Source organism: Chiloscyllium plagiosum, chromosome 44, assembly GCF_004010195.1.
Source record: "Chiloscyllium plagiosum isolate BGI_BamShark_2017 chromosome 44, ASM401019v2, whole genome shotgun sequence".
Classification (NCBI taxonomy): Eukaryota; Metazoa; Chordata; class Chondrichthyes; order Orectolobiformes; family Hemiscylliidae; genus Chiloscyllium; species Chiloscyllium plagiosum.
Genome location: NC_057753.1, coordinates 13,394,460 through 13,522,597, shown reverse-complemented (window position 1 = coordinate 13,522,597; position 128,138 = coordinate 13,394,460). Strand labels below are relative to the sequence as shown.

At 42.1% G+C, this 128,138-nt stretch overlaps 18 gene segments (V, D, J or C); 7 read left to right on the top strand and 11 right to left on the bottom strand.

Moving 5' to 3' along the window:
* Positions 1-6,376: 6,376 nt before the first annotated feature.
* Positions 6,377-7,517, bottom strand: LOC122543699. The segment is given in 2 exon segments: positions 6,377-6,735; positions 7,466-7,517. Coding segments are annotated over 2 exon segments (411 nt in total).
* Positions 7,518-8,926: 1,409 nt separating this feature from the next.
* LOC122543698 lies at positions 8,927-9,274 on the bottom strand. The segment is given in 1 exon segment: positions 8,927-9,274. A coding segment is annotated over 1 exon segment (348 nt).
* Positions 9,275-16,164: 6,890 nt separating this feature from the next.
* Positions 16,165-17,401, top strand: LOC122543697. The segment is given in 3 exon segments: positions 16,165-16,250; positions 16,333-16,659; positions 17,256-17,401. Coding segments are annotated over 3 exon segments (519 nt in total).
* Positions 17,402-17,952: 551 nt separating this feature from the next.
* On the top strand, positions 17,953-18,542 carry LOC122543696. The segment is given in 2 exon segments: positions 17,953-18,009; positions 18,166-18,542. Coding segments are annotated over 2 exon segments (429 nt in total).
* Positions 18,543-22,543: 4,001 nt separating this feature from the next.
* LOC122543605 lies at positions 22,544-23,449 on the bottom strand. The segment is given in 2 exon segments: positions 22,544-22,902; positions 23,323-23,449. Coding segments are annotated over 2 exon segments (405 nt in total).
* Positions 23,450-46,106: 22,657 nt separating this feature from the next.
* LOC122543695 lies at positions 46,107-46,457 on the bottom strand. The segment is given in 1 exon segment: positions 46,107-46,457. A coding segment is annotated over 1 exon segment (351 nt).
* Positions 46,458-52,847: 6,390 nt separating this feature from the next.
* On the top strand, positions 52,848-54,929 carry LOC122543694. The segment is given in 3 exon segments: positions 52,848-52,925; positions 53,008-53,342; positions 54,861-54,929. Coding segments are annotated over 3 exon segments (450 nt in total).
* Positions 54,930-58,904: 3,975 nt separating this feature from the next.
* LOC122543693 lies at positions 58,905-60,049 on the bottom strand. The segment is given in 2 exon segments: positions 58,905-59,260; positions 59,998-60,049. Coding segments are annotated over 2 exon segments (408 nt in total).
* An 11,285-nt stretch (positions 60,050-71,334) lies between these two features.
* On the bottom strand, positions 71,335-72,342 carry LOC122543692. The segment is given in 2 exon segments: positions 71,335-71,747; positions 72,279-72,342. Coding segments are annotated over 2 exon segments (438 nt in total).
* Positions 72,343-74,561: 2,219 nt separating this feature from the next.
* LOC122543691 lies at positions 74,562-74,909 on the bottom strand. The segment is given in 1 exon segment: positions 74,562-74,909. A coding segment is annotated over 1 exon segment (348 nt).
* A 9,375-nt stretch (positions 74,910-84,284) lies between these two features.
* LOC122543690 lies at positions 84,285-85,026 on the top strand. The segment is given in 2 exon segments: positions 84,285-84,396; positions 84,479-85,026. Coding segments are annotated over 2 exon segments (594 nt in total).
* A 785-nt stretch (positions 85,027-85,811) lies between these two features.
* Positions 85,812-86,410, top strand: LOC122543689. The segment is given in 2 exon segments: positions 85,812-85,911; positions 86,067-86,410. Coding segments are annotated over 2 exon segments (396 nt in total).
* A 3,342-nt stretch (positions 86,411-89,752) lies between these two features.
* LOC122543688 lies at positions 89,753-90,896 on the bottom strand. The segment is given in 2 exon segments: positions 89,753-90,111; positions 90,845-90,896. Coding segments are annotated over 2 exon segments (411 nt in total).
* A 1,378-nt stretch (positions 90,897-92,274) lies between these two features.
* On the bottom strand, positions 92,275-92,664 carry LOC122543687. The segment is given in 1 exon segment: positions 92,275-92,664. A coding segment is annotated over 1 exon segment (390 nt).
* A 7,681-nt stretch (positions 92,665-100,345) lies between these two features.
* On the top strand, positions 100,346-101,983 carry LOC122543686. The segment is given in 3 exon segments: positions 100,346-100,391; positions 100,474-100,800; positions 101,871-101,983. Coding segments are annotated over 3 exon segments (486 nt in total).
* A 119-nt stretch (positions 101,984-102,102) lies between these two features.
* Positions 102,103-102,661, top strand: LOC122543685. The segment is given in 2 exon segments: positions 102,103-102,161; positions 102,318-102,661. Coding segments are annotated over 2 exon segments (396 nt in total).
* A 3,919-nt stretch (positions 102,662-106,580) lies between these two features.
* LOC122543684 lies at positions 106,581-107,495 on the bottom strand. The segment is given in 2 exon segments: positions 106,581-106,939; positions 107,435-107,495. Coding segments are annotated over 2 exon segments (414 nt in total).
* Positions 107,496-114,549: 7,054 nt separating this feature from the next.
* Positions 114,550-115,694, bottom strand: LOC122543683. The segment is given in 2 exon segments: positions 114,550-114,908; positions 115,643-115,694. Coding segments are annotated over 2 exon segments (411 nt in total).
* Positions 115,695-128,138: the final 12,444 nt, after the last annotated feature.

Genomic DNA, 128,138 nt, shown 5'->3' with positions numbered 1-128,138 from the left:
CCTTCTTAAACAGTGGCACCACGTTTGCCAACCTCCAGTCTTCCGGCACCTCATCTGTGACTATCGATGATACAAATATCTCAGCAAGAGGCCCAGCAATCACTTCTCTAGCTTTCCACAGAGCTTTCCACACCTGATCAGGTCCTGGGGATTTATCCACTTTTACAGTGTCAATATATCCATCAGTCCCTCCTCTGTAATCTGGACATGTTGCAAGATGTCACCATCTATTTCCCTACAGTCTATATCTTCCATATCCTTTTCCACAGTAAATACTGATGTGTAATATTCATTTCATATCTCCCCCATTTTCTGTGGGTCCACACAAAGGCCGCCTTGATGATCTTTGAGAGGCCCTATTCTCTCCCTTGTTACCCTTTTGTCCTTAATATATTTGTAAAAATCCTTTGGATTCTCATCAATTCTATTTGCCAAAGCTATCTCATGTCCCCTTTTTGCCCTCCTGATTTCCTTCTTAAGTATACTCCTACTGCCTTTATACTCTTCTAAGGATTCACTCGATCTATCCTGTCTATACCTGACATATGCTTCCTTCTTTTTCTCAACCAAACCCTCAATTTCTTTAGTCGTCCAGCATTCCATATACCTACCATCCTTTCCTTTCACCCTGACAGGAATATACTTTCTCTGGATTCTTGTTATCTCTTTTCTGAAGGCTTCCCATTTTCCAGCCGTCCCTTAACCTGCGGACATCTGTCTCCAATCAGCTTTCGAAAGTTCTTGCCTAGCGACGTCAAAATTGGCCTTTCTTCAATTTAGAGTTTCAATTTTTAGATCTGGTCTATCCTTTTCCATCATTATTTTAAAACGAATAGAATTATCGTCGCTGGCCCCAAAGTGCTCCCCCACTGACACCTCAGTCACTTGCCCTGCCTTATTTCCCAAGAGTAGGTCAAGTTTTGCACCTTATCTATAATGTACATCCATATACTGAAGCAGAAAATTGTCTTGTATGTACTTAAGAAATTCCTCTCCATCTAAACGTTTAACACAATGGCAGTCCCAGTCGAGGTTGGGAAAGTTAAAATCCCCTACCAAAACCACCTTATTATTCTTACAGATAGCTGAGATCTCCTTACAAGTTTGTTTCTCAATTTCCCTCTGACTATTAGGCGGTCGATAATACAATCCTAATAAAGTGATCATCCCTTTCTTATTTCTCAGTTCCACCCAAATAAATCCCCTGGACGTATTTCCGGGAATATCCTCCTTCAATACAGCTTCAATGCTATCCCTTATCAAAACTGATCCCCTCCTCCCCACCCCCCTTGCCTCCCTTTCTGTCCTTCCTGTAGCATTTGTAACCCAGAACATTAAACTGCCAGTCCTGCCCATTCCTGAGCCATGTTTCTGTAATTGCGATGGTATCCTAGTCCCATGTTCCTAACCATGCCCTGAGTTCATCTGCCTTCCCTGTTAGGCCCCTTGCATTGAAATAAATGTAGTTTAATTTATTAGTCCTACCCTGTCCCTGCCTGTCCTGACTGTTTGACTCATTTCTGTTCTCAACTGTACCAGTCTCAGATCGATCTCTTTCCTCACTATCTCCCTGGGGCCAACCCCCACCTTACTAGTTTAAATCCTCCCAAGCAGTTCTAGCAAATTTCCCTGCGAGTATATTAGTCCCCTTCCAATTTAGGTGCAATCCGTCCTTCTTGCCCAGGTCACTTCTACCCCAAAAGAGATTCCAATGATCCAAAAATGTGAATCCTTCTCCCATACACCAGCTCCTCAGCCATGCATTCATCTGCTCTATCCTCCTAATCCTACCCTCACTAGCTCGTAGCACTGGGAGTAATCCAGATATTACTACCCTTGAGGACCTCCTTTTTAAATTTCTGCCTAACTCTATGTAATTTCCCTTCAGAATCTCAACCTTTTCCCTTCCTATATCGTTGGTTACAATGTGGACAATGACCTCCTGCTGGCCCCTCTCCCCGTTGAGAACATTCTGCACCCTCTCTGAGACATCCTTGATCCTGGCACCAGGGAAGCAACACACCATTCTGTTTTTTCTCTCCTGGCCACAGAAACATCTGTCTGTACCTGTGACTACAGAATCCCCTAACACAATCGATCTCTTGGAACCCGATGTACCCCTCGTTGCATTAGAGCCAGTCTCAATACCAGAAACGTGGCTGTTCGTGCTACGTTCCCCTGAGAATCCATCAACCCCTACATTTTCCAAAACAGCATACCTGTTTGAAATGGGTATATCCACAAAAGGCTCCTGCTCTATGTGCCTACCTCTCTTACCCTTCCTGGAGTTAACCCGTCTATGTGACTGTCTCTGAGACTTTCTCCCCTTCGTATAACTGCCATCCATCACATACTGTTGCTGTTGCAAATTCCTCATTGCTTCTATCTGTCTCTACAACCAATCCATTCGATCTGATAAGATTCGCATCCAACAGCATTTATGGTAGATATAATCCGCAGTAACCCTTAAACGCTCTTTAAACTCTCACATCTGACAAGAAGTATACATCACTGCACTAAAGGCCATGTTTTCTCCTTCACAATCGACAGGCCCAGAAAATAACACAGTCTTATTCCTCTACAAAATGCTGCACTAGGTTAAACTAATAGTTATGGCTTATATTTTAAGTTTAATCAAGAGACTTATCTCCAAACATCTCCAATATAATCAAGAAAGAACCCACTGTACTCACTAATACAGCCTTTCTCTTGGACAGACATAAAACAACAATTAACTTACCTGATTGTGTGTTGTGAACTTCGCCCAAATCGGTTCCTCCAAGGTTAGTTGTGAAATTCACTGTTTGTTAATTTTCCCAGATGCACTCCGATGTCCAGCTACACATGAATTCAAAAACAGCAAAGGTCTGTTATTTGGAGGAGGTTGCATGCACCCAGCACCTATCATATTGGACACCTAAGGGCCACCCTGCCATCAACGTGCCAACACTTGGTTGGGTCTGATCGATCAGGGTAAACAAACCTAATTAGTCCATTGGCAGACCCTCAAAACCCTCCCACAAAGCGTGAAGACTCGGAAGGATCACAGACACCGCAAAACCGCAGTCAGATGTTAACTCGAGAATAACACTTGAAGGAGAAGGCAACTTCAAGACCATCAGAAAAAAAGGAAAACATCACCACATAGAGCCTGGCCAAGTTCGAGTGTGGTGTATACGAATGTGCAAAGTTAAATTAAAGCATAAGACATTTCGTAGTGTTTTTTTTGTTAGTTTCTGGTTTTCATATTAATTGTGTCCAATAAATAAATATTATTGTCTGTAAGAATCAACTGATAGATCTTCTGCTGAATATAACGAATTTAAACACGCACATTATTAATTGCGCACTCTCTTTAACCAATGCTAAAGCTAAAACAAGCTGATTTTAATTTGGTCTTTCACGTTTTGCTTCAGAAACGTTCACAACGAACTCCAGACATTGATCTCCCATGACATTCGTCAATAGATTTCCAGCTAGGATGGGTCATGGTTCCTCCTACAACATCGTCTTTGTGTCTGTCGAGGAGGTGATCAATTTAATCCATGACCACGCACAGGTTGAGCATCGTATCTCCCTGATGTGTATGTTTGTCAAACTTCTGGATGGGTTAAAATTCCTTTCTCAGGAAGGCTGTGATCAGATTCATAATATGAATCATAACTGTGGATGCTGGAGATCTGAAACATATAGACGGTTGTGTTTGTGATTTGTTCCTGACTGAAAGTAAAGTGGCAGGTTTAACTTTCCAGTTTGAAAATGGCACTTGATAATTCTCCAACATTTGTACCTGTTTGTGTTACCATCCTGATTTGTGGGGAAAAATCACATTTGAAAGTAATTAGTTAAAATCTGTAGTAAAATTGCAGGTGGAAGTGTAAGTGAAATGGATCTGTTAAGATTCTTCATTATGATAATAGTTTGAATACTCGATAAAGAAAGATATGCATTGTGCCCAAGTACGTTCTCTTGTGTGTTATATGTGCATCCCACACACTGACTTTTGAGATAGGCCTCATTCCTTCTAACGAATTAAAATGTGCTGAAATCCATTTCCTGAAATAATGATCAATAAACATTCAATGGGAACTTTCAAAAGGAAACAGAAAACATGTTTGAAAAGGAAAGCTTTGGAAAAAGTCCACCAAAGTGGGATTAGATAATCTATCAGTATTATCGCTGGAGTATTATTGCAGATAGTCAGTTAATGTTCTGGGAAGCGGGATTCGAATGCCACCAAAGAAGATGATGAAATTTGAATTGAATAATATTAAACATCTGCATGTAAGAGTCTACAATGACCATGAGCAACATTGTCAATTGATTGATATGATTCAATAATGCACTTCGGAAAATTCTCTATCCTCACCTGGTCTGGCCCATATGCAACTACATATCCACAGTACTGGTCGAGCAAGCTACTCTTTTTATAAATGTCATGGAATCCCTGCAGTGTGAAAAGAGGCCATTTGTCTCAACAAATCCACACCACCCTCTGAAAAGTAACCGACCAGACTCAACCCAATAACTCTACATCTCCCATGACACATCCCTGAGCACTATGGATAATTTTGGCATGGCCAATTCACTTAGTCTGCACAAATTTCGATCGCGGCAGGAAACCAGAGCACCGGGAAGGAACCCAGGCAAACACGGGGAAACGTGCAAATTCTACACACACATTCGCTCGAGGATAGAATTGAATGCCAGTCCCTGGTACTGTGAGGCAGCAGTGCGAACTACTGAGCCATTGTGCCAACCAAGTCTATTGATCTCTTTGAAGTCTCAACAAAGACATGCAATGGAATGATTCACATGATATCTAACGAGGTAAAAAGAGTAATGTGGACTCTGCAAAGGTGTCCTTACGAATGTCTGGGGAAGTAGTGCCAAAGTTGGAGAACTGTCTTCCAGACTACTCAAGCAACAGCCTGTCAGATCCATAACTATGGAATCATATCTGATAGACAACATCTGCGACACAACGTTCACCCTCCCTGAGTATGTCCCATTCCACCCGCAGGACAGATTGAGCAGAGGTAGCCACGCCATTGTCTGCAATCGGGAGGAGTTGCTCTCGCAGTCCTCGGCATTGTCTCCACATCTCGTGAAGTCCCATTACGTAAAGTAATTCATGCCCAATTCAAGGGCAGTGTGTGGTAATGCAGGCGGACCGTGCATGCATGGTACTGCCCTTCCCACCACCAGCCAAGCAATGTCTTCAAACAGGGGTTATATCGAAAATGTTTCAATTCTGAGGAAGGGGCACAGGACACAAGAAGTAAACTTTAATTTTTCTTCACAGGTGCCACCAGACTTATTGAGCTATTCCTGCCACCCCCGTCTTTGTATCAGTGCCAGTCCGTTAGTTTAATGATCCACAGTGACCTCACTGCGGTCACTGATAAGTGTCCAGACCGTTAGATGAACAGGATCCTGGAGGAGACATATAACCAAGAATAAACAAAATAGATTTGAAAATTCCGAACGTTTGGATTACAATACCACCTGCAATTTTCTCTCAAAGTAAGTAACCAGACTTTTACTGAGTCAACATTCTGGAACTCCCTTGCTTACAGCACTGAGTTTCCTTCCATCTCAAGGAGTTCAGCAGTCCACGAGGCAGACTACCTTCACCTTCTCCAATGCAATTTGTGTTCGCAATAATATTCGGTTTCTCTTAACGTCGCCAGAGGGAGGAGAGGACTCCTCTAGTCTTTAAACAATTGACATAATTAGATGTGAATGATGGGAAAACAATCAACAAATTTAGGTGGTGGGTGAATTTTCAGACAGCTCAGCAAGCAGAAACCACATGCGACTGAGACTTCCACTGATGACTTTGACTCATTAATCAGCCATTATTAAGTTTGTTTAATTGGTTAACGTTGTTCAGATCTGAGTTACATCCCACTTTCTAATTGGTATTTGAAAGCAAGCCTGCATTATTCTGCACCAACGAATTTATCCACTGCTATTTTGAAACTGTTAACATTCAGCTTTAGGGGCATTATCATTATCGTACAAAATGTTTTATGGTGCTCAGGTTGCTCCAGTGATTCACGTGACCGATCAGAATCACGTGATCGATCATTGTTTCTCCAAACAAATGATTTGAATTTTGTTAGATGCAAATGGTTGCTGCATTTTCTACATCGCTCATTGCTGTAAACGTGGAACACTTTGTGACATTACAAAAGGCTTGAAATCATGTGTTCACTTTTCATTCACTAAATAGACAGCTTTAGTTTATTTCTATAATATAATTATAACGAATAAAGTTTTACATTCAAATGAAAAATATCAGAAATCACCGAGAATTCTTCATTTCAGAACCACTCTTGATCTCAACATTGCGTGACACACACTGTCATGCTTAGAGACTCTCTGACAGTGTATGCACAGGGTCAACCCAGTTCTGAGACTCCGAGGGTCTCAGTGCGCAGTAGTACACTGCAGGGTCTGCCAGTTCTATTTTGACCACTTTCAGGTTGATGGTGTGGTTCACGTGATCGAGCTCTGAGGATAGCCGGTCTCTGTGAAACTTCTCTGTGTTCCCGCTAAATTTGCTTCTCCATAGCAGAAATTCCATGGAACAACTGGAATGTTGACGGTACCAGAACAGGTAAGGAGTGCTGCTTATGGTAGTATAATTACAGAACAACTGGACACTGTCCCCCACATTCACTACGATCAAAGCCGGTGTCTGTGAGACAGAATCTCCTCGACAAAGTTCTGTAAAATTGATCGCTTGATTTATTTGATTGGTTAATTGATGGACTACATGTCAAGTGTACCTCAGTGCAGTGAAAAGCTTTGTTTACGGGTGGTATAGACAGATCATAGTAAAGAAGGATAAACAGTGCAAATCATAGGATGAGGAGAACAAACTTGGACAGATGCATACAGGTTTGCTGCAAAGGTCAACATTAAGAAGATTAGCACTTGAAGTTAGAGACTCCAGGAGAATCCGGAAATTACAGAGAACACTTCATTATTCTTATGCCACAGTCATCCTGTTACCTTGAACAATAATCTGAGAAATAAATTCGGGAAGCTAAAAAAGAATAAACATCATGGAACTCAGCAGATGCATTGATAAAGAGTTTTGACAGATTAAATAAAACCACCTTCATAACCAGGTCACAACAAGGTCATTTTCCATTTCGCTCCCGATCCTGAAGGGAAACAGAAAACGGAACGTGTGCTTAAAGCTCTCACCTCTGTGAAAGTATCTGAACGGACCAAACCTGCTTACCTCCCAACCTAATTCTTCCACTGTCTTTCACTCACGGTCGTTTGCTAACTCATCCCAAACGGTGCTGGTGTTGGAAAATTTTGGCTCCACATGAGTATTTTCACTTGGAGAAAATGTATCGCTGCCTCTGTGTTGATGGAACTGTTTGGGTAAATGTAATTGCCGCTGCTGATCTGGAACAGAGAGATCCTCAAGTTATCAACCTACCCGTTAGAACAGCTGCAGCTGTGAGGTATAAACACAATGCTCCAGGCGACATTATTACAGAGAGATCACAGAGAATGTGAACAGAACTGGTCGAAGCTAAAATAACTTTCGTCAAGAATTGCTAACATTTCCAGATCTCTGCCCATTGGTTCATTGTTGACAAAGGCATCAGGTGACAACCAATGAGGTTGAATCGCCTTTGTTCTTCAAGACAAACCAATCAGCGTCAAGCTCCTTGAACGTCATTTCAGGTGACCTCAAGAGAAAGGAACACGATGAAATTATTCGCCAGATCACGGGGTTTTACAATGACTTTAAACCAATATTTAAACCAGTTTTATTTGCCTATAGGCGAAGTCAGAGAAGGAACACAGTCCATGTTGTTCCAATCAGAAACAGGTTTCCCAGTTAAAAGAGCTGCTCTCTGATGTTTTGGGAGCTTCCTTTAGCCTAGGCTGAGGGTCAGTGTGTTTGAGGATTTTGCTCACAGTGATGTCAATTTAAAGAAAAGCTGCATTTTGAATTATTTAAATGGTAGAGTGGAATGTTAATTTTGCTGCATTTTCTGATAAATTTCTTTAATTTGGCATTGTGCTATAGCAAATGTATCCATGGCATCTATACAGGATACATTGCAGCACCTGGAGAAAATGGCTCAATGCCACATTATCAAGGTATATTTGTGATGCATGCCACAATTGCCTGCAATTCCCAAATACTACATACATTTTTGACGGAAGACATGATGATAGAGTTTCTCTGAGAGACTGAATGGGAGTGGCAAGAGAGCAGATTCTGTAAAACTTCATAGAAGGTAATGTATTTTGTCAAAAACAAAAAAAAATACTAATGGCAAGGCAAGTGATGAGGATGCTCAATGAGTATGCGTGAAAGACATAAAGAGGTTAAGTGAGTGGGGCTACCGCTTCCTCTGGAAGATCATGTCGGAATATTGCAGAACCAGGGAATGAACAATTGAGTCGATTTGATGATATCGAATGATTAGGTTTTCGGAAGCATATTTGAGTCGACTGGATTGTGTGACTGTTAATGAAATGTGAATGATATTAAAATAATTGCCGCTTTACTTTCGTTCACGGTTGATTTATGACTAAAATTGATTTAATATTTAATGGATATGCATCACACTCGTTATTTTTCCATTTATTTTTCAATAGTTTATCACCATTTTATCTTCTACATGCACTGTTACTTTATTTCTGCTCTTCCTCTCATCTTTCACTGATGGAGGCATAGCTGTATATGCTTGCTTTGTCTCCGCCCAGATTTCGAATTCTCTTCACTTCTTGCACTCTTTACCTCTTGCTGGGCTATATTATCTTTTTTTTCTTACCGCATTCTCCTTAACATCGAATTATAGAGCCCTGAAATAATAACTTTCATACTCAGCACTGGGAGACACGGACTCTGCATCGGTTTTTGTTCAGACTCTCCCTCTGTTTATACGACTGTGCCTCCATTGGCACAGAGATAGATGGCGGTGTCGTTAAGTCTGGCATCTCTCACACTTAGGACACTTTGTTTGTAGTCTGTACTGACAGAAGCGGAGATCCTCTCATGTTGATCAGCCTCTCTTTTGGCCATCACCAGATAGTGGGGCGGCTGGTTCGGGAACTGTCTGTACCAATGCACTGTGCCAGATGTCGTGGTTCGGGAGCACTCCATGGAAGCATTTTCTGCCTCCTTAACAACTGTCCACTGAGCAAGTTGCGTAACTTCGTCCTCTCCAGTTTCTACCGTGTAGATCAGAGAGGAAAGCAGGAAAAGAACTCGGTAAATTTCAGACATCATCGAGTCACATGAAACGTAAGGTCGACAGAGTTTTGTTGCAAAAAAAAAGGAGTTAATAACTAGAAAAACACTCTTTTCGTGTCGAACACAGTCCTGCCTTCTTTCGAAGTTTTGGAATATTTTGTGTCTTGGAGTTTATCTTTCGGTTACAAGTCTTTCACACTGACAGTTGCTCACAGGGTGTGTAATGTCACTCCGCCCTCACATTCAATAAATGTCGCAGATTCACCCTGCCCTCTAGTGGCTTCATCCGGAAATTGCGACTTAAATTTTCTCAACACAATTGCGTTCACATGGCTCATTGTCAACGAAGATAAAAATACCCTCCTCGCCCTCCCCCCCAAAAAACGTTCCCTGGTTTACTCTGCACATTTTATTTCAAATGCAGCAGCCAATGATTTCGGGGTATTTTCTTCACGCATTGCCACTGAAACTGTATTCCACACTTTGATCAGCCTCATTAAATCAAGCAAAAGAACTCAATATTTATCCTACAATTTTGGTCTATGATTTGAAGCGGCGTGTCACCTCAGCACAATGCACTGTGAACATTTATTTCCATTCTGTGCACTATACTAACAGGAAGAGCAACATTGGTAACTCATTATCTTATGGTCATCTTCCTGAAATAAACTCCTCTCTCACCTGCATACACATACACGTGCATGCATGCGTGCGCACGCGCGCACATACACGCATAAAAATGCACATCTTCACCCACCTTTCTCTGATGCGCCTGCCCATATTGTGGAAACATCTCTACAATCTGCTTCTATTGGAAGATGCTGTTCATTCTTTCTACTGGTACTTCAGAAACTGAAACGGAATGATGCGGCCACACTTGGAACATTGCGTACAGTTCTGGTCACAACATTACAGGAAGGATGCGCAAACTTTGGAAAGGGTTTAGACGAGATTTACTAGGCTGTTGCCTGGTATGGAGTGAAGATGTAACGAAGATTAGTTGAGGGACTTGATGCTGTTTTTGGAAGAAAAAAAGACGGTCGAGAGCTGACTTAATTGAGACAGATAAGATAATTAGAGTCTTATTTTGGGTGGGCAGTGAGAGCCGTTTTCCTCGGATGGCGATGGCTAGCACGACAGGACATGACTTTAAACAGAGGACTGATAGATATAGGACAGATATCATAGGTAGTTTCTTTACTCAGAGAGCAGAAGAGGCCTGGAACACACTTGCTGCAGCAGTAGTAGACTCGCTTACTCCAAGAGCATTTAAATGATCATTGGATATTCATTTGGACGAGAAAAGAATGTGGGGATTAGACAGGCTTCAGATTGGTTTCACAGGTCGTCGCAACATTGAGGGCCGAAGGCCTGTACTGCGCTGTAATGTTCAATGATCTAAATGTGGACAGAAGGGGAGCAACAGATAGCACGCAAAATGAAAGGAAGCAGGGTACTTGCTAAATTTTAGGTTCGTGCTTTTGTGTGCGCGTGCATGTCTGTGTTTCTTTCTGTTTGCATTTCTGTCTGCGCATCTATTTATGTGTGTTGCTGTCCGTGTATATGCGTACTTTTATGATGTTACCAATGTGCATTTCTGTGTGTTCATGTGCGTGTCCCTGTGTGTGTTTACATGTATGTGTGTCTGTGTTTATCTTTGTCTCTTTGTGTGTGTGTGTGTTTGTGCACATGCTTGTGAATGTATGTGTCCATCTCTGCGTGCAATGGACATTATTTCTGTCTTGGTGTTGAAAGAATTACAGTTTCACAGTTTTCTGCTTGTTGCTGTCTTCTGGATAATATAATGTTGTTCCACGGCCTGCTGTTGAATCCAAGTGGTAGACATCTCAGAAAATATTTTAAGGGGGCTCAGATTGGGAATTTTTCAATGGCGACTTTCTAATATTCATGACGTAGTAGAACGAGGGGTATAGTTTCAACACAAACATTTTTACACAGCTCTCCAATGATCTGGTATCAATGATTTGGATGAAAATGTACAAGGCATGAACAGTAAGTTTGTAGATGACACTAAAATCGGAGGTTTCGTGGTCAGTGAGGAAGGTTAGCAGAAATTGCAGCAGGACCTTAATTATCTGGGGAACTGGGCCAGAAATGACAAATGGAATTTGATATAGATAAGTGTGAGGTTTGCATTTTAGAAAGTTAATTCAAAGCACGAGCTTCATAATGGATGGTAGGGCCTTAAGGACTGTAATGCAACAGATGGACCTTGGTGTTCAGGTACACGGTTCTCTGGAAGTCACAGTCAGACAGGGCAGTTAAGAAGGTTTTTGGCACACTAGCCTTCATCAGTCAGGGAATTGAATGTAGAAATTATGAAGTTATGTTGCAATTGCACAGGACGTAGGTGAGGCCGCACTTGGAGTATTGTGCTCAGTTTGGTCACCTTGCTATATGAAGGATGTAAAACAATGGAAAAAGTGCAGAAGAAATTTACACGCATGTTTATAGACTCAGTGGTTTGATTTATGAGGAGAGATTGGTCAAACTAGGACTTTTATCTTCAGAGTGTAGGAGAGTGTGGGGAGCAAGGATGGGGTGGGGTCGATCTAATCGAGGTGTATAAAACCATGAGAGGCATGCATAATGTGGATGTACTCAGTCTGTTCCCAGAGTTGTGGAATCAAGAACAAGAGGGTATCGATTTAAGGGAAAAGAATGAAAGGGAGCCTAAGGGCAACTTTTTTTTAACACAGAGGGTAGTATTCATGTGGAATGAACTGCCAGCGGAAATGGTTGAGGCTGGTACATTAGCTACATTTAAGAGGCATTGAGATAAGTACGTGGATAGAAGGATATGGGCCAAGTGCAGGGAAATGTTGTTCGTGTGAACAGGCAGCATGGACCATTTGAGGCAGAGGGCCAATCTGCTAGAGGACTGTATGACTCTCTCCATTTAAATCAGGGAAGAGGGAAAACTTATCTGTCAGTGCTTTGTGAGACTTGGGAATGTCCTTCCTCAAAAGGCAGTGGTCTTTACTTGAGAGATGTCTCCAACTGATTCTGAATGTCTTCGCCATAAGTGAAGGGTGGACAATTCCAAAATACTTTTCATGCAGCAGGATAATGCGTTCTAGGTGCTGGAGCATTGTTCAAAAACTGACTTTTTGAAGCGTAGTGAGTGTATTTAGGAAATCAGAAATCTAATTCAGGTCTTAGGGATAATGATGCAAATTCAGAGCTAGAGCCACATCTCCCATCACAGAAGAAAGTTAAAAATTTACATTTACGAATACAGCTGGTTGATTCGAATGCCTAGGTCGCCACAAGACCTGCAGTTCCAAACGTTAAAGAATTTATCAAAGTTCACAAAATTCCGTATTTCCCTGTCGTTCAGTACCAAATTAGCAGACATCCTGGCCCGGGCTTCTGTACTTAACATAAATTTGTATTCATTACAAATGAATGTATTCCAGATACAGGTTAACAATTATGAACTGATGATATATATTTCAATTGTTGCAACTCTTACTGCCATGAACAACTACTACCCTGGGTTCCTTGAATGCAGAGAAGCCAGACACACAAAACCTTTGTGTTACGGGTGACAAAATAAACTGGGCTGGCATTTCAATTGCTCCTGTTCACAATGTTCTTTATGTTGACACTTCTGTTTGTAGGACTTGTTGCTTCTTAATCTGTCTTCTTTGGCACATTCATTTTCTGAAGGTGGCACACAATGGTTCACATTGATCACGTCTGTCATTGCCACACTGACTAAGTATGTGAGCAGATGTTGTTGTACATTTGAACAATGCAGTGCATTGCTGCCATTCCTTTGACATAATCCTCAACGATTTTTACCCTCTATCAGAGCAATGGCGTGCAGCCGCCAGCAGAGGGTGGCATTGTATCGCTTGCAGCACAGAGAACCAGGGAGAGAGGATTTGACCAAACCTAATTGACCGGGAGAAGGTGGTGGTGCCCAACCTTTTTGAATGTCTGCATGACTTCCTGAGCTATGGCACCCACATTGTTGTTATCAAGAGAGTTCCAGGATCTTGATCAGGTGATTATCAAGGAATGTGATGTAGGTCTACGTGACGGATAAGTATGGTCTGGGAGTAAAGAGTTCCTATGTACCTACTGGCTTTGTCTTTCTAAGTGGTAGAGAGCATGAGAATGTTCTGTTACAGGACACTCGGCGATTTTGGCAGTACATATTGTGGCCACGTTTGTGTTACTCTGCATTAGGGATAAAGCAGTGAATATTGGAGCTGATGGCCTTGGGTGTCAATCCAGTATGTTTTTGTGTTTTTCTGCATTTCATCTACGTAAGCAACTTCTACAGTCCACATTTATGATTTCCTTGAGATTCCATGCATCTTCTCTTTTCCCCTTTTGGTCATTCTTTGTTGAATTGTAAATTGCTTTCAATCCTTTGGCTTCTCACTGTTTTTTACAGCCTTGCAAGCCATAAAACATACATGTCTTCAATCTTTCGTTTGCCATAGCTGATTTATTTTTCCAGCTGCACATTGGTGTTTTCAAGGAAGAAATAATAAATACAGACCATATAATACATCTTCAATCACTCAGTACTGCCTTTGTACTTTCAAATCATTTTGTGTATTTTGGCAATCCATAATATACAATTTGCCACTCAAATTTTCATAGTTTCCATTGTTCAGATTTGAGATTCTTTTACAAGGTTTGTGATGGTTTGTAGCTCAGGTTGAGATTTAGGGTGTAGGTTTGCTCGCTGAGCTGTAGTTTTGATATCCAGATGTTTCATTACCAGGCTAGGTAACATCATCTGTGGCGACCTCCAAGTGAAGTGAAGCTGCTTGCAGGTGAAATGGATCTATAAAGTCCCTTAATAATGGTAATAGTTGGAATACCAAATAAAGAAAATTTTGCATTGTGTCCAAGAATTTCCTCTTGTCATGATATGTGCATCCCACACACTGACCTTTGAGATATGCCTCATTCGTTCTAATGAATTAAAATGAGCTGGAATATATTACCTGAAATGTTTGTTTAATAACCTTCAAAGGGAAATTTCAAAAGGAAATGGAAAGTATGTTTTAAAAGGAAAGCTTTGCAAAAAGTTCACAAAATTAGGAGGAGATGACCTATTAGTGTTATCGCTTGATTATTATTCCAGAGTCAGCTAATATTATGGGAACCGGGATTTGAATCCCACCAAAGTAGATGGTGAAATTTGAGTTGAATAAAATTAAACATTTGGAATTAAGAGTCCAATAATGACCATGAAAACACTGAGCATTGATTGACGTGATTCAGTAACATACTTAGGGGATATCCTCTGTTCTCACTTGATCTAGCACATCTGTGACTACAGATCCACAGCATGGTCTAGCTAACTACTCTATTCGAAGATGTCATAGAATCCCTGCAGTGTGAAAACAGGCTATTTGGCCTAACAAGTCCAAACCATCCTCCAAAAAGTAACCAACCCGGACTCAATCCTATAACTCTATATCTCCCCTGACATATCCTTGAGCAGTATGGATTATTTTACCATGGCCAATTCACCAAACCAGCACATATTTAGATAGTAGGAGAAAACCAGAGCACCCAGATGTAACCCACGCAAACACAGGAGAATTTGCAACACAGACATTTTGCCCAAGGCTAGAATTGAGCGCCAGTGCCTGGTGCTCCGAGGTAGTAGTGCTAACCATTGGGCCATCGTGCCACCCAAGTCTATCAAGTTCTTTGAAGTCTCAACAAAGGCATGATCTACATGACATCGAACGAGGTATCAGAAAAAATAACAGCAGAAAGAATAATGTGGACTCTGCAAAGTTGTCCTAACGAAAATGTGGGGAAGTAGTGCCAAATTTGGAGAGCTGTCTTACAGACTAGTCAAGCAACAGCCTGACATACTCATAACTATGGAATCATATCTGATAGACACCATCTGAGAGACAACGATCACCCTCCCTAGGCATGTTCCATCCCACCCGCAGGACAGATTGCGCAGAGGGAGCCACTCCATAGTATGCAATCAGGAGGGAGTTGCCCTCACAATCCTTGGCATTGTCTCCACACCTCATGAAGTCCCATGGCTAAAGGATATTCATGCACAAGTTAATTTCCTGGTGATTAATGTGTACTTTCGTCCCTTGAATCAGTCGCCCTCCATATTGCCTCTGATTGTGTGCGTGTGTGTGTATATATGTGTATGTGTGTGACTGTTGTTATGTCTGCATGAAACTGCTTTTCGGAAGCAGTTCGAAAGGGCGAATGGCATCGTTCCCTTACAATTCATCAGGATCTTTTGAAGATGTCTTTGGTAAGTAACTTAATTAATTTCACTTCTAAAAGTTCCAGATCTGGTGCCGATCTAAATTTGAAACCTGACATAATCTGTAATTTGGTTGGTGGAATGATTGATGCGGTGAAAATGTTAAAATTCGTGGGATAAAAATAGTTTAAATTTGAAGTCAGCAATTTGTCAAAACACGATCAGCCCCACTAGTACCACAATTCAGTTTCGAAGTGGATAACTGCCTGTCATTTCCTTGCTGAGCTTCACACAGTGACAATTAATTATGGACCTTGAGTGTACACTTTGATGAGACCTGAGTAATAAAATAATTTTGAATTATTTCATATTTCATCTGACCTACAGAGACAGATCTACCTCTCGGAAGAGTGACCGAACGATCGCTGCAGAAAATATACTGTAATGGGGAAAGGAGACAGAATAGCTGAAAGTATCAGAAAGAGCAACAGGGTGAGCAAGAGAGCCAGGGAAGAGATTGGAGAGCGTCAGCTGTATTCGGTCCTGTATTAACTGTGATTGGTCCAGTGGGGACGTCAGACCTAGAAACCAGCCAATTGAATCAAACCAAATGTATCACTTGCCCAGAAAGCGAAGATTGTTTCTGATCGGGGTTCAGTCCCTCGTGTAAGATCAGAAGGTCAAAATATTTTAAAAACTGTGTTGTTCACTGTCGAACCGGGAACATGTGCTTTTTATGTGCTTTACTGATTATAATGACTGTGGTGTCAGGTAAGTCTGTCTTAAAATCGTCAAGATAAGCTTCACTAGTTCGACCTTCAACTTATTGACAACTTCATTGTGTTTGTTGCAGGTGCGCGTGGCCAAGATTCAGTTTCCCAGAATCCACTTGAAAAAACGGTTCAGGAAGGAGACACTGTAATATTCAACTGTAATTACTCAGCACAGTCCACTTCTCCAGTGCTTTTTTGGTACATCCAGTATCCCGGGAAAGCGCCCGGATATTTACTGAGAAGATTCAACAAGGAAGAAGGACATACCTTTCCAGATTTCTCTGACAAGCTTTCTTCTACTCTGGACAAAGAAAAGAAAATATTTCCTTTAAATATCACTGCTGCTCTTGTCTCTGACTCTGCCGTCTATCACTGTGCGCTGAGTCCCACGCTGATAAAGAGTTGCAGTCAGTCCATACAAAAACTCACCACACACACACTCATTATGCTCCATTCCCTACCTACATCCTAAGCCACATTTCTGATATGTCGCTGGATTGTAAACTGGTAAGATATTGAAAACGAAACGACAACGGTCAGTCCTCCCAAAATACCCCTTTTAGCAGTTCGTGCACTTTTCCACGTTAAAGAAAACTCTTATATGGCTTTGCCAGTTGATGATAATGAATAAACAGCTCTTGTTACGTGGCACCGAAGCCACATTGTAATAGAAGCAGGAGAGGGCCATTTGCCCCGTCGAACACAATCCATCAAGATCTACCATTGCCTGAGCTCCTCCAATCTGCATTATCCCTATAACCCTTATTTTCCCGAACATGCAAAAACTCAATCAAATATATCTTGAATAAATTTATTGAAGCTGCCTCCATCGCTTCCTTTGGCAGGGAATTCCAATATTCTCTGGGAAAAGCAGAGAATATCCCAAATCCACTCCCCCTATTCTTGATGCAATGTCATTTAGTTCTCGTCTCAACCGCCAGCGGAAAAACTTGCCTCCATCTATCTTATGCATCCCTTTCATAATGTTATATGTTTCAACCAGATCGCTTCGCATTCTTCGAAATTCTATCGAGTACAGTCTCAGGCAGTTCAACGTCTCCTCAAAGGGTAACCCCCCTCATACCTGCAATCAATCTGGCGAACCGCCTCTTCACTGTCTCCAAAGCCAGAAAATTCTCCCACAAGTAAGGATACCAGAACTGCGCACAATCCTTCGGGTGTGGCCTCACCAACACCTTATGCAATTGCAGTAGAACCTTCCTGCTCTTAGATTCAATCAGCATTAAATATTAACCATTAGTGTACAGGACTGACTTTGTTAAAGAGGAGAATTGAAGTTAGTGCTTCCATCAGCTTTATTCAGTGATCAGCAAGTAGTTCTTGCCCTGTTATGGAGTATAATTTGGGCCGATATTGATAGATTGGTGGATCAAAAGGACAGATGTGATTTGAGTAGTGTGCCAGAATTTGGAAAGGATATGGATCAACCACCGTATTATTCACTAGTGGAGCAGTTTGGACGGGGCAAACGGCCACCCGTATTTCCCAGTGGAGTTCATGTGGTCAACACTTTGACGTCATGGACTGGAGAACAAAGTGGCTGTTCGCCGATTGGGTGCTATATGATGACTCTGGCAGAACTGAACCATTCGGCAGCGAGACCGGATATGACACACATTGACTGCCAACTCAAAAGAATTAGCTTCAATATTCTTTGTTCTAACCCTGCATCTGCTCTGTAAACATGTTGACTCTTCCTATTTGCTCATTTCTCACTGCTGCAACGCTTTTAACAGGTAAGTTTCTAAGTTGTAAAATATTCTCTTCTAGGTAAAATGTCTATCACAATCTTTGATTTGTCTGTGTTTCCCTCGATTGCAGTAAATGTTTTGACTTGCTAACATTCATCATGATCGTCATTTTAATGTCACTTTCTTTCTATATTTGCACAGGTGTAAATTGTGCCGACTCGATCTCACAGAAGCCGGTTACAGTAATACAATTTGAAAGAGATTCAGTGACTATTCATTTCACCTATTCGAGCACAGCTAACGCTCATACGTTACAACTGTACCGTCAGGACCCAGGGAAATCTCCAATATTCCTAATCTACGTTCCCAAGTATGGCAGTATCAGGAGAGGAGTGGGCGTGTCCGATCGATTTTCTGCATCTTTGGACAAGTCGAAAAATGAAGGGAATTTCACCATCAATGAGCTGCAGCTGTCTGACAGCGCAGTATATTACTGCGGACTGAGAGACACGGTGACAGGAACCAGGCTGGGCCTCGTACAAAAACACTGTCCCAATGGCTACTTGAGTCGAGAGTAAAATTTACTTCCTATCTTTCTTCCAGAATGAGCCAAGTTCAAATAAAAGAAAATAACTAACGCACGTAGGTCAATGGGTGCAGCATCCAAGAAGGATACATTTGAATAAAGCACAAACGTGCGATTAAAGATTTATGCAAATGAAAGTGATTGCAATAGAATTACTGTCGGAAGTATCTGGCATTGTGCTCCAGCCAGTGAAGGAGGTACACACCAGAAACCATGAAACATCAGTTTCAGAACTCATTGCGACACAGATCGAAATGACAACAGAAACTTGACTTAGATCAATGCTATATAATGCGTCCAATATCCAAAAGCAATTCCGTCACTCTTCCTGATATATTTCAATTTAGCTTTTGTCATCTGAGGAAGGGGCACCGGGCACAAAACGTAAACTTTAAGTTCTCTTCACAGCTGCCACCAGACCCGTTGAGCTTTCCCAGCAACCCTCGTTTTTGTGTCAGCGCCTGCCATTAGTGTAATGACCCACAAGGGAAACCTCACTGAAGCCACTGATAAGGTTTAGAATATTAGATGAGCAAAATCCTAGAGGAGTTAAATATCCAAGAATAAACTAAATTGATTGAAACTTCCAAACGTTTGGATTACAGTACCACCTGTAAATTTCTCTCAAAGTAAGTCACCATCTCACTCTGAACAGTACATATCCTTTCATGGCCGCTTAGTCAAAATTCTTGAACTTCCTTGCTAACAGCACTGTTAGTGTCCTCCCATCTCAAGCAGTTCAGGGGTCCAAGAGGCAGATCACCTTCAGCGGGGGGGAGGGGGGGGGAAGGAAGTGGAGGTGGGACCGAAGAAGATAGTGAGGAAAGATTTCAATCCGAGACTGGTACAGTTGAGAACAAAGGCGAGTCAACCAGTCAGGGTAGGCAGGGACAAAGCAGAGAACAAGGTAGGACTGATAAATAAAACCGCATTTATTCAATGAAAGAGGCCTAACAGGGAGGTAGATGAAGTCAGGGCATCGTTAGGAACATGGGACTGAGATATCATAGAAATTACAGAAACGTGGTTCAAGAATGGACAGGACTGGTAGCTTAATGTTCCAGGGTACAAATACTACAGGAAGGTCAGAAAGGGAGGCAAGAGAGGAGGGGGAGTGGCGTTTTTGATAAGGGATAGCATTACAGCTGTACTAAGGGAGGATATTCCCGATAGTACATCCAGGGAAGTTATTTGGGTGCAACTGAGAAATAAGAAAAGGATGATCACCTTATTGGGATTGGATTATAGACCCTCTAATAGTCTGAGGGAAATTGAGAAACAGATTTGTAAAGAGATCTCAGTTATTTGTAACGATATTAGGGTGGTTATGCCAGGGGATTTTAACTTACCAAACATAGACTGTGACTGCCATAGAGTTAAGGGGTTAGATGGAGAGGAATTTGTTAAGTCTGTTCAAGTAAATGTTCTAATTCAGTATGCGGATGTACCTACTCGAGAAAGTGCAAAACTTGACCTACTCTTGGGAAATAAGGCAGGGCAGGTGACTGAGGTGACAGTAGAGGAGTACTTTGGGGCCAGCGACCATAATTGTATTAGTTTTAAAATAGTGATGGAAAAGGATAGACCAGATCTAAAAATTACAGTTCTAAATTGGAGGGAGACCAATTTTGACGGTATCAGGCAAAAACTTACAAAAGCTGATTAGGCACAGATGTTCGCAGGTAGAGACAGCTGAAAAATGGGAAGCCTTCAGAAATGAGATAACGAGAGTCCAGAGAAAGTACATTCCTGTTAGGGTGAAAGGAAAGGCTGGTAGGTATAGAGAATGCTTGATGACTAAATAAATCGAGGGTTTGGCTAAGAAAAAGAAGGAAGCATATGGCAGGTATAGACAGGATACATCGAGTGAAACCTTAGAATAGTACAAAGGCAGTAGGAGTATACTTAAGAGAGAAATCAGGAGGGCAAAAAAGGGAACATGAGATAGCTTTGGTAAATAGAATTAAGGGGAATCCAGAGGGTTGGACAAATTTATTAAGGAAAAAATTGCAACTAGGGAGAGAATAGGGCCCCTCAAAGATCAGCAAGGCGGCCTCTGTGTGGAACCACAGGAGATGGGGCAGATCTAAACGAATATTTTTCTATCAGTGTTTATTGTGGAAAAGGACATGGAAGATATAGAATGTAGGGATACAGATAGTGACATCTTGAAAAATGTCCATATTACAGAGAAGGAAGTGTTGGATGTCTTGAAATGCATAAAGGCGGATAAATTCCAAGACCTGATCAGGTGTATCCAACAGTCCTGTGGAAAGGTAGGGAATTAATTGCTGGGCCCCCGGCTGAGATATTTGTATCATCAATAGTCACAGGTGAGGTGCTGGAAGTCTGGAGATTGGCTAACATGATGCCACTGTTTAAGAAAGGGCGTAAGGGAACTATAGGCCAGTGAGCCTGACGTCGGTGGTGGGCAAGTTGTTGGAGGGAATCCTGAGGGACAGGATGTGCATGTATTTGGAAAGGCATGGACTGATTAGAGATATTCAACATGGCTTTTTGCGTGGGAAATCATGTCTCACAATCTTCACAGATGTTTTTGAAGAAGTAACAAAGAGGATTGATGAGGGCAGAGCGGTAGATGTGCTCTATATGTATTTCAGTCACGCGTTCAACAAAGATCCCTGTGGGAGACTGGAGAGTAAGGTTAGAACACATGGAATACAGGGAGAACTAGCCATTCGGATACAGAACTGGCTCAGAGGTATAAGACAGAAGGTGGTGGTGGAGGGTTATTTTTCAGACTGGAGGCCTGTGACCAGTGGAGTGCCAGAAGGATTGATGCTGGTCCACTGTTTTTTTCTCATTTATATAAATGATTTGGATGTGAGCATAACAGATATAGTTCGTAAATTTGCTGATGACACCAACATTGGAGGTGAGGCGGACAGCGAAGAAGGTTACCTCAGATTACAACGGGATCTTGATCAGATGGGCCAATGGGCTGAGAAATGACAGATGGCGTTCAATTTAGATAAGCATGAATTTCTGCATTTTGGGAAAGGAAATCTTAGCAGGGCTTATACACTTAATGGTAAGTTCCCAGGGAGTGTTGTTGAACAAAGAGACCTTTGAGTGCAGGTTCATAGCTCCTAGAAAGTGGAGTCGCAGGTAGATAGGATAGTGAAGAAGGCGTTTGGTATGCTTTCCTATATCAGTCAGAGTATTGAATGCAGGAGTTGGGGGTCATGTTGCGGCTGTAGAGGACATTGGTTAGGCCACTGTTGGAATATTGCGTGCAATTCTGGTCTCCTTTCTATCGGAAGGATGTTGCCAGGGTTGGAGGATTTGATCTATAGAGGGAGGTTGAATAGACTAAGCCTGTTTTCCCTGGAGCGTCAGAGGCTGAGGGATGACCATATAGATATTTATAAAATCATACGGGGCATGGATAGGATAAACGGACAAACTCTTTTCGCTGGGGTCGGAATGTCCAGAACTAGAGGGCACAGGATATGTTGAGAGTGGAAAAAATATAAAAGAGACGTAAGGGCAACTTTTTTCACGCAGAGGGTGGTACGTATATGGAATGGGCTGCCAGAGAAAGTGGTGGAGGCTGGTATAATTGCAACATTTAAAAGGCATCTGGATGGGTATATGAATAGGAAGGGTTGGAAGGGATTTGGCCTCGTGCTGGCTGGTGAGCTATATTGGGTTGGGATACCTGGTCGGCAAGGACAAGTTGGTCCGAAGGGTCTGTTTCTGTGCTGTACAACTTATGACTCTATAATTGGTTGCTGCATTTTCCACATCGCTCAATGCTGTCAACGTGGAAAACTTTTTGACGTTTCAAAAGGCATGAAATCATGTATTCACTCTTCTTTCACAAAACTTACAGGTTGAGTTTAGTTGAATAATGCACGTGTAACGAATAAAGGTTTGTACTCAAATGAAAAATATCAGATATCACCGTGAATTCGGGAACCCATTCTGATCCACTCCTGATCTGAACGTTTGCCGGACACACTGCCATGATCAGTGACTCTCTGACAGTTTTTGTACAGGGTCAGACCAGTTCTGAGTCTCCGTGGGGCTCAGTGCGCAGTAATACACTGCAGAGTCTGCCAGTTCTGTTATCACCACTTTCAACTTGATGGTGCTGTTCACATGATCGAGCTCTGAGGATAACCGGTCTCCGTGAAACTTCTCTGCGTTCCCGTCAAATTTGTTTCTCTTTAGCAGAAAATCCATGGAACCACTAGAATGTTGACGGTACCAGAACAGGTAAACATTGTTGCTTGTTTTAGTATAATTACAGAACAACTGGACACTGTCCCCCACATTCACTGCGATCAAAGCCGGTGTCTGCCAGACAGAATCACCTCGACAAAGTCCTGTAAAATTGATTGAACAATTTATTTGACTGGTTAATTGATGGACGTATGCACACGTGAACCTCAGCGCAGTGAAAAGCTTTGTTTACGAGCGGTATAGGCAGATCATAGCAAAGAAGGAGATGCAGATCATAGAATGGGAAGAACAAACTTAGACAGAGGCATGTAGGTTATGTTGCAAAGGTCAACGTTAGCAAAATCAGCACTTGAAGTTAGAGACTCCAGGAGAGTCCAGAAATTACAGAAACCACTTCATTATTCTTATGCATAAACAGTGCTGGTGTTGGAAAAGTTTGGCTCCACATGATTATTTTCATTTGGAGAGAATATATCACTGCATCTGTGTTGATGGCACTGCTCGGATAAATGCAATTGCCGGTGCGGATCTGAAACAGAGAGATCCTCAAGTTACCAACCAACCTGTTAGAACAGCTGCAGCTGTGAGGAACAGTGCCCCAGTCGACATTATCGCAGAGAGATCACAGTGAATGTGAGCAGAACTGTTTGAAGCTAAAAAACTTTTCCTCAAGAATCGGAAACCCTTCCGGATCTCTGCCCATTGGTTCATTATTGACAAATACATCAGACGCCAACCAATGAGCTTCAAACGCCTTTGTTCTTCGATTCAACCAATCAGCTTCAAGATATTTGACCTCATTTCAGATGACAAAGGAACACGATGGATTTATTCACCAGAAAAAGGGGTTTTTACAAAGACTTTAAGCCAATATTGAAATTTGGCAGTTTTCTTTGGCCATAGGCGAAGTCAAAGAAGGCACACAGTTCATGTTTACCGATTTGGAGATGCCGTTGTAGGACTGGGGTGTACAAAGTTAAAAATCACACTGCAACAAGTTATAGTCCAACAGGTTTATTTGGAAGCACTGACTGTTGGAGCTCTGCTTCTTCATCAGGTGGTTGTGCAGTATAAGATCGGAAGACACAGAATTTATTACAAAAGTCTATAGTTTGATTTAATTGAAATTATCTGTTGAAAGAAGATCTGGATTGTTTGTTAAGTTTGATTTTAGAATGAACATTTAGTTTCAGTTCTTTCATGTGTAAATCGGAGATTTATTTTTAAAATTGTATTCTCAAGTGAACTTTACCAATGGTGTCATGCCGGCATTTTCTGGGCCGACATGACACCAATTGTTAAAGTTCGCTTGAGAATGTAAGTCGAAACAAATTCTGCGATTTACATACGACAGAACTGAAACCAACATTTTCATTCTAAAAGATGAGAGAATTAACAAGCAATCCAGATCTTTTAGTCAGCGCATAATTTCAGTTCCATCACACTGTAAAGTTTTGCTATATATTCTGTGTTTTATGAACTTATACTCCACAAGCAACTAATGAGGGACAGCACTCAGGAAACCAGTGCTTACAAATGAACCTATTGGTCGATAACTTGGAGTTGTGTGACTTTTAACCGTGTTGTTCGAGTGTCAGAACTGGAGTTACCTAGTAAAGAGAACTGCTCTCTGACGTTTTGAGAACTTCCTTTAGCCCAGCCTGAGAGTCAATGTGTTTGAGGTTTTTGCACATAATGACGATGTCAATTTAAAAAGAAGTCTACATTTCAATTACTTAAACGATAGAGTGGAATATTGATTCTGCTGCATTTTCGGATAAGATTCATAGCTATCGACATTTCCTGAATTTTACATTGTGCCATAGCAAATGCATCCACGGTATCTATACCAGATACATTGCAGCACCCAATTAAATCGGCTCAATGCCACATTTTCAGGGAGTATTAGTGATGCATGCCAGAATTGCCTTTGCAATCCAAATACTATATTTTTTGAAGGAAGACATGATGATATAGATTCTCTGAAGATCCGAAAGGGAATGGCGAGAGAGCAGAGGTACACATTTATGCAAATCTTGACAGAAGAGAGTATACTTTGCAAACACACAAAACCAAATGACAAGGCAAGTGATTAGGATGGCGCAAAGAGTCTGCAAGAAGGGTATAAAGAGGCTACAGCTTCCTCTGGCGGGTTATCGAGGAACGTTGTGTGACAAAGAAATGAACAACTCTGTGGATGTGATGATATCGAATGATAAGCTTTGTAGAATCATTTTTGAGACGACTGGATTGTATAACTGTTAATGAAATGTGAATGATGTTAAAAGTAAGGCCGCTTTACTTTCCTTCACGATTGATTTATGACTTAAAATGATTTAATACTTCACGTCTGTGCATCATATGTTATTTTCCTATTTATCTTTCAATAGTTTATCAACATTCTATCTTCTACATGCATTGTTACGTTATTTCTGCTCTTTCTGTCATCTTTCCTTTCACTGATGTTAGCATAAATGTATATGCTTGCTTTGTCTCTGCCCAGATTTCCAATTCTCTTCACTTCTTGCACTCTTTACATCTTGCTCAGCTACATTACCTTTGTTTTTGTGATCGCATTCCCCTTAACGTCGAATTATAGACATTGAAATAAAAATGTTGATACTCAGCACTACGGCTCTTCCTCTCGGTATAGGTTTTTGTTCAGACTCTCCCTCAGTATATAACACTGTGCCCCCATTAGCACAGAGATAGATGGCGGTGTCATTAAGTCTGGCGTCTCTCACACTTAGGGCACTGTGTTTGTAGTCTGTACTAACTGAAGCGGAGATCCTCTCATGTTGATCAGCCTCTCTTTTGGCCATCACCAGATACTGGGGCGGCTGGTTCGGGAACTGTCTGTACCAATACACTGTGCCAGTTGCCGTTGCTATGGAGCACTCCATGGAAGCGTTTTCTGCCTCCTTAACAACTGTCCACTGAGCAGGTTGCGTTACTTCATCTTCTCCAGTTTCTACCGTGTAGATCAGGGAGGAAAGCAGGAAAAGAACTCGATAAATTTGAGACATCATCAAGTCACATGAAACGTAATGTCCACAGAGTTTTGTTGGAAAAAAAAGTTAACAATGAGAAAAACACTTTTTCCGTGTCGGACACAGTGACGTCTTCTTCCGAAGTTGTGGAATATTTTGTGTCTTGGAGTTTATCGTTTGGTACCAAGTCTTTCACACTGACAGCTGCTCCCAGTGTGTTTAATGTCACTCCGCCCTCACATGCAATATATGTCACAGATTCACCCTGCCCTCTGGTGGTTATGTCCCGAAATTGTGACGTAAATTTTCTCCCCACAATTGAGTTCGCACGAATCATGGTCAATGAAAATAAAAAATACCCTCCTCCCCCTCCCCCAAATAACGTTCCCTGGTTTACTCTGCACTTTTTATTTCAAACGCAGCAGCCAACGATTTCGGAGTATTGTCGCCACGCATTGCAACTGAAACTATATTCCACACTTTGATCAGCCTCATTGAAACAAGCAAAAGAACTCAATATTTATCCTACAATTTTGGTCTATGATTTGAAGCGGCGTGTCACCTCAGCACGATGTGACGTGAACATTTATTTCCATTCCGTGCACTATACTAACTGGAAGAGCAACATTTGTAACTCAATATATTGTGGCCCTCAAGAGTGATCTTTCTGAAAACAACCTCTCTTTCACGGGCATATACTTAGACGTGCATGCACGCACACACACACACAAACACACGCCTTCACCCACCTCTCTGTGATGGGCTCGGCCTAAAACCACGCAAGCATCTCTGAACTCTCCTTGTATTGGAAGAATCTACGTACTCATTATCCTGATGCGTCAGAAAATGAATCCATATGTTGCTGCCGCACTTGGAATATTACATACATCTCTGTTCACCGTATTATAAGAAGGATGCGGTTGCTTTGAAAAGTGTTCAAAGAAGCTTTACTAGAATGTTGACCGGTATGGAGGGAAGGTCTTGCGAGGAAATGCTGAGGGACCTGAGGCCGTTTTCGTTTTAGAGAGGAAGGCTGAGAAGTGACCTCACTGAGGCAAAGAAAATAATCAGTGGGTTAGGTAGGCTGGACATTGAGAGCCTTTTTCCTCAGATGCCGATTGCTACCACGATGGAACATGTCTTTAAACTGAGGAGTGATAGATATAGGACACATATCAGAGGTAGCTTCTTTACTCAGAGAGGAGAAGGGACGTGAACTCACTGCCTGCAACTCGCCAACTTTAAGAGCACTTAATTAGTCATTGAATGGGTATTGGGACAAGAACAGAACAGTGCAGGTTAGATCGGCGCAACATCGAGGGCCGAAGGGCCTGTCCTGCGCTGTAATGTTCTAAGTTCTAAATGTGGAGAGAAGCGGAGCGACAGATAGCGTGCAAAATGAAAGGGAGCAGGGGACTTGCTACACTTCCGGTTTGTGCTTTTGTGTATGCATTGTTGTCTATGGGTGTCTGTGAATGTCTTTCTATTTGCATTTCTGTCTGCGCATCTATTTATGTGTGTTGCTGTCTGTGTATATGTGTAGATCAGAGTTATAGGGAAGTAGTAACTCCAAAGATGGCAGATAGATGGGTAGTATAGGTTAGGTGGGCTTGGATCGGCGCAACATCGAGGGCCAAAGGGCCTGTACTGCGCTGTATTCTTCTATATTTATGTGTCTACCAATGTGCATTTCTGTTTTCATGTACATGCCTGTGCGTCTGTTTCATGTGCGTGTGTCTGTGTGTGTTATCTTTGTTGCTCTCTATGTTTGTGTGTGTATGTGTTTATGTGTGTGTGCACATGCATGTGTCCACCTCCGTGAGCAATGGAAATTACTTCTGACTTCATGTTGAAAGAATTAAGTGTCAAAGTTCTCTGCTTGTTTCGGTCTTCTGGTTAATATCACATAGTTCTACCACCTGCTGTTTAATCGAAACGGTAGGCATTTTAGAAAGCAACACATTATTTTAAGAGGGCTCAGCTTGTGAATTTTTCAAGGGCTACTTTATAATTTTCATGACGTGCGAGCACGGGGGATTATAGTTTAAACATATCCACTTTTAAACAGCTATCCAATGATCCGACATCAATGGTTTTGATGAGAAAATACAAGGCATGAGCAGTACGTTTGCAGACGGCAATAAAATCGGAGGCATTGTGGACACGAGGAAGGTTATCAGAAATTGCAGCAGGGCTTGATCAGCTCGGGAACTGGGCCAGAAATGCCAAATGGAATTTAATATGAGAAGTGTGAGGTCTTTCTTACACTTTGGAAAGTCAATTCAAAACAAGGGCTTCACGATGGATGGTCGGGCCTTAAGGAATGTAATGCAACAGACGGACTTTGGTGTCCAGGTGCACGGTTCACTTTAAGTATAGTCACAGACAGGACAGTGGAAAAGGTAGTTGGCACACTAGGTTCATCAGTCAGGGAACTGAGTACAGAAATTGGGAAGTTAAGTTGCAATTCTGCAGGACGTTGGTGAGGCTGCACTTGGAGTATTGTGTTCAGTTTGGGCACCTTAGTGTATGAAGGATTTATTAAATTGGAAAAAGTGCAGAAGAAATTTACAAACTTGTTCCCTCCACTGAATGGCCTAATTTAGAAGGAAAGATTAAACAAACTAGGACTTCTATCTTTAGACTGCTGGAGACTGAGCGGGGTGGGGGAGGTGTGGGGGCATGAATCTTACAGAGGTGTATACAATCATGACTGGCATGGACAATGTGAATGCACTCAGTCCTTTTCCCAGGGTTGGGGAATCAAGAATTAGAGGACACCAGTTTAAGTGGAAAGAATAAAAGTGAACTAAAAGGCAACTGTTTTTTTTATCAGAGACGGTAGTACTCATGTGGAATGAACTGCGAGTGGAAATGGTTGAGGCGGTTATATTACCAACATTTAAAAGGGATTTAAACAAGGATAGGAAAGGAATGTAAGGATATGGGCCAAGTGCAGGGAAGTGTTGTGAGCGTTGATGCGGAATACAGGGTTAATGGTAGGGTTCTTAGAAAAGGGATTTAAACAAGGATAGGAAAGGAATGTAAGGATATGGGCCAAGTGCAGGGAAGTGTTGTTAGCGTTGATGGATGGCATGGATCATTTGAGGCAGAGTGTCTGACTATGTGCTGTAGGGCTCTATGACTCTATCCGTTTAAATCAGAGACGAGGGAAAACCTATCTGTCAGAGCATTGTGAAACCTGGAAACACCCTTCCTCAAAAGGCAGTGGTCTTTAATTGAGAGATGTCTCCAACTCATTTTGAATGTCTTCTCCGTCACTGAGGGATGGGCACTTTCAAAATACTTTTCATGCAGCAGGATGATTCGCTTCAGGCGCTGGAGTATCTTTCGAAACCTGACATTTTGAAGCATAGTCAGTGTATTTTTGAAAACGGAAATCTAATTTAACTGTCAGAGATAATGATGCAAATGCAGAGCTATAGCGAAACGTCCCATGACAGAAGAAATTGAAATATTTACATTTACGAATACAGCTGGATGATTGGAATGCCCAAATAGCTGCAAGACCTGCAGCTCCTGGAGGTATCCAAAAAGTACAAGAATTTATCAATGTTCACAAAATTCCAGATTTACTTTTTCTTTAGTCTCAAACTAGCAGAGAGCCTGGCCCTGGTTTCTGTACTGAACATAAATTAGTATTCTATACAAATGAATATATTTCAGATGAAGATTAACAATTGTGAACAACTGTTATATAATTTAATCGGTCGCAACTCTTACTGCCATCTACCACCTTGTATTCCTTGAATGCAGAGAAACCAAGCATACAAAACATGTGTGTTACAGGTGACAGAGAAAACTGGGCTGGCATTTCAATGTCTCCTGTTCGCTGTGTTGTCTCTTCTGGTGCTGGCTGCTCCTTAATCTGTCTTCTCTAGGCATATTCTATTGCTGGATGTGGCGCACAATGATTCCCACCGATAAATTCTGTCATTCCCACACTGACTAATTGTGTGAACAGATGCTGATGTGCATTTGAATGCAGTTCGTTGCTGCCATTCCTCGGATATAATCCCCAACGATTTTTACACTCTGACTGTGCAGTGGCGTGTAGCTGCCAGCAGAGGGTGGCATTGTATCACTGGCGGCACAGCGAGCAAACCGAACTGTCTGGTAGAACGTGGTGGTGACCTGCCTCCTTGAATGTCTGCAATTCTTGCTGAGTTGGGGCACCCACATTGTTGTTAGCAAGAGTGTTCCAGGGCCTTGATCAAGTGATCATGAAAGAATGTGATGTAGATCCAAGACACGGCCGAGTATGGCCTGAGAGAGAAGTGTTCCCATGCATCTAATGTCTTTGACTTTCTAGGTGGTAGAGGACATGAGAATGCTTTGTTGCAGGACACTTGGCGAATTACTGCAATGCATATTCCGGCAACACTTCTGCAACTGTGTATTAGTGATAAGGCAGTGAGTATTGGAGCTGATGGCCTAGGTGTCAATCCAGTATGTTTTGTGTTTTTCTGCATTTCATCTACGTAAGCAACTTCTTCAGTTTACATTTATGATTCCTCTGAGACTCCATGCATCTTCTCGTTTCCCCTTTAATTGGTCTTTTGGTCATCCTTTGTCGAATTCTAAATTACTTGTAATCCTTTGGCTTCTAAATGTTTCTTGCAGCCTTGCAAACCATACAACATAGGTATCTTCGGTCCTTCGTTAGCCATGGTTGATTTATTTTTCCAGCTACACGTTTCTGTTTTCGAGGAATAAATAATAATTACAGACCATATAATACCTCTTCAAAAACTCAGTCCTGCCTATGTACTTCCAAATCATTTTGTGTATTTTGGCAATCCATCATAACCAATTTGCCACTCCAATTTTCATACTTTCTATTATTCATGTTTCAGAATTTATTTCCAGAATGAATTATGTCAATTTGAATCTTGATTGAAAATTGCACAATATTATTTTCTCTATGCAAAAGGACTTCTGAAGAGCGAGGTTGCTGTGGCCGGAAGCATCACTTGAAATAATGAATTTACGATGGACACTAATACACTTAACATGGAGTTAGAAAAGATGAACAATGATTAGAGCATGCTGGGAAATCGAACTCAGCCTTGGCTAAAGTGACTGTGCTCATCCATATGTTGCAGAATCCAGACAGGCTGCAGCTGCCCACAGACGGTTTGCAAATTAACTTGACAGCTGCTGACTCTGCAATGCACACCTAAAATTGGACTTGAATAGAACAATGGAATGACGCCCTCGGGACAATTGGGAGTATTGAATTATGCGCTAGACAGTAAGGTGCCTAGCACCCCTATTTGGAGGAGGTTATGTTCACCCAGCACCTACCCTATTGGACGCCTAACAGCCACCCTGCCAGCAACGTGTCAACACCTCGTTGGTTCTGATCGTTCAGGGTAATCGAACCTGTCAATTCGTTGGCAGATATTCACAGCAAAACCCCACTCAGGAAGATAACTCGAGAATAACCAACGATAGACAAGGCACCCTTAAGACCATCAGAAGAAAAGTAAAACGTCACCACCTGGAGCCTGGTCAGTTTCGAGTGTGATGGTACACGAATATACAAAGTTAAATTAAAGCTTAAGACAGTTTGTTGTGTTTTTTTGTTAGTTCATAGTTCTCATATTAAGTGTGTCCAATAAATGAGTATTACTGTCGATAAGAGTCAACTCATCGTTTTTTGTTGAATATAAGACTTCAAAAACACTTGTGCCAGGTACAACATTATTAATTGCCCTCTCTCTTTAAACAATGATAGACCTAAAACAAGCTGATTTTAATTGGTGCTTCAACGGTTTGCTTCAGAAAAGTTCACAACGAACTCCAGAAATTTATCCCCCATGGCATTCGTCAATGGATTTCCAGCTAGGATGAGTAATTAAATTCCTTGACACAGTGTTCACATTTTCATGGTTCGCCCTTGACAGCGTCGTCCATGACCACACATAGGTTGAGCATCATATCTCCCTGCTGAAAATGTTTGTCAAACTTCTTGATGAGTTAAAATTCCTTTCTCTGGAAGGCTGTGATCATATTCATAATAAGAAACATGACTGCGGTTGCTGGCGATCTGAAGCACACAGACGGTTGTGTTTGTGACTTGATGCTGATTGAAAGTAAAATGGCAGTTTTAAGTTTCCAATTTGAAAATGGGCACTTGATAATTCTCCAACATTTGAACCTGTTTGTGTTACCGTCCTGATTTATGAGCAAAAGCACATTTGAAAGAAATTAGGTAAAATCTGTCGTAAAATTGAAGGTTGAAGTGGAAGTGAAATGGATCTGTTCGTTAATAATGGTAAGAGTTTGATTACTAGATAAGGAAGGACCTGCATTGTGTCCAAGAATTTCCACTTGTAGTGATATGTTCATCCCACGTACTGGCCTTTGGGATATGCCTCATTCCTCCTAATGAATTAAACTGAGGTGGAACGCATTACCTGAAATGATGATCAAAACAACTTAAATGGGAACTTTCGAAAGGAAATGGGGAGTATGTTCGAAAAGGAAAGCTTTGGAGAAAGTTCACAAATGTGAGAGGAGATAACTTATTGGTATTATCGCTAGATTATTATTGCAGAGAGTCAGATAATATTCAGGAAATCGGGATTCGAATCCCAACAAAGTAGATGGTGAAATTTGAATTGAATAAAATTAAACATCTAGAATTAAGGATCTAATAATGGCCAAGACAGCATTGTAAATTGATTGATTTCATTCACTAATGTACTTCCAGGAAAACCGCTGTCTTCATCTGGTCTAGCCCATGTGTGATTACAGATCTGCAGCACTGGTCCAGCAAGATACTGTATTCGTAGATATTATGGAATCCCTGCAGTGTGAAAACAGGCCATTTGTCCCAACAAGTCCACACCACCCTCCGAAACTTAACCCACCCAGATTCAACATCACCCCTGACATATCCTTGAGCACTATGGAAAATTTTAGCGTGTCCAATTTGCCTAACCTGCACATATTTAGATAGTGGGAGGAAACCGGAGCACCCGGAAGAAACTCACACAAACATGGGGGCAAGTGTAAACTCTACACAGACTGTCACCCGAGGCTAGAATTGAAGGCTGGTCCCTGGTGCTACGAGGCAGCAGTGCTAACCACTAAGGCACCGTACTATCCAAGTGTATCAATGTCTTTGACGCGCCAACAGAGGAAAGCAACGGCACGATGCACATGGCATCGAATGATGCATTAGAAAACAAAAACAGCAGAAAGAGTAAAGTTGGCTGTGCAAAGTTTTCCTCAAGAACTTCTGGGTAAGTAGTGCCAAAGTTGGAGAGCTGTCTTACAGACTAGTCAAGCAACAGCTTGTTATACTCATTTCTATGGAACCTCTGATGCACATCCGAGACACAAAACAATCACCCTCCCTGGGTATGTCCCATCCCACCTACCGGACAGATTGAGCAGAGGTAGCCACTCCACTGTATGCAATCGGGAGGGAGTTACCCACATGATCCTTGGCATTGTTTCCATAAGTGAGGAAGTTCCATGGCAGAAGGTTAATCATGCCCAAGTAAATCTCCTGCTGATTAACAGGTACTATTCTCCCTGGAATAATGACATAGTCGTCCTCCATATTTCCTCTGTGTGTGTGCGTGTGTCACTGTTTTTATGGCTGCATCAAATTGTTTTTTAAGGGGCGAATGACGTCATTCTGTTGCAAATCATCACTGTCGTTTGAAGATGTCCTCTGTAAGTAATTTAATCAATTTTCCCAAGTAAATGATCCAGATCTGGTGCCAAACAATCTTTGAAAACTGATTATAATCTGAAATCTGGTTGTTGGGTGACTGATGAAGCCCCACTACTACCACAAATCAGTTCCAGTAATTTGTAATTTCCTCGCTGAACTACACACAGTGACAATTAACTATGGACCTTGATGTACACATTGATTGAGACCTGAGTAATGAATTAATTTTGAATTATTTTACATTTCATCTTACCTACAGAGAAAGATTTACCTCTCGGAAGATTGGCCAATCGATCGCTACAGAAAATATAGTGTAATGGGGGAAGGAGACATAATGGCTGAAAGTATGGGAAATAGCAAGAGGGTGAGCAAGATAGCCAGGGAAGAGGTTGGAGAGAGTCAGCTGTATTTGGTCCTGTATTTACTGTAATTGGTCCACTGTTGACGTCAGACCTGAGAAACCAGCCAATTGGATTAAGAGAGCATATATCTCACGTATCCAGAAAGTGAAGATTGTTTCTGATCGGGGCTCAGTCCCTCATGTAAGAGCAGAAGGTCAAAATATTTCAGCAGTGCTTTGTTTACTGGCTAACCTGAAACATGTGGTTTTTATGCGCTTTACTGATATTAATGTCAGTGGTGTCAGGTATGTCTGTCTTAAAATTGTCAAGATGGGCTTCGCCAGTTCGACCTTCAGCTTATTGACAACTTCATTGTGTTTGTTGCAGATTCGAGTGGCCAAGGTTCAGTTTCCCAGAATCCACTTGAAAAAAAACGTTTTACGAAGGAGACACTGTAATACTCAACTGTAATTAGACAGCACAGTTCACTGCGCCAGTGCTCTTTTGGTACATCCTATATCCTGGGAAAGCTCCCGGATATTTACTGAGAAGATTCAACAAGGAAGAAGGACATACGTCTCCAGATTTCTCTGACAGGTTCTCTTCTACTCTGGACAAAAAAAGGAAGTGTTTCCTTTAAACAACTCTGCCGTCTACCACTGTGCGCTGAGTCTCAAGCTGATAAAGAGTTGCAGTCAGTCCGTACACAAATTAGCTAGACACACTCATGACCCTGCGTTCCCTATCTACATCCTGAGCCATATTGCTGATATGTCTCTGGATTGTCAACTGATAAGATATTGAAAACGAAATGACAACGAACAGTACTCCCAAGGTATCCTATTCTGCTGTTCACATTGTGCACTTTTCTCAATAAAGACTATATTTATATCGCTGTGCCAGTTGTTCGTGATGACCCAACAGCTCTCATAATGTATCACCGATGCCACATAGTAATACAGGCAGGAGTGGGCAATTTGGCACGTCGAGTCCGCTGCACAACTCATTAAGATCTACCTAATGTCTCAGCTCCTCCAACTTGTGTTATCCCCACAACCCTCATGTTTCAGGACATGCAAAAACTCGTTGAAATGTGTCTTGAATGAATTTAATGTAGCTGCCTCTCCTGCGTCCTTGGTCAGTGAATTCCATAGATTCACGATTCTCTTGGAAAAATTGTTCCTCCTTATCTCTGTCCTAAATCTACTCCCCCTAACCTTGAGGCCGTGTGCCCTAGTCCTAGTCTCATGCATGAGCGGAAACAACTTGCTTCACTCTATCATATGCATCCCTTTCATAATTATATATTTTTCTATAAGATGGCTTCTCATTCTTCAAAATTCTAGCCACTTCAGTCCCAGGCGATTCAGCCTCTCCTCACAGGGAAACCCGCTTATCCCTGTAATTAATCTCGCGAAACTCCTTTGCACGGGCTCCAAAGACAGTCAATCCTTCCTCAAGTAAGGAGATCAGAACTGTGCACAATACGCCGGGTGCAGCCTCACTAACACCTTGCGCAATTGCTGCAGAATCTTCCAACTCTTAAATTCAATCAGAATTAAGTATTAACCACTAGTCACCTGGGACGTCATGTTGTGACTGTACAGGATATTGGTTAGGCCACTGTTGGAATATTACGTGCAATTCTCGTCTTCTTCCTATCGGAAAGATGTTGTGAAACTTGAAAGGGTTCAGAAAAGATTTAAAAGGTTGTTGCCAAGGTTGGAGGATTTGAGCTATAGGGAGAGGCTGAACAGGCTGAGGCTGTTTTCCCTGGAGCGTCGGAGGCTAAGGGGTGACCTTATAGAGATTTACAAAATTACGCGGGGCATGAATAGGAGAAATAGACAAAGTATTTTGGCTGGAATCAGGGAGTCCAGAACTAGAGGGCATAAGTTTAGGGTGAGGGGGAAATATAGAAAAGAGATCTAAGGGGCAACGTTTTCACGCAGAGGGTGGTACGTGTATGGAATGAGCTGCCAGAGGATGTCGTGGAGGCTGGTGCAATTGCAACATTTAAAAGGCATTTGGATGGGTATATGAATAGGAAGGTTTGTAGGGATACGGGCCGGGTGCTGGCAGGTGGGACTAGATTGGGTTGGGATATCTAGTCAGTGTGGACAGGTTGGACCGAAGGGTCTGATCCCATGCTGTAAATCTCTATGACAATGACTCTATGAATGACTTTGTTAAAGAGGAGAATTGAAGTTAGTGCTCCCATCAGCTTTATTCAGTGATCAGAGGTATTTCTTGCCCTGGCGTGGAGTATATTTTGGACCGATATTGACAGATTGATGGATAAAAAAGGACAGATGTGATTTGAGTAGTCTGCCAGAATTTGGAAATGATGTGGATCGACCATTACATTATGGACAAGTGGAGCAGGTTGGCCGGAGGAAATGGACTCCCCTGTTTCCCAGTGAAGTTACTGTGGTCAACACGTTGGCGTCGTGGATTAGAGTACAAAGTGGCTGTTAGCCGATTGGGTGATACATGGTGACTCTGACAGAACTGAACCATTCAACAGTGAAACCGGATATCACAACCATTGACTGCCAACATAAAAGAATCAGCTTCAATTTTCTTTGTTCTTCCCAGCATTTGCTCTGCAAACATGTCTATTCTTAATATTTATTCATTTCTCGCTGTTGCAACGCTCTTTACAGGTAAGTTTCTGAGTTGTAAAATATTCTCTTCTATTTAAAATGTACGTAGAAATCTTCGATTTGTCTGTGTTTCTCTCTATCACAATCCATGCTTTGTCTTGCTAACATTGATCATGGTCGTCATTTTAATGTCGATTTCTTTCCATATTTTCACAGGTGTTAATTGTGCCGATTTGATCTCACAGAGGCCGGTTACAGTGATACAATTTGTACGAGATTCAGTAACCATTCATTTCAGATATTCGACCACAGGTGACACATACGCGTTGCAACTGTACCGTCAGGACCCAGGGAAATCTCCAACATTTTTAATGTACGTTCGCAACTATGAGAGAAGAGGGGGCGTCAGAGCGATTTTCTGCATCTTTGGACAAGTCAAAAAATGAAGGGAATTTCACCATCTACGATTTGCAGCTGTCTGACAGCACAGTATATTACTGCGGACTGAGACGCAGTGACAGGAACCAGGCTGAACCTCGTACAAAAGCACTGCCCCGAAAAAACACAAAGTGCAAAGTGTGGATGGACGAGTCGAGAGTAACATATACTTCCTACCCTTATACCAGAATGAGCCAAGTTCAAATATAAGAAAATAATTAACGCAGAGAGATCAATGGGTGCAGCATCCGAGAACGACCTCCGTCCTCGATTGATGTTGAATACATTTGAATAAAATGCAAACATGCGATTAGATAATTTATGCCATTGTGCAAATGAAGGTGATAACAATAGAATCACTACAGAAGTGTCTGGCATTGTGCTCCAGCCAGTGAAGGAGGTACACAACAGAAACCATGAAACATCAGCTTCAGAAATCCGTGCAACACAGAATAAAATGACAACAGAAACTTGACTTTGAGCAATGCTACGTGATGCGTCCAATATCCACAAGCAATTCCGTCATTCTTCCTGATATAATTCAATTTGGCTTTTGTCCTCGGTCTGGTTTTTTTGATCATCTATTAGCTATTCCAGGAACCTGCAGCTCACTAATCCTGTGCTATAGATTATTGTTGTACTATAGCTTGTTCATTGGCTTCCTGCCATGATAATAATGTCATGGCACCAGCTAATAATGTAGATGCTTGATCCTAATATATGTAAACGTCTTTAACATTGAGAAATCTCTAATCAGGTTACTACAATTGCTTGGACTGTCACTGGACAGGCTTTGGTGCCCACTGTATACAGTATTGATATTTCATATCGCAACTATTTGTTCCTTTGAATGAAATATTTCTGGAACGGTTCGAAGTTGGGGATAGACCTGAAAGCAAAATGCAAACATTTCAGAAGCGGACAGATTAGAGTGGTGAGAGGAAAAATAAAATTGAGATTATCAATGTCACGCCATTGTCTTTCAATTTGCACCTACATAGTGAGTATTGGGAGATCAGATTATATAGAATCATTTTTCACCAATGCACCTTCGTAGCATGGAGAACATTGGTGTTAAGAGTGCGTTCTCTCAACCATTGTCACAAAATCGGAGAACGCGTCACTTGAACGAAATGTTCTGGGGGGGTAGTCAATCAGACTCGAAATGTTAACCCTGTTTCTCTGTTGACAGATATTGCCAGCTCTGTTGAAGTTCTGTCGCTGTTTCTGATTTTACTGCATATTTCTCAACGATTACATCATCGTAGCATTCCAACGCAGTGGTAGCACTTTGTGATTTAACTTCAATTACTTTGTGTTGTCAATACAAAACAGTCTTTGCAGCGACCTCCAAAAACTGCTCTGATTTACTTTCCTTCGAGTCGGAGGAGAACGTGAAGGTGGCATCATTCAGGATGAAATGCTTACGCTCGAAACGTCGACTCGCCTGATCTGCCTCACCTGCTGTGTTTTTCCAGTGTTACATGTTCGACTTTATTTCAAGTCTCCACAGCAGGGTATAGGGTTAGGTTTTCAATAAACAATAATCCCGCCGCAGTTAAAAATCTTTTAATTTGAAAATATAGTTTATTCATAAAACAAATGTCTTTCGTACATACATTGAACTAAAAATTGTTCAGTTCTGCACAGTTGCATGTGAAGTAAACACACCGAACGTTCGAGTTTGATTATACACAAAACCAAAGACCTCTCTTGCACATACAATACTACTCTTTATGTATATTTGACACACTTGGAGAGTGTAATAATTGAATGCTCCCCCATTTACATTCAGCAGGAAGACCTCAGACGGTGGTCTTCTCCTTTGTGTCTTGGCAGTAGCTGTTCCAATCTTTAACGTGGACCTCAGCATGTAGTCCTGGTCATTGGAGTATTTCAACCTGCAACACTCGATCTGGGTCAATTCCTTTTTTTGGAAAATGACCAAGGCTCGGGCAGACCAGAGAGTGTCTTTCAATGTTTGGTGGTCCTCAAGATGCAGTTGCTGCCTGTAAAGGTGTGTGTCCTAGGGAACGGACTGTAGAGTTCATGGAGATGCTCAGGACGAACCCCAACAAAGACCATTTCATTTCCCTTCAGACTCACTTGGCAAAGGCACATTCCAGAGGGAGATGTGTGACAGTCTCAACCCCTCAGCAGCCACCGCCCCACACGATTTCACATGCACCACACATGACATCATTTGCTCTCCCCATGTCATACCTGACATCACACGTTCCGTGACGTCTGCGCCCCCCATTTCCGTCATTGCCACCACTTCTGCCCCACCAATGCCACCAAACTGACCAGCATACTGCTAACACTCTCCCCGCAGATCCTACAGTCACCATTCTCGCCAACCCAGAACTGCGAGGGGAATATCACCTCTGATCATGATTCCACCCTATTCCCACACCACCACTCCTACTCCAGTTCAGGCTCTGCCCCCACTCCCAGCTCCACATCTATGCCAGGCCCTAGTTCCCAGCCCTTCCAGGTTTTCACCATCCCACAGACCTCCACCTCACTGAGAACAATTATACTTCAGCAAAGGCCTTACCTTCATCCCCCTCCGTCCATGCATCAACGAATTCAATACGCATCGTGACGTCGAACACTTCTTCTGCCTACTTCGCCTCCGGGCTTGCTTTTTTAATCAGGTGTCCCGCCCAACCTTCCGAGGACCCCTTCACCCATCTCCAACACACTCGATCCACCTGGACACACCGTGCTGGCTGATTACCAGCCCTCGATCTCTTCATTTCCAACTACTGCCGAGTCATTAACCACTTTAACCTGTTGACTCCCCGACCCCACTCCAACCTCTCACTCTCAGAACACGCAGCCCTCCACTCCCTCTGCTCCAATCCCAACCTCACCGTCAAACCAGTGAATACAGCGTATGCAGTGGTAGTTTGGTACACTGACCTGTACACTGCTGAAGCCAAGCGCCAACTCAAAGACACTTTCTCCTACCGTCCCCTCAAACATGATCCCACCCTCATCACCAAACCATTGTCTCCCATTCCATACACAAACTCATCACCTCAGGAGTTCTCCCACCCACAGCTTCCAAACTCATAGTTTGGGAAACACGGACCGCCCAATTCTACCTCCTCCCCAAGATCGACAAACCTGACCACACTGGACGACGCATTGTCACAGCCTGCTCCTCCCCACCGAACTCAACTCCACCTACCTCAGTATTCTGCTCCCGCCCCCTCCCCAGTCTAGGAACTCCACACATACGTTCGAGACCCCACCCACGTCCTCCACCTCCTCGAAGACTTCCGTTTCCCCGGCTCCGAACGTCTCATCTTCACCATGGACATCCAATCCCTCTACATCTCCATCCACCCTGACCAGGGCCTCCAACCCCACAGTTTCTTCCTCCCCCGATTCCCTTCAACTGGCAGTCTCATTCGTTATGCTGAACTGCTTCTCACCCTTAACAATGTCTCCTTCGAATCCTTCCACGTTCGCCAGCCAAAAGGAGTAGCCATGGGCACCCATAAGGGTCCTAGCTATGCCTGTCTCTTTGTTGGCTACGAAGAACAGTTCATCTTCCACTCCCCACCTCTTCTTCTGGTACATTGATGGCTGCACCAGCGTCACCTCGTGCTCCCGCGAGGAGATTGATCAGTTCATCAACTTCACCCACACATTCCACCCCGACCTTAAATTTACCTTGGATATCTCTGATACCTCCTTCCCTTTCTGGATCTCTTCATCTCCATCAATGACGACCGACTTAACATTGACATTTTTTACAAACCCTCGGGCTCTCATATATCAGATGGCCTCCTTCTTTAAAGACTATTATTTCCATTCCCACGTGGTTGAATATGCCGTCAAGCGCATTTCATCCAGGTCCCGCACCCCGGCCCCAAACCCCACCCCTCCAACCACAACAAGGACAAAACCTCCCCGTCCTCACCTTCCACCCCACCAACCTCCGCATAAACAGCATAATCTGCCGACAGTTCATACAAACGGACCACACGACCAGGGATATATTTCCCTCCCCACCCCTATCTACTTCCCCCAAAGACCCTTCCATCCGTGACTACCCGGTCAAGTCCACCCCCCAACAACCCACCCTCCCCTTCAGGCACCTTCCGCCGCCACCACAGGAATTGCAAATCTTGCGCTCACACCTCCCTGTTCACCTCTATCCAAGGCTCCAAAGGGAACTTTCACATCCATCAAAGTTTCACCTGCACATCCACCAATGATATTTATTGTATACGTTGCTCCCAATGAGGTGTCCTTTAAAGTGGGGAGACTGGACGCCTTCTCATAGAGCGCTTTAGGGAACATCTCCGGGACACCTGCACTCATCAACCCCACCACCCCATGGCCAAACATTTCAACTCCAACCCCACCACCCCATGGCCAAACATTTCAACTCCCCCTCCCACTCTGCCGAGGACATGCAGGTCCTGGGCTCCACCACCGCCAATCCTTCAAAACCCGAATGCCTTGAGGAAGAACGCCTCATCTTCCACCTGAGAACACTTCAACCCTAGGGTATCCATGTGGACTTCAACGGCTTCCTCATTTCTACGACCCCACCTTATCCCAGTTGCAATATGCCAGCTCAGCACCATTCTCATGACCTTTCCTACCTGCCAATCTTCTTTTCCATATATCCGGTCCACCCTCCTCGCTGACCTATCAACTCCATCCCCAATTCCATCACCTAGTGCACTCTTAGCTACATTCTCCCCAGCACCGTGCCCCCCCGATTTATATCTCCCCCTGGAGGCTCCCTGCCTCATTGCTGATGAAGGGCTTTTGCCCGAAACGTCAATTTTCCTGCGCCTCGGATGCTACCTGATATGCTGTGCTTTTCCAGCACCAAGCTAAGCTTGACCCTGAGCCACTTCAAGGGCAGAGTGCGGCAATGCAGGCAGACCGTGCATGCATGGCAGTGGCCTTCTCACCACCAGCCAAGCGATGTCTTCAAATAGGGGCTGTATTGAAAATGATGTTTCAATTCTGAGGAAGGGGCACACGACCAAAAACAGAAAGTTTGATGGCTCCTCACAGCTGCCACCAGACCTGCTGAGCTTTTCCAGCAACCCACGATTTTGTATCCATAGAACATAAAGCATAGAACAGAGAACATAGAACATTACAGCGCAGTACAGGCCCTTCGGCCCTCGATGTTGCGCCGACCAGTCATACCAATCTGAAGCCCATCTAACCTACACTATTCCAATTACGTCCACATGTTTGTCCAATGACGACTTAAATACACTTAAAGTTGGCGAATCTACTGCCGTTGCAGGCAAAGCATTCCATATCCTTCCTACTCTCTGAGTAAATAAACTACCTCTGACATCTGTCCTATATCTATCACCCCTCAATTTAAAGCTACACCCCCTCGTACTCGCCGTCACCATACTTGGAAAAAGGTTCTCCCTGTCTACCCTATCTAACCCTCTGATTATCTTATATGTCTCTATTAAGTCATCTCTCAACCTTCTTCTCTCCAACGAAAACAGCCTCAAGTCCCACAGTCTTTCGTCGTAAGACCTCCTCTCCATACCAGGCAACATCCTAGTGAATCTCCTCTGCACCATTTCCAAAGCTTCCACATCCTTCTTATAATGTGGTGACCAGAAATGTACACAATACTCCAAGTGCGGCCGCACCAGAGATTTGTACAGCTGTAGTATAACCTCATGGTTCTGGAACTCGATCCCTCTATTAATAAAAGTGTCAGTCCAATAGTTTACTCACCCACAGAACAAACCTCGCTGGAGTCATTGCTAAGTGTCCATACTGTTAGATGAACAGAATCCTAGAAGAGTCATACATCCAAGAACAAAGTAAATTGATTCGAAAATTTCGAATGTTTGGATTACAATGCCACCTGTATCTTTCTCTCAAAGTAAGTCACCATCTCACCTTGAACAGTAAATATTCTTTCAGTGCTGCTGAGTCAAAATTCTGGAACTCTCTTGCTAACGGCACGATGAGTGTCATTCCATCCCAATGAGTTCAGCAGTCCAAGAGGCAGACCACATTCACCTTCTTGAATGCAATTTGTGGTCGCAATAATATTTGGTTTCTCTTATGTGTCGCCAGAGGGAGGAGAGGACTCCTGTCGTCTTTAAACATTTGACATAACCAGATGTGAACGATTGGGGCACAATCAACAAATTTAGGTGTTGGGTGAAGAATGTTCACTTTCAGACAGGGCGGCAAGCAGAAACCACATGCGACTGCATCTTTCACTGGTGACTTTGCCTCATTAATCAGCCCTATTGAGTGTGTTTATTTGGTTAGTGTTGCTCAGATCTGAGTCACATCCCACTTTCTGATTGGTATTTGAAAGCAAGTCTGCACTACCCTGGACTACCAAATCTGTCCGTCGCTATTTTGAAACTGTTAACATGCAGCTGCAGGGGCAGTACTCAATACAGTACAAAATGGTTGATGTTATTCAGGTTGCTCCAGAGATGCACGTGACCCATCAGAATCACGTGACCGATCATTGTTTCACTCCCAAAATGCTTTGGACTTTGTTGGACATAACAGGTTGCTGTATTTTCTACATCGCTCTTCGCTACAAACGTGAAATGCTTCGGGACATTTCAAAAAGCAAGAAATCACGTATTCACTTATTCACTAAACCGACAGCTTCAGTTTATTTCAATAATACATTTATAACGAATAAAGTTATCTATTCAATTGAAAAACATCAGATATCACCGTGAATTCGGGAACCCTTTCAGATCCACTCCTGATCTCACCGTGTGCCTGACACACTGTCATATTCAGTGACTCCCTGATAGTTTTTGTACAGGGTCAGCCCAGTTCTGAGACTCTGTGGGGCTCAGTACGCAGTAATACATTGCAGAGTCTACCGGTTCTGTTTTCATCACTTTCAGGTTGATGGTGTGGTTCACATGATCGAACTCTGAGGATAACCTGTCTCCTTGGAACCTCTCCGTGCTCCCACCAAATTTGCTTCTCCGTCGCAGAAACTCCATGGAACCACTGGACTGTTGAATGTACCAGAACAGGTAAGGAGTGCTGCTTGTTGTAGTTTAATTACAGAAGAACTGGACACTGTTCTCCTCATTCACTGCGATCCCCTCACTGTGAGACAGACTCTCCTCGACAAAGTCCTGTAAAATTTATTGATCGATTCATTTGATTGGTTAATTATTGGACTTATTGACACGTGTACCTCAGTGCACTGAAAAGCTTTGTTTCAGAGCAGTCTAGGTCAATCATTGAAAAGAAGGATAAACATATCATAGAATGAGAAGAACAAACTTAGACAGAGGCATACAGGTTATGTCGCAAAGGTCAACATTAGCAAGATCTGCACTCCAGGAGAATCCGGAAATTACAGAAAACACTTCATTATTCTGATGCCACAGTAATCTTGTCACCTTGAACAGCAACCTGAGAAATAAGTTAGGGAAGATAAACAAGAATACATTTCACGCAACTCGGCTTTGACAGATTAAATAAAATCTTCTTAAATAAACAGCTCACACTGTCTAACAAGGTTATTTTCCGTTTCGTTCCCGATCCCGATGGGACAACTACAGATAGTACGTGAGATTAAAGGTCTCGCCTGAGTCAAAGTATCTGAATGGACACAGTCATTCTTAATTCCCAGCGTAACTCTTCCACTGTCTTTCACTCGGGGTCGTTGGCTAACTCATCCCAAACAGAGCTGGTGTTGGAAAAGTTGGGCTCAACCTGATTATTTTCATTTGGAGAGAATGTATCGCTGCCTCTGTGTTGATGGGACTCCTGGGTTAAATGTAATTGACACTGCGGATCTGAAACCAAAAGATCCTCAAGTTATCAACCTACCCATTAGAACAGCTGCAGTTGTGAGGAATAAACACAGTGCTCCAGGCGACATTGTTGCAGAGAGATCACAGTGAATATGAGCAGAACTAGTCGAAGCTAAAATAACTTTAGTCAAGAATTGCGAACAATTCCAGATCTCTGCCCATTGATTCATTGTTGGCAAAGGCATTAGGTGGCAACCAAAGAGTTTCAAACGACTTTATTCTTCAATTCAATCAATCAGCTTCACGCTCCTTGAAAGGAACACAGTGAATTTATTCACCAGACAACGGGGTCTTGCATAGACTTTGAACCAATATTGACATTTATTATTCTGTAGGCGAAGTCGGGGAAGAAACACAGTCCATGTTGTTCGAGTGTCAGAAACTTGAATCTCCCAGTTAAGAGAACTTCTCTCTGGCGTTTTGAGAACTTCCTTTAGCCCGGGCTGAAGTTCAGTGTGCTTAAGGTTTTTGGACACAGTGATGATGTCAATTTAAAAAATACAATTTCACTTACTCAAATAGTAGAATGCAATATGGATTTTGTTGCATTTTCTGGTAAGATTTTCTTTTCATTTTACATTGTGCCTTAGCAAATGTATCCATGGTGTCTACACCGGATACATTGCAACACCTGCAGCACTGCTGTATTTTCAAAGCGTGTTCGTGATGCATGCCAGAATTACCTGCAGCAGGAAAATTCTATAATTTTTTTAAAGGAAGACAGGATGATACAGTTTCTCTGAAAGTCTGAATGGGAATGGCGAGAGAGCAGAGATACATATTAACACAAAGCTTGACAGAAGAGAATGTATTTTGCCAAAAACACAAAACTCAATGACAAGGCAAGTGATGAGGATGGCACAAAGAGTCTGCGAGAAGGACCTAAAGAGTTTAAGTGAGTGGGGTTACAGCTTCCGCTGGAGGGGACATCTAAGAACGTTCCACCACAGGGAAATGAACGTTTGAGTCGATGGGATGATGTCGAATGATTAGATTTTTCGAATCATTTTTGAGAGAACTGGAATGTATAAGTGTTAATGAAATGTGAATGATGTTAAAAGAAAGGCCATATTACTTTCCTTCACGGTTGATTTATGACTTAAACTGATTTAACATTTAACGTCTATGCATGACACTCGTTATTTTTCAATAGTTTATCATCATTTGATCTTCTCCATGTATTGTTACTTTATTTCCGCACTTTCTCTCATCTTTTATTTCACTGATGTTAGCATATGTGAATATGCTTGCTTTGTCTCCACCCAGATTTCGAATTCTCTTCACTTCCTGCACTCTTTAGGTCTTCCTCGGCTGTACTATCTCTTTTATTGTTACCACGGTCCCCTTAACATCGCATTATACAGCCGTCAAGTAACAGCATTGATACTCAGCAGTGCAGTATAGGTTTTTGTTTAGACTCTCCCTCTGTTTATAACACTGTGCCCCCATTGGCACAGAGATAGATGGCGGTGTCGTTAAGTCTGGTGTCTCTCACACTCAGGGCACTGTGTTTGTTGTCTGTACTGATTGAAGCGGCGATCCTCTCATGTTGATCAGCTTCTCTTTTGGCCATCACCAGATGCTGGGGCGGCTGGTTCGGGAACTGTCTGTACCAGTGCACTGTGACAAATGTTTTTGTTGTGGAGCAGTCAATGGAAGCGTTTTCTGCCTCCTTAACAACTTTCCACTGAACAAGTTGCGTGACTTCATCTTCTCCAGTTTCTGCCGTGTAGATCAGAGAGGAAAGCAGGAAAAGAACTCGGTAAACTTGAGACGTCATCAAGTTACAGAGTTTTGTTGGAAAAAAAAAGTTAACAATGAGAAAAACAGTCTTTTCGTGTCGAACACAGTGCTGTCTTCTTTCGAAGTTGTCAAATAAGTTATGTCTTCGAGTTTATCTTTCGCACACAGAGCTGCTCACAATGTGTGTAATGTCACTTCGCCCTCTCATTTAATATGTCACAGATCCACTCTGCCCTCCAGTGGTTATCTTCGGAAGTTGCTACGTAAGTTTTCTCACCACAATTGAGTTCACACGATCGTGGCGAATGAAAACGAAAATATCCTCCTCCCCCTCCCCACGCCGAACCAAAAAATCGTTGCCTGATTTGCTCTGCACATTTTATTTCAAATGCAGCATTCAATGATTTCAGGGCATTTTCTTCACGCATTGCAACTGAAACTGTACTCCACACTTTGAGCAGCCTCACTGAATCAAGCAAATGGAATTTGATATAGACAAGTGTGACGTCTTGCATGAAGGAAAGTCAATTCAAAGCAAGAACTTCATGCTGTATGGTAGGGCCTTAAGGAGTGTAGTGCAACAGACAGACCTTGGTGTTCAGGTGCATGGTTCTCTGAAAGTCACAGTTAGACAGGACAGTGAAAAAGGTTTTGGCACACTAGTCTTCATCAGGCAGGGAATTGAGTATAGAAATTGGGAATAATGTTACAATTGTACAGGACGTTGGTGAGGCTGCACTTGGGGTATTATGCTGAGTCTGGTCACCTTGCTGTATGAAAGATTTATTAAAATGGAAAGAGTGCAGAAGAAATTTACAAGTATATTGCCTGGACTAATAGGTCTGATTTGCAAGGAGAGGTTGGACAAACTATGACGTTTATCTTTCGAGTGTAGGACATTGAGTAGAGCAGGGATGGGGAGTGTGGAACGTATGGAGGTGTACAAGACCATGAGAGGCATGGATAATGTGAATTTAATCAGTCTTTTTCCCAGAGTTGGGGAATGAAGAGCTCGAGGGCATCAGTTTAAGGGGAAAGAAGAAAAGGAACCGAAGGGCCAATTTTTTTAACACAGAGTGTAGTACTCATGTGGAATAAACGGCAAGCGGAGGTGGTTGAGGCGTCTACGTTAGCAGCACTTAAAAGACATTCAGACAAGTACATGGATAGGAAAGGATTAGGAAGGTATGGGTCAAGTGTAGGGAAATGGTATTAGGGTTGACGGATGGCTTCTGGCATTTGAGACAAAGAGCCTGTTCCATATTGTAGAACTCTATGACTCCATCCATTTAATCAGAGACGAGGGATAACTTATCTGTCAGAGCATTGTGAGACTTAGGGATGTCCTTCCTCAAAAGGCAGTGGTCTTTATCGAGACATGTCTCCAACTGATTCTGAATGTCTTCACCGTAACTGAGGGATGTAAACTTTCAAAATACTTTTCATGCAGCAGGATAATATGTTCTGGCGCTGGAGCATCGTTCAAAATCCAACGTTTTGAAACGTAGTCAGTGTATTTATGAAATTGGGAATCTAATTTAATTGTTAGGGATAATGATGCAAATACAGATCTAGAGCTAAATCTCCCATGGCAGAAGAAACATCAGTAATTACATTTGTCAGTACAGTTTGATGATTGGAATGCCTGGATAACAGCAAGACCTGCAGTTCTTGGAGGTATCGCAAAAGTTAAAGAATTTATCAAAGTTCACAAAATTCTGGACTTACCTGTGCTTTAGTCTCAAAATAGCAGACAGCCAGGCCCAGGCTTCTATACTTAACATAAATTTCTATTTATTCCAAATACATATATTCCAGATGCAGATTAACAATTATGAACTCATCATATATAACTCAATCGGTTGCAACTCTTACTGTCTTGAACAACTACTACCCTGTATTCCTTGAATGCAGAGAAACCAAGCATACAAAGCATTTGTGTTACAGGTGACAGGGAAAACTGGGCTGGCATTTTAATGTCTCCTGTTCACAGTGTTCGCTGTGTTGACACTTCTGGTTGGAGGACTTGCTGCTTCTTAGTCTGTCTTTTCTAGGCACATTCATTTGCTGAAGGTGGCACACAATGATTCACACTGATCAACTCTGTCATTCCCACACTGTCTGAGTGTGTGAGCAGATGATGTTGTCCGTTTGAACAATGCAGGACGTTGCTTCCATTCCTCTAACATAATCCCCAAAGACGCTTTACACTCTGCCTGTGCAATGGCATATAGCTGCCAGAAGGGGGTAGCATTTTATCACTTTCAGCACAGGAGCAGGGACAGAAGCTTTGTCCAATCCTGTCTGCCGGGGAGGAGGTGGTGTGACCTGCCTTCTTCAATGTTTGCATTGCTTGCTGAGTTGGGGCACCCACATTGTTGTTAGCAAGAGTGTTCAAGGGTCTTGACCAAGTATTCAAGAAAGCATGTGACTTAGGACTAAGTAACGACCGATTATGGCCTGAAGTGTTCCTATCCCACGTGTTTGTCTTTCCAGATGGTGAGGGCATGGGAATGTTCTTTTGCAGGACACTTGGCGATTTACTGTAGTGCATACTGGGGCCACACTTCTACAACTGTGCATTAGTGATAAGGCAGTGAATATTGGACCTGATGGCTTCGGTGGAAATCCAACATGTTTTAGTGCTTTTCTGCATTTCATCTATGTAAGCAACTTATACAGTTCATATTTATGATTCTTCTGAGATTCCACACATCGCTTTTGCCATTTAATCAGTCTTTTGGTCAATCGTTTATTGAATTCAAAATTGCTTTCAATCATTTGGCTTCTCACTTTTTTGCAGCCTTGCAAGCCATACAGCATACATGTCTTCAATCTTTTGCTAGTCATATCTGATTTATTTTTCCAGCTGCACATCGCTGTTTCTGAGGAACAAATAATACTTACAGACCATATAATACCTCTTCAATCACTTGCAAATTCAAAGTTTGTGCGAAGATTTGTAGCTCGGGTGCTCGTTGTTGTGGTTCTGTTCGCCGAGCTGGAAGTTTTTGTTGCAAACGTTTCGTCCCCTGGCTAGGCGACATCATCAGTGCTTGGGAGCCTCCTGCAAAGGCTTTCTTTGATGTTTCCTCCGGTGTTTATAGTGGTCTGTCCCTGCCGCTTCCGGTTGTCAGTTTCAGCAGTCCGCTGTAGTGGTTGGTATATTGTGTCCAGGTCGACGTGTTTGTTGATGGAGTTTGTGGATGAATGCCATGCCTCTAGGAATTCCCTGGCTGTTCTCTGTCTGGCATGCGCTATGATAGTAGTTCCTACAACAAAAACTTCCAGCTCGGCGAACAGAACCACAACAACTTGCAAATTATTTTGTGTATTTTGGCAATCCATCATAAACAAGTTGCCACTCCAATTTTCATAGTTTCCATTTCTCAGGTTTGAGACTCTATTTCCAGTATGAATGATATCACTTTGAATCTTCATTAAAAATTGCACGACATTATGAACTCTATTCAACAGGACGTCTGATGAGCAAGGTTACTGCGGCCGGAAGCGCCACCTGAAATAATGAACTTATGATGACACTAATACACTTAACATGGAGTTACACAAGATTAACAATGATTAAAGCGTGTTGGGAAATCGAAGTAAGCCTTGACTAAAGTGACAGTGCTAATCCACATGATGCAGAATCTATAAACGCTGCAGCTGCCCATAGCCGGTTTGCAAACAAACCTGACAGCTGCAGACACTGCAATACACAACTGAAGTTGGATTTGGATAGGATAATGGAATGTCACCCTCGGGACAATTGGGAGCAGTGAGTCTTTCGCGAAACAGAGAGGCACCTCGCACCCTTATTTGGATGGAGGTTACGTGCACCCAACAACTACCGTATTGGACGCCTAAGGGCTATCCTGCCAACAACGTGAAAACAAGTGCCTGGTCCTGACCAATCAGGCTAATCGAACCTGATGAATCAGTTGGCAGATCCTCAAAATCCGCCCAAAAGGGCGCGAATCCTCGGAAGGAGAGCAGTCACCACAAAACCCCACTCAGGATGGTAACTCGAGAATAACCACCGAAAGGGAATGCACCTTTAAGACCATCTGAAGAAAAGGAAATCATCACCACATTGAGCCTGGCCAACTTTGAGTGCGGTGGTTTGCGAACATACAAAGTTAAATTAAAGCAGAAGATAGGTCGTTGTGTTATTTCATTTGATTGTAGTTCTCATGTTAATTTTGTACAATAAACGAATATCATTTTCTATAAGGGACGACTCACAGTTATTTTGCTGTGAACTCAAACACACTGTGTGGCAGGTACAACCTTATTATTTTTTCTCTGATTTCAACCAATGCTATTCCTAAAACAAGCTGATTGTAATTGGTGCTTCAACGTTTTGCTTCAGAAAGGCTCAGAGCGAACTCCAGAAATTCATCTCCCATAGATTTCGTCAATGGATTTCCCAGCTAGGATGGGTAATTGAATCCCTTGCCACAGTCCTCACATATTCATGGTTCCTCCTTGACAACATCGTCTTTGTGTCTATCTAGGAGGTGATCAATAGAATCCATGACCACGCACAGGTTGACCATCGTATCTCCCTGCTGTGAATGTTTGGCAAACTTCCCGATGTGTTAAAATTCCTTTCTCAGGAAGGCTGCGTTCACATTCATAATATGAAACATAATTGTGGATGCTGGAGATCTGAAACACATAGACGGTTGTGTTTGTGATTTGTTCCTGACTTAAAGTAAAGTGGCAGCTTTAACTTTCCAGTTTGAAAATGACACTTGACAATTCTCCAACATATGAACCTGTTTGTATTACCTTCCTGCTTTATGTGCAAAAGCACATCTGAAAGTGATTGCTTAAAATCTGTAGTAAAATTGCAGGTGGAAGTGTAAGTGAAATGGATCTGTCAAGTTTCTTCATAATGATAATTGTTTGAATACTAGGTGAAGAAGGACTGCATTGTACCCAAGAACTTCCTCTTTTTGTTCTATGTGCATCCCACACACTGAAGTTTGAGATATGCCTCATTCCTTCTAACGAATTAAAATGAGCTGGAATGCATTACCTGAAATGATGATCAAGACACCTTCAATGCGAACTTTCAAAAGGAAATGGAAAGTATCTTTGAAAAGGAAAGCTTTGGAGAAAGTTCACAAACGTGGGACGAGTTAACCTATTAGTACTATAGCAAGATGATTATTGCAGAGAATCAGTTAATGTTCTGGGAAACGGGATTCGTATCCCACTAAAGCAGATGATAAAATTTGAATTGAGTAAAATTGAACATCTGCATGCGAGAGTCTAACAATGACCATGCCAATATTGTCAATTCATAGATGTAATTCAATAATGTGCTTCAGAGCATCCTCTGTCCTCACCTGGTCTGGCACATCTGTGACTACAGATCCACAGCACTGGTCTAGGAAGCTACTCTTTTTATAGATGTCATGGAATCCCTGCAGTGTGCAAATCCCTCCATATGACTCAACAAATCCACACCACCCTCTGAAAAGTTACCAACCCAGACTCAACCCCTCTCACAATCCTCGGTATTGTCTCCACATCTTATGAAGTCACATGGCCTAAGGTTATTGGTGCCCAAGTACATCTCCTGCTGATCAACGCATTCTGTCCGACCTTCTGTGATGAATTTGTCGTTCTCCATATTGCCTCTGTGTGTGTGTGTGCGTGTGTGTGTGTGTGTGTGTGTGTGTGTGCGTGCGTGTTTTGGATGCATCAAATTGTTTTGCAAAAACGGTTCGAAAGGGTAAATGCCGTCATCCTGTTACAATTCATCACGATCGTGTGAAGATGTCTACGGAAAGTAACTTAATCAATTCTCACTTCTATAATTTCCAGATTGACTGCCAAAGTATCTTTGAAAACTGATATAATCTGAAATCTGGTTGGTGGAGTGTTTGATGCGTTGAAACTTTTAAAATTCATGGGATGAAAATTGTTTCTGTTTAAAGTCAGCAAACTATCAAAACACAATGAGCCGCACTGGTACCACAACTCAGTTTCGAAAAAGGTAACTGCTTGTCATTTCCCCGCTGAGCTTCACACAGTAACAATTAACTATGGATCTTGACTGTACACATTGATTGATACCTGAGTAATAAAATAACTTTGAATTATTTCACCTTTTATCTTAGCTACAGGGAAAGATCTATCTCTCTGAAGAGTGGCCGATCGACCGCTGCAGAAAGTATAGTGCAATAACGGAAGGAGATCTAATGGCTGAATGCATGGGAAAGAGTATCAGGGTGAGCAAGACAGCCAGGGAAGAGATTAGAGAGAGTCACCTGTCGTCTGTCCTTTATTATATGACAGGTGACGTCATATCTAGAAGCCAGCCAATTGGATCAAGGGAACCAATGTCTCACTTGTCCAAAAAGTGAAGATTGATTCTGATCGGGGTTCAGTCCCTCATGGAAGATCAGATGGTCAAAACATTCTGAAAAGTGCCGAACCTGAAATATGTGCTTTTTATGTGCTTCAATGATAATTATGACAGTGGTGACAGGTAAGTTTGATCTAAAATCGTCAAGATGCGCTTCACCAGTTCGACCTTCAAATTTTTGACAACTTCATTGTTTTTATTGCAGGTGCGAGTGGCCAAGATTCAGTTTCCCAGGATCCACTTGAAAAACTGGTTCAGGAAGGAGAGACTGCAATCCTCAACTGTAATTACTCAGCACAGTCCACTCCTGCAGTGCTCTTTTGGTACGTCCAGTATCCCGGGGAGACTCCGGCATATTTACTGAAAAGATTCAACAAGGAAGAAGGACAAACGTCTCCAGCTTTCTCTGACAGGTTCTCTTCTTCTCTGGACAAAAAGCAGAAAATATTTCCTTTAAATATCACTGTTGCTCATGTATCTGACTCTGCCGTCTACCACTGTGCGCTGAGTCTCACGCTGATAAAGAGTTGCATTCAGTCCGTACAAAAACTAGCCAGACACACACATGACGCTCCATTCCCTACTTCCATCCTTAGCCACATTTCTGATATGTCGCTGGATTGTCAACTGATAAGACATTGGAAGCGAGACAACAAAGATCAATGGTCCCAAAATCTCTCTTTCTGCAATTCACATTGTGCGCTTTTCTACATGATAACTTCTTATTCGCTGTGCCAGTTGCTGGTGATGAATAAGCAGCTCTTGTTTTCTGGAGCCGATGGCACAAAGTAATAGAAGCTGGAGATGTCCATTTCTCCCGTCGAACCCGCTCCGCCATTCATTACGATCTATCCATTGCCTTGGCTACTCCGACCTGCACTGTCCCCATAACCCTTATTTTCATGAACATGCAAAAACTCATTCAAACGTGTCTTGAATTAATTTAATGAAGCTTCTTGTACTGTTTCCATTGGCAGGGAATCCCATTGTCTCCAGGAAATGCAGTTCCTCCCTTTACACTACCCTATATCCACTCCCAGTAATCTTGAGGCCATGTCCTCTAGTCCTAGTCTCACCCACCAGTGGACATAACTTGTCTCCATCTATCTTATGCATCCCTTTCATAATTTTATACGTTCCACAAGGTCGCTTCTCATTCTTCTAAATTCGAGCGAGTGCAGTCTCAGGCGGATCAACGTCTCCTCCTCCAGTAACCTTCCTCATCCGTATAATCATTCTGACGAACATCCTCTGCAGCGCCTCCAAAACCGGTAAATTCATCCTCCAGGTGAGGAGTCCAGAACTGCGCACAATACTCCCAGTATGGACTCAACAACACCTTGCACAATTGCAGCAGAACCTCCCTGCTCTTGAATTCAATCAGTATTAAATGTTTACCATTAGTTACAAGGACGGACTTTGTTAAAGAGGAGAATTGAAGTTCGTGCTCCCATCAGCTTTATTCAGTGATCAGCAAGTATTTATTGCCCTGGGGTGGAGGACATTTTGGTTCGATATTGGTAGATTGATGCATCAAAAAAACAGATGAGATTTGAGTAGGCTGCCAGAATTTGGAAATTATATGAATCAAACACCATATTGTTCATTAGTGGAGCAGGTTGGACGGAGCAACAGGCGTCCCCTATTTCCCAGTGGATTTCATGCAGTCAACACGTTGACGTCATGCACTGGAGGAGTACAGCGGCTGCTGGCCGATTGGGTGCTACATGGTGATTCTGACAGAGGTGAACCATTCGGCAGCGAGACCGGATATGACACACCAGTGACTCCCAGCTCAAAAGAATCAACTTCAATTCTCTTTGAGCTCACCTGCCATCTGCTCCGCAAACATGTCGACTCTTACTATTTACTCATTTCTCACTACTGCAACGCTCTTAACAGGCAAGTTTCTGAGTTGTAAAGTATTCCCTTCCTGTTAAAATGTATATAGCAATCTTCGATTTATCTGTGTTTCCCTCTATTACAGTATAGGCGTTGACTCGTTAACATTCATAGTGATCGTCATTTTAATGTCACTTTCTTTCTATATTTGAACAGGTGTTAATTGTGCCGATTCGATCTCACAGAAGCCAGTTTCAACGATACAATTTGAAAGAGATTCAGTAACCATTCATTTCAGATATTCGACCACAGATAACACATATACTTTGCAACTGTACCGTCAGGACACAGGGGAATGTCCAACATTCTTAATCTACGTTGACAACTATGGCAATATCATCAGAGGAGAGGGGGTGTCCGATCGATTTTCTGCATCTTTGGACAAGTCACAAAATGAGGGGAATTTCACCATCTATGAGCTGCAGGTGTCTGACAGCGCAGTATATTCCTGTGGACTGAGACACACAGTGACAGGAACCAGGCTGAGCCTCGTACAATAACAGCGCCCTAATGGAACAAAGTGCAAAGTGTGGCTAGTCGAGTCGAGTGTAACATTTACTTCCTACCTTTATACCAGAATGAGCCAAGTTAATATAAAACGAAATAATTAACACAGAGTAGTCAATGGGTGCAGCATCCGTGAAGGATCTCTCTCCTCAATTTATGCTGAATACATTTGAGTAAAAAGCCAACATGCCTTCAGAGAATTTATGCCATTGCGCAAATGAAAGTGATTGCAATAGAATTACTGTTAGAAATATCTGGCATTGTGCTCCCGCCAGTGACGGAGGTGCACACAAGAAATCATGAAAGATCACATTCTGAACTATTTGCGGCACAGAATAAAATGACAACAGAAACTTGACTTCGATCAATGTTGTGTGATGCGTCCAATGTCCAAAAGCAATCCTATCATTCTTCCTAATATGTTTCAACTTGGCTTTTGTCCTCGGTCTGGTTTTTGAACATCCATTAGCTATTCCAGGAACCTGCAACTCAGTTTTCCTGGGCAATAGATTATTGCTGAACTAATGTTTGTTCATTCGCTTCCTGTCTTGATAATAATGTCACGGCACCATTTAATATTGTCGATCCTTGATCCTAATGTATATAAATGTCTTTAACATTGAGAGATGTACACTCTGGTTACTACAATTGTTTGGACTGTCATTGGACATGCTTCAGTGCCCAGTGTAAATTGCTATTACACATTGAAACTATTTAGAGTCATAGAGATGTACAGCATGGAAACAGACCCTTCGGTCCGAACCGTCCATACTGACCAGATATCCCAACCCAATCTAGCCCCATCTGCCAGCACCCAGCCCATATCCTTCCAACCCTTCCTATTCATATACCCATCAAAATGCCTCTTAAATGTTGCAATTGTACCAGCCTCCACCACTTCCTCTGGCAGCTCATTCCATACACGTACCACCCTCTGTGTGAAAAAGTTGCCCTTTAGGTCTTTTTTATATCTTTCCCCTCTCACCCTAAACCTATGCCCTCTAGCTCTGGACTCCCCGACCCCAGTGAAAAAAAACTTTGCCTATTTACCTATCCACGTCCTTCATAATTGTGTAGACATCTATAAGGTCACCCCTCAGCCTCTGACGCTCCAGGGAAAACAGCCCCAACCTGTTCAGCCTCTCCCTGTAGCTCAAATGCTCCAACCCTGGCAAAATCCTTGTAAATCTTTGCTGAACCCTTTCAAGTTTCACAACGTCTTTTCGATAGGAAGGAGACCAGAATTGCACGCAATATTCCAACAGTGGCCTAACCAACGTCATGTGAAGCCGCAACTTTACCCACTAACTCCTGTACTCAATACTTTGAAATATTTCTGGAACGGTTGGACTGGGATATATTCTGTTCGAAGTTGGTGATAGACTTGAAAGAGCAAAATGCAGCCAATTCAGAAGCGAACAGTTTAGAATGATAAGAGGAACAATAAAATTGAGATTGTCAATGTCACGCGTCTGGCTTTCAGTTTGAACCTACATAGTGAAGATTGGGAGATCAGATTATACGGAATTAATTATCACCAATGCACCTCAGTAGCATGGAGAACATTGGTGTTAACGATGCGTTCTCTCAACCATTGCCGCAAAAGGTGAGAAGGAAACGTTTTGAAGAGGAGTCATATCAGACTCAAAACGTTAACACTTCTTTCTTTTGACAGATCTTACAAGATTTGCTGAAGCTCTGTAGCTTCTACAGTTTCTGATTTTATTTCGCATTTCTCAACGATTTCATTATCGTACCATTCCTCCGCAGTGGTAGCACTTTATGATTTAACTTCACTTGTTGTTTTGTGAATACAAAGCAGTCTTTGCAGAGACCTATGACTGACTTCACTTCAAGTCAGGGGCGAAAGGCATCATTCCTGATGAAGAGCTGAAGCTCGAAACGTTGACTCTCCTGATCTGGCTGACCTGCTGTGCTTATCCAGTGCCACACTTTTGACTTTGATTCATGTCGCCACAGCAGGGTATTGGGTGAATTTCTCAATAAGCAATAATCACGCTTTGATTGAACTTCTTTTACTTTCAAAAATATAGTTTATTCATGACACAGATCTCTTTGTGTATATACATTGAACCAAAAAAAACCGTTCAGTTCTGCACAGTTGCATATCAAGTAAATACACAGAAAAATCGAGTTTGATTATATACAAAACCAAAGACCTCTCTTGCACTTCCAACAGTACAATCTATATATAGTTGCCACACGAGGAGAGTCCGATAACTGAATGGACCCTAATTTACCTTCAGCAGGATGACCTCAGAGGCTGGTCTTTCCCCGACTGTGTCTTGGCAGTAGCTGCCCCAAGCTTTAATGTGGACCGTAGCATGTTCTCCTGGTCATTGGAATATCACAATTTGGAACCCTCGATCGGGGTCAATTCCTTGTTCTGGAAGACGAACAAGGTTTGGCCACACCAAAGCGTGTCTTTCAATGTTTTGATGGTCCTCAAGATGTTTTTGATGAAAAGGTGTTCGTTCGAGGGAATAGACTGTAGTGCACACGGAACCGCTCAGGACGAACCTCAACAAAACTATTGCATTTTCCTCCACTCTGACTTGGCAAAGGCACATTCGAACAGGAGATGTGTGACAGTCTCAAATCCTCGGCAGCCAATTCAAGGGCAGTGTGTGGTAACAAACGCGGACTATGCATGCATGGTATTGTCCTTCCCACCACCTACCAAGCAATGTCTTCAAATCGGGGTTGTATGGAAAATGTTGTCTCAATTCTGAGGAAGGGGCACAGGACACAAAATGTAAATTTTAATTTCTCTTCACAGATGCCACCAGTCCTGCTGAGCTTTTCCAGAAAATCCCGTTTTTGTATCAGTATCAGTCCGTTAGTTTAATGATTCCCAAGGGAAACCCATTGCTGTCACTGATAAGTGTCCAGACTGTGAGATGAACAGAATCCCGGACGAGGCATATGTCCAAGAATAAACTAAATCGATTCGAAAATTCCGAACGTTTGGATTACAATACCACCTGTAACTTTCTCTCAAAGTAAGTCACCATCTTACCCAGAGCAGTATATATTCTTTCACAGTTGCTGAGTCAAAATTCTTGAACTCCCTTGCTAACAGCACTATGAGTTTCCTTCCATCCCAAGGCGTTCAGCAGTCCAAGAGGCAGATCACCTTCAACTTCTCCAATGAAATTTGTAGTCATAATAGGATTCGGTTTCTCTTAAATGTCGCCAGAGGGAGGATAGGATCCTCTCGTCTTGATACAATTGACATAATGAGATGTGAACGATTGGGAACAATCAGCAAACTTAGGTGTTTGGTGAAGAATGTTCATTCCCAGACAGCCCAGCAAGCAGACACCACATGCGACTGAGACTTTCACTGGCGGCTTTGACTCATTAATCAGCCTTTATTGAGTGTGTTTATTTTGTTAGTGTTGTTCAGGTCTGAGTTACATCCCACTTTCTTGGTGCTTGAAAGCAAGCCTGCGTTATCCTGGACCTTACGAATCGGTCTCTGCCCCATTTTGAAAGTCCGAACATGCAGCTGCAGAGACAGTACTCAATACAGCACAAAATGTTTAATGTTATTCAGGTTGCTCCAGCGATGCACGTGGCCGGTCAGAATCGCGTGACCGATCATTGGTTCCCTAACCAAATGCTTTGGATTTTGTTGGACGTAACCGTTTGCCTGACACACTATCATGTTCAGTGACTTCCTGACAGTTTTTGTTCAGGGTGAGCCCAGTTCTGAGTCTCCGTGGGGCTCAGTGCGCAGTAATACATTGCAGAATCTGCCAGTTCTGTTTTCACGACTTTCAGGTTGATGGTGCGGTTCACATGATCGAGCTCTGAGGAAAACCGGTCTCCTTGAAACCTTTCTACGTTCGCTCCAAATTTGCTTCTCCGGAGCAGAAACTCCATGGAACCACTGGAATGTTGAAGGTACCAGAAAAGGTAAGGAGTGCCTGTTGTAGTATAATTACAGAACAACTGGACACTGTCCCCGTCATTCACTGCGATCGAAACCGGTGTCTGTGAGACAGAATCACCTCGACAAAGTCCTGCAAAATCAATTAATCGATTTACTTGATTGCTTAATTGATGGACTATGTGTCATGTGTACCTCAGTGCACAGAAAAGCTTTCTTTACCAGCGGTGTAGGCAGATCGCAGTAAAGAAGTATATGCAGATCATAGAATGAGAAGAACAAACTTAGACAGAGGCATACAGGTTATGTCGCAAAAGTCAACATGAGCAAGATCAGCACTTGGAAGTTAGAGACTCCACGAAAATTCGGAAATTACGAAAAAAACTTCATTGTTCTCATGCCACAGTCATCCTGTCACCTTGAACAATAGTCTGCGAAATAAGTTAGGGAAGATAAACAAAAATTAATTTCCCGCTAACTTTGGGGTCTGTATTGGTAAAGGGCTTTGCCAGATTAAACAAAACTTCCTTCAGTACACAGCTCACATAGTCTAACAAGGTCATTGTCCATTTCGTTCCCGATCCTGAAGGGAAAACTGCAGACGGTATGTGAGCTTATAGCTCTCGCTTCTGTGAAAATATCCAAACGGACCCAGCCCTTCTTAATTCCCAGCCTAAATCTTCCACTGTCTTTCAATTGGGTCGTTTGCTAACTCATCCTAAATAGTGCTGGTGCTGGAAAAGTTTGGCTCCTTACAATTATTTTCATTTGGAGACAATGTATCGCTGCCTCTACGTGATGGAACTGCTGGGTTAAATTTAATTGCCGCTGCGGATCTGAAAGAAAAGGATCCTCAATTTATCAACCTACCCGTTAGAACAGCTGCAGCTGAGATGAATAAACACATTGCTCCAGGCGTCATTGTTGACGAGAGATTAGAGTGAATGTGAGCAGATCGAAGCTGAAATAATTTTCGTCAAGGATTGCTAACATTTCCGGATCTCTGCCCATTGGTTCATTGTTGACAAAGGCATCCGGTGCGAATCCATGATTGTCAAACGCCATTGTTCATCAATTCAACCAATCTGCTTCAGCTCCTTGAACTTCATTTCAGAGGGCCACAAAAGAAAGGAAATCGGTGAATGTATTAGCCAGACAACGGGGTCTTGCATAGGCTTTGAACCAATAATGACATTTGGCAGTTTTATTTGTCATTAGGCGAAGTCAGAGAAGGAACACAGACCACATTGTTCGAGTGTCAGAAACGGGAGTCCTGCAGTTAAGAGGACTACTCGCTGGCGTTTTGAGAACTTTCAAGCCCAGGCTGAGGGTCAGTGTCTTTAAGTGTTTTGAACACAGTGATGATGTCCATTTAAAAAATGTACATTTCAATTACTTAAATAGTTAAGTGGAATGTCGATTTGGCTGTATTTTGTGGTAAGTTTCATAGTTATCGACATTTCTTTAATTTTCCATTGTCCCATAGCAAACGTATCCACGGTATCTACACTGGATACATTGCAGCACCTGGACAAAATGGTTCACTGCCATATTTTCAAGGTGTATTATTGATGCATGCCAGAGTTGCCTGCAGCACACAAATACTATAATATTTTTGGAAGGAAGACATGATGACTACATTTTGACTGCAGGAGACATCTAAGAACGTTGCACCACACGGAAATGAACAATTGTTTTGATGGGGTAATACCGTAAGATTAGCTTTTTAGACGACTGTATTATGTAACTGTCATTAAAATGTGAATGATATTAAAAGAAAGGCCTCTTTACTTTCCTTCGCGGTTGATTTATGACTTAAAATGATGTAATATTTATCATCTTAACATGACACTTCTTATTTTTCCATTTATCTTTCAATGGTTTGTCACTATTCTATCTACTACATGTGTTATTCCTTTATTTCTGCTCTTTCTGTCATATTTCACGAATATACGCACACGTGTATAGGCATGCTTTGTCGCCGCCCAGATTTCCAATTCTCTTCACTTCTTGCACTCTTTGCATCTTGCTCAGCTGTATTTTTGTTTTGTTACTGGATTCCCCTTAACATCGAATGATAGAGACTCGAAATAATATCATTAATACTCAGCACTGCGGCCTTCCCACGCGGTGTACCGTTTTGTTCAGACTCGCCCTCAGTTTGTAACACTGTGTCCCCATTGGCGCAGAAATAGATGGCGGTGTCATTAAGTCTGGTGTCTCTCACACTGAGGACACTGTGTTTGTAGTCTGTACTGCTTGACGCGGAGATGCTCTCACGTTGATTAGCTTCTGTTTTGGCTATGACCAGATGCTGGGGTGGCTGGTTCGGGAACTGTCTGTACCAATGCACTATGCCAGATGTCAGTGTTTTGGAGCACTCCATGGAAGCGTTTTCTGCCTCCTTAACAATTGTCCACTGTGCAAGTTGCCTTACTTCATCTTCTCGAGTTTCTACAATATGGATCAGAGAGGAAAGCAAGAAAAGAACTCGGTAAATTTCAGGCATCATCAAGCCACATGAAATATAAGGTCCGCAGAGTTTTGTTGAAAAAAAGGAGTTAACGACAAGAAAAGCGGTGTTTTCGTGTCAACCACAGTGCTGCTTTCTTTCAAAGTTGCGGAATGAGTTGCGGAATCGCCTCCAACCCCCAAAAAACCTGTTGCCTGTGATACTCTGCACGTTTTTATTTCAAAGGCAGCACCCAACGATTTCAGGGTAATATCTTCACTCATTGCAACTGAAACTGTATTCCAAACTTTGATCAGCCTTATTGAAGCAAGCAAAATATCTCAATATTAAACCTAAAACCTTGGCCTGCGATTTGAAGCGGCGTGTCACTTCTGCGTGATGCGATGAGAACGTGCATTTCCGTTCTGGGTACTGTACTTACTGGAAAAGCAACATTAGTAACTCATTGTATGATGGCCCTCAAGGGTGATCTTTCTGAAATCAACAGCTCCCTCACGTGCATACACATACACATGCTTATATACACACACACACAAACGCACCCACCTGTCTCTAATGGGGTCTGCCCAAAACCACGCAAGCATCTCTGAAATCGCCTTCTATTGGAAGATGCTGTACATTTATTATGCTGGTGCTTCAGAAATGGAACCTGAATGGTACGGCTGCACTTGGAGCAATGCGTGTTCTTCTGGTCACCATATTGTAGGAAGGATGTGGAAGCTTTGGAAAGAGATCAGACAACATTTATTGGGATGTTTTACGAGTACAGACCTGGGAGACGTGAGGCTGTTTTCGTTAGAAAGAAGAAGGTTGAGGGGTGACTTAATTGAGACATAGAAGATAAGTAGATGGTTAGATCGGGTGGACAGTGAGAGCTTTTTCCTCGGATCCGTATAGATAGCACGACGGAACGTGGATTCAAACTGAGGAATGATTGATAAAGAACAGATATCAGAGGTAGTTTCTTCACTAAGAGAGTAGAAGGTGCGTGGAATGCACTGTTGGCAACAGTAGAAGACTTGCCAACCTTAAGGCATATAAATGGTAATTGGATAGGCATATGGATGAGAACGGAATAGTATAGGTTATATGGGCTTCAGATTGTTTTCACAGGTCGGCGCAACATCGAGGGCCGAAGGGCTTGTACTGCGCTGCAATGTTCTATGTTCTCTGTTCTAAATGCTGACAGAGGTGGATCAACAGATAGCGGGAAAAATGAAAGTGAGCAGGGGTCGTACTATACTTCAGGTTTGTGCATTTTTGTGTGTGCGTGCATGCCTCTGGGTGTCTGTGTGTCTCTTTCCATGTATATTTCTGTCTGCACATCTATTTATGTTCGTTGCTGTCTGTGGAAATGTGTACTATTAGGTGGCTACCAAAGTGCATTTCTGTGTGTTCATGTGCATGTCTTTGTGTGTGTTTTACATGTGTGTGTATGTGTCTGTGTTTGTCTTTGTCTGTTGGTGTGCACGCGTGTGTGTGTGTGTGTGTGTGTGTGTGTGTGTATACGTGCAAGTGGATGTATGTGTCCATCCCCGTGTGCAATGGAAATTACGTCTGGCTTGATGTTGAAAGAATTGCAGTGTCAAAGTTGTCTGCTTGCTCCTGTCTTCTGAAGAAGATCATACAGTTCCACCACCTGCTGTCAAATTGAAGCGGTAGGCATTTCAGAAAGCATCATATTTTCTTAAGAGGTCTCAGATTGGGAATTCCTCAAGGGCTACTTTCCAATACTCAGGACGTAATAAGAGGGTTTCGTTTAAATGCATCCATTTTGAAAATGCAATATTCCTATAATCAATGATTTGAATGAGAATATACAAGGCATGAACACTACGTTTGTAGATGACACTAAAATCGGAAGTATCATGGACATTGAAGGAGGTTATCAGAAATTGCAGCAGGACCTTGATCAGCTGGAGAATTGGGCCAGAAATGGCAAATGGAATTTGATACACATATGTGTGACGTCTTGCATTTTGGAAAGTCAATTCAATGCAAGAGCTTCATGATGGATGGTAGGGCCTTAATGGGGGTTGTGCAACCGACGGAGTTTGGTGTTCAGATGCATGGTTCTCTGAAAGTCACAATTAGACAGGACAGTGTAAAAATGGCTTTTGGCACACTAGCCTCCATCAGTCAGGGAACTGAGTGTGGAAATTGGGAATTTATGTTGCAATTGTGCAGGACGTTGGTGAGGCCACACTTGGAGTATTGTGTTCAGTTTGGTCACCTTGCTATATGAATGATTTATTAAAATGGAGAGAATGCAGAAGAAATTTACAAGCATATTTTCTGGACTCAATGGTTTGTTTATGATGAGAGGTTTGACAAACTAGAACTTTAAATTGTAGGAGACTGAGGGGAGCGTGGGTGGATCTTATGGAGGTGCGTAAGACCATGAGAGGCGTGGATAGTGTGAATTCACTCAGTCTTTTTCCCAGGGTTGGGGAATCAAGAACTAGAGGATATTAGTTAAAAGGGGAAATAATAAAAATGAACAGAAGGGCCACCTTTTTAACACAGAGGGGAGTACTCATGTGGAATGAACTGCCAACGTAGATGGTGGGTGGGTACATTAGCAACATTTAAAATCATTTAGACAATTTCATGGATAGGAAAAGTTTAGAAAGATGTGGACTAAGTGCATGAAACTTGTGTTAGTGTTGACGGACAGCGTGTGCCATTTGAGACAGAGCCTACTCCGTGCTGTAGGACTCTATATATCTATCCATTTAATCAGCGATGAGGGATAACTAATCTGACAGAATATTGTGAGACTTGGAATGTCCTTCCTCAAAAGGCAGTAGTCTTTATTGAGAGATATCTCCAACTGATTTAGAATGTCTTCACCGGAACGGAGGGATGGACATTTCAAACTACTTTTCATGCAGCAGGATAATATGATCTAGGCGCTGGAGCATCTTTCAAAACCCGACTTTTTGAAGCGAAGTCAGTGTATTTTGGAAACAGGTAATCTAACTTAATTGCCAGCGATAATGATGCAAATACAGAGCTCGAGACAAATCTCCCATGACAGAAGAAATTTAAGTATTTACGCTTCCGAATACAGCTGGATGATTGGAATGCCTGGATAGCCGCAACATCTGTAGTTCATATAGGTATCCGAAACGTTAAAGAATTTATCAAAGTTCACAAAATTCCGGATTTACATGCCCGTTAGTCCCAAATTCGCAAAGAGACCGCCTCAGGCTTTTGTACTTAATATAAATTAGCATTCACTGCAAATGAATATATTCGAGATGCAGGTTAACAATTATGAACTGATGTTATATAACTCAATCGATTGCAACTCTTACTGTGATGAACAACTACCACCTGTATTCCTTGAATGCCGAGAAACCAGACATACAAAACCTTTGTATAATGGGTGACAGAGAAAACTGGGCTGAGATTTCAATGTCGCCTGTTCATAGTGTTTGCTGTGTTGACGCTTCTGGTTATACGACTTCCTGTTTCTTAATCTGCCTTTTCGAGGCACATTCATTTGCTGGAGATGGCACACAATGTTTCACACTCCTCAACTCTATCATTCCCATACTGATTAAGTGTGAAAGCAGATGCTGTCGTACGTTTGTACAATGCAGTGCGTTGCTGCCATTCCTCTGACATAATCCCCAAAGATTATTACACATCGCCTGTGCAGCCACCAGCAGAAGGTGGCATTGTATCACTTCCAGCACAGAGAACCAGGGAGAGCAGCTTTGACCAAACCTAACTGTCTGGTAGAACGTGTTGGTGACCTGCTTTCTTGAATATCTGCAACTCTTGATGAGTTGGGGCACGCAGATTGTTGTTAGCAAGAGAGTTATAGGGTCTTGACCAAGTGAACATGAAAGAATGCGATGTAGGTCCAAGATACAGCCGAATATGGCCTGTGAGTGAAGTGTTCCCATTCAACTACTATATATGTGGTAGAGGGAATGAAAATGTTCTGTTGCAGGACACTTGGCGAAGTTGTGCAATGCATATTACGGCCACGCTTCTGCAACTGGACATTAGTGATAAGGCTGTGATTATTGGAGCTGATGGCATAGGTATCAATCCAGTATGTTTTTGTGCTTTTCTTCATTTCATCTATGTAAGCATTTTCTACAGTCCACATTTATGATTCGTTTGAGATGCCTTTCATCTTCTCTCTCCCCCTTTAATCGGTCTTTTGGTTATCCTTTGTTGAATTTTAAATTGCTTTCAATGCTTTCGCTTCTCACTCTTTCTCGCAGCCTTTCAAACCATGCAACATAGGCATCTTCAAACTTTCGTTAGCCAGTTGAATTATATTGCCAGTTACATGCTTCTGTTTTCGAGGAACAAGCAAAAATTACAGACCATAAAGTACCTCTTCAACCACTCAGTAACACCTGTGTGCTACCAAATCATTTTGTCATTTTGCCAATCCTTCATAATCAATTTGCGATTCCAATTTTCATACATTACATTGTTCAGGTTTCAGACTCTATTTCCAGTATGAATTATGTCGCTTTGAATCTTGAATAAAAATTGCACAACATTATATTCTCTACTCAACAGGACTTCTGCAGAGGAAGGTTACTATGGCCAGAAGCGTCAGCTGAAATAATGAACTTAAGATGGGCACTAATAAACTTACCATTGAATTAGAAAAGATGAACAATGATTAAAGCATGCTGAGAAATCGAACTTAGCCATGACCAAATTGATTGCGCTAATCCACATGCGGCAGAATCCAAACAAGTTGCAGCTGCCCACAGACAGTTTGGAAACAAACTTGACAGCTGCAGACCCTGCAATACACACCTGAAGTTGGATTTGAATGGCGCCATGGAATGTCGCCCTCTGGACAATTGGGAGCAGTGACTTATTCGTGAGACAGAGAAGCGCCTTACACTCTTATTTGGAGGAGTTTACGCGTACCCCGCACCCACCCTATTATAAGCCTAAAGGCCACCTTGCCATCGACGTGCCAACACATGATTGGGTCTGAATGGTCAGGGTAATAAAACTTAATCAATCCGTTGGCAGATCCTCAAAACTCTCCCAAAAAAGCGCGAGGACCCAAATGGATAAAAGTCAACGCACCGTCCCAGTCAGATGGTAACTCGGGAATATCCACCGGCCACCTTTTTAACACAGAGGGGAGTACTCATGTGGAATGAACTGCCAACGTAGATGGTGGGTGGGTACATTAGCAACATTTAAAATCATTTAGACAATTTCATGGATAGGAAAGGTTTAGAAAGATGTGGACTAAGTGCATGAAACTTGTGTTAGTGTTGACGGACAGCGTGTGCCATTTGAGACAGAGCCTACTCCGTGCTGTAGGACTCTATATATCTATCCATTTAATCAGCGATGAGGGATAACTAATCTGACAGAATATTGTGAGACTTGGAATGTCCTTCCTCAAAAGGCAGTAGTCTTTATTGAGAGATATCTCCAACTGATTTAGAATGTCTTCACCGGAACTGAGGGATGGACATTTCAAACTACTTTTCATGCAGCAGGATAATATGATCTAGGCGCTGGAGCATCTTTCAAAACCCGACTTTTTGAAGCGAAGTCAGTGTATTTTGGAAACAGGTAATCTAACTTAATTGCCAGCGATAATGATGCAAATACAGAGCTCGAGACAAATCTCCCATGACAGAAGAAATTTAAGTATTTACGCTTCCGAATACAGCTGGATGATTGGAATGCCTGGATAGTCGCAACATCTGTTCATATAGGTATCCGAAACGTTAAAGAATTTATCAAAGTTCACAAAATTCCGGATTTACATGCCCTTTAGTCCCAAAATTCGCATAGAGGCCGCGTCAGGCTTTTGTACTTAACATAAATTAGCATTCACTGCAAATGAATATATTCGAGATGCAGGTTAACAATTGTGAACTGATGTTATATAACTCAATCGATTGCAACTCTTGCTGTGATGAACAACTACCACCTGTATTCCTTGAATGCCGAGAAACCAGACATACAAAACCTTTGTATTACGGGTGACAGAGAAAACTGGGCTGGCATTTCAATGTCGCCTGTTCATAGTGTTTGCTGTGTTGACGCTTCTGGTTATACGACTTCCTGTTTCTTAATCTGCCTTTTCGAGACACATTCATTTGCTGGAGATGGCACACAATGTTTCACACTCCTCAACTCTATCATTCCCATACTGATTACGTGTGAAAGCAGATGCTGTCGTACGTTTGTACAATGCAGTGCGTTGCTGCCATTCCTCTGACATAATCCCCAAAGATTATTACACATCGCCTGTGCAGCCACCAGCAGAAGGTGGCATTGTATCACTTTCAGCACAGAGAACCAGGGAGAGCAGCTTTGACCAAACCTAACTGTCTGGGAGAACGTGGTAGTGACCTGATTTCTTGAATGTCTGCAACTCTTGATGAGTTGGGGCACGCAGATTGTTGTTAGCAAGAGAGTTCTAGAGTCTTGACCAAGTGAACATGAAAGAATGCGATGTAGGTCCAAGACACAGCCGAATATGGCCTGTGAGTGAAGTGTTCCCATTCAACTACTATATACGTGGTAGAGGTAATGAAAATGTTCTGTTGCAGGACACTCGGCGAAGTTGTGCAATGCATATTACGGCCACGCTTCTGCAACTGGACATTAGTGATAAGGCTGTAATTATTGGAGCTGATGGCATAGGTATCAATCCAGTATGTTTTTGTGCTTTTCTTCATTTCATCTATGTAAGCATTTTCTACAGTCCACATTTATGATTCGTCTGAGATGCCATTCATCTTCTCTTTCCCCCTTTAATCGCTCTTTTGGTTATCCATTATAGAATTTTAAATTGCTTTCAATGCTTTCGCTTCTCACTCTTTCTTGCAGCCTTTCAAACCATGCAACATAGGCATCTTCAAACTTTCGTTAGCCAGTTGAATTATATTGCCAGTTACATGCTTCTGTTTTCGAGGAACAAGCAAAAATTACAGACCATAAAGTAACTCTCCAACCACTCAGTAACACCTGTGTGCTACCAAATCATTTTGTTCATTTTGCCAATCCTTCATAATCAATTTGCGATTCCAGTTTTCAGACGTTACATTGTTCAGGTTTCAGACTCTATTTCCAGTATGAATTATGTCGCTTTGAATCTTGATTAAAAATTGCACAACATTATATTCTCTACTCAACAGGACTTCTGCAGAGGAAGGTTACTATGGCCTGAAGCGTCAGCTGAAATAATGAACTTAAGATGGGCACTAATAAACTTACCATTGAATTAGAAAGGATGAACAATGATTAAAGCATGCTGAGAAATCGAACTTCGCCATGACCAAATTGATTGCGCTAATCCACATGCGGCAGAATCCAGACAAGTTGCAGCTGCCCACAGACAGTTTGTAAACAAACCTGACAGCTGCAGACCCTGCAATACACACCTGAAGTTGGATCTGAATGGCACCATGGAATGTCGCCCTCTGGACAATTGGGAACAGTGACTTATTCGTGAGACAGAGAGGCGCCTTACACTCTTATTTGGAGGAGGGTACGCGTACCCAGCACCCACCCTATTATAAGCCTAAGGGCCACCTTGCCATCGACGTGCCAACACATGATTGGGTCTGAATGGTCAGGGTAATAAAACGTAATCAATCCGTTGGCAGATCCTCAAAACTCTCCAAAAAAGCGCGAGGACCCAAATGGATAAAAGTCAACGCACAGTCCCAGTCAGATGGCAACTCAGGAATATCCACCATAGGAGAACACACCTTCAGACCATCGGAAGAAAACTAAAATGTCAACACATACAGCCTGGCCAAATTCGAGTGTGATGGTATATATATATATACACACACACAAAGTTAAATTAAGATAGTTCGCAGTGTTTGTTTAGTTAGTTTATAGTTCTTATATTAATTGTGTCCAATAAACGAGTATTATTCTCTATAAGAGTCAACTCATTGTTCTTATGCGGTATGTAAGTATACAAGGACATTTCTGTCAAGTACACCATTACTAATTGCCCTCTCTCGTTGACCAACGCTAAACCTAAAATTAGCTGATTTTAATTTGGTCCTTCAACGTTTTGCTTCAGAAAAGTTCACAACGAACTTCAAAAATTCATCCCCCCACCCTCCACCCCCGGCATTCGTCAATGGATTTCCAGCCAGAATGGGGAATTAAATCCCTTGACATAGTCGTCACATCTTCATGATTCCTCCTTGACAACATTGTCTTTGTTTCTATCTAGGAGGTGCTCAATTGAATCCATGACCGTGCACATGCTGAGCCCTGCTGTGAATGTTTGTCGAACATCTTGATGAGTTAAAATTCCTTTCTCAGGAAGGCTATGATCACATTCATAATGTGAATGTTGGAGCTCTGAAACATACAGACGGTTGTGTTTATGATTTGTTCCTGACTGAAAGTAAAGTGATAGGTTTAACTTTCCAGTTTGAAAATAGCACTTGATAATTCTCCAACATCTGAATCTGTTTGCGGTACCATTCTGATTTATGGGCAAACGCACATTTGAAAGTAATTAGTTAAAATCTGTACTAAAATTGCAAGTGGAAGTGGAAGTGAAATGGATCGGTAAAGATTCTTCATAATGATAATACTTTGAATACTAGATAAAGAAGGACCTGTATTGTGCCTAAGAATTTCCACTTGTCGTGATATGTGCATCCCACACACTGGCTTTTGAGATATGCCTCATTCCTCGTATCGATTTAAAATGTACAAGAATGCATTACCTGAAATGATGATCAATAAACCTTCAATGGGAACTTTCAAAAGGAAACAGAAAACATGTTTGAAAAGGAAAGTTTTGGAGAAAGTTCGCAAAAGTGGGAGTAGATAACCGATAAGTATTATCGCTCGATGATTATTGCAGAGAGTCAGTTAACGTTCTGAGAAGCGGGATTCGAATCTCACCAAAGCAGATGATGAAAACTAAATTGAATAAAATTAAGCATCTGGATGTGAGAGTCTAACAATGACCATGATAACATTGTCAATTGATTGACTTGATTCAATGATGTACTTTGTAAAATCCTCTGTCCTCACCTGGTCTGGCCCATATGTGACTTACATATCCACAGCACTGGTCGAGAAAGTTACTCTTTTTACAAAAGTCACGGAATCCCTGCAGTGTGAAAAGAAGCCATTTGTCTCAACAAATCCACACCACCCTCTGAAAAGTAACCGACCCAGACTCAACTCAATAACTCTACACGGCCCCTGACGCAGCACTGAGCGCTATGGATAATTTTGGCGACTGAGAATTTCACTGATGACTTTGACTCATTAATCAGCCATGATTGGGTTTGCTTAACTGGTTAATGTTGTTCAGATCTGAGTTACATCCCACTTTCTAATCGGTATTTGAAAGCAAGCCTGCATTATCCTGGACCAACGAATCCATCCGCTGTTATTTTGAAACTGTTAACATTCAGCTTTAGGGGCATTACTCATCATCGAACAAAATGTTTTATGGTGCTCAGGTTGCTCCAGCGATTCGCGTGACCGATCAGAATCACGTGATCGATCATTGTTTCTCCAAACAAATGATTTATATTTTGTTAGATGCAAATGGTTGCTGCATTTTCTACATCGCACATTGCTGTAAACGTGGCATACTTTGTGACTTTAGAAAAGGCTTGAAATCATGTGCTCACTTTTCATTCACTAAACAGACAGCTTTAGTTTATTTCAATAATATATTTATAACGAATAAAGTTTTACATTCAAATGAAAAATATCAGCTATCACCGTGATTTCGGGAACCCTTTCAGATCCACTCTTGATCTCATCGATTGCCTGGCACACACAATGTCATGTTTTTGCACAGGGTCAACCCAATTCTGAGACTCCATGGGTCTCAGTGCGCAGTAGTACACTACAGAGTCTGCCAGTTCTATTTTGACCACTTTCATGTTGATGGTGTGGTTCATATGATCGAGCTCTGGGGATAGCCAGTCTCTGTGAAACTTCTCTGTGTTCCCGCTAAATTTGCTTCTCCACAGCAGCAGCTCTATGGGACCACTGGAATATTGACGGTACCAGTAAAGGCCCCGAGTGTTTCTTGTTGTAGTATAATTACAGAAGAACTGGATACTGTCCTCCTCATTCACTGCGACCGAAGCCGGCGTCTGTGAGACAGAATCGCCTCGACAAGGTCCTGTAAAATTGATTGATCGACGTATTTGATTGGTTAATTGGTGGACAATTTGTCATGTGTACCTCAGTGCAGTGAAAAGCTTTATTTACGAGTAGTATAGACAGATCATAGTAAAGAAGGACATACAGTACAGATCATAGGACGAAAGAACAGACTTAGACAGATGCATACAGTTTTGTTGCAAAGGTCAACATTAAGAAGATCAGAACTTGAAGTTAGAGACTCCAGGAGAGTCCGGAAATTACAAAAAACACCTCATTATTCTGAGGCCACAGTCATCCTGTCATCTTGAACAATAATCTGAAAAATAAGTTCGGGAAGATAACAAAGAATTTACTTCATGGAACTCAGCAGATGCATTGACAAAGGGTTTTGAAAGATTAAATAAAATCTCCTTCATAAACAGGTCACACCATCTAACAAGGTCATTTTCCATTTTGTTCCCGATCCTGAAGGGAAAACTGCAGACGGCACATGAGCTTAAATTGCACACCTCTGTCAAAGTATCTGAACGGACCCAATCCTGCTTACCTCTCAGCCTTTCAGTCGCGGTCATTTGCTAACTCATCCCAAACAGTGCTGGTGTTGGAAAACTGGAATATTGACGGTACCAGTAAAGGCCCCGAGTGTTTCTTGTTGTAGTATAATTACAGAAGAACTGGATACTGTCCTCCTCAATCACTGCGACCGAAGCCGGCGTCTGTGAGACAGAATCTCCTCGACAAGGTCCTGTAAAATTGATTGATCGACGTATTTTATTGGTTAATTGATGGACAATTTGTCATGTGTACCTCAGTGCAGTGAAAAGCTTTATTTACGAGTAGTATAGACAGATCATAGTAAAGAAGGACATACAGTACAGATCATAGGACGAAAGAACAGACTTAGACAGATGCATACAGTTTTGTTGCAAAGGTCAACATTAAGAAGATCAGAACTTGAAGTTAGAGACTTCAGGAGAATCCGGAAATTACAGAAAACACCTCATTATTCTGAGGCCACAGTCATCCTGTCATCTTGAACAATAATCTGAGAAATAAGTTCGGGAAGATAATAAAGAATTTACTTCATGGAACTCACCAGATGCATTGACAAAGGGTTTTGAAAGATTAAATAAAATCTCCTTCATAAACAGGTCACACCATCTAACAAGGTCATTTTCCATTTTGTTCCCGATCCTAAAGGGAAAACTGCAGACGGCACATGAGCTTAAATTGCACACCTCTGTAAAAGTATTTGAACGGACCCAATCCTGCTTACCTCTCAGCCTTTCAGTCGCGGTCATTTGCTAACTCATCCCAAACAGTGCTGGTGTTGGAAAACTTTGACTCCACACGTGTATTTCCATTTGGAGAGAATGTATCGCTGCCTCTGTATTGATGGAACTGTTTGGGTAACTGCAATTGCCGCTGCTCATCTGGAACAGAGAGATCCTCAAGTTTATCAACCTTCCCGTTAGAACAGTTGCAGTTGTGAGGTATAACCACAATGCTCCAGGCGACATTGTTACAGACGGATCGCAGTGAATGTGAGCAGAACTGGTCGAAACTAAAATATTTTTAGACAGGAATTGCTCGCACTTCCGGATCTCTGCCCATTGGTTCATTGCTGACAAAAGCATTAGGTGATTGTAAAACCCAGACCACAGGGTTTTACAATGACTTGAAAGCAATTTTGACATTTGGCCTTTTTGCTTGTCTGCAAGCGAAGTCAGAGAAGGAACACAGTCCACGTTGTTTGCATCAGAACCTGGATTTCTCCAGTTTGGAGAATTATTCTCTGATGTTTTGAGAACTTCCATTAGCCCAGCCTGAGGGACAGTGTGTTTGAGGCTTTTGCACTCAGTGATATCAAGTTAAAGAAAAAACAGATTTTCAATTAAAGAAATGGTAGAGTGGAATGTTGACTTTGCTGCATTTTCTGAAAATATTCATAGCTGTCGACATTTCTTGAATTTTGCATTGTGCCAAAGCAAATGTATCTACGGTATCGATACCGGATACTTTGCAGCATCCGGACAAAATGGCGCAATGCCACATTATCAAGGTATATTAGTGATGCGTGCCAGAATTTCCTGCAGCTCCCAAATACTACATATTTTTTGAAGAAAGACATGATGATGCAGTTTCTCTGAGAGACTGAATGGGAACGGCAAGAGAGCAGATTCTGTAAATCTTCACAGAAGGCAATGTATTTTGCCAAAAACACAAAACTAAATGGCAAGGCAATGATGAGGATAGCTCAAAGTGTCTGCGAGAGGACATAAAGAGTTTCACTGAGTGGGACTGCCGCTTCCTCTCGCAGATTATGTCGGAATATTACACCACCAGGAAATGAACAATTGAGTCAAATGGGATGATATTGAATGATTAGGTTTTTGGAATCATTTTTGAGACGACAGGATTGTGTGCTTGTTAATGAAATGTGAATGATATTAAAATAAATGCCGCTTTACTTTTCTTCACGGTTGATTTATGACTTAAATTGATTTAATATTTCATGGCTATGCATCACACTCGTTAGTTTTCCACTTATCTTTCAACAGTTTATGACCATTTTATCTTCTACATGTATTGTTACTTTATTTCTGCTCTTTCTCTCATCTTTCACTGATGGAGGCATACGTGTATCTGCTTGCTTTGTCTCCGCCCAGATTTCCAATTGCACACTTGACAGCTTGCTGAGCAAAAGTATCTTTTTTTGTGACTGAATTCCTATTAACATCGAGTTTTAGAGCACTGAAATAACAACTTTGATACTCAACACTACAATCCACCCACTCTGTGTAGGTTTTTGTTCAGACTCTCCCTCTGTTTATACCACTGTGCCCCTGTTGGCACAGAGATAGATGGCGGTGTCGTTAAGTCTGGCGTCTCTCACACTTAGGACAGTGTGTTTGTAGTCTGTACTGACTGAAGCGGAGATCCTCTCATGTAGATCAGCTTCTCTTTTGGCCATCACCAGATACTGGGGCGGCTGGTTCGGGAACTGTCTGTACCAATGCACTGTGCTCGATCCCGTTGCTATGGGGCACTCCATGGAAGTGTTTTCTGCCTCCTTAACAACTGTCCACTGAGCAAGTTGCGTAACTTCGCCTTCTCCAGTTTCTACCGTGTAGATCAGAGAGGAAAGCAGGAAAAGAACTCTGTAATTTTTAGACATCTTCAAGTCACATGTAGCGTTAGGTCGACAGAGTTTTGTTGAAAAAAAGGAGTTAATAAGTAGAAAAACACTCTTTTCGTGTCGAACACAGTGCTGCCTTCTTTCGAAGTTGTGGAATATTTTGTATCTTGGAGTTTATCTTCCGGTACCAAGTCTTTCACACTGACGGCTGCTCACACGATGTGAAATGTCACTCCGCTCACACATTCAATAAATGTCACAGATTCACCCTGCCCTCTAGCGGTTATGTCCAGAAATTGAGACGTAAATTTTCTCGAAACAATTGAACTCGGACGAATCATGATCAACGAAAATAAAAATACTCTCCTCCCCCTAACAAACCACTAGTTTACTCTGCACTTTTTATTTCAAATGCAGCAGCCAACGAGTTCGGGGTATTTTCTTCACGCATTGCAACTGAAACTGTATTCCACACTTTGGCAGCCTTATTGAAACAAGCAAAATTTCTCAATATTAATCCTATACTTTTCGTCTGTGATTTGAAGCGGCCTGTCACATCAGCACGATTCGATGTGAAAATTTATTTCCATTCTGTGCACTATACTAACAGGGAAAGCAACATTGGTGACTCATCATGTCATGACCCTCAATGGTGATCTTCTTGAAATCAACCCGCTCTCTCACTTGCATACTCATGCACATGCATGCACATGTACGCACGCACACAGACACACACACACACATACACACAGACACACACACACATACACACGCACACACACAAACACAAACACAAACACGAACACACAAAAACACATACCTTCACCCACCTTTCTCTGATGCACGTGCCCATAACTATGGAAACGCCTCTGAAATCTCCTTCTATTGAAAGATGCTGTGCAATCATTATACTGATGGTTCAGAAATTGTAAGCTTTGCGTACAGTTCTGGTCACCACATTACAGGAAGGATGCGGAAGCTTTGGAAAGGGTTTATACGAGATTTACGAGGATGTTGCCTGGCATGGAGTGAAGACGTTACGAAGATTGTTTGAGGGACTTGATGCTGTTTTTGTTCGAAAGAAGAAGGTCGAAAGCTGACTTAATTGAGACAGAGAAGATAATTAGAGGGTAAGTTTGGGTGAGCACTGCGAGCTGCTTCCCTCAGATGGCGATGGCTAGCATGATAGGACATGTCCTGAAAGAGAGGAGTGATAGATATAGGACCGATATCAGAGGTAGTTTCTTTACTCAGAGAGTAGATGGGGCCTGGAACACACTTCCTGCGACAGTAGTAGAATCGCCAACTTCAAGGTCATTTAAATGGTCATTTGGTAGTCATATGGATGAGAACAGAATAGTGGAGATTACGCGGGCTTCAGGTTGGTTCCACAGGTCGTCGCAACATTGAGAACCGAAGGCCTGAACTGCGCTATAATGTTCTATGATCTAAATTTGGACAGAAGGGGAGCAACAGATAACATGCAAAATGATAGCGACCAGGGGACTTACTAAATTTCAGGTTTGTGCTTCTGTGTGTGCATGCATGTTTCTGAGTGTCTATGTGTCTCTTTATATTTGTATCACTCTTTGCACACCTATTTATGTGTCTCCGTGTAGATGTGCACTTTTATGAGGTGACCAACGTGCATTTCTGTGTGTACATGTGCATGTCTTTTTGTGTGTTTACGCGTGTGTGCGTGCGTGTGTTTGTGTGTACATGCATGTGAATGTATGTGTCCATCTCCGCGTGCAACAGAAATTATTTCTGGTTAGATGTTGAAAGAAGTACAGTGTCAAACCTCTCTGCTTGTTGCTGACTTCTGAATAAGATCATATATTTCCACCACCTGCTCTCGAATCAAAGCAGCAGGCATTTCAGAAAGCATCATATTTTATAAAGAGGGCTCCGATTGGGAGTTTTTCAAGGGCTACTTTCTCATATTCATGAAGTACTAGAACGAGGGGCTATAGTTTAATCACATTCATTTATAAGCAGCTCATGTTCTGATATCAATGTTCTGATATCAATGATTTGAATGAGAATGTACAAGGTATGAACAGTAAGTTTGTAGATGACACTAAAATTGGAGGCATCGTGGACAGTGAGGAAGGTTGTAAGAAATTACAGCAGAACCTTGATCAGCTGGGGACCTGGGCCCGAAATGGCAAATGGAATTTGGTGCATGTAAGTATGAGGCCTTGCATTTTGGAAAGCTGGTTAAAAGCAAGAGCTTCGTGATGGATAGTAGTGCCTTAAGGAGTGTAGTGCAACAGACAGACATTTGTGTTCCAGTGCACGGTTGTCTGAAACTCCCAGTTAGACAGGACAGTGAAATAGCGTTTGGCACACAAGCCTTCATCAGTCAGGGAATTGAGTATAGAAATTGCGAAGTTACATTGCAATTGTACAGGAGATGGTGAGGCCGTACTTCGGGTATTGTGCTCAGTATGGTCACCTTGCTATGTGAAGGATTTATTAAAATGGAAAGAGTGCAGAAGGAAGTTACTAGCATGTTTCCTGCACTCAATGGTCAATTTCGAAGGACTGGTTGGACAAACTAGGACTTATATCTTTAAGTGTGTAGGAGACTGAGGGGAACGGGGATGAGCGTGTGGATCTTATCGAGGTGTATAAGACCATGAGAGGCATGAACAGTGTGAATGAACTCAATCTTTTCCCCAGGTTTGGGGAATCAAGAATTAGAGGGCGTCAGTCTAAGCAGAATGAATAAAAGGGAAACCTAAGGGCAACATTTTTAACACAGATGGTGGTACGCATGTGGAATGACGTGCCAGTGGAAGCGATTGAGGCAAGTACATTCACAATATTTAAAGGGAATTTCAGTAGGTACATGGATAGGAACGGATTAGAAGGATATGGGCCAAGTGCAGGAAAATGATGCTAGCATGGACAGACGTCATGGACCATTTCAGTCAGAGGACATGTTTCCGTGCTGTAGGACTCTATGACTCTCTCCATTTCTCAATCAGAGACGAGGGAAAAGTTGTCTGTCAGAGCATTGTGAGTCGTGGGAATGTCGTTCCTCAAAATGCAGTGATCTTCACTTGAGAGATGTCTCGAACTGATTCTGAATGTCTTCACCGTAACTGAGGGATGGATACATCCGAAATACTTTTCAGGCAGAAGGATAACACATTCCAGGCGCCGGAGTGTCGCTCAAAAACTGACTTTTTGAAGCGTAGTCAGTATATTTAGGAAATCGGGAATCTCATTTAATTGTTATGGATATTGATGCAAATACAGATTTATTAAAATGGAACAGTGAAGAAGAAATTTGCACGCATGTTGCCTGGACTCAATGATCTAATTTAGAAGGATTTCCCAGGACAGAAGAAATTTAAATATTTACATTTCTGAATACAGCTGGATGATTGGAATCCCTGCACAGCTGTATGACCTACAGTTCCTGGAGGTATCCCAAAAGTTCAGTAGTGTAACAAAGTTCACAAACTTCCGGATTTACCTGTCCTTTATTCCCAAATTAACAGAGAGCCCGGCGAATTTCTGTACTTAACATAAATTACTATTCATAAAAAATGAATATATTTCTGTACTTAACATAAATTAGTATTCATAAAAAATGAATATATTCTAGATGCAGGTTAAAAATTATGAACGAATGATATATAATTCAATCGGTTGCAAGACTTACTGCCATGAACAACTACCACCCTGTATTCCTTTAGTGCAGGGAAACCAGGCACACAGAAGATTTGTGTTACGGGTGACAGCAAAAACTGGGCTGGCATTCGCTGTTTTGACGCTTCTGGTTGTTGGACTTGTTGCTTCTTCATCTGTTTCTCCAGGCACATTTGCTGAAGGTGGTACACAATGTTTCACACTGATCACGCCTGTCGCGCACACTCTGAATAAGTGTGCGAGCAGATGCTGTTGTTCATTTGAAAAATGCAATGCGTTGCTGCCATTCCTCTGGCACAATCCCCAACGATTTTTCCACTCTGCCATTGCAGTGGTGTGCAGCCGCCAGCAGAGGGTGGCATTGTATCACTTTCAGCACAGAGAACCAGGGAGAGCTGCTTTGACCAAACCGAACTGTGAGGTAAAACGTGTTGGTGACCTGCCTTCTTGAATGTCTACACTACTTGCTGAGTTGGGGCACCTACATTATTGTTAGCAAGAGATTTCCAGAGTCCTGACCAAGTGATCCAAGTCATGCCGAGTATGGCCTGAGAGTGAAGTGGCCCCATGCATCTACTGTGTTTGTCTTTCTAAGGGGTAGCGGGAATGAGAAGGTTCTGTTGCAGGACACTTGGCGAATTACTGCAATGCATGTTGCAGCCACACTTCTGCAGCTGTGCATTAGTGATAAGACAGTGAATATTGCAGCTGATGCAGGTGTCAATTCAGTTTGTTTTTGTGTTTTTCTGCATTTCATCGATGTAAGGAACTTCTACAGTCTAAATTTATGATTCATCTGAGATTCCATGCATCTTCCCTTTTCCCCTTTAATCGGTCTTTTGGTCATCCTTCCTTTAATTTTAAATTGCTTTCAATCCTTTCACTTCTCTGTTTCTTGCGGCCTTGCAAAGCGTACAGCGTGGGTATTTTCAATCTTTCGTTAGCCACAGTTGAATTATTTTCCAACTACATGTTTCTATTTTCGTACAACAAATAATAATTACAGACTATATAATAGCTCTTCAAACACTCAGTACTGCCTGTGTACTTCCAAATCATTCTGTGTATTTTGGCAGTCCATCATTAGCATTTTCCAACTCCAATTTTCATAGTTTCCATTGTTCAGGTTTCAGAGTCTATTTCCAGAATGAATGATGCCACTTTGGAACTAGATTAAAAATTGCACAACATTACGTTCTGTATTCAACAACACCTCTGAAGAGCAAGGTTATTACGGCCTGAAGCGTCACCTGAAATAATATATTTATGGTGGACACTAATGCATTTAACATAGAGTTAGAAAAGATGAACAATGATTAAAGCATCCTGGGAAATCGAACTCTGCCTTGACTATAGTGACGGTGCTCATCCACATACTGCAGAATCCAGACAGGTTACAGGTGCCCACAGATGGTTTGCATACCAACCTGAGAGCTGCAGACCCTGCAACACACACCTGAAGTTTGAGTTGAATGCAACAATGGAATGCCACCCTCGGGGACATTTTGAAGTAGTGAATGATTTGCTGGAGAGAGAGGCGCCTGGCACACTTATTTGGAGGAGGTTACGTGCACCCAGCATATACCATATTGGATGCCTAAGGGCCAACCTGACATCAACGCGCCAACACCTGGTTGGGTCTGATACTTCAGGGTAATCGAACCCGAATAATCCGTTGGAAGATCCTCAACACCCTCCCAAAAAGGCGTGAAAACTAGGAAGGAGAGCAGTCACCACAAAATCACACTCAGGATGGTAACTCGATAATAACCACCGAAGGAGAAGACACCTTCAAGACATCGGAAGTGAAGGAAGGCATCATGACATGGAGCCTGGCCAAGTTTGAATGTGGGGGTATACGAATGGACAAAGTTAAATCAAATCATAAGATATGTCGTTGTTTTTTTTTGATAGTTTATGGTTCTCATATTAATTGTGTCCAATAAACACATATCATTTTCTGTAAGAGTCGACTCACGGTTCTTTTGCTGAATAGAAGAACTTCAACACCCTGTATGGCAGGTACAACACTATGAATTTTTCTCTGTCTTTAACCAATGCTAAACCTAAAAATAGCTGATTTTGATTTGGTCCTTTTACGTTTTGCTTCAGAAAAGTTCATAACGAACTCCAGATATTCATCTCCCACAAATTTCGTTAATGGGTTTCCAGCTAGGATGGGTAATTGAATCCCTTGCTACAATCCTCACATATTCATGGTTCCTCCTTGACAACGTCGTCTTTGTGTCTGCTCAGGAGGTGATTGAATCCATGACTGCACATATGCTGAGCATAGTGTCTCCCTGCTGTGAATGCTTGTCAAACTTCTTGATGAGTTTAAATTCCTTTCTCAGGAAGGCTGTGGTTGCATTCATAATATGAAACGTAATCTTGGATGCTGGAGATCTGAAACACATAGATGGTTGTGTTTGTGATTTGTTCCTCACTGAAAATAAAGTGTCAGGTTTAAGTTTCCAGTTTGAAAACGGCACTTCATTATTAGAGTCATAATCATAGAGTCATAGAGATGCACTGGATGGAAATAGGCCCTTCGGTCCAACCTGCGCATGCTAACAAGATATCCCAATCTTGTTAGCACCCACTTGCCAGCACCCGGGCCATATCCCTCGAAAAACCCTTACTATTCATCTACCCATCCAAATGTCTCTTAAATGTTGAAATTGTACTAGCCTCCACCGCTTCCTCTGGCAACTCATTCCATACATATCCTCTGTGTCAAAACGTTGCCCTCTAGGTCTCTTTTATATCTTTCCCCTCTCCCCTAAACCTATGCCCTTAAGTTCTGGACTCCCATATCACAGGGAAGTGACTTTGCCTATTTACCCTATCCATGTCCCTCATAATTTTGTAGACCTCTATAAGGTCACCCCTCAGCCTCTGACGCGTCCGGGAAAACATCCCCAGCCTGTTCGGTCTCTCCCTATAACTCAAATCCTCTAACCCTGGCAACATCCGTGAAAATCTTTTCTGAACCCTTTCAAGTTACACAACATTCTCCAACAGTTGCACCCCTTTGTATTACCGTCCTGATCGGTGGGCAAAAACACACTTGAAAGCAGTTAGATGAACTCTGTCGTAAAATTGCAGGTGGAAGTGCAAGTGAAATGCATCTGTGAAGTTCTTTAATAATGATAATAGTTTGAATACGAGATAAAGAAGTACATGCATTGTGTCCAAGAATTTCCTTTTGTCGTGTTATGTGCATCCTACACACTGACCTTTGAGATATGCTCATTCCTTCTCATGAATTAAAATGAACTGGAAAGAATTAGCTGAAATGATGACCAATAAAACTTCAATGGGAACTTTCAAAAGAAAATGGGAAGTATGTTTGAAAAGAAAAACTTTGGAGAAAGTTTATAAAAGTAGGTGGAGAAACCCTATTCGTATTATCGCTGTGTTATTATTCCAGAGAGTCAGTTAATGTTCCTAGCAACAGGATTCGTCTCCCACCAAAGTAGATGGTGAAATTTGATATGAATAAAATTAAACATTCGGAACTAAGAATCTAACAATGACCATGACAACATTGTCGATTGATTGACGTGATTCAATAATGTACTTCCGGAAATCCTCTACCCTCTCCTGGTCTGGCGCATATGCGACTACAGACCCACAACACTAGTGTAACAAGCTACTCTATTCATAGATATCATAGAATCGCTGCAGTGTGAAAACGGGCCATTTACCCCAACAAGTCCACACTACCCACCGAAGAGTTACCCACCCAGACTCAACCCAATAACTCTACATCTCCCCTGACGAACCCTATCTACACATCCCTGAGCACTATGTATAGTTTTAGCATGACCAATTCACCTCGCCTGCACATATTCGGATATTGGGAGGAAACCAGAGCACGTGGAAGAAACCCACGCAAACACGGGGGAATGTGCGAACTCCACACAGACAGTCGCCCAAGGCTAGAATCGAATGTCGGTCCCTCGTGCTGCGAGGCAGCAGTGCGAACTACTGAGCCACCGTGCCGCCCACGTCTATCAATCTCTTTGAATTCTCATCAAAGACATGCAATGGTATGATCCACATGGCGTCAGAAAAAAAAATAACTGCAGAAAAAGTAATGTGGACTCTGCGAAGTTGTCCTTACGAACATCTGTGAAGTGGTGCCAAAGTTGGAGAGCTGTCTAACAGACTCGTCAAGCAACAGCCTGACAAACTCATAACAATAGAATTATATCTGATAGACAACATCTGAGACACAACGGTCACCATCCCTGTGTATGTCCCATCCCACCGGCAGGACAGATTGAGCTGAGGTAACCAGGCCATTGCATGCAGTCAGGAGGGAGTTGCCCTCACAATCCTCGGCATTGTCTCCAAACATCATGAAGTCCAATGGCTTAAGGTTATTCATGCCCAAGTATTCTCCTGCTGATTAACGCATACTGTGCTACCTTGAGCGATGAATCACTCCATATTGCCTGTTTGTTTGCGTGTCTGTGTGTGTGTGTGTGTGTGTGTCATTGCTCTTATGTTTGCATCAAATTCATTTTCGGAAGCAGTTCTCAAGGGCGAATGACGTCATTCTTTTGCAATTCATCATGTCCTCTGTAAGTAACGTAATCAATTTTCACTTCTAAAAACTGTCTTTGAAAACTGATGTCATCTGAACCTGGTTGGTGGGGTTTTTGATGCAGTGAAAATTTTAAAATGCATGGGATGAAAATTGTTTCTGTTTGAAGTCAGCAAACTGCCAAAACACAATGAGCCCCACTAGCACCACAACTCAAATGCTTGTCATTTCCTCGCTCAGCTTCACTGTGGACATTGGCTGCGCAGATTGATTGAGACCTGAGTAATAAAACAATTTTGAACTTTTTCACCTTTCACCTCACCTACAGAGAAAGATCTACCTCTATCAAGAGTGCCTGATCGATTGCTGCCGAAAATATAGTGTAATGGTGGAAGACGATATAACGGCTGAAAGTATGAGTAGGAGGAACGGCGTGAGCAAGACAGCCAGGGAAGAGATTGGATAGAGTCAGCTCTATTTGGTCCTGTATTAACTGTGATTGCGTGTCTGTGTGTGTGTGTGTGTGTCATTGCTCTTATGTTTGCATCAAATTCATTTTCGGAAGCAGTTCTCAAGGGCGAATGACGTTATTTTATTGCAATTCATCATGTCCTCTGTAAGTAACGTAATCAATTTTCACTTCTAAAAACTGTCTTTGAAAACTGATGTCATCTGAATCTGGTTGGTGGGGTTTTTGATGCAGTGAAAATTTTAAACTGCATGGGATGAAAATTATTTCTGTTTGAAGTCAGCAAACTGCCAAAACACAATGAGCCCCACTAGCACCACAACTCAGATTCCAGGTAGGTAACTGCTTGTCATTTCCTCGCTCAGCTTCACTGTGGACATTGGCTGCGCAGATTGATTGAGACCTGAGTAATAAAACAATTTTGAACTTTTTCACCTTTCACCTCACCTACAGAGAAAGATCTACCTCTATCAAGAGTGCCTGATCGATTGCTGCCGAAAATATAGTGTAATGGTGGAAGACGATATAACGGCTGAAAGTATGAGTAGGAGGAACGGCGTGAGCAAGACAGCCAGGGAAGAGATTGGATAGAGTCAGCTCTATTTGGTCCTGTATTAACTGTGATTGGTCCACTGTTGACGTCAGATATGAGAAACCACCCATTTGGATCAAGGGAACAAATGTCTCACTTGTCCAGAAAGTGAAGGTTGTTTCTGATCAGGGTTCAGTCCCGCATGTACGATCGGAAGGTCAAATATTTTGAAAAGTGCGTTGTTTACTGCTGAACCTAAACATGTGCTTTTTATGTGCTTTACTGATAATAATGACAGTGGTGTCAGGTAAGTTTGACCTAAAATCATCAATATGCACTTCGCCAGTTCGTCCTTCACATTTTTGACAACTTCATTATTTCTGTTGCAGGTTCGAGCGGCCAAGATTCAGTTTCCCAGGATCCACTTGAAAAAACGGTTCAGGAAGGAGAGACTGTAATCCTCAACTGTAATTACACAGCACAGTACACTGCTCCAGTGCTCTTTTGGTACATCCAATATCCCGGAGAAGCTCCGGGATATTTGCTGAAAAGATTCAACAAGGAAGAAGGACAGACGTCTCCAGCTTTCTCTGACAGGTTCTCTTCTACTCTGGACAAAAAACGGAAAATATTTCCTTTAAATATCACTGTTGCTCATGTATCTGACTCTGCCGTCTACCACTGTGCGCTGAGTCTCACGCTGATAAAGAGTTGCAGTCAGTCCATACAGAAACTAGCCAGACACACTCATGACCCTCCTTTCCCTACCTGTATCCTAAGCCACATTTCTGATATGTCGCTGAATTGTCAACTGATAAGATATTGGAAACGAAACGACAATCATCTGTTGTCCCAAGATAACTCTTTCTGCAATTCACATTGTGCGTTTTTCTACATGAAACCTTCTTATATCGCTGTGCCCGCGGATGGTACATAGTAATAGAAGAAGCATTTGACCCATTTGACCCATCGAGCCCGCTTCACCATTCATTCAGATCTATCCATTGTCTCGGCTCTTCTGACCTGCATTATCCCCATAACCCTTATTTTCCCAAATATGCAAAAACTCATTCAAATGTGTCTTGAATAAATTTAGTGAAGCTGCCTCCACTGCTTCCTTTGGCAGGGAATTCCACTGTCTCTGGGAAAAGCGGTTCCTCCTTTTCTCAATCCTAAATCCACTTGCCCTAATCTTGAGGCCACCGCCTCCAAAGCCAGTAAATCTTTCCTCAAGTAAGGAGATCAGAACTGCGCACATTACTCCGGGTGCGGCCTCACCGACATCTTGTACAATTACAGCAGAACCTCCTTTCTCTTAAATGCAATCAGCATTAAATATTAAGCACTATTGTGCAGGGCTGACTTTGTTAAAGAGGAGAATTGAAGTTAGTGCTGCTGTCAGGTTTATTCAGTGATCAGCTCGCCCTGGCGTGGAGTATATTTTGCGTCGACATTGATAGATTCATGAATCAATAAGGACAGATGTGAATTGAGTAGTCTGCCAGAAGTTGGAAATGATGTGGATCATTTTGATCACGAGTGGAGCAGGTTGAACGGAGCAAACGGCCTCCTTCATTTCGCACCGGACTTCCCATGGACAACATGTTGACGTCATGGACTGGAGAACAAAGCAGCTGTTAGCTGATTGGGCGATATATGGTGATTCTGAACCATTCAGCAGCGAGACCGGATATGACAGGCCATTTACTGCCAGCTGAAAAAAATCAGCTTCAATTTTCTTTGTTCTCACCCACCATCTGCTTTGCAAACATGTCGACTGTTATTATTTACTCATTTCTCACTACTACAATGTTCTTAAAAGGCAAGTTTCTGAGTTCTAAAATATTGTCTTGTGTTAAAATATCTATAGTAATTTTCGATTTGTCTGTGTTTCCCTCTATTACAGTATATGCGTTGACTCGGTAACATTCATAGTGATCGTCATTTTAATGTCACTTTCTTTCTATATTTGCACAGGTATTAATTGTGCCGATTCGATCTCACAGAAGCCAGTTACAACGATACAATTTGAAAGAGATTCAGTAACCATTCATTTCAGATATTCGACCACAGATAGCACGTATACTTTGCAACTGTACCGTCAGGACCCAGGGAAATCTCCAACATTCTTAATCTACGTTACCAGCTATGGCAGTACCATCAAAGGAGACGGGGTGTCGGATCGATTTTTTGCATCTTTGGACAAGTCAAAAAATGAAGGGAATTTCACCATCAATGAGCTGCAGCTGTCTGACAGCGCAGTATATTACTGCGGACTGAGAGACACAGTGACAGGAACCAGGCTGAGCCTCGTACAATAACAGCGCCCCAATGGAACAACGTGCAAGGTGTGGTAGTCGAGTCGAGAGTAGCATTTACTTCCTACCTTAATACCAGAATGAACCAAGTTCAAATTAAAAAATATATTTCACACCGAAAGGTCAATGGGTGCTGACTCCGAGAGGGATCTGTGTTCTCACTCTATGTTTAATACAAGTGAATAAGATGCAAACATGCGATTAGAGAATTTATGCCATTGGGTAAATGAAAGTGATTGCCATAGAATTACTGTTAGAAATATCTGGCATTGTGCTCCAGCCAGTGAAGGAGGTGCACACCAGAAATCACGAATCATCAGCTTCAGAACTCCGTACGACACCGAATAAAGTGACAACAGAAACTTGACTTAGAGCAATGCTATGTGATGCGTCCAATATCCAAAAGCAAATCTCTCATTCTTCCTGATATATTTCAATTTAGCGTTTGTCCTCAGTCTGATTTTGATCATCCATTAGCTATTCCATGTATCTGCAGCTTACGATTCCTCTGTAATTGATTATTGTTGTAGTGATGCTTGCTCATTAGCTTCCAGTCTTGATAACAATGTCATGGCGCCAAAAATATTGGAGATGCTTGATACTAATACATGTAAATGTCTTTAACATTGAGAAATCGGTAATCAGTTTACTACAATTATTTGGACTTTCACAAGACAGGCTTCAGTGTCCATTGTAAATTGATATTTCATGTCACATCTATTTGTTCCTTTGAATGTAATATTTCTGGAACGGTTGATCTGGGATATATTTCGTTTCTAAGTTGGAGTTAGACATGAAAGAGCAAAATGCAACCATTTCAGAAGCGGACAGTTTACAGTTGTGAGAGGAACAATAAAATTATGATTGTCAATGTCACGCCTCTGGCTTTCAACTTGCACCTGCATAGTGAATATTGGGAGATCAGATTATGCGGAATCAATGTTCACAAATGCACCTCAGTAGCATGGAGAACACGGCATTAACTGTGTGTTCTCTCAACCATTATGACAAACGCTGAGAACATATCACTCGAACAAAACGTTCTGAAGAGGAGTCATATCAGACTCGAAAAGTTAACATTGTTTCACTCTTGACAGATATTGCCAGATCTGTTGAAGCTCTGTAGCTGTTTCTGATGTTATTGCATATTTCTCAACGATTACATCACCGTACTATTCCTTTGCAGTGTTATCATTTTGTGATTTAACTTCATTTTTTTTGGGAGGGCGAAATAAAAAGCAGTCTTTGCAGAGACCTTCGAAATTGCTATGATTGATTTTACTTCATGTCGGGGGAGATAGTGAGGACTTCACTATTCCTGATGAAGAGCGTAAGCTCGAAACCTTGACTCTCCAGATCTACCTGACCTGCTGTGCGTCTCCAGTGCCACACTTTTGACTTTATTTCACGTCGCCACAGCAGGGTATTGGGTGAAGTTTTCAATAAGCGATAATCACGCTTCGATTGAACTTCTTTTAATTTCAAAAATATAGTTTACTCAAAAAACAATACCTTCATGTATATACATTGAACTAAAAACTGTTCAGTTCTACAAAGTTGCATATCAAGTAAACACACAGAACGTTCCAGTTTGACTAAATACAAGCCACAGACCTCTCCTGCATGTACAACTCTACTATTTACATATATTTGACACACTAGGAAAGTCTGATAATTGAATGTACCCCCATTTCCCTTCAGCATGATGACCTCAGTCTATGGTCTTTCCCCACTATGTCTTGGCAGTAGCTGCCCCAATCTTAAATGTGGACTTCAGCATGTAGTCCTGATCATTAAAATATCTCAATCTGCAACAAGCGATCGAGGTCAACTCCTCATTCTGGAAGATGAACAAGGCTCGACAGACCAAATAGTGTCTTTCAATGCTTTGATGGTCCGCAAGATGTAATTGATGCCTGTAATGGCGTGTGTCCGAGGGAAAAGAACGTAGCGTCCATGAAATTGCTCAGGACGAGCCTCAACAAAATTATTGCATTTTCCTCCATACCTATTTGGCAAAGGTAAATTCTAGAAGGAGATGTGTATTAATCTCAAACCCTCGGCAGCCATTTCAAGGGCAGTTTGTGGTGACACAGGCGGACCATGCATGCATGTATTGCCCTTCCCACCACCAGCCAAACGATGTCTTCAAATAGGGGTTGTATTGATAATGTTGTCTCAAATCTGAGGAAAGGGCACAAGACACAAAAATAAACTTTAATTTCTCTTCACAGATGCCACCAGACCTATTGAGCGTTTCCAGCAACCCCCGTTTTTGTATCAGTATCAGTCCATTCGTTTCATGACCCAAAGGGAAACCCTCTGCAATCACGGATAAGTTTCCAGGCAGTTAAATAAACAGAATCCCAGCGGAGTCATATATCCAAGACTAAACAAAATCGATTCGAAAATTCCGAATGTTTGGGTTACAATACCACCTGTAACTTTCTCTCAACTTTCGGTCACCAAATTACCAAGAACAGTATATATATTATTTCACTGTCGCTGAGTCAAACTTCTGGACCCTTGCTCACAACACTGTGAGTTTCCTTCCATCTCAAAGAGCTCAGCAGTCCAAGAGGCAGATCGCCTCCACCTTCTCCAATGCAATTTGTGGTCGTAACAGTATTCGGTTTCACTGAAATGTCGCCAGAGGGAGGACAGGATCCTTTCGTCTTTACACAATTGACATAATCAGGTGTGAACGATTGGGAACAATTAACAAATTTAGGTATTTGTTGAAGAATGTTCATTTCCAGACAACCCAGCAAGCAAAAACCACATGCGAATAAGATTTCCACTAATCACTTTGCCTCATTAATCTGCCATTATTGAGTGTGTTTATTTGATTTTTGTTGCTCAGATCGGAGCTATATCCCACTTGCTGGTTGGTATTTGAAAGCAAGTCTGCGTTATCCTGCACCAACGAACCTCTCTCTCGCTATTTTGAAACTGTTAACATGCATGCAGAGGCAGTACTCAATACAGCACAAAATGTTTAATGTTATTCAGGTTGCTCCAGCGATGCACGTGGCCGGTCAGAATCACGTGACCGATCTTTATTTCCCTCACCAAATGCTTTGGATTTTGTTGGACGTAACTAGTTGCTGCATTTTCGACATCGCTCATTGCAGTAAACGTGGAACACTTCGAGACATTCCAAAAGGTATGACATCATGTATTCCCTTTTCATTCACTAAACGGACAGCTTTAGTTTATTGCAATAATAAATTTATAACGAATAAAGTTATGTATTCAAATGAAAAAGTATCCGATTTTCTGGGAATTCGGGAACCGTTTCAGATCCTCTCCTGATCTCACCATTTGCCTGACACACTGTCATATTCAGTGACTCCCTGACAGTTTCTGTACAGCGTCAGCCCAGTTCTGAGACTCCGTGGGGCTCAGTGCGCAGTAATACATTGCAGAGTCTGCCGGTTCTGTTTTCACCAATTTCAGGTTGATGGTGCTGTTCACGTGATCCAGCTTTGAGGACAACCGGTCTCCTTGAAACCTTTCTGCGTTCGCTTCAAATTCGCTTCTCCGTAGCAGAAATTCCATGGAACCATTGAAATGTTGTAGGTACCAGAAAAGGTAAGGAGTATTGCTTGTTGTCGTATAATTACAGAACAACTGGACATTGTCCTCCTCATTCACTGCAATTGAAGCCGGTGTCTGTGAGACAGAATCTCCTCGGCAAAGTCCTGCAAAAATTGATTGATCGATTTACTTGATTGGTTAATTGATTGACGATTTGTCACGTGTACCTCAGTGCACTGGAAAGCTTTCTTTGCCAGCGGTGGAGGCAGATCATAGTAAAGAAGGATGTACAGATCATAGAATGAGAAAAACAAATTTAGACAGAGGCATACAGGTTACTTCGCAAAGGTCAACATTAGCAAAATCAGCGCTTGAAGTTAGAGACTCCAGGAGAATCCGAAAATTACAGAAAACATTTCATTATTCTGATGCCACAGTCATCCTGTGACCTTTATCAAAAACCTGCGAAATAAGTTCGCGAAAAACAAAAAATAATTTCATGCAACTCGGCAGCTGTCTTGGTGAAGGGATTTGCCAGATCAAATAAAACCTCCTTCAGTACACGTGTCACACCGCCTAACAAGGTCATTTTCAATTTCGTTCCCGATCCTGAAGAGAAAACTGCAGACGGTATGTTAGTTTATAACTCTCGCCTATGTCAAAGTATCTGAACAGACCCCGTCCGTCTTAATTCCCAGCCTAAGTCTTCAGCAGTCTTTCAATTGGGTCGTTTGCTAACTCATCCCAAATAGTGCAGGTGTTGGATAAATTTGGCCCCACGTGATTATATTGATTTGGACACAATGTATCGCTGCCTCTACTTTGATGGAACTGCTGGGTTAAACCTAATTCCCGCTGCGGATCTAAAAGAAAAAGATCGTCAACTTATCAACCTACCCATTAGAACAGCTATAGCTGTGAGGAATAAACTCAATGCTCCAGGCGTCATTGTTATCGAGAGATCACAGCGAATGTGAGCAGATCGAAGCTAAAATAATTTTCGTCAAGAATTGCTAACAATTCCTGATCTCTGCCCATTGGTTCATTGTTGTCAAAGGCATGATGTGACAACCAATGAGTGTCAAACGCCTTTGTTCATCAATTCAAACAATCAGCTTCACGCGCTTTGAACTTCAATTCATATGGCCACAAGAGAAAGGAACACCGTAAATGTATTAGCCAGACAACGGGGTCTTGCATAGACTTTGAACCAACACTGATATTTGGCAGTTGTAGGTTCTCTGTAGGCGAAGTCAGAGAAGGAACACAGTCCACGTTGTTCTAGTGTCAGAAACTAGAGTTCTGCAGTTAAGAGAACTGCTCTCTGGCGTTTTGAGAACTTCCTTTCGCCCAGGCTAAGGGTTAGTGTGTTTTGGACACAGTGATAATGTCCATTAAAAAAAAGTGCATTTTCAATTTCTTAAATAGTTGAGTGGAATGTCGATTTTGCTGCATTTTCTGGTAAGATTCTTAGCAATCGACATTTCTTGAATTTTACATTGTGCCATCGCAAATGTATCAACGGTATCTACACCGGATACATTGCAGCACCTGGACAAAACGGTTCACCGCCACATTTTCAACGTGTATTAGTGATGCATGCAAGAGTTGCATGCAGCACCCAAATACTATAATATTTTTTGAAGGAAGACATGATGACACAGTTTCTCTGAAAGTCTGAATGGGAATGGTGAGAGAACAGGGGTACATGTTAATAGAAATCCTGACAGAAGAGAATGTATTTTGCTAAAGACGCAAAAGTAAATGGCAAGGCAAGTGATGAGGATGGCACGAAGTGTCTGCGAAAAGGACACAAAGAGTTCAAGTGAGTGGGACTATAGTTTCCATTGGAGCAGGTATCTAGGAACGTTTCACCACAAGGAAATGAACAGTTGAGTCGATGGGATGATGTCGAATGATTAGCTTATTCGAATCATTTCTGGGAACTGGAATGTGTAAGCGTTCATGAAAGGTGAATGATGTTAAAAGAAAGGCCATATTACTTTCCTTCAAAGTTAATTTATGACTTAAACTGATTTAATATTTAACGTCTATGCATGACACTCGTTATTTTTCCATTTATCTTTTAATAGTTTATCATCATTTTATCTTCTACATGTGTTGTTACTTTATTTACGCTCTTTCTCTCATCTTTTCTATCACTGACGTTAGCATATGTGAATATGCTTGCTTTGTCTCCACCTAGATTTCCAATTCTCTTCACTTCGTGCACTCTTTACGTCTTGCTCAGCTTTTCTATCTCATTTTCTGTCACCGTGGTCCCCTTAACATCGAAATATGCAGCCCAGAAATAATTGCATTGATGCTCAGCTGTGCAGTATAGGTTTTTGTTCAGACTCTCCCTCAGCTTGTAACACTGTGCCCCCATTGGCACAGAGGTAGATGGCGGTGTCGTTAAGTCTGGTGTCTCTCACACTCAGGACACTGTGTTTGTAGTCTGTACTGACTGAAGCAGAAATCCTCTCATGTTGATCAGCTTCTCTTTTGGCCATCACCAGATGCTGGGGCGGCTGGTTCGGGAGCTGTCTGTACCAGTGCACTGTGTCAAATGTGTTTGTTGTGGAGCATTCAATGGAAGCGTTTTCTGCCTCCTTAACAACTTTCCACTGAGCAAGTTGCGTGACTTCATCCTCTCCAGTTTCTACCTTGTAGATCAGAGAGGAAAGCAGGAAAAGAACTCGGTAAATTTGAGACATCATCAAGTTACATGAAGCGTAAGGCCCGCAGAGTTTTGTTGGAAAAAAAAGAGTTAACAATGAGAAAAACACTCTTTTCGTGTCGAACACAGTGCTGCCTTCTTTAGAAGTTGTGAAATAAGTTATGTCTTCGAGTTTATCTTTCCGTACCAGGCCTTTCGCACACAGAGCTGCTCACAATGTGTGTAATGTCACTCCGCCCTCTCGTTTAATATATGTCACAGATTCACTCTGCCCTCTAGTGGTTATCTTCCACTAGATAAATTGCTACGTCAATTTCTCACCACAATTGAGTTCATACGATCGTGGTCAATGAAAACGAAAATATCCTCCTCCCCCTCCTCACCCCCAAACAAAAAATTGTTGCCTGGATTGCTGTGCCCATTTTATTGCAAATGCAGCATTTAACGATTTTGGGGCATTTTCTTCACGCATTGCAATTGAGACTGTACTCTACACTTTCAGCAGCCTCACAGAATCAAGCAAAATATCTCAACATTAATTCCTAAATTTTGGCCTGTGATTTGAAGCAGCACGTCTCCTCAGTGTAATGCAATATGAACAATTATTTCCATTCCGTGCACCATACTAAAAGGAAGAGCTACATTGGTAACTCATATTGTTATGCTCCTCAAGGGTGATCTTTCTGAAATCAACCCCTCTCTCATGTGCAATCACGTAAACTTGCACGCACGCACGCGCGCACGCACCACGCACACACACACACACACACACACACACACACATTCACCCTCTCTGTGATGGGGTCTGCCCAAAACCAGGCAAGTATCTCTGAAATCTCATTCTATTGGAAGATGCTGTCCATTCATTATGCTAATACTTCAGAAGTTAAAACTAAATGGTGCAGCCGCACTTGGAGTATTGCGTACAGTTCTGGTCACCACATTAGGAAGGATGTAGAAGCTTTGGAAAGAGTTCAGAGGAGGTTTACTGGGATGTTGCCTGTTATGGATGGGAGGTCGTACCTGGATAGCATGAAGAACTTGAGGCTATTTTCATCGGAGAGAAGAAGGTTGAGAGATGAATTAATTGAGACATAGAAGATAATCAGAGGGTTAGATAGGGTGGACAGTGAGAGCCTTTTTCCTCAGATGGCGATGGCTAGCACGACGGGACATGGCTTTAAACTGAGGAGTGATAGGTATCGAACAGAAATCCGAGGTAATTTCTTTACGAAGAGAGTAGGAGGGGCGTGGAACGCACTTCCTGCAACAGGAGTAGACTCGCCAACTTTAAGGGCATTTAAATGGTCATTGCAGAGGCATGTGGACGAGAACGGGATAACGTAGGTTCGACGTGCTTCAAATTGGTTTCACAGGTCGGCGCAACATCGAGGGCCGAAGGACCTGCACTACGCTGGAATGTTCTATGTTCTAATTGTGGACAGAAGTGGAGCGACAGATAGAGTGCAAAATGAAAGGGAGCAGGGAACTTGCTAAATTTCAGGTTTGTGCTTTTGTGTGCGTGCCTCTGGGTGTCTGTGTATGTCTTTAGATGTGTTTTTCTGACTGCGCATCTATTTATGTATGTTGCTGCCTGTGTATATGTGTGTTTTTATGTGGCAACCAATATATTTCTGTGTGTTCATGAGCATGCATTTGTTTGTGTTTACTTCTGTGTGTGTCTGTATTTATCTTTGTGCGTGTGTGTGTGTGTGTGTGTGCGTGCACTTGCGTGTGAATGGATGTGTCCATCTCAGTGTGTGAAGGAAATTACTTCTGGCTTGATGTTGAAAATATAACAGTGTCGACGTTCTCTGCTTGTTGCTGTCTTCTGAATAAGATCATATCGTTCTACCACCGGCTGTCGAAGCAGGCATTTCAAAAACCATCACATTCTTTTAAGAGGGCTCAGATAGGAAATTATTCAAGGGCTACTTTTTACTATTCATGGCGTACTAGAACTAGGGTTTATAGTTTAAACTCATCCATTGTTAAACACTATCCAATGTTCTGATATAAATGATTAGGATGAGAATGTACAAGGCATTAACAGTAAGTTTGTAGATGACACTCACATCGGAACTTTCATGGACAGTGAAGAACGTTGTCAGAAATTGCAGCAGGACCTTGATCAGCTGGGGAAGTGGGCCAGCAATCGCAAATGGAATTTGATATAGACAAGTGTGACGTCTTGCATTTTGAAAAGTCAATTCAAAGCAAGAACTTCATGCTGGATGGTATGGCCTTAAGGAGTGTAGTGCAACAGACAGACCTTGGTGTTCAGGTGCACTGTTCTCTGAAAGTCACAGTTAGACAGGACAGTGAAAATGGTTTCGGCACACTAGCCTTCTTCAGTCAGGGAAATTGGGAATAATGTTCAAATTGTACATGACGTTGGTGAGGCTGCATTTGGGGTATTGTGCTTAGTTTGGTCACCTTGCTGTACGAAGTATTTATTAAAATAGAAAGAGTGCAGAAGAAATTTACAAGCATATTCCCTGGACTCAATAGTCTGATTAACAAGGAAAGGTTGGAAAAACTAGGACATTTATCTTTAGAGTGTAGGAGATTGAGTGGAACGGGAGTGGGGAGTGTGGAACGTATGAAGGTGTACAAGACTATAAGAGACATGGATGGTTTGAATTCACTGTCTTTTGTCCCAGGGTTGGGGAATCAAGAACTAAGTGGCATTAATTTAAGGGGAAAGAAGCAAAGGAATCGAAGGGCCAACGTTTTTAACACAGACTGTAGTACTCATGTGGAATGAAATGCCAGCGGAGGTGGTTGAGGTGGCTACATTAGCAACTTTTAAAAGGCATTTAGAAAAGTCAATGGATAGGAAAGGATTAGAAAAGGTATGGGTCAAGTGTAGGGAAAAGGTATTAGAGTCGACTGATGGCTTCGGACATTTGAGACAGAGAGCCTGTTCCATATTGTAGGACTCTATGACTCCATCCATTTAATCAGAGACGAGGGATAACTTACCTGTCAGAGCATTGTGAGACTTGGGAATGTCCTTCCTCAATAGGCAGTGGTCTTTATCGAGAGATGTCTCCAACTGATTCTGAATGTCTTCACCGTAACTGTGGGATGGAAACTTTCAAAATACTTTTCATGCAGCAGGATAATACGTTCTGGCGCTGGAGCATCGTTCAAAATCCAACGTTTTGAAGCGTAGTCAGTGTATTTATGAAATTGGGAATCTGATTTAATTGTCAGGGATAATGATGCAAATACAGATCTAGAGCTAAATCTCCCACGACAGAAGAAACATCAGTAATTACATTTGTCAGTACAGTTTGATGATTGGAATGCCTGGATAACAGCAAGACCTGCAGTTCTTGGAGGTATCGCAAAAGTTAAAGAATTTATCAAAGTTCACAAAATTCCAGATTTACCTGTGCTTTAGTCCCAAATTAGCAGACAGCCCGGCCCAGGCTTCTGTACTTAACATAAATTAGTATTGATTTCAAATAAATATATTCCAGATGCAGGTAAACAATTATGAACTCATCATATATAAATCAATCGGTAGCAACTCTTACTGTCTTGACAACTACTACCCTGTATTCCTTGAATGCAGAGAAACCAAGCATACAAAATATTTGTGTTGCAGGTGACAGGGAAAACTGGGCTGGCATTTTAATGTCGCCTGTTCACAGTGTTCGCTGTGTTGACACTTCTGGTTGGAGGACATGCTGCTTCTTAGCCTGTCTTTTCCAGGCACATTCGTTTGCTGAAGGTGGCACACAATGATTCACACTGATCAACTCTGTCATTCCCACAATGTCTAAGTGTGAGAGCAGATGATGTTGTCCGTTTGAACAATGCAGTGCGTTGCTGTCATTCCTCTGACATCATCCCCAAAGACGTTTTCCACTCTGCCTGTGCAATGGCATGTAGCCGCCAGCAGGGGGTAGCACTGTATCACTTGGAGCACAGAGAACCAAGGACAGAAGCTTTGACCAAACCGATCTGCTGGGGAGGAGGTGGTGGGACCTGCCTTCTTCAATATTTGCCTTACTTGCTGAGTTGGGGCACCCACATTGTTGTAAGCAAGAGTGTTCCAGGGTCTTTGCCAAGTGATCATGAAAGCATGTGACTTAGGTCTAATTAACGACCGAGTGTGGCCTGAAGTGTTCCTTTGTATCTCACCTCTTTGTCTTTCTAGGTGGTGAGGGCATGGGAATGTTCTTTTGCAGGACACTTGGCGAATTACTGTAGTGCATTCTGCGGCCACATTTCTGCAACTGTGCATTAGTGATAAGGCAGTGAATATTGGACCTGATGACCTCGGTGAAAATCCAGCATGTTTTACTGCTTTTCTGCATTTCATCTATTTAAGCAACTTATACATTTCATATTTATGATTCTTCTGAGATGCCATTTAATCAGTCTTTTGGTCATTCATTTATTGAAATCTAGATTGCTTTCAATCATTTGGCTTCTCACTTTTTTGCAGCCTTGCAAGCCATACAGTATACATGTCTTCAAAATTTCGCTAGCCATAGCTGATTTATTTTTCCAGCTGCACATCGCTGTTTTTGAGGAACAAATAATAATTACGGATCATATAATACCTCTTCAATCACTCTGTACAGCCTGTTTACTTGTAAATTATTTTGTGTATTTTGGCAATCCATCATAAACAATTTGCCATTCCAGTTTTCATAGTTTTCATTTCTCAGGTTTGAGACTCTATTTCCAGTATGAATGATGTCACTTTGAATCTTGATTAAAAATTGCACGACATTATGAACTCTATTCAACAGGACGTCTGATAAGCAAGGTGACTGCGGCCAGAAGCGCCACCTGAAATAATGAACTTATGATGACACTAATACACTTAACATGGAGTTACAAAAGATTAACAATGATTAAAGCGTGCTGGGAAATCGAACTAAGCCTTGACTAAAGTGACAGTGCTAATCCACATGATGCAGAATCCATACACGCTGCAGCTGCCCATAGCCGGTTTGCAAACAAACCTGACAGCTGCAGACACTGCAATACACAACTGAAGTTGGATTTGGATAGGATAATGGAATTTCACCCTCGGGACAATTGGGAGCAGTGAGTCTTTCGCTAAACAGAGAGGCACCTAGCACCCTTATTTGGATGGAGGTTACGTGCACCCAACAACTACCGTATTGGACGCCTAAGGGCGACCCTACCATCAACGTGAAAACAAGTGCCTGGTTCTGACCAATCAGGCTAATCGAACCTGATGAATCCGTTGGCAGATCCTCAAAATCCGCCCAAAAGGGCGCGAATCCTCGGAAGGAGAGCAGTCACCACAAAACCCCACTCAGGATGGTAACTCGAGAATAACCACCGAAAGGGAATGCACCTTTAAGACCATCTGAAGAAAAGGAAATCATCACCACATTGAGCCTGGCCAACTTTGCGTGCGGTGGTATACGAGCATACAAAGTTAAATTAAAGCAGAAGATAGGTCGTTGTGATATTTCATTTGCTTGTAGTTCTCACGTTAATTTTGTCCAATAAACGTATATCATTTTCTATAAGAGACGACTCACAGTTATTTTGCTGTATAGAAGAACTCAAACACACTGTGTGGCAGGTTCAACCTTATTATTTTTTCTCTGACTTCAACCAATGCTATTCCTAAAACAAGCTGATTGTAATTGGTGCTTCAACGTTTTGCTTCAGAAAGGTTCAGAGCGAGCTCCAGAAATTCATCTCCCATAGATTTCGTCAATGGATTTCCAGCTAGGATGGGTAATTGAATCCTTTGCCACAGTCCTCACATATTCATGGTTCCTCGTTGACAATATCGTCTTTGTGTCTGTCTAGGAGGTGATCAATAGAATCCATGACCACGGACAGGTTGACCATCGTATCTCCCTGCTGTGAATGTTTGTCAAACTTCCCTATGTGTTAAAATTCCTTTCTCAGAAGGCTGCGTTCACATTCATAATATGAAACATAATTGTGAATGCTGGAGATCTGAAACACATAGACGGTTGTGTTTGTGAATTGTTCCTGACTTAAAGTAAAGTGGCAGCTTTAACTTTCCAGTTTGAAAATGACACTTGACAATTCTCCAACATATGAACCTGTTTGTATTACCTTCCTGCTTTATATGCAAAAGCACATCTGAAAGTGATTGCTTAAAATCTGTAGTAAAATTGCAGGTGGAATGGATCTGTAAAGTTTCTTCATAATGATAATTGTTTGAATACTAAGTGAAGAAGGACTGCATTGTACCCAAGAACTTCCACGTTTTCTTCTATGTGCATCCCACACACTGAAGTTTGAGATATGCCTCATTCCTTCTAACGAGTTAAAATGAGCTGGAATGCATTACCTGAAATGATGATCAAGACACCTTCAATGGGAACTTTCAAAAGGAAATGGAAAGTATCTTTGAAAAGGAAAGCTTTGGAGAAAGTTCACAAACGTGGGACTAGTTAACCTATTAGTACTATAGCTAGATGATTATTGCAGAGAATCAGTTAATGTTCTGGGAAACGGGATTCGAATCCCACCAAAGCAGATGATAAAATTTGAATTGAGTAAAATAGAACATCTGCATGCGAGAGTCGAACAATGACCATGCAATCATTGTCAATTGATAGATGTAATTCAATAATGTGCTTCAGAGCATCCTCTGTCCTCACCTGGTCTGGCTATTCTGTGACTTCAGATCCACAGCACTGGTCTAGGACGCTACTCTTTTTATAGATGTCATGGAATCCCTGCAGTGTGCAAATCCCTCCATATGACTCAACAAATCCACACCACCCTCTGAAAAGTTACCAACCCAGACTCAACCCCTCTCACAATCCTCGGTATTGTCTCCACATCTTATGAAGTCACATGGCCTAAGGTTATTGGTGCCCAAGCACATCTCCTGCTGATCAACGCATTCTGTCCGACCTTCAGTGATGAATTTGTCGTTCTCCATATTGCCTCTGTGTGTGTGTGTGTGCGTGCGTGTTTTGGATGCATCAAATTGTTTTGCAAAAACGGTTCAAAAGGGTAAATGCCGTCATCCTGTTGCAATTCATCACGATCGTGTGAAGATGTCTACGGCAAGTAACTTAATCAATTCTCACTTCTAGAATTTCCAGATTGACTGCCCAAGTATCTTTGAAAACTGATATAATCTGAAATCTGGTTGGTGGAGTGTTTGATGCGTTGAAACTTTTAAAATTCATGGGATGAAAATTGTTTCTGTTTAAAGTCAGCAAACTGTCAAAACACAATGAGCCGCACTGGTACCACAACTCAGTTTCGAGAAAGGTAACTGCTTGTCATTTCCCCGCTGAGCTTCACACAGTAACAATTAACTATGGATCATGACTGTACACATTGACTGATACCTGAGTAATAAAATAATTTTGAATTATTTCACCTTTTATCTTAGCTGCAGGGAAAGATCTATCTCTCTGAAGCGTGGCCGATCGATCGCTGCAGAAAGGAAAGTGCAATAACGGAAGGAGATCTAATGGCTGAATGCATGGGAAAGAGTATCAGGGTGAGCAAGACAGCCAGGGAAGAGATTAGAGAGAGTCAGCTGTCGTCTGTCCTTTATTATATGACGGGTGACGTCATATCAAGAAACCAGCCAATTGGATCAAGGGAACAAATGTCTCACTTGTCCAGAAAGTGAAGATTGATTCTGATCGCGGTTCAGTCCCTCATGGAAGATCAGACGGTCAAAACATTCTGAAAAGTGCCGAACCTGAAATATGTGCTTTTTATGTGCTTCACTGATAATGATGACAGTGGTGACAGGTAAGTTTGACCTAAAATCGTCAAGATGCGCTTCACCAGTTCGACCTTCAAATTTTTGACAACTTCATTATTTCTGTTGCAGGTGCGAGCGGCCAAGATTCAGTTTCCCAGGATCCACTTGAAAAAGCGGTTCAAGAAGGAGAGACTGTAATCCTCAACTGTAATTACTCAGCACAGTCCCCTCCTGCAGTGCTCTTTTGGTACATCCAATATCCTGGGGAAGCTCCTGGATATTTGCTGAAAAGATTCAACAAGGAAGAAGGACAAACGTCTCCAGCTTTTTCTGACAGGTTCTCTTCTTCTCTGGACAAAAAGCAGAAAATATTTCCCTTAAATATCACTGTTGCTCATGTATCTGATTCTGCCGTCTACCACTGTGCGCTGAGTCTCACGCTGATAAAGAGTTGCAGTCAGTCCGTACAAAAACTAGCCAGACACACACATGAGCCTCCATTCCCTAGCTGCATCCTAGGCCACATTTCTGATATGTCGCTGGATTGTCAACTGACAAGACATTGGAAACGAGAGAACAAACATCAATGGTCCCAAAATCTCTCTTTCTGCAATTCACATTGTGTGCTTTTCTACATGACAACTTCTTATATCGCTGTGCCAGTTGCTGGTGATGAATAAGCAGGTCTCGTTTTCTGGAGCCGATGGCACAAAGTAATAGAAGCTGGAGATGTCCATTTCTCCCGTCGAACCCGCTCCGCCATTCATTACGATCTATCCACTGCCTTGGCTACTCCGACCTGCACTGTCCCCATAACCCTTATTTTCCTGAACATGCAAAAACTCATTCAAACGTGTCTTGAATTAATTTAATGAAGCTTCTTGTACTGTTTCCATTGGCAGGGAATCCCACTGTCTCCAGGAAATGCAGTTCCTCCCTTTACACTACCCTACACTCTCAGTAATCTTGAGGCCATGTCCTCTCGTCCTAGTCTCACCACCAGCGGACATAACTTGTCTCCATCTTTCATGCACACCTTTCATAATTTTATACGTTCCACAAGGTCGCTTCTCATTCTTCTAAATTCGAGCGAGTGCAGTCTCAGGCGGATCAACGTCTCCTCCTCCAGTAACCTTCCTCACCCGCACAATCATTCTGACGAACATCCTCTGCAGCGCCTACAAAACCAGTATATTCATCCTCAGGTAAGGAGTCCAGAACTGCGCACAATACTCCCGGTATGGACTCACAACACCTTGCACAATTGCAGCAGAACCTCCCTGCTCTTGAATTCAATCAGTATTAAATATTTACCATTAGTGACAAGGACGGACTTTGTTAAAGAGGTGAATTGAAGTTAGTGCTACCATCAGCTTTGTACAGTGATCAGCAAGTATTTCTTGATCTGGGGTGGAGGACATTTTGGTTCGATATTGGTAGATTGATGCATGAAAAAGACAGATGAGATTTGAGAAGGCTGCCAGAATTTGGAAATTATATGAATCAAACACCATATTGTTCATTAGTGGAGCAGGTTGGACGGAGCAAACGGCGTCCCCTATTTCCCAGTGGATTTCATGCAGTCAACACGCTGACGTCATGGACTGGAGAGTACAGCGGCTGCTGGCCGATTGGGTGATACGTGGTGATTCTGACAGAGGTGAACCATTCGGCAGCGAGACCGGATATGACACACCATTGACTGCCAGCTCAAAAGAATCAACTTCAATTCTCTTTGAGCTCACCCGCCATCTGCTCCGCAAACATGTCGACTCTTACTATTTACTCATTTCTCACTACTGCAACGCTCTTAACAGGCAAGTTTCTGAGTTGTAAAATATTCCCTTCTCGGTAAACTGTATATAGCAAACTTCGATTTATCTGTGTTTTCCTCTATTACAGTATAGGCGTTGACTCGTTAACATTCATAGTGATCGTCATTTTGATGTCACTTTCTTTCTATATTTGCACAGGTGTTACTTGTGCCGATTCGATCTCACAGAAGCCTGTTACAGTTACACAATTTGAAAGAGATTCAGTAACGATTCACTTCAGATATTCCACTACATATAGCACGTATACTTTGCAACTGTACCGTCAGGACCCAGGAAAAACTCCAACATTCTTAATCTACGTTGACAACTTTGGAAGTATCATCAGAGGAGAAGGGGTGTCCGATCGATTTTCTGCATCTTTGGACAAGTCAAAAAATAAGGGGAATTTTTCCATCTATGAGCTGCAGGTGTCTGACAGCGCAGTATATTACTGTGGACTGAGAGACACAGTGGCAGGAACTAGGCTGAGCCTCGTACAATAACAGCGCCCCAATGGAACAAAGTGCAAAGTGTGGCTCGTCGAGTCGAGAGTAACATTTACTTCCTACCTGTATACCAGAATGAGCAAAGTTAATATAAAACGAAATAATTAAGACAGAGTGTTCAATGGGTACAGCATCCGTGAAGGATCTCTCTCCTCAATTTATGCTGAATACATTTGAGTAAAAAGCAAATATGCCTTCAGAGAATTTATGCCATTGTGCAAATGAAAGGGTTTGCAATATAAGTACTGTGCTCTCGCCAGTGAAGGAGGTGCACACCAGAAATCATGAAAGATCAGATTCTGAACTATGTGCGGCACAGAATAAAATGACAACAGAAACTTGACTTCGATCAATGTTGTGTGATGCGTCCAAGATCCAAAAGCAATCCTATCATTCTTCCTGATATGTTTCAATTTGGCTTTTGTCCTCGGTCTGGTTTTTGATCTTCCATTAGCTATTCCAGGAACCTGCAGCTCACTTCTCCTGTGCAACAGGTTATTGCCGAACTAATGTTTGTTCATTAGCTTCCTGTCTTGATAATAATGTCACAGCACCATTTAATATTGTCGATCCTTGATCCTAATGTATATAAATGTCTTTAACAATGAAAGATGTACACTCTAGTTACTACAATTATTTGGACTGTCACTGGACATGCTTCAGTGCCCAATGTAAATTGCTATTACATACTGCAACTATTTAGAGCCATAGAGATGTACAACATGGAAACAGACCCTTCAGTCTGAACCGTCCATGCTGACCAGATATCCCAACCCAATCTAGTCCCACCTGCCAGCACCCAGTCCATATCCTTCCAAACCCTTCCTGTTCATATACCCATCCAAATGCCTCTTAAATGTTGCAATTGTACCAGCCTCCACCACTTCCTCTGGAAGCTCATTCCATACACGTACCACCCTCTGTGTGAAAAAGTTGCCCTTTTGGTCTTTTTTGTATCTTTCCCCTGTCGCCCTAAACCTATGCCTTCTAATTCTGGACTCCCCGACCCCAGGGGAAAAAAAAACTTTGCCTATTTATCCTATCCATGTCCCTCATAATTGTGTAATCATCTATAAGGTCACCTGGAGCCTCTGACGCTCCAGGGAAAAAAGCCCCAGCCTGATCAGCCTCTTCCTATAGCTCAAATTCTCCAACCCTGGCAACATCGTTGTAAATCTTTGCTGAACCCTTTCACATTTCGCAACGTCTTTCCGATAGGAAGGAGACCAGAATTGCAGGCAATATTCCAACAGCCTAACCAATGTCATGTAAAGCCGCAACATGACCCCCCAACTCCTGTACTCAATACTTTGAATGAAATATTTCTAGAATGGTTGGACTGGGATATATTCCGCTCGAAGTTGGGGATAGACCTGAAAGAGCAAAATGCAGCCATTTCAGAAGCGAACAGTTTAGAATGATGAGGGGAACAGTAAAATTGAGATTGTCAATGTCACGCCTCTGGCTTTCAGTTTCACCTACATAGTGAAGATTGGAGATCAGATTATATGGAATTAATTTGCACCAATGCACTTCAGTAGCATGGAGAACGTTGGTGTTAATGATGTGTTCTCTCAACCATTGCAGCAAAACTGAGAACACTCGAAGGAAACGTTTTGAAGAGGATTCATATCAGACTCAAAACGTTAATACTACTTTCTTTTGACAGATATTGCAAGATTTGCTGAAGCTCTGTAGCTTCTATCGTTACTGATTGTATTTCACATTTCTCAACGATTACATCATCGTGCCATTCCTCCGCAGTGGTAGCACTTTATGATTTAAATTCACTTTTTTTGTGAATATGAAGCAGTCTTTGCAGAGATCTTCGAACGTTGCTATGATTGACTTTACTTCAAGTCGGGGGAGAAAGTGAGGACTGCATCATTCCTGATGAAGAGCTTAACCTCGAAACGTTGACTCTCCTGATCTGGTTGACCTGCTGTGTTTTTCCAGTGCCATACTTTTGACTTTGGTTCATGTCGCCACATCAGTGTATTGGGTGAACTTTTCAATAAGCATTAATCACGCCTCGGTTAAACGTTTTTTAATTTCAAAAATATATTTTATTCATAAAACTGATCTCTTTGTGCATATACATTGAACGAAAAAATACGTTCAGTTCTGCACAGTTGCATATCAAGTAAACACACAGAACGTTCGGGTTTGATTATATACAAACCAAAGACCTCTGTTGCACATGCAACAGTACTATTTATATATAGTTGACACACTATAGGAGAGTCCAATAACTGAATTGATCCCCATTTACCTTCAGCAGGATGACGTCAGACGGTGGTCTTTCCCCCACCGTGTCTTGGCAGTAGCTGCCCCAATCTTTAATGCGGACCTCAGCATGTAATCCTGGTCATTGGAATATCTTAATCCGTAACACTCTATCGGGGTCAATTCCTTTTTCTGGACGACGAAAAAGGCTCGGGCAGACCAAAGAGTGTATTTCAATGTTTTGATGGTCCTCAAGATACAGTTGATATAAAGGTTTGTGTCCGAGGCAACAGACCGTAGTGTACATGGAGCTGCTCAGGACGAGCCTGAGCAAAATTATTGCATTTTCTTCCACTCTCACTTGGCAAAGGCACATTGCAGCAGGAGATATGTGCCAGTCTCAAACTCTCGGCAGCCAGTTCAACGGCAGTGTGTGGTGACACAGGCGGACCATGCATGCACGGTCGTGCCCTTCATAACCACAAGCCAAGCGATGTCTTCAAATAAGGGTTGTATTGAAAATGTTGTCTCAAGTCTGAGGAAGGGGCACAGGACACAAAACGTAAACTTTAATTTATCTTCACAGATGCCACCAGACCTGCTGAGCTTTTCCAGCACACCCCGTTTTTGTACCAGTATCAGTCCGTTAGTTTAATGACCCCAAGTGAAACCCCCTGCAGTCACTGATAAGTGTCCAGACTGTAGGATGAACAGAATCCTGGAGGAGGCATACCTCCAAGAATTAACTAAATCGATTCGAAAATTCCTTCCGTTTGGCTTACAATACCATCTGTAACTTTCTCTCAAATTCAGTCACCATTTTACCTCGAACAGTACTTATTCTTTCACAGTTGCTGAGTCAAAATTCTTGAACTCCCTTGCTAACAGCACTGTGAGTTTCCTTCCATCTCAAGGAGTTCAGCAGTCCAAGAGGCAGATCACCTTCATCTTCTCCAATGCAATTTGTGGTCATACTCGTATTCTGTTTCTCTTAAATGTCAATTGTATAAGGACTCTCGTCCTTATACAATTGACATAATCAGATGGGAACGATTGGGAACAATTAGCAAACTTAGGTGTTTGGTGAAGAATGTTCATTCCCAGACAGCCCAGCAAGCAGAAACCATATGCGAATAAGACCTCCAATGGTCACTTTGCCTCATTAATTAGCCGTTATTGAGTGTGCTATTCGGTGCGTGTTGTTCAGATCGGAGTTGCATCCCACTTACTGTTGGTATTTGAAAGCAAGCCTGCGTTATTCTGGGTCTACGCATCTGTTTCTCACTACTTTGAAACTGTTAGCATGCAGCTGCAGAGGAAAACCTTAATACAACACAAAATGTTTGATGTTGTTCAGGTTGGTCCAGCGATGCACGTGGCCGATCAGAATCATGTGACCGATCATTGTTTCCCTCACCAAATGGTTTGGATTTTGGTGGACGTAACTAGTTGCTGCATTTTCTACATCGCTCATTGCAGTAAACGTGGAACGCTTAGGAACATTTCAAAAGGCACGGAATCATGTATTCACTTTTCATTCACTAAACTGACAGCTTTAGTTTATTTCAATAATATATTTATAACCAATAAAGTCATGTATTCAAGTGAAAAAGTATCAGATTTTCCGCGAATTCGGGTACAATTTCAGATCCACTCCTGATCTCACCGTTTGCCTGACACACTGTCATGTTCAGTGACTCCCTGACAGTTTTTGTAAAGGGTCGGCCCAGTTCCGAATCTCCGTGGGGCTCAGTGCGCAGTAATACATTGCAGAGTCTGCCAGTTCTGTTTTCACCACTTTCAGGTTTATGGTGTGGTTCACATGGTCGAGCTCTGAGGAAAACCGGTCTCCTTGAAACCTTTCTGCGTTCGCTTCAAATTTGCTTCTCCGGAGCAGAAACTCCATGGAATCACTGGAATGTTGGTGGTACCAGAAAAGGTAAGGAGTATTGTCTGTTGTCGTATAATTACAGAAAAACTGGACATTGTCCCCCTCAATCACTGCGATCGAAGCCGGTGTTTGTGAGACAGAATCTCCTCGACAAAGACCTGCAAAATTGATTGATCGATTTACTTGATTGGTTAATTGATGGACTATATGTGTCATGTGTACCTCAGTGCACTGAAAACCTTTCTTTACCAGCGGTATAGGCCGATCATAGCAAAGAAGTATATACAGATCATAGAATGAGACGAACAAACTTAGACAAAGGCATACAGGTTATGTCGCAAATGTCAGCATTAGCAAGATCAGCACTTGAAGTTAAAGACTACAGGAGAATCCATAAATTACAGAAAACACTTCATTATTCTTATGCCACAGTCATCCTGTCACCTTGAATAATAACCTGCGAAATAAGTTAGGAAAGATAAACAAACATTAATTTCATGCAACTCGGCAGCTGTATTGGTAAAGGGCTTTGCGAGATTAAATAAAACCTCCTTCAGTACACAGGTCTCACCGCCTAACAAGGTCATTTTCCATTTCGTTCCTGATCCTGAAGGGAAAACTGAAACAAAATGATCCTCAACTTATCAACCTACCCGTTAGAACAGCTGCAGCTGTGAGGAATGAACTCACTGCTCCAGGCGGCGTCATTGTTGACGAGAGATTACAGTGAATGTGAGCAGATCGAAGCTAAAATAATTTTAGTCAAGAATTGCTAACATTTCCGGATCTCTGCCCATTGGTTCATTGTTGACAGAGGCATGAGGTGACAACCAATGAGTGTCAAACGCCTTTGTTCATCAATTCCAACAATCAGCTTTAAGCTCCTTGAACTTCATTTCAGATGGCCGCAAGTGAAAGGAACACCGTGTACTTATTAGCCTGACAATGGGGTCTTACATAGATTATGAGCCAATAATGACATTTGGCAGTTTTAGCTCTCTGTCGGCGAAGTCAGAGAAGGAACACAGTCCACGCTGTTCGAGTGTCAGAAAATAGAGTTCTGCAGTTTAGAGAACTTCTCTCTGGCGTTTTGGAAACTTCCTTTCGCCCAGGCTGAGGGTCAGTGTGTTTGAGCTTTTTAAATACAGTGATGATGTCCATTTTTTTAAAAAAAGTGCATTTTCAATTACTTAAACAGTTGAGTGGAATGTCGATTTTCTGGCAAGATTCATGGCTATCGACATTTCTTTAATTTTACGTTGCGCCATCGCAATGTATCCGCGGTATCTACACCGGACACATTGCAGCACCTGGACAAAATGGTTTACTGCCATATTCTCAAGGTGCATTAATGATGCATGCCAGAGTGGCCTGCAGCAGCCAAATACTATAGTATTTTTGAAGGAAGACATGATGACACATTTCTCTGAAAGTCTGAATGGGAATGGTGACAGAGCAGAGGTACATATTAATAGAAATCCTGACAGAAGAGAATGCATTTTGTCAAAGACACAAAACTAAATGGCAAGGCAAGTGTTGAGGATGGCACAAAGTGTCTGCGAGAAGGACATAAAGAGTTTAAGTGAGTGGGACTACAGCTTTCACTAGAGGGGGTATCAAAGAACGTTGCACCACACGGAAATGAACAATTTTTTGATGGGATAATATCGTAAGATTGGATATTTAGACGACTGAATTATGTAACTGTTGTTGAAATGTGAATGATGTTCAAAGAAAGGCCTCTTTACTTTACTTCACGGTTGATTTACGACTTAAAATGGTCTAATTTCTAACACCTATGCATGATACTTGTTATTTTTCCATTTATCTTTCAATGGTTTATCACCATTCTATCTTCTACATGTATTATTCCTTTATTTCTGCTCTTTCTCCCATCTTTCACTCATGTAAGCATACGTCGCCGCCCAGATTTCCAATTCTCTGCACTTCTTGCACTCTTTGCATCTTGCTCGGCTGCATTTCTTTTTTGTTACCACATTCCCCTTAACATCGAATGATAGAGCCTTTGAATAATATCATTAATACTCAGCACTGCGGCCTTCCCACGCGGTGTACGTTTTTGTTCAGACTCTCCCTCTGTTTGTAACACTGTGCCCCCATTGGCGCAGAGATAGATGGCGGTGTCATTAAGTCTGGTGTCTCTCACACTTAGGACACTGTGTTTGTAGTCTGTACTGATTGAAGCGGAGATTCTCTCACGTTGATTAGCTTCTGTTTTGGCTATCACCAGATGCTGGGCTGGCTGGTTCGGGAATTGTCTGTACCAATGCACTCTGCCAGATGCCGTTGCTATGGAGCACTCCATGGAAGCGTTTTCTGCCTCCTTGACAACTGTCCATTGAGCAAGTTGCACTACTTCATCTTCTCCAGTTTCTACTATGTGGATCAGAGAGGAAAGCATGAAAAGAACTCGGAAAGTTTGAGACATCATCACGTTACATGAAACGTTAAGTCCACAGAGTTTGTTGAAAAAAAAGGAGTTAACGACTCAAAAAACGCTGTTTTCGTGTCAACCTCAGTGCTGCCTTCTTTCGAAGTTGCGGAATAAGTTGTGTGTAATATCACTCCGCCCTCACATTCAATATATGTCACATAATCACCCTGCCCTCTAGTGGTAATGTCCGGAAATTGTGACGGAAACTTTCTCACCAGAATTGACTTCAGGTGAATGAAAACAAAAATATACACCCCACCACCCCAAAAAACCTGTTGCCTGTGATACCCTGTACGTTTTTATTTCAAATGCAGCACCCAACGATTTCAGGGTATTTTCTTCACGTATTGCAACTGAAACTGTATTCCAAATTTTGATCAGCCTTATTGAAACAAGCAAAAGATCTCAATATTAATCCTAAAATCTTGGCCTGTGATTTGAAGAGGCGTGTCACTTCAGCGTGATGCGATAAGAGCATGTGTTACCATTCTGTGCACTGTACTAACTGGAAGAACAACATTAGTAACTCATTGTGTTATGGCCCGCAAGGGTGATCTTTCTGATATCAACCCCTCTCTTACATGCATACACATACATGAGCACACACACACACACGCAAACACATTTACAAACGCACACCTTCACCCACCTGTCTCTGATGGGGTCTGCCCAAAACCAGGCAAGCATCTCTGAAATCGCCTTCTATTGGAAGATGCTGTGCATTTATTATGCTGGTGCTTCATCAATTGAACCTGAACGGTACGGCTGCACTTGGAGTATTGCATACTGTTCTGGTCACTGTATTATAGGAAGGATGTGGAAGCTTTGGAAAGAGTTCAGGCGAGATTTATTTGGATGTTGCCTGTTATGGAGGCGAGGTCTTATGAGGAAAGGCTGAGAGACTTGAGGCTATTTTCGTTAGAAATAAGAAGGATGAGAGGTACTTAATTGAGACATAGAAGATAAACAGATGGTTAGATAGGGTGGACAGTGAGAACTTCTTCTTCGGATCGCGATGGCGAGGATGACGGGACATGGCTTTAAACTGAGGAAAGACAGATAAAGGACAGACATCAGTGGTAGTTTCTTCACTAAGAGAGTAAAAGGTGCGTGGAACGCGCTGCCTGCAACAGTAGTAGACCCTCCAACCTTAAGGTCATATAAATGGTCACTGGTTAGACATATGGATGAGAACGGAATAGCATAGGTTAGATGAGCTTCAGATTGGTTTCACAGGTCAATGCAACATCGAGGGCTGAAGGGCTTGTACTGCGCTGCAATGTTCTGAGTTCTCTGTTCTAAATGCTGACAGAAGTGGAGCAACAGATAGCGGGAAAAATGAAAGCGAGCAGGGGACGTGCTGAACATAAGGTTTGTGCTTTTGTGTGTGCGTGCGTGCCTCTGGGTGTTGATGTGTGTCTTTCTATGTGTATTTCTGTGTGCACATCTATTTATGTTTGTTGCTGTCTGTGTATATGTGTAATTTTATTTGGCTACAAAGATGTATTTCTGTGTGTTCATGTGCATGTCTTTGTGTGTGTGTGTCTGTTTTTATCTTTGTCTGTTGGTGTGCACGTGTGTGTGTGTATGTGTCAAATACAGTGTCAAAGTTCATTGCTTGTTGCTGTGTTCTGAATAAGATCATATCGTTCCACCATCCACTGTCGAATTGAAGCGGAAGATGTTTCAAAAAGTGTCACATTCTTTTAAAAGGCCTCAGATTGGGAATTTTTCAAGGAATATTTTCGAATACTCATGACGTAATAGAATGAGGGGTTAACGTTTTGAATGCATCCATTTTAAAACAGCTATCCAATGTTCTGATATCAGTGGTTTGAATGAGATTGTACAAGGCATGAGCACAAAGTTTGAAGATGACACTAAAATCGGAGGTATCATGCACAGTGAAGGAGGTTATCGGAAATAGCAGCAGGAACTTGATCCGCTGGGGAACTGGGCCAGAAATAGCAAATGGAACCTGATATAGTTAAGTATGACGTCTTGCATTTTGGAAAGTCAATTCAAATCAAGAGTTTCATGATGGATGGTAGGGACATAAGGAGTGTAGTGCAACAGACAGGCCTTTATATCGGAATGAGCCAAGTTCAAATAAAACAGAATCATTAACAGACACAGGACAATGGCTGCCGCATCCGAGAAAGACCTACGTCCTCACTTTATGCAGAATACATTTGAATAAATTCCAAACATGCGATTAAAGATTTATGTCATTGTGCAAATGAAAGTTATTGCAATAGAATTGCTGTCAGAAATATCTGGCATTGTGCTCCAGCCAGGGAAGGAGGTACAATGCCAGTAGCCAGGAAACATCAGCTTCAGAAATCCGTGCGACACAGAATAAAATGACAGCAGAATCTTGACTTAGATCAATGCTATGTGATTCATCCAGTATCAAAAAGCAATTCCGTCATTCTTCCTGATGTTCTTCAATTTGATTTTTGTCCTCGGTCTGTTTTTTGATCATCCATTAGCTATTCCAGGAACCTGCAGCTCACTATTCCTGTGCCATAGATTATTGTTGTACTAGTGCTAGTTCGTAAGCTCCCTGTCTTGATATCAATGTCATGGCGCCAGCTAATATCGTGGATATTTGATCCTATTGCATGTAAATGTCTTTAACATTGAGAGCTCTGTAGTCAGGTTAATGCAATAGTTTGGACTTTCACTGGGCAAGCTTCAGTGCCCACTCTAAATTGATATTTCATATCACAACTCTGTGATCCTTTGAATTAAATATTTCTAGAGCGGTTGGACTGGGATATATTTCATTCGAAGTTCGGGTTAGATCTGAAGAGCAAAATGCACCCATTGCAGAAGCGGACAAATTAGAGTGGTGAAAGAAACAATAAAATTGGGATTGTCACTGTAACGCAGTTGGCTTTCAGTTTGCACCTACACAGTGAATGTTGGGAGATCAGATTATACAGAATCAATTTTCACCAACGCACCTCAGTCGCATGGAGAACATTGGGGTTAACAGTGCCTTCTCTCAACCATGGTCACAGTAGCTGTGAACACATCACTCGAACGAAACGTTCTAAAGTGGAGTCATATCAGATTCGAAAAGGTAACACTATTTCTCTTTTGACAGATATTGCCATATCTTTTGAAGTTCTGTAGCTGTTTCTCATTTTCTTGTATATTTCTCAACTACTATATCATCATGTCATTCCGACGCAGTGGCAGCACTTTGAGATTAAATTTCATCTTTGTTTGGCGAAAACAAAGCAGTCTTTGCAGACACCTTCGAAAATTGCTATGATTGACTTTACATCAAGCCAGGGAGAAAGTGAGGACTGCATCAGTCCTGATGAAGAGCTTAAGCTCGAAACGTCGACTCTCCTGATCTGCCTGACCTGTTGTGCTTTTCCAGTGCCACACTTTTGACTTTATTTGTAGTTGCCATCTCAGGGTAATGGGTGAACCTTTCAACAAGCAATAATCACACCTCGGTAAACCTCTTTTGATTTCAAACACATAGTTTATTCTTAAAACAGATCTCTTTATGCATATACATTGAACCAAAAACTGTTCATTTCTACACAGTTGCATATCAAGTAAACACATAGAACGTTCGAATTTGATTATACACAAAACCAAAGACCTCTCTTGCACATACAATACTATTTCCATACACTGGGAACACGTGGACAATCCAATAATTGAATGGACCGCCATTTACCTTGAGCAGGAAGACCTCAGACGGTGGTCTTTCCCCACTGTGTCTTGGCAGTGGCTGACCCAAGCTTTAATGCAGACCTCATCATGCAGTCCAGGTCATTGGAATATATCAACCTGCAACACTCGATCGGGCTGAACTCCTTGTTCTGGTAGACGATCAAGGCTCGGGCAGATCAAAGATTGCCTTTCAATATTTTGATGGTCGTCAAGATGCAGTTGATGCCTATAAGAATGTGTGTCCCAGGGAACGGACTGCAGACTGTATGGAGCTGCTCAGGACGAACCTCAACAAAAACATTGCATTTTTCTCCAAACTTACTTGGCAGAGGCGCATTTCAGCATGAGATGTGGGACAGTCTCAACTCCTCAGCAGCTGGTTTAAGGGCAGTGTGCGGTGACGCAGGTGGACCGTGTCAAGCGACGTCTTCAAACAGGGGTTGCATTGAAAATGTTGTTTCATTTCTGAGGAAGGGGTACGGGACCCAAAATGTAAACTTTAATTTCTCTTCACAATGCCACCAGACCTGCCAAGCTTTTCCAACAACCCCCATTTTTTGAATCAGTGTCAGTCCATTTGTTTACTGACCCACAAGGAAAATCTCACTGCAGTCGCTGTTAAGTGTCCAGACCATTAGATGAACAGAATCCTAGAAGAGTTATATATTCACGAATAAACTAAGTCAATTTGAAAATTCCAAACGTCGGGATTACAATACCACCTGTGACTTTCTCTGAAAATAAATCACCAACTCACCTTGAATATCCTCTTTCACTGTAGCTGAATCAAAATTGTGGAACTCCCTTGCTCATCGCACTGTGAGTGTCCTTCCATCTGAAGGAGTTCAGCAGTCCAAGAGGCAGATCACCTTCACCATCTGCAAAGCAATTTGTGGTCACAATAGTATTCTGTTTCTCTTAAATGTCGCCAGAGGGAGGGGAGGACACCTCCAGTCCTTATACAATTGACATAATCAGATGTGAACGATTGGGAAACAATCAATAAGTTTAGGTGCCGTGTGAGAAATGCTGATTTCTAGACAGCCCAGGAAGTAGAAACCACATGAGACTGAGACTTTGACTGGTGACCTTGACTCATCAATCAGCCGTTATTGAGTGTGTTTGTTTGGTTAGTGTTGTTCAGATCGGAGTTAAATCCCACTCTTTGGTTGGTATCCAAAAGCAAGCCTGCGAAGTCCTGACGAACGATTCTGTCCTTCGTTATTTTGAAACTCCTGACATGCAGCTGCAGCGGCAGTACTCAAAATCCCACTAAATGTTTGAAGTTATTCAGGTTGCTCCAGAGAGTCAGGTGACCCATCAGAATCACGTGAACGACTACTGTTTCGCCAACTAAATGTTTTGAATTTTGTTAGATGCATTTTCTACATCGCTCATCGCTGTAAACGTGGAATGCCTTGGTACATTTCAAGGGCAAAAAAATCATGTATTCACTTTTCATTCATGAAACTGGCAGCTTTAGATTATTGCAATAATATATATACAACGAATAAAGTTATGTATTCAAATGAAAAATATCAGATATCACCGCGAATTCGGGTACAATTTCAGATCCACTCCTGATCTCACCGTTTGCCTGACACACTGTCATGTTCAGTGACTCTCTGGCAGTTTTTGTACAGGGTCAGTCCAGTTCTGAGTCTCAGTGGGGCTCAGTGCGCAGTAATACATTGCAGAGTCTGACAGTTCTGTTTTCACCACTTTCAGGTAGATGGTGTGGTTCACATGGTCGAGCTCTGAGGATAACCGGTCTCCTTCAAAACTTTCTGTGTTCCCGCCAAATTTGCTTCTCCGTAGCAGAAATTCCACGGAGCCACTGGAATGTTGACGATACCAGAACAGGTGAGGAGCATTGCTTGTTGTGGTATAATTACAGAACATCGAGACACTGTCTCCCTCATTCACTACGATCGAAGCCATCGTCTGTGAGACAGAATCTCCTCGACAAAGTCCTGTAAAATTGATTGATCGATTTATTTGATTGGTTAATTGATGGACTTATTGGCATGCGTACCTCAGTGCAGTGAAAAGCTTTGTTTACAAGCGGTATAGGCATATCATAGTAAAGAAGGATGAACAGACCATACGATGAGAAGAACAAACTTAGACAGGCATACAGAATATGTCGCAAAGGTCAACATTAGCAAGATCAGCACTTGAAGTTAGAGACTCCAGGAGAACCAGGAAATTACATAAAACGTTTCAGTATGCTTGTGCCACTGTCATCCTGTCACCTTGAACAATAAACTGAGAAATACGTTAGGGAAGATAAACAGGAATTAATTTCATGCAACTCAGCAGATGTGTTGGTAAAGGGCTTTGACAGATTTAATAAAACCTCCTTCAGTAAACAGATCACACCGTCTAATAAGGTCATTTTCCATTTCGTTCCCGATCCCGAAGTGAAAACTGCAGACGGTAGGTGAGTTTAAATATCTCACCTCTATCAAAGTATCTGAATGGACCCAGTCCTGCTTAACTCCCAGCCTAACTCTTACAATGTATTTCATTCGGGGTCCTTTGCTAACTCATCCCAAACAGTGATGGCGTTGGACAAGTTTGTCTCCACATGATGATTTTCACTTGGAGAGAATGTATGGCTGCCTCTGTGTTGATGGAACTGCTCGGACAACTGTAATTGCCACTGCGGATCTGAAACTCAGAGATCCTCAAGTTACCAACCTACCCGTTAGAACAGCTGCAGTTGTGAGGAATAAACACAGTGCTCCAGGCGACATTGTTGAAGAGAGATCACAGTGAATGTCAGCAGAACTGGTTGAAGCTAAAATAGCTTTAGTCAAGAATCGGTAACCTTTCCGGTTCTCTGCCCATTGGTTCATTATTGACAAAGACATCGGGTGACAACCAATGAGTTTCAAACGCCTTTGTTGTTCGATTCAACCAATCAGCTTCGAGCTCTTTGAACTTCATTTCAGATGGCCGCATGAGAAAGGAACACAGTGGATTTATTCACCAGACAGCGGGGTTTTAGAAAGACTTTGAACCAACATTGGTATTTGGCAGTTTTATTTGTCCGTAGGCGAAGTTCATGTTGTTCAATTTGGAGGTGGCGGTGCTGGACTGGGATGTACAAAGTTAAAAATCACACTACACCAGGTTCTAGTCCAACAGGTTTACTTGGAACCACTGGCTGTTGAAGCGCTGCTCCTTCATCAGATGGTTGTGGAGTATAGGATTGGAAGACTCAGAGTTTATAGCAAACGTTTTCAGTGTGATGTAACTGAAATTATGTATTGAATAAAAAATCTGGATTGTCTGTTAAGCCTCATCTTTTAGAATAGATATTTTGGTTTCAGTTCTTTCATATGTAAATCACTTATTTATTTTTAAAGTTGTATTGTCAAGTGAACTTTAACAATTAGTGTCATGCCGGCATTAACTGGGCCGACATGACATCAATTGTTAAAGTTCTCTTGAGAATGGAACTTTAGAGAAATTCTGCAATTTACGTAAGAAAGAACTGAAAGCAACATGTTCATTCTAAAAGATGAGAGACTTAACAAACAATCCAGGTTTTATTCAATACATAATTTCAGTGACATCACACTGTAAAATTTTGCTATAAATTCTGAGTTTTACAGACTTATACTCCACAACCACCTGATGAGGAACAGCGCTCCGGAAACTTCCAAATAAACCTATTGGTTGACAACTTGGTGTTGTGTGACTTTTAACCATGTTGTTCGAGTATCAGAACAGGAGTTCCCTAGTTAAGAGAACTGCTCTCTTACCTTTTGAGACCTTCCTTTAGCCCAGCCTTAGAGTCAATGTATTTGAGGTTTTCCACAAAATGATGATGTCATTTTAAAAAAAAATGTCTACGTTTTCAATTACTTAAATTATAGAATGGAATATTGATTTTGTTGCATTTTCTGATAAGATTCATACTTATCGACATTTCTTGAATTTTATATTGTGCCGTAGCAAATGTATCCACGGTATCCATACCAGATACATTGCAGCACCCAGATAAATCGGCTCAATGCCACATTTTCAAGGAGTGTTAGTGATGCATGCCAGAATTGGCTGTGCAATTCAAATACTTTTTTTTTGAAGGAAGAAATGATGATGCAGTTTCTCTGAAGATCTGAATGGGAATGGCGAGAGAACAGAGTACACACTTATGCATATTCTTGACAGAAGAGAATATACTTTGCAAACACACAAAACTAAATGGCAAGGCAAGTGATTAGGATTGCACAAAGAGTCTGCAAGAAGGGTATAAAGGGTTTAAATGAGTAAGAGTACAGCTTCCTCTGGCGGGATATCTAGGAACGTTGTTTGACAAGGAAATGAACAACTCAGTGGATGTGATGATATCGAATGATTTGCTTTGTGGATTCATTTTTGAGACGACTGGATTGTGCAACTGTTAATGAAATGTGAATGATTTTAAAAGCAAGGCCGCTTTACTTTCCTTCACGATTGATTTATGACTTAAGTTGATTTAATACTTAACGTCTGGGCATCACACGCTATTTTTCTTTTTATCTTTCAATAGTTTATCACCGTTCTCTCTTCTACGCGTATTGTTATGTTATTTCTGCTCTTTCTGTCATCTTTTCTTTCACTGATGTTAGCATATTAGATTAGATTAGATTACATTACAGTGTGGAAACAGGCCCTTCGGCCCAACAAGTCCTGATGAAGGGCTTTTGCCCGAAACGTCGATTTTGCCTGTCCTCGGATGCTGCCTGAATTGCTGTGCTCTTCCAGCACCACTGATCCAGAATCTGGTTTCCAGCATCTGCAGTCATTGTTTTTATCAACAAGTCCACACCGACCCGCCGAAGCGCAACCCACCCATACCCCTACATTTACCCCTTACCTAACACTACGGGAAATTTAGCATGGCCAATTCATCTCACCTGCTCATCTTTGGACTGTGGGAGGAAACCGGAGCACCCGGAGGAAACCCACGCAGACACGGGGAGAACGTGCAAACTCCACACAGTCAGTCGCCTGAGGCGGGAATTGAACCCGGGTCTGACCATCACCAGATACTGGGGTGGCTGGTTTGGGAACTGTCTGTACCAAAGCACTGTGCCCAATGTTGTTTTGGAGCACTCCATGGAAGCGTTTTCTGCCTCCTTAACTGTTTTCCGAACCAGTTGCCTTACTTCATATAAGTATATGCTTGCTTTGTCTCTGCCCAGATTTCCAATTCTCTTCACTTCTTGCACTCTTTGCATTTTGCTCGGCCATATTATTTTTTTTTTCTCGTGATCACGTTCCCCTTAACATCGAATTATAGAGCCAAGAAATAATAACATTAATGCTCAGAACGGCGGCACTCCCACTCGGTATAGGTTTTTGTTCAGACTCGCCCTCTGTTTATAACACTGTGCCCCCATTGGCACAGAGATAGATGGCGGTGTCATTAAGCCTGGCGTCTCTCACACTTAGAACACTGTGTTTGTTGTCTGTACTGACTGAAGCAGAGATTCTTTCATGTTGATCAGCTTCTCTTTTGGCCATCACCAGATACTGGGGTGGCTGGTTTGGGAACTGTCTGTACCAACGCACTGTGTCCAATGTTGTTTTGGAGCACTCCATGGAAGCGTTTTCTGCCTCCTTAACTGTTTTCTGAACCAGTTGCCTTACTTCATCTTCTCCAGTTTCTACCATGTAGATTAGAGAGGAAAGCAAGAAAATAACTTGGTAAATTTGAAACATTATCAAGTTACATGAAACGTAAGGTCCACAGAATTTTCTTGAGAAAAAGAAATTGATAACTAGAAAAATCCGCTTTTCATGTCGAACACAATGTAGCCTTCTTTCGAAATTGTGGAATATTTTGTGTCTTGGAGTTTATCTTTTGGTACCAAGTCTTTCACACTAACAGCTGCACACACTCTGTGTAATGTCACTCCGTCCTCACATTCAATACGTCACTGATTCACCCTGCCCCCTAGTGGTTATGTCCGGAAATTGTGACGGAAATTTTCTCACCACAATTGAGTTCACACGTATCGCAGTCAACAAAAATAAAAATATCCTTCTCCCTCTCCCCCCCCCCCCAAAAAAAAATGGTAGCCTGATTTACTCAGCACATTTTATTTCAGATGCAGCAGCCAATAGTTTCATTTTATTTTCTTCAAGCATTGCAACGGACAGTGTTTTCCACACTTTCATCAGCCTTCTTGAAACAAGAATCTCAATATTAATCCTAAAATTTTGGTGTGTGATTTGAAGCGGCGTGTCACCTCACCGTGATGCAATGTGAACATGTATTGCCATTCTCTGCGCGATACTAACAGGAAGATCAAGATTGGTAACTAATTATGTTATGGCCTTCAAGGGCGATCTGTCTGAAATCAACCTCTCTCTCACGTGCATACACAGACACGTGCATATACACACACGCGCACGGTGGCACAGTGGTTAGCACTGCTGCCTCACAGCACCAGAGACCCGGGTTCAATACCCGCCTCAGGCGACTGACTGTGTGGAGTTTGCACATTCTCCCCGTGTCTGTGTGGGTTTCCTCCGGGTGCTCCGGTTTCCTCCCACAGTCCAAAGATGTGCAGGTCTGTGGACTTGTTGGGCCGAAGGGCCTGTTTCCACACTGTAAGTAATCTAATCTAATCTAATCACACACACACACGCGCGCACCGTCACCCACCTCTCACCCACCTCTCTCTGACGGGGCCTACACAAAACCATGCAAGCATCTTTGTAACCTCCTTCTATTGGAAGATGCTGCGCATTCATTATACTGGCCCTTCAGAAATTGAATCTGAATGACGCTGCACTTGGAACATTGTGTACAGTTCTGGTCACTGTATTATAGGAAGGATGTGGAAACTTTGGAAAGGGTTCAGATGAGATTTACGGGGATGTTGCATGTTTGGAGGGAAGGGATGACTAAGCATGGTTGAGCGACTTGAAGTTGTTTTCGTTAGAAAGAAGAAGGTTGAGAGGTGACTTAATTCAGACATAGAAGATAATCAGAGGGTTGGATAAGGTGGACAGGGAGAGTGTTTTTTCCTCGGATGGTGATGGCGTGCACGATGGAACAAGGCTTTAAAATGAGGAGTGATAGATATAGGACAGATATCAGAAGTAGTTACTTTACTCAGAGAGTGGAAGAGGCGTGGAATGCACTTCCTTAACAGGAGTAGATTTTCCAACTTTAAGTGCATTTAAACGGTCATTGGATAGGCATATGGACGAGACCGGAATAGGGTAGGTTAGATGGGCTTCAGATTGGTTTCGCAGATTTTATGTGTGTGTTTAGATGTGCGTCTGTGTGTTTTTCTTTGTGTGTGCACGCACATGCGTGTGAATGTATGTGTCCATCTCTACGTGCAATGGAAATTATTTCTGGCTTGATGTTGAAAAAATTACAGTGTCAAAGTTCTATGCCTGTTGCTGTCTTTTGAATAAGATCATATAATTCCACTATCTGCTGTCGAAAGCAAGCAACATGTATTTGAGAAAGCATCACTTTTTTTTAAGAGGGCTCAGATTGGGAACATTTCAGGGACTACTTTCTAATATTCATGACGTACTACAACGACGGGTTATAGTTTAAATGCATCCATTTTTAAACAGGTATCCAATGTTCCGATATTGATTATTTGGATGACAATATACAAGACATGAACAGTAAGTTTGCAGATGACACTAAAATCGGAGATATCGTGAGCATTCAGGAAGGTTATCAGATATTGCAGCAGGTTTTGATCAGCTGGGGAACTGGACCAGAAATGGCACGTACAATTTGATATAGACAAGTGTGAGGTCTTGCATTTTGGAAAGTGAACTCAAAACAAGAGTTTCATGATGAATAGGTGGGCCTTAAGGTGTGTAGTGCAAAAGACCGACCTCAGTGTTCAGGTGCACGGTTGTCTGAAAGTCACAGTTAGACAGGACAGTGAAAAAGGTTTTTGGCACACTAGCCTTCATCAGTCAGGGAATTGAGTATAGAAATTGGGAAGTAATGTTGCAATTACACAGAACTTCAGTAAGGATGCACTTGGAGTACTGTGCTCAATTTGGTCCCCTTGCTATACGAAGTATTTATTTAAATATAAAGAGTGCAGAAGAAATGTACAAGCATGTTGCCTGGATTCAATGTTCTGAAATAGAAGGAGAGGTTAGACATTTATCGTTAGAGTGTAGGAAATTGAGGGAAGTGTGGATGCGGCGGGGTTGGATATTATCGAGGTGTATGAGACCATTAGAGGCATGGGTAGTGTGAATGCGCTCAATCATTTGTCTAGAGTTGGGGAATGAAGAACGAGAGGGGCATCAGTTGAAGGGGAAAGAATAAAAAGGAACCTGTAGGCAACTTTTTTTAACACAGAGGGTAGTACTCATGTGGAATGAACTGCCAGCGGAAGTGGTTGAGGCGGCTACATTAGCAACATTTAAAAGGGATTTCGACAAGTACATGGATAGGAAAGGATTAGAAGGATATAGACCAAGTGCAGGGAAATACTGTTAGCGTTGACAGACAGCATGGATCATTTGATTAAGAGACCCTGTCTCCGTGATGTAGGACTCTATAACTCTCTCTAAGTCGGAGACGATGGAAAACTTATCTGTCAAAGCACTGTGAGATTTGGGAATTTCGTGCCTCATAGGGCAGTGGTCTTTATTTGAGAAATGTCCCCAACTGATGCTGAATGTCTCCATTGTAAGTGAGCGATGGACACTACCCAAGTACTTTTCTTGCAGCAGAATAATCCGATCTTGGCGCTGGCGCATCGTTCAAAAACCGACTTTTTGAAGCGTAGTTAGTGCATTTAGGAAATCGGGAATCTGATTTAATTAAGGGAGATCAGAGCTGAAAATGCGTTGCGGGCTTTTTTTTCGAGGAGAAAGTGAGGTCTGCAGATGCTGGAGATCAGAGCTGAAAAATTTCCAGCAACTCGTTTTCAGCTCTGATCTCGAAGCCAGCAACACAATCTAATTTAATCGTCAGGGATAATGATACAAATATAGTTCTAGACCCAAATTTCCCATGACAGAAGAAGTTTAAGTATTTACATTTCTGAAAACAGCTGGGTGATTGGAATGCCTGGATGGCCACAAGACCTGCAGTCCCTCGAGGTATCCTAAAAGCAAAAGAATTTATCAAAGTTCTCAAAATTCCAGATTTGCCTGTCCTTTAGTCCCAAATTAGTAGAGAGACTGGCCCGGGCCTCTGTACTTAACATGCATTGGTATTCATTACAAATGAATATATTCCAGATTCCTTTTAACAATTATGAACTGATGAAAAATATCCCAATTGGTTGCAACTCTTACTGCCATGAACAACTATCACCCTGTATTCCTTGAATACAGAGAAACCAGCCACACAAGAGTTATGTTATGGGTGACAGGGAAAACGGGGCTGACATTTCAATATCTCCTATTCATATTGTTCGCTGTGTTGACACTTCTGGTTGTAGGACTTTCTGCTTCTTAATCTGTCGGGTCCAGGCACATTCATTTGCTGGAAGTGGCACACAATGGTTCACATTAACCAGGTCTGACATCCCCACACTGACTAAGTGTGTGAGCAGATGCTGTTGTACATTTGAACAATGCAGCGCATTGCTGCCATTCCTCTGGCATAACCCCCAACGATGTTTACACTCTGCCTGTGCAGTGGTGGGTAGCGCCAGCAGAGGGTGGCATTGTATCGCTTTCAGCACAGAGAACCAGGGAGAACAGCATTGACCAAACCTAACTGTCCGGGAGAACGTGGTGGTGACCTGCCTTCTTGAATGTCTGCAAGCCTTGCTGAGTTGGGGCACCCACATTGCTGTTAGCAAGAGAGTTCCAGGATCTTGACCAAGAGATCATGAAAGAATGTGATGTCGCTCCAAGTCACGGCCGAGTATGGCCTGAAAGTGAAGTGTTCCCATGCATCTACTGTCTTTGTCTTTCTAGGTGGTAGAGAGCATGAGAGTGTTCTGTTGCTGGTCACTTGACGAATTACTGCAATGCATATTGCGGTCACCCTTCTGCAACTGTGCATTAGTGATAAGGCAGTGAATGCTGGAGCTGATGGCCGAGGAATCAATCCAGTATGTTTTTGTGTTTTTCTGCATTTCATCTATGTAAGCAACTTCTGCAGTCCACATTAATAATTCCTCAAGATTCCATGCGTCTTCTCTTTTCACCTTTAATCGGTCTTTTGGTCATCTTTTGTTGAATTTTAAATTGCTTTCAATCATTTGGCTTCTCATTGTTTCTAGCAGTCTTGCAAACCATACAACTTCGGACCTTCAATCTTTCGTTAGCCATGGTTGATTTATTTTTCCTGCAACATGTTTCTGTTTTCAAGGAACAGATAATAATTACAGATCATATAATATCTCTTCAACCACTCAGCACTGCCTGTGCACTTCCAAATCATTTTGTGTATATTGGTAATCCATCACAATCAATTTCCATTGTTCAGATTTCAGGCTCTATTTCCAGAATGAATGATGTCACTTTAAATCTTGATTAAAAATTGCACAACATTATGTTGTCTATTCAACAGGACTTCTGAACAGCAAGGTAACTGTGGCTGGAAGCATCATCTGAAATAATGAACATACGATGACACTAGTACACTTAATATGGAGTTAGAAAAGATGAACAATGATTAGAGCATGCTGGGAAATCGAACTCAGCCTCGACTAAAGTGACTGTCCTCATCCGTATGTTGCAGAATCCAGACAAGCTGCAGCTACCCACAGACGGTTTGCAAATAAACTTAACAGCAGCAAACCCTGCAATACACACCTGAATTCGGACTTGAGTGGAACAATGGAATGACGCCCTCGGGATAATTGGGAGTAGTGAATCATTCGCGAGACAGAGAGTGCCTAGCACCCCTATTTGGAGTAGGTTACGTGCAAAAAGCACCTTCCCTATTGGATGGCTAACGGCCACTCTGCCATCAACGTGCCAAGACCTGGTTGAGCCTGATCGTTCAGGGTAATCGAACCTGAGCAATCTGTTGGCAGATACTCTTCGAAAAACCCCACTCAGGAAGGTAACTCGAGAATCACCTACGAAGGAGAAGACACCTTTAAGACCATCGAAAGGAAAGTAAAACGTCACCACATGGAGCATGGCCAAGTTCGAGTGTGGTGGTATATGAATATGCAAAGTTAAATTAAAGCATAAGATAGTTCGTAGTGTTTTTTTTATTAGTTCGTAGCTCTCATATTAAGTGTGTCCAATAAAGGAATATTATTGTCTATAAGAGTCAACTCATAGCTATTTTGCTGAACATAAGAAGTTAAATGCACTTGTACCAGGTACAAAATTATTGATTGCACTCTCTCTTTAACCAATCATAAATCAAATGCAAGCTGATTTTAAGTTGGTAATGCAACGTTTTGCTTCAGAAAAGTTCACAACGAACTCGGGAAATTTATCCCCCATGTCACTCATCAATGGATTTCCAGCTAGGATGGCTAATTAAATTCCTTGCCACAGTCGTCACACATTCATGGTTCGTCCTTGACAACATCATCTTTATGTCTGTTCACGAGGTGATTAATTGAATCCACGAAGGCACACAGGTTGAGCATCGTATCTCCCTGCTGTGAGTGTTTGTCAAAACTTCTTGATGCTTTAAAATTCCTTTCTCAAGAAGGCTGTGATCACATTCATAACATGAAAGATAACTGCGGATGCTGGAGATCTGAAATGCATAGACGGCTGTATTTGTGATTTGTTCCTGGCTGAAAGTAAAGTGGCAGGTTTAAGTTTCCAGTTTGAAAATAGGCACTTGATAATTCTCCAACTTTTGAACCTGTTTGTGTTACCGTCCTGGTTTATGGGCAAAAGCACATTTGAAATAAATTAGGTAAAATCTGCAGTAAAATTGCAGGTTGAAGTGGAAGTGAAATGGATCTGTTCCTTAATAATGGTAATAGCTTGAATACTAGATAAGGAAGGACCTGCATTGTGTCCAAGAATTTCCACTTGTAGTGATATGTTCATCCCACGCACTGACCTTTGAGATATGCCTCATTCCTCCTAATGAATTAAACTGAAGTGGAATGCATTACCTGAAATGATGATCAAAACAACTTAAATGGGAACTTTCGAAAGGAAATGGGAAGTATGTTTGAAAGGGAAAGCTTTGGAGAAAGTCTACGAAAGTGAGAAGGGATAACCTATTAGTATTATCGTTAGATTATTATTGCAGAGAGTCAGTTAATATTCAGTGAACCGGGATTCGAATCCTATCAAAGTAGATGGTGAAATTTGAATTGAATGAAATTAAACATCTCGAATTAAGAATCTAATAATGGCCATGACAACATTGTCAATTGATTGATTTCATTCACTAATGTACTTCCGGGAAAACCTCTGTCCTCACCTGGTCTAGCCCATGTGTGACTATAGATCTACAGCACTGGACTAGCAAGGTCCTGTATTCATAGATGTCATACAATCCTTACAGTGTGAAAACAGGCCATTTGGCCCAACAAGTCCACACCACCCTCCGAAATGTTACCCACCCAGATTCAACCCCGTAACTCTACATCTCCCCGATGCAGTCTTGAGCAATATGGATAATCTTAGTGTGGGCAATTCACCTAACATGCACATATTTATATAGTGGGAGGAAACGGGAGCACCCGGAAGAAACCAACATAAACATGGAGGAACGTGTATACTCTGCACAAACAGTCTCCCGAGGCTAGACTTGAACGCCGGTCCCTGGTGCTGCGAGGCAGCAGTGCTAACCATTAAGGCACCGTGCCACCCAAGTCTATCAATCTCTTTGAAGTCTCAACAAAGGCATGCATAGAAAAAAAAAGTGCAGAAAGAGTAAAGTGGACTCTGCAAAGTTGTCCTTACGAACCTCTGCGGAAGTGGTCCCAAAGTTGGAGAGCTGTCTTAGAGACTGGTCAAGCAACAGCTTGACACACTCATAATTATGGAATCATATCTGATACACACGATCACCCTCCCTGGGTATGTCCCACCCCACTCACAGGACAGATTGAGCGGAGGTAGCCACTCCACTGTATTCAATCGTGGCTAAAAGTATAGGAAATAGCAACAGGTTGAGCAAGACAGCCAGGGAAGAGATTGGAGAGAGTCAGCTGTATTCGGTCCTGTATTAACTGTGATTGGTCCACTGTTGACGTCAGCAACAGAGAAAGCAACCAATTGAATTAGGGGAACCTATATCTCACTTATCCAGAAAATGAAGGTTGTTTCTGATCGGGATTCAGTTCCTCGTGTAAGATCAGAAGGTCAAAATATTTCAAAAGTCCGTTGTTAACTGTCGAACCTGAAACATGTGCTTTTTATGCGCTTTATTGATAATAATGACAGTGGTGACAGGTAAGTCTGTCTTAAAATCGTCAAGATACGCTTCACCAGTTCGACCTTCAACTTCTTGACAACTTCATTGTGTTTGTTGCAGATTCGAGTGGCCAAGATTCAGTTTCCCAGAATCCACTTGAAAAAACGGTTCAGGAAGGAGACACTGTAATACTCAACTGTAATTACTCAGCACAGTCCACTGCTCCAGTGCTCTTTTGGTACATCCAGTGTCCCGGGAAAGCTCTGAGATATTTACTGAGAAGATTCAACAAGGAAGAAGGACATACCTTTCCAGCTTTCTCTGACAGGTTCTCTTCTACTCTGGACAAAAAAAAGAAATTTGTTCCTTTAAATATCGCTGCTGCTCTTGTATCTGACTCTGCCGTCTATCACTGTGCGCTGAGTCTCACGCTGATAAAAAGTTGCAGTCAGTCCGTACAAAAACTAGCCAGACACACACATGACCCTCCATTCCCTACCTACGTCCTGAGCCACATTTCTGATATGTCACTGGATTGTCAACTGATAAGACATTGAAAACGAAACGACAACCATCAGTCGTCCCAAAATATCTCTTTCTGCAATTCACTTTGTGCGCTTTTCTACAATGAAGCTATTTTTATATCACTGTGGCCAGTTGATTGTGATGATCAAAGAGCTCTCGAAATGTGGCCGCGATGCCACATAGTAATAGAAGCAGGAGTGGTCCCTTTGACCCGTCGAGCCCGCTCCACCATTCATTAAGGTATATCCATTGTCTCAGCTCCCCCGACCTGCATTAGACCCATAACCCTTATTTTTCAGAACATGCAAAAACTCATTCAAATGCGTCTTGAATAAACTCAATGAAGTCGCCTCTACTGCTTCCTTGGGCAGCGAATTCCATAAATTCACTATTAGATTAGATTACTTACAATGAGGAAACAGGCCCTTCGGCCCAACAAGCACCACACCGAAGCACAATCTACTCCCCTGCACCTAACACTACGGGCAACTTAGCATGGCCAATTCACCTGACCTGATTGTAGGAGTAAACCAGACCACACAGACACGGGAAGAATGTGCAAACTCCACACAGTTGCCTGAGGCGGGAATTGAACCCGGGTCTCTGGCGCTGTGAGACAGTAGTGCTCACCACTGTGCGACCGTGCCGCCCACGGGAAAAATGGCTCTTCCTTACCTCTGTTCTAAATCTACTCCCCCTAATCTTGACACCACGTCCCCTCGACCTAGTCTCACCCACCAGCTGAAACAACTCCCTCTATCTTACGTATCCCTTTCATAAATGTATATGTTTTGGTAAGATCGCTTCTAGTTCTTCCAAATTCTACCGAGTACAGCCCCAGGCAGTTTTACCTCTCGTCATAGGGTGACCCCCTCCTCCCAGCAATCAATCTGGCGAACCTCCTCTGCACCGCCTCCAAAGCCATTAAATCCTCCCTCAAGTATAGAGACCAGAACTGCGCATAATACTCTGGGTTCGGCCTCACCAACACCTTGTACAATTGGAGCAGAACTTTCCTGCTCTTAAATTCAGTCAGCATTAAATATTAACTAAACAATAGACAATAGGCGCAGGAGTAGGCCATTCATCCCTTTGAGCCTGCACCGCCATTTAATATGATCATGGCTGATCATTCCTAATCAATATCCTGTTCCTGCCTTATCTCCATATCCCTTGATTCCACTATCTTTGAGAGCTCTATCCAACTCTTTCTTAAATGAATCCAGACACTGGGCCCCTCCAGCCCCCTGTGGGGCAGAGCATTCCACACAGCCACCACTCTCTGGGTGAAGATGTTTTTCCTCATCTCTATCCTAAATGGTCTACCCCGTATTTCTAAGCTGTGTCCTCTGGTTCGGCACTCACCCATCAG